The sequence below is a fragment of the Strigops habroptila genome, chromosome 8 (assembly GCF_004027225.2).
Source record: "Strigops habroptila isolate Jane chromosome 8, bStrHab1.2.pri, whole genome shotgun sequence".
Lineage (NCBI taxonomy): Eukaryota > Metazoa > Chordata > Aves > Psittaciformes > Psittacidae > Strigops > Strigops habroptila.
This window is the reverse complement of record NC_044284.2, coordinates 11,597,280-11,713,851: the sequence shown is the minus strand read 5'-3', so window position 1 is coordinate 11,713,851 and position 116,572 is coordinate 11,597,280. Positions and strand designations below refer to the sequence as shown.

At 49.4% G+C, this 116,572-nt stretch overlaps 5 protein-coding genes across 11 annotated transcripts; 1 reads left to right on the top strand and 4 right to left on the bottom strand.

Annotated features, from left to right (window-relative positions):
- Positions 1-20,788: 20,788 nt before the first annotated feature.
- On the bottom strand, positions 20,789-43,020 carry AMOTL2 (angiomotin like 2). 3 transcript variants are annotated; one of them, XM_030494436.1, is made up of 10 exons: positions 41,140-43,020; positions 27,876-28,702; positions 26,244-26,478; positions 25,559-25,703; positions 25,322-25,414; positions 23,855-24,150; positions 23,463-23,755; positions 23,125-23,336; positions 22,816-22,971; positions 20,789-22,112 (listed from the first exon to the last, which is right to left on the bottom strand). In XM_030494436.1, the coding sequence occupies exons 2-10, from the start codon at positions 28,610-28,612 to the stop codon at positions 22,054-22,056; spliced, it is 2,226 nt and encodes a 741-aa protein (XP_030350296.1). In that variant the 5' UTR covers positions 28,613-28,702; positions 41,140-43,020; the 3' UTR covers positions 20,789-22,053. The 3 variants fall into 3 exon arrangements, with proteins under 3 accessions (XP_030350296.1, XP_030350297.1, XP_030350298.1); XM_030494437.1 differs by having other exon boundaries at positions 22,816-22,968; XM_030494438.1 differs by lacking the exon at positions 41,140-43,020 and adding an exon at positions 29,193-29,268.
- Positions 43,021-43,194: 174 nt separating this feature from the next.
- SENP2 (SUMO specific peptidase 2) lies at positions 43,195-59,847 on the top strand. Its single transcript, XM_030494435.1, has 17 exons — positions 43,195-43,356; positions 45,560-45,615; positions 46,180-46,313; positions 47,160-47,232; positions 48,275-48,353; positions 48,865-49,009; positions 49,908-50,011; positions 50,784-50,881; positions 52,075-52,132; positions 52,614-52,677; positions 53,525-53,671; positions 54,514-54,645; positions 55,055-55,258; positions 55,367-55,446; positions 56,913-56,997; positions 57,681-57,776; positions 58,350-59,847. Exons 1-17 carry the CDS (start codon positions 43,250-43,252, stop codon positions 58,410-58,412), a joined length of 1,725 nt encoding a protein of 574 aa, XP_030350295.1. The 5' UTR covers positions 43,195-43,249; the 3' UTR covers positions 58,413-59,847.
- A 1,959-nt stretch (positions 59,848-61,806) lies between these two features.
- IGF2BP2 (insulin like growth factor 2 mRNA binding protein 2) lies at positions 61,807-85,589 on the bottom strand. 4 transcript variants are annotated; one of them, XM_030494434.1, is made up of 18 exons: positions 85,191-85,589; positions 84,557-84,617; positions 76,157-76,205; positions 75,765-75,816; positions 75,172-75,235; positions 72,642-72,714; positions 72,442-72,509; positions 68,359-68,493; positions 67,809-67,931; positions 67,479-67,614; positions 67,156-67,284; positions 66,233-66,256; positions 65,144-65,212; positions 64,890-65,006; positions 64,566-64,640; positions 64,211-64,342; positions 63,846-63,959; positions 61,807-63,227 (listed from the first exon to the last, which is right to left on the bottom strand). In XM_030494434.1, the coding sequence occupies exons 1-18, from the start codon at positions 85,378-85,380 to the stop codon at positions 63,129-63,131; spliced, it is 1,710 nt and encodes a 569-aa protein (XP_030350294.1). In that variant the 5' UTR covers positions 85,381-85,589; the 3' UTR covers positions 61,807-63,128. The 4 variants fall into 4 exon arrangements, with proteins under 4 accessions (XP_030350294.1, XP_030350290.1, XP_030350291.1 ...); XM_030494430.1 differs by having other exon boundaries at positions 72,442-72,714; XM_030494431.1 differs by having other exon boundaries at positions 66,233-66,253; positions 72,442-72,714.
- Positions 85,590-93,373: 7,784 nt separating this feature from the next.
- TRA2B (transformer 2 beta homolog) lies at positions 93,374-112,740 on the bottom strand. 2 transcript variants are annotated; one of them, XM_030494052.1, is made up of 9 exons: positions 112,591-112,740; positions 106,280-106,413; positions 102,029-102,191; positions 100,984-101,172; positions 99,610-99,725; positions 98,645-98,728; positions 95,475-95,534; positions 94,662-94,735; positions 93,374-93,790 (listed from the first exon to the last, which is right to left on the bottom strand). In XM_030494052.1, exons 1-9 carry the CDS (start codon positions 112,624-112,626, stop codon positions 93,780-93,782), a joined length of 867 nt encoding a protein of 288 aa, XP_030349912.1. In that variant the 5' UTR covers positions 112,627-112,740; the 3' UTR covers positions 93,374-93,779. The 2 variants fall into 2 exon arrangements, with proteins under 2 accessions (XP_030349912.1, XP_030349913.1); XM_030494053.1 differs by lacking the exon at positions 93,374-93,790 and having other exon boundaries at positions 94,654-94,735; positions 112,591-112,705.
- On the bottom strand, positions 106,745-112,584 carry LOC115611322 (translation initiation factor IF-2). Its single transcript, XM_030494054.1, has 2 exons — positions 112,086-112,584; positions 106,745-106,962 (listed from the first exon to the last, which is right to left on the bottom strand). Exons 1-2 carry the CDS (start codon positions 112,581-112,583, stop codon positions 106,879-106,881), a joined length of 582 nt encoding a protein of 193 aa, XP_030349914.1. The 5' UTR covers position 112,584; the 3' UTR covers positions 106,745-106,878.
- Positions 112,741-116,572: the final 3,832 nt, after the last annotated feature.

Sequence of the window (116,572 nt, the reverse complement as noted above, 5' to 3'; positions counted from 1 at the left end):
TCTGTGCCAGTGTCTCACCAGGGATGTGCCAGTGTCTCCAGGGATGGCGCATCCACCGCCTCTCAGGGCAACCTGTGCCAGTATTTTACCACCCTCATTGTACAAAATTTCTTCCTCGCATCCAGCCTGAATCTCCCCTCTTTTAGTTTAAAAACTACAACTGTCCTCGTCATCCGCTGCCTACCTGGCCAGAGGCAGACCCAACATGTGCGGGCTCTTCCACTTGGCAAAAACATCCAAGCAAAAGATATCCTAAAGTAACTGACACTGCTCAGAAAGTTACCCAACTGGAAACACTTCTGGAATACCAGCGTTTTGGTTTAAGACAATTTCCTTTTTTGGTAATTTTTTAAAAACTTCACGTACTGATGTAATATTTAATGTTTTAATCTGCTCTCTTATCTTGCACTTAACGCGCCTTTCAGAGCTAAGAAATAGCAGCAGCATTTCATTTCACTATAACAAAGGGGGCCTTTGATCTTGAAAGGATGCTTATTTCTGTCCCAGCCAAGCCATTGCTGCCTATAATGATCCTAAAGTAAAATCTAAACTGTAAACACGTCTGCTGTTTTGTTATAGTAAGAAATGCCAGCAGCAGAGCTGCATGACAGCTGATGTATTTTGAAAGAATGCAATAAGTCAAATGATTAAAACAACGATAAATTCCGGCATGAGACTTTGAATCTCCTATACAAACATTCCTGACCTCTTCCCAAAATCCTCTTCTGCACAGAATTTCAAAAGTAAGTATTTCTGTCACAGTTTGGCACAAAACTCCGTTTCAAGATGTCCACTTTTCCCCTGAAATGCAAAACCTCTTGTTGCTATCGGCTCTGCAAGTGGACCTTGTTTTTGGGAACTGGTGTCTGACCTAAATATGCCTCTTCCCTCTTCCCCTCTGGGCTGATGATGGAATAGCCGTCTCCATCATCACTTTCCTACCTGCTTTCAGACCTGGCTGCTTTCCAGCTCCTCTGGACTCCCCAAAGAACAGTAACAGCTTCAGTCTTAGAAAATTCATCACTGGTAGCTGCCTGCTTGATTGAGATTTTCAGCAGATGTGCCACAATATTCATTTATGACCATTAGTAGCTTTGAATGATACGCTTCCTTCTGGCCTGCCAGGAGGAATTTTGTACCTACATGGGACACCGTGACAGGAGGATAATGCAGGCTAATTGACCACGGAGAGGTTTTAATCAGTGGGTCTTTCATAACCATAAGAGTGGAAAGCGTATAGTAAGTTCTGCTCTTCTAATCACTGCGGTGAAAGGGAAATTGCTCGCACACCTCCCCACAGTAAATGTCACTTACTTAGCAGCATGAGGCATTAAAAAATCAAATGGCAAACTGAAAATGGAGTTGCAAATTGCATGAAGGTCTTTAGTTGGGTGGATGTGGACCAGCCCAAACAGCACTCATTACTGGGATAGAGCCCTCTGTACTACAAGTTCTCCACAGACCATTTCCTCAGCCTCTAAACCCTGGACATGTGTGTTTATTTGCCATTCAGACATACTCTAAATTTCAGACTCTGGATATTTTTCAACGCATCTCAATTAGGGATTCATGGACAGACAGGCAACTTGTGGTGTCTGACGTGACCAAAACCAAAACTGAGGCTCATCTTTGGCTTAGAAATCCTGAACTGCCTGATAAAAATCGTCACAAAAGCACTCACAAGAATAATGTGCTAAATGAGCGTGAATTTGCACCAAGGTCTGCTTGAGAAATGCAGAGGATACAAAATCAGCCTGTTTCAGCAACTGTTTCAGCCTGTCTCTTAAACTAAAGCCTGTTTACAGTAGCAATAACAAGCCATGCTTCGAGTTGTGAGAATAGAAGGCTGTCAACATCCTAATAGCATATCATTCAAAGATAACTAGTGCAGCATTACCTCTTGCTCTTATGGTTTTTTTCTCAGGCTGAGCCGCTCTCGCTTTGGTTTCATTAATGCGCCCCTGAAAGTCTTGCCCAGAGACCAAGCAAACTTTTGTCAGGCTTCTCTGGTGAAGGTAGCAGACAGCTTACATGCTGAGATGCTGCCAAAGCCACCTGAGCGTAGGCATGGATTTACCACTGTGAGAGATCCCTGCTTCACTCGCAGTCTTTTTGGTGCATCAAGGTAACAGCAAGGAACTGGTGCTGCTCTCTGGAGGTAGGATGAGCGCAGCAAGGCTGAAGAACGTGGTGTAGGCACCAGGCAGGAGACAAACAGCTCTTTTATTTTATTTCCATGGGCTTGTCAAGGACTTGGCAGGACAGACAGGAAAATGCAGGCACTCCTCAGCTATAAAACAGCCTGTAATGGAGACAGGGCCCATAGGAAGCCCCACAGGGTCACTGTGCCCCAGTTTTCCTGCAATCCATTTCTGGGTTGCCATTTTCAATAGAATCAAGAGGCGAATATCCGTACAGCCATCCTGTCCACCGATAACGTTACTTTAACCTTAACCTCGGTTATCTCTGCCTTGGACACAGGGATATGACAGTCAGCAGAAATGGAATATTCAGCAGAAGGACCCACGCTAAGGTTATTGGACTGCATTTCTTTTCAGTGAGTGTGTAACTTGCCTCCTGGAAGTCACTGGCTGATTTTAACAAAAGGTCACCAAAACCACATAAACCAAATGCAAATAAACACATTCTTAGGCTGCATCTGCCAGCCTGCACACAGATGCTTTTAGGGCGAAAGTCATTGCTGGTGTGTCTGCTCTGTTATGCCTGTGAAGCTGATTGCTGGCTGAGCCCTGAAGTTATAATTAAAATGCAGTCTGCTACGCTAAGAATAATCGGGGGTATTAGAAGTCAAATGAAGGGTTCATGGATGTCAAGAAACATATCCTTTGGAAAAGGTGAAAAATGCAACTCACAGGCCAGCTCAAATGCTGAAGATCTTCTGTTGATTTTTTTTGGCTGCACAGACTATTTTTGGCAGGATTGAGTTCACAGTCTTTCAAAACCATTCTGGGTAAGATTATATTACAAGGGGATACACAAAGTCTCTCCATGGAAAGCTGCTAGCAATAGCTGTGAATTCACAGCACTCGTATGGAAAAGTTTTGCTTGGCTAGGCAGTGGGACGCATCATTGCTTGTGCTCTGAGCATGATTGTATCAGCATTTACCACTATGGTGTCCTGAGGGGCATGGAAGAGCTGGTATTAATTTCTGGATGTAAAACAAATCTGGAAAAGCAAATAGCTGACAATTCGTGGCACTGATGAGAATTTGATACATTAGGACCTCATGGAAGACGTACAACGTAGGGATATTCACGCATGTGCTGGAGGATGGGAGAAAGGATTTTGGTAATGACTGCTCCATGTCCAGACTTGCTTCCATACGCTGCTGCTGCGATAAAGGGTGGCTTTTCCCACCTCCTCTTTATGACTGTAAATGACTGTGTAACATGCCCTGTAGAGGAGAACTGGCCCCTTCACGTAGACACAGGAATGAAGTCCTTCTGCCTCTTTCACTTCAGTCAGTCTTCCAACAATTTTGCCTTCAAAGAGTTTCTCTTCTTTACGAGTACCAGGTGACCTCAGCGCTTGGATAGCTTCCAGCAAAGCTGCACACTGGTTGCATGGCCCAGGAGCCTTCATCTCATTGCTTGCACAAGGACCTCTGCCAGCGAGGCTTCTCCACAGAAATGCTGTGGAGCAGATTTAGGAAACCTAGGAGAAGATGTCACAGCTAGGCCTGTGCAAGCACAAGGCTTTCTAAGCTGCTTAGTATTTATCTTCTCAGGCAACTTCTAAAGGGGTCTGTAACGGCAGCAAGAACCATTTTGCATGGGCAAGGACATATGTGTACACTTCTGAGTAGGGATAAAACCCATTTGTTTGCTCTGCTTCACCTGCTGCCATTTGTTGAGGGGTGTCGCACTTTGTGTCTTTCACAGAGCAAGGTGTCCCTGGGTTTCCAGTTCTCCTCTCTCGTCTGGGTGGAACAGACTGGGGACTTACTGATTTTGTTCTCCCACATCTCTAAATTTGCCACCCCTTTTCCCACAGCCCAAGGAGGACAACCAAGAATGAGGCAATGGACTAGATATCGAATTGTATAAACAGATGCATATTATACATACATAAATTATACATACATATTATAGATACATAAATAGTCTGTATAGATGCAGACAGACCCATGAAGTCTTCCAGAGTAGGAAAGAGCTGAAATTTCAAAGTTGAAAACATACAGACACACACACCCCTCCAAACTGTTTTTATCCCATCAAATCAACCATAAACATGAGGCACTAGCTGGGAAGCCTGTTGTCCCCTATTTCTGGAATAGCAGAGACAGCACTGGGGCAAAGATAAAAAGCCTCAGACATCCAGCCTGCTCCCCTTTGCAACAGACTTGTATTTTTTCTTATTTTAATTTCAAATTGTCCGTATTATGAACACGTAATGTTACAAACATAGGCCCATAAAGCCACCCTTGAGAAGGAAGGGCTGGCTAATCAGTCACTGCAGAGTTGGACTGCTTGGGCTGGCATATATAAAGAGAGGAAAAGTTGCTCACAGCACAGAGCAGCAGAGGGAAATGCTGTATGCAAGTTCCTGGAAGTGTAACATTTAATGGGAAAAACATCCTGGGAATATTAAGCTAACTGAGACCTATATGGCATTAAGCAAGCAGAGGCTGGAGGAAAGCAGCGCATCGGAATACGATTTCAGCATGTGGTTGCTAAGGCACATGCCATTCCTTTGTTTGCCTTATAAGGGGAGCGTGGTGTGCCATGATATTGCTAAATATGAGATAAATAGTTTGCGTTTGGGGGCTGGTCGTCTCACCTCTTTCCTCCTCAGGACACCCATGGGATGCTGGCTGGGGTGTGTGTCATCTGGAGCGTTTTCCTTGCCAATAGATGCCAGGATTTGGGGCCACTTTAAGGCTTGGGTTGCCATTGTAAGGCTTGTAATGCTGTTGCATTTTGTCCTGCACTCAGACAATCAGAGCTTAATGCTCAGGTGAGAGTTGGTTATCAGGACAGGACAGAAAATGACAAATAAAACCATTTTGATGACAAAATTGAGAGAGAAGGCAAGCAGACCTTTGGGGCTCCCTCCAGACCTTGCACTGTAGCTCTGCACATGAATCCAAATGCAGCACCCACCCTCAGAGATCTAAGTCCTCTCTGTGCCTTTCCCTTTTCCCTTGGGAAGTCAACTAAACAGCAGTTATAAACCGGTGTGGTCATGTTTTACAGATCACTTACGTAAGTCTTCCCCCACGCTCTGGAAGTTCGGGTTGTTTTATGGTTTAACAGGGTTTTTCAGAGCCCACACACAGGATAGGAATGGAGATCATTAGTTGTAGGAATCACTGTACCCCGTCCTTTTTTTACAATAGCACAATTGGAGCATTTGCCCAGGAAGTGGAAAATATTTATTTGACTTCCTTTCTGAGAAAGTATTAAATTCTCCATTTTCACTGGGATAAAAGTCACCACACATGAGAGCCAGAAAGAAGGAATCACTGGCTCACCCAGTTCATTGAATCCCACTCCCTCTACATAAGAGGTTGTGGAACCCCTAGATCCATCGAAGCAGGAAGCAAAGAGAGCATGATTCTCACACTCCTCTCAGGGTTTAGATGGTTCTGGGGAGCAGCGAGCCTGAGTTTCTTCAGGCTGCAGAGATCTAACTCATCTCTCATTTTGCGGCCAGTGGAGTTACAATTCATGCAATATCACCAGCAAAGTGGCTGGGGAAAAGCAAACCCTGCTCAGTCCTTGTACACATGATGGGGATGAACCTTTTGCTAGCAAGTGTTTTGGACTCTGTATCCTATATGGATGCTTGCGATCCCAATTCAGATGCCCACACTGTCCTGCATGCTCCAGATAAGCAGTTCCTACTTGATTCCTACTCAGCAGGAGGAATACTTGGGAGATACTTTCCTCTGCATACACACGAGAGAGACACCAGGGCTCCAGCTGCAGGCTGGGCACCTATGGTTAGATGCTGCAGATTTGGCAGTGGTTAAGTTATTGGTGTAACCACGTATACTAGACTATGATGACTTCTAGGTGATACTAATGAACTCACTGTGGCCAACAGAAATCTTCCCATGGCTTGTGGTGGCCTTTAGACCAGAGCAGATGGTGTTCAAACCCACCAGAACCTGCCCATGGGGAGGAAGGAGAGCACTGGTATCGATTTCCTCAGCCACACATGGGATCTGAGCCACTATTGTGGCCAAATGGAGGTACCTGCTTCTCTTCCCAACACTGGGCGATATTCTTATACCCTAAGCTCAGCTGGACACCTTTTACTGAAGACAAATATATTTTACTTCTGAAAAATAGATCCCATAGCTGATATATTCTCATATGGATAAAAATAGATCAATTTTGATCATGCTTACATTGCAGATCCCATAAGCCAACTACTTTAATAGATTCTTTCTGAGTCCTTGTCTTTGGGCTTGGAACATACTCAGCACCAATAATCCTAAAGACTTAGCAGGATCTTTTACCTCATTAAAACATTTCATACTTTTGACTGCATTCTGTTCTTTCAGGGCTGCTGTGTTTCCATAGAACTTCATCTTGAAAATGAGGTAAGAGTCAGGAAAAAGACTGTGGAAAGACAACCTGACCCTCTCCCATCCAACTCTTCCTGGGTGTTTCCAAAGTCCCTGCCAGACCATTCATTCTCCACGTGAAGTTATGTATACCTGAAATTCACTGGAAACTCCTTTCAAAAACAACCAAAAAATCCAAAACGTTTTTAAAGGCTTTTCATAGAATATCCAGCATTCCCACATAGATTTCAGTGCTGAAAAGACTTTTAAAGCCCCAGAGTCAGTGAGGAGGGATCCTGTAAGCAGGCATTTGCCTGGGCCAGGTCTTGCCCCATCCTGGATGACACATTTTCACCAGCTGGTTCCTCTGCTGATTTCTCACTGTTGTGACAAAAATCCCGAGCTGGGCATTTTCTACACAAGGTGCTCCAGCAGCAAGTCACTTACCTAATGGATTGCAGAAATGAGGAGAGTTTCTCTACTGAGTGCCTCCATTCTCCCCACAGGCTGGATTTTAGTCCAGCTGTGAGATGTCCCCAGCTGCATGGCTCAGAAGTTATTTCCACTCCTGGTCCAGCATCTACCCTTGATAGCTGGGCAGAGATTTATTGAGAAAAAGAGAAGGACTGGCGGCCCCAAAGGGGCTGTGTCCCATGAGGAACAGGGATGGGCAGCTGTGGGCTCTCCCAAGCCCAGACAGAGCAGAGCAGTTCCTCACCCTGATGCATTTTGTGTCAGTTTCCCCTGACAGTTTTCATTGTCTTTAAAAGTCACCAGCTACTGGGAACTTTCTTGCTATACAATCACTGTGATCAACCATTTCTCTTGCATAAGCAAAATAAGCTACATTTCCTTGGCCTTTCCCTGCAAAGTGGAAGCCTGACCTTGAAAGGCTTCCACAGGTCTTATTTCAGCATTTTCCATTTTCCATTTTTTTCAGTTTCTGTCAGAACTGGACACAGCATCCAGTGATGAATCACAGGAATTGATTCTATCTCCCATTTCCTAGTGGAGGCATCTCCACATGGATCAGGGTGAGGGTTAGGTCAGGTGGAAATGAGCTTTCCGGCACTGTTCAACATCTTTGTCAGCGATGTGGACAGTGGGATTGAGCGCACCTTCAGCAAGTTTGCCGACAACATCGAGCTGTGTGGTGTGATCGACACACCGGAGGGAAGGGACGGGGTCCAGAGGGACCTGGACAGGCTGGATGAAGTTCAACAAGGCCAAGTGCAAGGTCCTGCACCTGCGCCAGGGCAATCCCAAGCACAAACACAGGCTGGACAGAGACTGGATTGATTAAAGCCCGGTGGAGAAGAACTTGGGGGTGTCCATTGACAAGAAGCTCCCCATGGCCCAGCAGCATGTGCTTGCAGCCCAGAAACCAACTGTATCCTGGGCTGCATCCCCAGCAGCGTGACCAGCAGGTCAAGGAAGAGGATTCTCCCTCTCTACCGTGCTCTGATGAGACCCCCCCTGCAGTCCTGCATCCAGCTCTGGGGCTCCCAACACAAGAGGGATGTGGAGCTGCTGAAGCGAGTCCAGAGGAGGCCACAGAGATGCTGTGAGGGCTGGAGCAGCTCTGCTCTGGAGCCAGGCTGAGAGAGCTGGGCTGGTTCAGCCTGGAGAAGAGAAGGCTCCTTAAGGGGAGACCTGAGAGCAGCTCCCAGCACCTAGAGGGGCTACAAGAAACCTGGAGAGGGGCTTTTGACAAAGGCAAGTAGTGACAGGACAAGGGGGAATGGCTTTAACCTGACAGAGGGGAGATTGAGATGAGCTCGTAGGCAGAAGTTCTTCCCTGTGAGGGTGCTGAGGCGCTGGCACAGGGTGCCCAGAGAAGCTGTGGCTGCCCCATCCCTGGCAGTGTTCAAGGCCAGCTTGGACACAGGGGTTTGGAGCAACCTGCTCTAGTGGAAGGTGTCCCTGCCCGTGGCAGGGGGTTAAACTAGATGAGCTTTAAGGTCCCTTCCAACCCGAACCATTCCATCACCCTGTAGCACGCCCCGAACCGGGTCCGGTGCAGCGCGCGGTGCGGTGCGCGGATCGGCCGGTGGGTGTCGCTGCCCGCCCGGTCTGGCTGCGCCTCCGCCCGTGCGGAACCGGGGCAGCGCTGCTCCGCCAGCGCGGGGCACGGGATCCCTCCGGAGAGCTGGCAGCGCCTATGGCAACCTCCCGGCTTGGTGTTATGGGGCCTCATTCAGCAATACGCCCCTCAGCCTGGCAAAGCTGTCCTTTCTCTGGTTCATCCCTAGCGAAAACGCTCCAGAGCGGCTGTAGCGTGGGGTCGGACAGCCCTACTGCTCCTGGCACAGAGCAGAGACCTGTGGCACCCCGTTCCGTGTCTTGTGATTAATACAAAGAATGGGCAACCCCGCAATAGAATCATAGAATCACAGACTGGTTTGGGTTGAAGGGACCTGAAAGCTCATCCATTTCCAACCCCCTGCCACGGGCAGGGACACCTTCCACTAGAGCAGGTTGCTCCAAGCCCCTGTGTCCAACCTGGCCTTGAACACTGCCAGGGATGGGGCAGCCACAGCTTCTCTGGGCAACCTGTGCCAGCGCCTCAGCACCCTCACAAGGAAGAACTTCTTCCTAATGTCTAATCTAAATATCCCCTGTCTCAGTTTAAAGCCATTCCCCCTTGTCCTATTGCTACCTGATTGTCCAAAGCCCCTCTCCAGGTTTCTTGTAGCCCCTTTATGCAGTAGAAGCTGGTCTCCCTGTAGCCTTCTCTTCTCCAGGCTGACCCAGCCCAGCTCTCTCAGCCTGTCTCCATAGCAGAGGTGAAGAATTGCAGAGGTGAAAAATAAACATTGCTGCAGATCCAGATTCCTCCCATGAGATACGAGAGCCAAGGATGCTGTAATATTCCAGGATTTTAAAAGCAGCTGGGTTTTGGCATGCCTGTCGCTCCCATGCAAACCCAAATTGGTACCGCAGGCGCAGATGAGCCAGACTTGCATCATCCTGGCCAGAGTGGGAACTCCAGGCTCCCGATGCCCTGCGTTGCCTGTGCACCAGGAAGGGATGCTTTGCCCGAGTGTCATGGACATGAAGCACACGCTGAAACCTGCTCATAAAAAACTGCCCATGGAGTGATTTTAAAGACCTGGTGCGCTAATATAAACTGTTCCCTTCAGGATCGGGAAACTAGGGATACCTGCCTGCCTTCCCTCAATCGATGATCGAAAAGGTGTTTAAGCAAGTCCTGCGCTGGCTCAGCTGCATTCTCACGCTGGAGCCAGCCACCGGCCTGTCCTTGCTTAGCCTCTCCAAGGATTTTATCTTGCTCATAGTTTATATCCCACGCTACTCTGCTTGCCAGCTCTGCTCCAGGTCCTGCTTGCTAGATACATCCCTGCAGCCATCCTGCCAGCAGCTCATCTGGAAGCGGACTGCCTTCTGCAGCCAACATGGATGGGTTTCTTCCAGCACCTCTCAAGTAGTCCTGGAGCCCAGGACTCGCTTTTAATAATGTTCCTGAGCAGCACACGGTGCTGTTGAGCCCCAGCTGGTGCTAGGTTTAAACAACACATGATAAATATTAGAATAGCCTGAGCTACGGAGAACTCCTCAGACACCAGTTTCTATGGATGATCTAATACATTTCTTGGACGCGCTGGTCCTTCTCATTACTCTGCTGCATTTTTTCCCCCTGCTATTTTTCTTCCCTCCCAATAAAATGTTTTCGTTTTCTTCTTTCTTTTTTTTTTTCCCCCTGCTTGAGTCTCTGAAATGCGCAGCCATGGCAACAGGCTGGAGGAGCGAATTCCCTGGATCCGCCGGGTGTCCTTGGGGTCTGGCGGGGAACGAGGGGGGCGAATTCCATCCATTCCCTCTCGCCTGGAGCAGTGTTTAGTAAACACACTCAAGCACACACATGCTAACCCCTGCCCCGCTCTGCCACACACCCACCAGCACGGTAAAGGCTTTTCCATGGGCTTAGCACGTCTTCTTCCATCCCCCTGGACCAAGTGGCACCCCTCTCCCTGACACCCTTCTGGGATGGCATTTTTTGGGAGCAGCATCGAGGAGGAATGCGAGCCCCTGGCGTCGGGACAGGAGCTGACATTCCCAGCCCGGGGCTGAAGAATGTGGACATAGCGTCCACTCCAAACTCGAGCCCTGGAGTTCATTCACCCCGCGCCCCAGGCGAGGGGGGTACCAGCATCCAAGCAAGGCTTCTGTGACCTGGGGGCTGATGCACTCCCCCATCACCTCCAGGCGCTCCAAGGATCTCCCCATGCAGGACATGTCGTGCTGGGGCATCTGGGGAATCACTTGTCCTTGTTTTGGTGGCTTCATTGCCTCTGGCCCTCCATCTGCAGATACGTCAGCCTTTTCTTGGAAAAGATGGGGGAGCATGAGGTGCACTGCATGCTGCTGGGTGAGCTGGTTTCAATGCAGCTCTAAACCTGGAGAAGACAAACCTGTCCTCAGTGGGACAGCAGCAGCAAAGTGGAGACCACCTCTTAGGAACTAAGCACCCTGACTCGATGGGTCTTACTTAAAGACCCCAAAAAGCAGTGCAGGCTGAAGGTCTCATGAAGTTTCTATTAAGGAAAGCTGACCTGCTTCAGTGTCTGTATTGTGGCAGAAAGCAGAATTGAATATAAATTCAAGCCCTAAACCCATCGCTAGCTTTCAGCTCATCTTTCCAAGGCAAACATGGGTGTTCTAATTCCCCCTGCCCCTCCGACACACCCAGGCGAAGGACGGCGAGGGCTATTTCTACACTTCATCATGTTACACACCGCTTGGATTACCGCATGGCATCCAGTTTGTTTGGAGCAGGGTCTCATGAACCAGAATAGTTTTGCATTAATACAGTTCTCAACAGTTCGTAGGTTTGAAATCTGATATGATGGAGCTACTTAGCATTTACTTAGACTGGATTTTATGGGGCTTTATGGCTTAAAATAGGAAAACTTCAGCAATAACGATGATACGATGTGGTTCAGGCGGAAAGATCCCCACTGATTCACCACCCTGCTACGCCAGCATTACGACACCAGGGAAATGCTGCTCATTCCACTGGTTTTCAAGGGCAGTGAAGCCCCAAGATTTCAGGGAAGCTGAGAAAGTTGGGGAGTTTCGAAGGAATTTGTAGAATTCTCATTGTTTAACAATGCTGGAGTACAATAGGAGGGTTCTCCTCAACCCCTGAGAAACTGTGATTCAACAACAGGAGGAAATAAAGCAAGAGATCACTAAATCCAGCTTTGTCCTGAGTGTGGGGATGGAGCCGTGCTGGGGATGGAGCTCAGCAGCAAACACCCCATGCGGGCCCGCAGACTGACCCGGCGGCATTCCCGGGAGGCTCAGCGGCACAGGTTCCCATCCCTCCCCTGCCTGCCCCAGCTTCTGGAAGGCCTCCAGGTGTTGCACAAAAGCAAAGCACCAGCGGTTTGTTGCAGAACCTGAAGGAAGAGGCAGCACTTGCCTCGGCATGTTGGAGCCAGCCAACACTTTCTAGTCATGCTCTTAAAGCAAAGCTCGGGGAGCATCCAGGGTTACCCGGTACATTCTTATCTGCAGAAGGGAAGACTGGCTGTTCCTGAGCCCTTGATGCGTCCACCGATGTCTTTTGGCTGTCAGAGCCTGCTGTTGAAACACCGGAGTTGACCCATATCCTTGGCTGGGGACATGGAAAGCATGGGGACATGCTCTTGTCTGGGGACAAGAGGAGAGCAGGCCTGAGCTGCAGAGACCCATTGACCCAAATGACATCTTTAAGGGAAAGAAAAACCCTGAAAACAGATGCAGCACAAAGGCCATCTGCTCATTCTCCCAGCAAAAAAGGAACTGAGGTTGTTTTGGACCAACAAGGGGAACATTCCAGCCCAAATGGAGTTGTTTGGGAATGCTCTGCCCGTGCTGGCTCTCAAGGGTTAAGCCTCGTATTTGTTTTATGGTGGCAGAGCTCACTCTGTCACGCTGCTTTGTCATCCCAAGATTTCATTCCCTGGCCCGTGAGTGAGATCTGACAGTCAGGGAGATGCACAGCTGTGCTTTGGTTGTGCAATGCAAGTCTGTGTGTGGAGGCAGCAAGAAGGATCCACAACACAACAGCAGCCTCTACATTTGTGATTCTGTTCTTAAGTATTAGTGCTGTGGTCACGCCAAGGGTCCCTAATTCTAGCACTAAGGAGCCCCAGTGCTGGAGCCAGGTCAGGTTGTGGAGCTGGAGATGCTCCATATTCAGGGCAATTTTCAGTGCTGCTCCTGCCAGGGCACCAGCCTTCAAGGAGCAGTGGAAGTGGAGATGGACCGTGGAATGAAGATGGTGTTTGGACCACGGGAATGGAGAAAGTGTTTGGTAGAGCATGAAAAGCGTGGAAGTCTTGGGGTTAGTTCTCTTCTGCCAGGAAGCAAGCAGAAGCCAAGGGGTATGATGTGCTGTCTTACTTGCTTTACCACAGAGTGATGCTTTCTGCAACCTCAGCCCCCTGAGCAAGCCCTCCTGCTGTCCATGGTGCAGCATCCCCAGGGCAATCTTCATTCTCCCCACTCCTGTTCTGCAGCACAAGTGCCCACAAAGCCACCAGCTGAGCTCAGCTGCATCCATGGCACACTTGTCCCTCTCTTCCATGGGTTCTCTTCACTCTTACAGTCCCCTTGGACCTTGTAAAGCCAAAGTGGGCTTTCCTGTGTTCGCTGCCTGGCTGTCCTTGCACCCTCCTGGCTGCAGCCCCGCGGCAGGGCAAGGCTCGCTGCCAGCTTGGAGCTCACCCAGCAGCGCTGCCAGCAAATGCCTGGCATAGAAGAGGAGGACAGCAGGGAATACGCCCTGGAAGCAGTGATAAACAAGAAAGCAGAGCACAGAAAACAAAGAAATGCCTTGGAATTTGGCACTTGGAATCTGCTCTTCCCGACCTGCCGGTGAGCTCTGCGTGGGGAAGCTGGGTGCTGGGCAGTGCTGAGCCTTCCTCTCCGGTGAGACCCCCCCTGCAGTCCTGCATCCAGCCCTGGGGCAACAACACAAGAGGGACGTGGAGCTGTTGGAGCGAGTCCAGAGGAGGCCACGGAGATGCTGCGAGGGCTGAAGCAGCTCTGCTCTGGAGCCAGGCTGAGAGAGCTGGGTTCGTGCAGCCTGGAGAAGAGAAGGCTGCTTAAAGGGAGACCTTAGAGCAGCTCCCAGTGCCTTAAAGATGAGCTTTAAGGCCCCTTCCAACTCAACCAGTCTGTGATTCTATGAATGTAGGGGCTTTTGGGCAGAAGCAAGATGCATTTGGGCTCCAAGGGGCTGGAGACAACCCATAATAGCAGCGGCAGGGCAATGTCTTCTTGGTGGCTCTATTCTGGGATGGAGCCATTCCTGGTCTGGCACAGGGGGCAGCAGCTTAGGAATAGCCCCGGTTGGTAAGGGCAGCCCTGGTGTGCTTCCCCATGTGGAGACAACCTTGCCTGCACCACAGGTATCTTCTCTGCCTGTGTCCAGCCAACATTCATCAGGGAGGGCCAGGGAGAGGGACCCATTTGACCGTTTTCTGTCTGATTTCATTTCATCAGAATTTCCTCCATTGGTTCTGTGTCTTTTTCTCATTTTTTTTCCTTAATTCCACTTTTTTTTTTGGGGAGGGGGAGGAGACAACTGGAAAAAAACAGTGTGTTTTGGTTGCCCTGGAAACATGCTCCTAAACTTTTGGTGGATCCAAGACATGCCACGAGTTCCAGGACAGCCACTCATGGTGGTGGAGTCTTGCCCTTGCTTCCCTAAAGTGGCAGGGCACTGCTGTCTGTTGGGTCTGGGCACATCTGGTCCTGACCTACCCTCTGGACCGACCCCTGTTTACTCCTCAAATACGGCATTGCTTACAAATTGCTGGGGAATGCCATGGGATCGCTTTGCTGGCGTAGTGTTACTTCATGCTGGACCCTATGCAAGAGGAAAAGGGAAAAAAAAAAAAAACAGGATTGTGCTTTAAGGCTGTAAAAATGCGGGTGGGAATATTTTCCAGCCTGTGTCATGTCCCATTGAGGCCAAAATTCACATTCTGCCTCTCGCTGTTTGTGTTTTTCTCTCTGAAACTCTGAAGGGAAGTGATTCTTCCCCCCTCCTCCTTTTCCCCCAGTGAAAAAACTTCAGGGAAACCTTGGACATGTAAAATTTCAAGCATTGGGAGTTAAAACTTTCCCTTGGCCTGAAGCTAACTGTTTCCCTCAAGTTTTTCAGTGATTTTCCTAAGCAAGAGAGCAGTGAGAAATAGGCACCTTCTCTCCAACTAACTGATACAAATCCTTACATGCTTGATGTTTCAGAACAGTTGTAGCTGTAGAAAGGGAAGAAAAATCACTCTGAAGCCTTTGCCCCTCAGTGTTCAGGAAGGCCAAAAGTCCAATTTTTTTCCTGGAAGGAAGAAGCTAGGGAGGTTTAATATTTAAGGAAGTCGGGGGGGGGGGGGGGAGAGGAGGGGCATGGAATAAAAACTCAACTCCAAGCCACTTCCATATGGGAAAATGCTTCACTTGAAATTTCCTGAGAAGTGTTACTGTGCACTGACTCAGTGCTGCTGTTAAGACCTGGGAAAGGTACTTAAAAGGAGCCTCTAAGAAAGATGGGAGAGACTTTTTAGCAGGGTCTGTTGGGACAGGACGAGGGGTGATGGTTTTAAACTAAAAGAGGCAAATTCAGGCTGGATGTGAGGTAAAAATTCTTTACAATGAGGGTGGTAAAACACTGGCACAAGTTGCCCAGAGAGGTGGTGGATGCACCATCCCTGGAGCCATTCAAGGCCGGGCTGGATGTGGTTCTGGGCAGCCTGATCTAGATGAAGATGTCCCTGCTCATTGCAGGGGGTTGGACTAGATGAGCTTTGAAGGTCCCTTCCAACCCAAACTATTCTATGATTCTATTCTATGAATGAAGCTCGGTGGTTTCTAAAGGCAATAGCTCCAACCATCTCCATCCCCTGTGGCTGGGCATCCTTTGCGCATCCTGCTGAGGAAGTGCTGTGAGCCTCATGCGAGCCTCTTTTCTTCCAAATGACCTTCTAATGACCATGATTTTCCTCCATTCCAATTAATTAATCCCTGACTCCCTTCAGATACCTGGCCTAAGCACTTTGCAGGGCCCTGCAGTAGGACTTGGCGCTTCAGCCCTGGGGACCTGCTCTTCATTCCGTGTCAATCCAGCTCCATGTGCTGATGTTGGTCCCACAGGGACAGTGCGTCAGGACCTGCCACAAACCTCTCACGCTTCCCTGCTGCAGCAAAACCCAATGAGCAACCAACCAACCAGCCCCACATCAGCCCTTCTTGGGTGCTGGCTTCCTTTTCTTTCCTCTTTCTGCTTGAATATTTTCAGTAGCATGTTTGAAAGTGAAAAGCTTCAGAAAACAACCCCTGCCTGGTAGGAATTCCCAAATGTCAGGGTGAAACACTTAGAGTTGGATTTTTTGGTGTAAAAAAAAAAAAAAAGAAATAAAAAGGTATCTTGGTCCATGGACAGCTCAAACACCGACGGGGCTGACGTGAATAATGGCCAACATCCTGCGAGCCCTTTGTGTGCTCCTGCTCTGATGGGGTCTGCCTGGATGCTGGGGCACCTCCATCCCCACGGGCAGTGGCAGCTCCACTTGAGCAGCTCCTGAGTCTCCTGCTGTGACTTTGCTCCAGGTAGGGAGGTGATTTGGGGTCTCTTGGGGTCTCTGCCAACCTCAGCGATGCACTGACCTCCTCTTCCTCGCCTCCATCGAGGCTCACCATCACTCCTTGGCTGCTGGAGCATCTCAAGCATCCCAGAAATGTCACCGGAGGAGCTGGTGGGGACACAGGAGCCCTGACCCATCCCATGCCTCTTGCTCTGACCTCCTGGAGACATGCAGGTGCTGAACCCTGGGCTGGAGATGATATTTTGGCTGCAGCCATCCTCTGCCTGGCCCCTGCCTGCCACTTGCTGACCCAAAGGCCCCAGTACTGGGTCTAGGAAAGGCTTTTGGGTGGTCACATCTACGAGCAAAGGGCTGTGCTGCAGGAGGATGAAGAGGAAGGAAAGGGGATGAAGGAATCCTATCCCTGCCAATGGACCTGTGGAGCGAACTGGGGAATACCTGCTGCCTGCAAGGGCTGGATGGTCAGGCTGCTCTCCTGCTTCCCTCATCTCCCACACATGTGGGACAACCCCTGGGGACACAAAGAAAAGAGCACAGGCAGCATCTTGTGCCCTTGCCCGAGCTGCCTGCAGGAGCTGCGTCCCCCAAAGCATCCCCATCCTCCTTGAGCATCCCCATCCTCCTCAACCATCCCCAGCTGGCTCTGCCAGGGAAGGTGATGGGAAAGGTGCCCATCTGCTGCGCCACCAGGCTTGATCCCAAATTCGCCTGCCGCTGGCTGTGGGGTGCAGCGGGAGCAGCCAGGGAATGGGTGCGAGCAGGGAGAGCCAGCGAGCTCATCTGCCTGGTTTTTCAAGGTCACAGAGGTGGTGGGAAGGAAAGAAAAGAGACCAAGGGGAGGAAAAAAAAAGTTGACTCAGAAACCGCAGGGAATTTTTTGCCTTTTTAGAATACTGGGAAGAGAAAAAATAGCCACAGATATTCAAAGCATCCGGGATAATAACAGCCTGTTTACTGTTTGCATGCAAAGATGGCAGGCAGGCAGGCAGCACAGCACAGGGAAGAGGAATGAGGAATTTGCCGCACTCGCACCGCGGCCCAACCACTTCTGCTTATCCCAGCAAAGCGCTGGGCGGCATTCCCGGCTGCCTGCACAGGCAGGACTGGGGTGTCCCTGCCACGATGCCAGCCGCCGGCCCCAGAGGAAGGGCTTTAGGAGGCACTTAGGGCTGGGGAGGACGGAGGAGCTGCTGGTGCTGGAGGATGCTCGAGCTGCTCCATGGCTGGATGGATGGAGCATCCCATGGGAGTCCTGGCCACCATCGGGCCATGCATCTCCTCTAAATAGTAACACCCACCCCACGGGTCCTGTCTCTGCTCCAGTGCTACACAGTGATGCTCTGCAGGGGTGGGACATCTTAGGGGTGTCCTTGTAAATGCAATGGGATGCAAAGCCCAACGCAAGAACTGTGGCGGGGGAAGCACTGGTTCCCCAGCAGAATAAAGCCAGGGGAGAGCCCCCAACAAAGCCTGGGCACAGAGAGGACTTGGGGACCGCTGGGGAAGGAGGCAAGGAATGAGGGAGGGATGGGGAAGAGAAGGGTTCAGCAGGCCCGGCGGGGAGAGCTTCATTCCTGCCGGCCTGACAAGCAAGCCAGGACTTGAGGCAAGAGAAAGCACCGCAGTTTGCCCAACTGGTTTGCTGGGAAGCCAGCTGCAGGGCTGGCCCGCAGCGCTGCCGAGCTGCCCCCACAGCAACAGGGATTATTTGGAAGAGGAGAGAAATTCCCTTTCTCCCGAATTCTGGTGGGGTTTTTTTGGCTTCTCAAAGAGCCGTTTTCCATCGTAAGGACGTCATGTTGAGCTTGTCTTTCCCCATCCAACTCTAGCATTTGGCAAGTGGAAAAGGAGAGGAGATGATACACGATAAGAGGGTGAGGAGGGACCAGGGACAACGAAAGAAAGCTCCAAGTATGCTCCAAGGACCAAGTTTCAACCTCCAGGCTCCAAGGAGAAATGAAGAAAAGCAGGAACCAAAACTGCAGAGATGCTATTGTGGTGGCACTGGGCCACCGAGGTGCTCCCGGCTGAGAATAGGACTTGGTGTATGGCCACGGGGCCCCAACAAGTTCCTCAGCCTTGGAACCACAGGAGGGACCGTACCTCCCCAAATAGCCCCCAGGCCAGACAAGTGTCTCCCTTTCACCCGCAAGAGAGCTGCTGCCCCAGGACAGGGTGTCTCAGCAAAGCCACCAGGGTGACGGTCGTGGCACTCGGAGCAGAGCCTGCTGGCCCCTTTCCATCTCTGCAGGGCTGTGGATGTGCAACCCATACAAGGTGTTGCATCCAGGCTCCAGCCCAGCCAGCAGCTTGGCAGACATCTCCAGCCACCCCCTCTCAGGGGTGCAGGGATGCAAGGCCTGAGGAGACAGGGATGCAGGGGTATGGGGATCATAGGATCACACAATGGTTTGGGTTGAAGGGACCTTAAAGCTCATCCAGTCCCAACTCCCTGCCACAGGCAGGGACACCTTCCACTAGAGCAGGTTGCTCCAAGCCCCTGTGTCCAACCTGGCCTTGAACACTGCCAGGGATGGGGCAGCCACAGCTTCTCTGGGCAACCTGTGCCAGGGCCTCAGCACCCTCACAGGGAAGAACTTCTGCCTAATGTCTCATCTCAGTCTCCCCTCTGTCAGTTTAAAGCCATTCCCCCTTTTCCTGTCACTACAGGCCCTTGTCCAAAGCCCCTCTCCAGGTTTCTTGCAGCCCCTTTAGGCACTGGAGCTGCTCTAAGGTCTCCCCTTCAGGAGCCTTCTCTTCTCCAGGCTGAACCAGCCCAGCTCTCTCAGCCTGGCTCCAGAGCAGAGCTGCTCCAGCCCTCGCAGCGTCTCCATGGCCTCCTCTGGACTCGCTAGATGCAGAGATCAAGGACACAGAGATCACAGGCACAGGAATGGGAGCAGGAACAGGAGGTTTGGCTCCCATATGGTATTTCAGCTGTGCTGCGGTGACAAGGACATGTCCTGGCGTCAGCAGGAGCCACGTGGGATAAAGCGATGCTGATGGCGAAACCCAGTGAGATGGTGTGGAAAGGGTGGAGGGAAATGCCTGTGATGACAGAGCGATAAAGCAGGCGATAACACACCCCACACCAGCCTTCCTTGCGCCAAGGTGCGGAGCTCCATCAGGCTGTTGCTCCGGTTGAAAAGCAACCCTATCAAAGCTAAACCACCCCAGGTGGTGCTGTATCCACAGGGGCATTGCAGAAGCAACTCAGGCATCCTCTCCCCACGGCCCAACTCCCACATTCACAGATGGGATTTTCCTTCCCCTTCCCATATTTTTGTTATGCTTCTCTGCTGCTTTGCTTGTACAATGCTGTGCTCCCTCATCTTCTGGCTCCTGGAGACTGTGAAAGCACCGGGAGTGGGGGTCCACAGAGGGATGGGCAGGATGGAGGATGGCCGAGTGGTGGGCAAAGCTCTCAACAGGAGCCTGTTCCCTGAATCCCTGGACATGGAAAACTGCCTGCAAACAGCCAGAGCTGCTGCAAGGCTGCTCCGCATCCGGATTTGGGTAAATAGTGTGGGGCGTGAGAGCTGCGGTATGCCAGGAATGCTGCAAGCCTTCCTGGGCGGCTGCCTGCAGCTCCAGGGCAGCAGGAGCTGGGGGAGGCAGGGCAGGTATGGTCCCTGGATGGGGGCCACCAGGACCCCCCCTCAACACATTCCCAAGCACCAGCAGCTCCCTGTGAGCTTCCCAACCAGACCTCCCCCTCACTGGGGAGGGAGTGCAGAAGGGTCCCCTTCAGACATACCCTGTGCATGGAGCTGGGGGGGAGCTTGTTTCCCTGCTCGCAAAATCCAGGAGAAACCATGGGTGGAAGGAGGAACCCGGCTCCACACTTCCCATTGCTCTGAGTCTCTCTAAGGATGGAGACCTGTCGCATAGCCAGAGGAAACCCCAAGTTTTCAGGCACAGTTCTTCCAGGATCCTGGAAGGGTAGAGCCAAGCTGGTGTTCAGCATTGCAGTCCCATGAAGACCAGTGATCCTCAGTCCTTAGCCATCTTCCAGGGAGGAGTTGGCAGCAAAGCTGGTTCCTTACACTGTTGTTCTGCATTAATCCAAGCCAAAGCCCATTACAGAGACTTACACAAGATCTCCTGGTCCCCAGGACAGCAGGATAAAAAAAGGAATGACTTGCCAATAAATGCCAAGTGATGTCCAAAAGGGAAAGCCCCAGCCTGGCTGGTGATGGCTCCAGCTGGGCTGCCAGCACCCAAGCAGCCAGAGCAGAGTCCCCAGGGATGCTCCCTGGGAAGCATCAATGCAACAGCTATTAAAAACAAAAGCCAAATGACAGCAGCAAACAAAAAGCTCGGAGGGGAAGGGCTGGGGAGCAGCATGATGTGGAAGTTGTAAGGCCCAAACACCAGGAGAACTTCTAGTCTTCCACAAGACCAAAGACCCCAGCAGAGTGGGAAGCACTTGGAGGTGGCTGACAAAAGCCAGGGGAGAGCCTGGGGACCAGGTCCAGCTGTGCCTGAAGATGTGGCCATCAAGGAGTCCCCATGGAAGGGGCTTAGGAAGACCAAAGTTTCAGCCAGGGGGTCACCAACCCTAGACCCCTTCCTTCTGCTGCTGCCTCTGTCTCACCCCATCGCTTGAGGGGTGGAAATAAGAGCAGCCATGGGTCAATATTTGGGTTTTTTTATTAAAATACTGTTATACCAAGTGGAATGCTACAGCAATCTCGGTATAGGGCGGCACAACGAAACAGCCAGGTTTACGTTTAAATACTCAAGATAACTTAAAACGCACAAACAAGAACTCATCGTCTTTGGCAGGGAAAAAAAAAAGTTCACAGCACGAAAACAAAAATACTTACAAAGAAATACCAATATTAATATAAAATATATTAAGTCGGGGGGATTTTTTTTTTTTCCTCTTTCATAACTTTTGTTCGTTCGTTTTCCACTTTGTAAACAACACACGAGAACCGAAGGCGTTTGGTACGTGTCTGGGAGAGAAGAGTAAAAAATGCAGTTGTCCAGCAAATGCACACACACAGTGAAAGAAAGAAAGAGAAAGAGAGAGAGAAAGAACATATATATATAGATGAAGGGCAAGGACGGGAGGTGTCTGAGCTCAGAGGAGCAAGGCATCAGCACTGGCTACAGGCAGAAGCCAGCTGCCGGTAGCCAAGGGATGAAGCCATAAGAGGGGCGATGCCATCAGCCATCCTCGGTTCCCTCTGAGTTCCACCTCCAGTTTCCAGGGATTTCTCCTCCACCTTTTATTCCCTCCATCATCATTTTCTCTGTTGCTCCGGCAGCACCCAATCCCAAACCCCTTGCCAGCCCAGGATAACAACCCAGAGGAAGGATGCGAGGTGATGGATGCAGATGACGGAGGGATGGGGGTCCTGGCGCTTGGCTTGGCCATGATCCGGGTGGTTGATGGGATCCCAGAGGATCCCTCCCAACTCTGTCATTGAGCAAAGACATGAGCTTGTGGATACAGTTTGGGCAAACACAGAGGGATTTTCCAGTCGGAGGCCAGGCACTTGGGTGGATGCAAATGGCCAAGACCCAGAGGTGGGATGGGGATGGAGCCGGGATGGAGCCGGGATGGGAACAGAGCCAACAAAGGAGGGTATGGGAAGAAGCCCCCTGCTTCAGGCTGGAACGATAAATAGGTTTGCTCCTGTTGTCCAAAACCCGTGTGTTCACAGGGGGGTCACGAGGCCCCTCAGCCACTGCAGGGTCCTTGGGCTCCAGCGTGCCCTGCACAGCTGGAGACCCCTGTGGGTGCTGAGTGGGGACCGTGGCCCATCCGCTGAGACCAGCCACGGGGTCACCACTGAGCTCCAGGCTCAGTCCTCCCTCCTGCAGGCTCTGCCACCCCGATCCAGTGCAGGTAGGAGGGAGAGGGGCTGGCGTGCAGTCCTTGGGTGGCCTTAAATCAGGATCTCCACCATGTCAGACAGGTCAGGGGCTCTGACATCAGCCGAGCTCTCTGCAAAGAAAGAAGGTGAGAACTGGAGGAGAGGTGAAGAGCATCAGTGCCCACCCCACCAAAGGGCCGGCACCAAGTGTACTGCTGGTCCAGCCTCCCCACAAGGGGGTCAAAAAAAACCTTCTGCATAAAAATTAAGATGAAATAGCAAAAGGCTGCGAGAGCTGGGCTGGGTCAGCCTGGAGAAGGCTCCGGGGAGACCTTAGAGCCAGTGCCTAAAGGGGCCCACAAGAAATCTGGCAAGAAAGATGGAGAGGAACTTTTGACAAGGGCCTGTAGTGACAGGACAAGGGGAAAATGGCTTTAAACTGGCAGAGGGGAGATTTAGATTAGACATAAGGAAGAAATTCTTCTCTGTGAGGGTGCTGAGGTGCTGGCACAGGGTGCCCAGAGAAGCTGTGGCTGCCCCATCCCTGGCAGTGTTCAAGGCCAGGTTGGACACGGGGTCTTGGAGCAACCTGCTCTAGTGGAAGGTGTCCCTGCCCATGGCAGGGGGTTGGAACTACATGATCTTTATGATCCCTTCTCAACCCAAACCAATCTGTGATTCTATGAGCGACTGCACAGATTCAAACCTGCAAGACTAAACCTTTAAAATGCCTTCAAAAAATCTCTGATGCTTATACGCAGCCCATCTCCTGATGCTAAGCTCACATGCTAGAGCATCCCCGGCTCCCCTCCACGCCATCCCTGGGATACTCACCCATCAGACCAGCCGGGCGCTCAGTGCCCTCACCCTGGCTGCTGCTCTCAGCTGCCCCATCCGTCTGCGTGCTGCCATCCTTGCTGCCGTGCTTGGAGTGGGATGGCAGGGGCAGAGCAGCAGGCGCTGCTGCTCCTTCACCGGTGGCTTTGCCTGCTGGAGGAGACACCAGTAAGGATTGATGGCTTCTACAACTCAACAGAGAAGTCCCCACTCCCCAAGCTCTCTACTTCCAAACCCACAGGGGAAATTGCAGGCAACTCCATGCTTCTGGGTGAAGGAAGGGAGCAGGGATGTGTCTCCATTTACCTGTGCTGCTGCGGGAGCTGCCCTCAGCCAGCCGGTCACTCTGGCCAGTCCCTGGCCAGCTCGGGGCCGCAGAGGCAGCAAAGATGGAGGGCACAGACTTGGCCGGTCGTAGGGAGCCCTGGAGAGCTTTGCTGGGGTCCCTCCGCGAGCGCTGCTGCAGGACCTTGATGACAGCATCCTTCTCCAGGATTTGGGCATGAAGGGCTTTTAACCTGGAGAGAAGAAGAGACAGAAGTTGGGTGAGGAGGTGGATGGAAAAGAGGAGAATGCAGGCGCTGCCCAACCAGACCACAGCATAAGCTTGTTGGAGAAAAATGCCTCCAGCAAGGTGGGACTACCTGTTCTCCATCTCCTGGTGCTTGTGGCTGGCCAGGAGGAGGTCCTCGTTGAAGCTGCTGTTGGGGGAGTGCCGCGGGGACTGGCTGATGAGGGTGGTGTCCCTCTGGGCGGCTGCAGTGGCTGCGGCATCCATGGCAAACTGCCGCATGGTGCACTCCTCCAGGTACTTCTGCTCCCACTTGGTCATGTCAGCCTCCAGGGCCAGGATCTTCTCTTCCTTCTCCCTCAGCTGCTCGGACAGCGTGTGTGCACTCAGCTCCGGCGTCCCGGCGCCCGCAGCGCCTGCCTGCCTCTGCAGCAGAGAAAAGGACAGTGAAAACCCAGCAGAGGATGAGGAGGTGCTGGGGGGATGCAGCACCCACCGCAGCTTGCCAGCAGCACCAGCACCCACCTGCTGAGCCCGCAGCATCTTCAGCTCCTGCTCCAGGCGGGTGCGGAGCCGCAGCTCCAGCTGCTCCCGCTTCTCGCAGGCGGCCTGGAGCTGCCCCAGGGCTGCCTGCAGCCGCTCCACCTTCTCCACATAGGCACGCTTCTTCCGCAGCTCGGCCTCCGCCTTGCCTGCCCGCGCCTGGGCGCTGCCCAGCGCCTGCTCCAGCAGCTCTGCCCGCCGACGCTGGTCCTCGTTGGCGCTGCGCAGCAGGGATACCTCCCGCTCCAGCTTCTCCTTCTCCTGCTGGTGCTCGTAGCCTGCAAGAGAACACCCAAGTCTTAGCCAAGGAGGATTCGCTGCACTTCAGGCTGGAGCTCTTCACTCCAGAAAACCTGGCTGTGCCATCCCTCCCACAGCACACGAGGTATATGGGGGTCAGGGGGAGACAGCCTCCATTTCATAGAAATCATAGCATCACAGACTGGTTTGGGTTGAAGGGACCTTAAAGCTCATCCAGCTCCAACCCCTCCTGCCACAGGCAGGGACACCTTCCACTAGAGCAGGTTGCTCCAAGCCCTTGTGTCCAACCTGGCCTTGAACACTGCCAGGGATGGGGCAGCCACAGCTTCTCTGGGCACCCTGTGCCAGCAGCGCCTCACCACCCTCATAGTAAAGAAATTCTTCCTAATGTCTCATCTCAATCTCCCCTCTGTCAGGTTAAAGCCATTCCCCCTTGTTCTGCCACTACAGGCCCTTGTCAAAAGCCCCTCTCCAGGTTTCTTGTAGCCCTTTAGGCACTGGAGCTGCTCTAAGGTCTCCCAAGAGCCTTCTCTTCTCCAGGCTGAACCAGCCCCAGAGCTGGACGCAGGACTGCAGGGGGGGGTCTCACCAGAGCGCAGTAGAGGGGGAGAATCCCCTCCCTTGACCTGCTGCTCACGTTGCTGGGGATGCAGCCCAGCACACGATTGGTTTCTGGGCTGCGAGCACACACTGCTGGGTCATGAGGAACTTCTCATCATCCAACACCCCCAGCTCAAATTTTGCCTCATGAAGAACAAAAGCTGCCCGGTGTGAATCCAGCCACCATAGAGAAGGGGATGCAATTCCTCACCCATAACACCAACGCCCTATTTCTGTGCTAAAATAATGGATTTAGGTATATTTCCCCCAAAATAAGCCCAGGCCTGCACAGCTGCAGCGTGGAGGAGGGAGGAGGGAGAGAAGGGCCCCGCTGCAGGACGGGAGTGCTGGCTTGGTGCTGGAAGAGCCAGCACAGCGGCAGGAATGCGGGGAATGTGGGTCACGCCGCCAGCCGGCCGGCTGGGATTAATGGCTCAGTCCAGGCCAAGAGCTGCTCCATCCTCCCCAGGGAAGGGCGAGAGCTGCTGCCCGACACCCGTCTCCTCCTCCAGCCGAAAAGGAGCCCCTCTGTCCCGCTCATGGATGCCACAGGGAGCTGGGCAAGGATGGGCATCCCATGGGACTTACTCTGCGCCAGGAGCTTGGCCACGCTGCCCTGGTTGCTGTCCTGGCTTTCCTGGGTCTTGCTGGCCAGCTGCTTGTTCGCTGATTCCAACCGCTCTAGTACAAAGGCAATTAAACCCAATTAAGATTTAAATACAAGAATTTGGACAGAGGAAGTGGGAGAAGCCTGGAAACACCCCGAGGGGGAAAAGCTGGGGGACAGAGAGCACCCATGGGGATGGGGACATGGAGATTCCTCACCTTTCAGGTCCCGGTTGAAGTCCTGGAGCCGCCGCATCTCACCATCTCTCTTGTTCCTCATGGCTTTCTCCAAGGCTTCCCGCTTGGAAGAGGCCTTGACGAGGTTTTCATAATCCTCCGAGATGCGCTGGATCTCGCTCTCCAGCTGGGGCGGAGGAACGAACAGGCCAGGGTTAGATATGCATGGAATGAGGAAAGGAAAGGGAGATGCTGGCCAAAGCTCACCCAGGTCGCTCAGCCCAACCCGAGCTGCCAGAGTTCAGCGCACCCATGGGACCCCCCCAGACTGGCCCCCAGCACATATTTTGGGGTGAAAACTGGTATTTTCTGCCTTTCTCCTTGCAGAAGAGTCCCTCTGCAGGTTTTGGCTCTGCTGTAGCGCAGCCGGCAGGGAACAGCCGCCCCTTGTACGCAGCCACACAAAGGGCTTTCTGTGGTGGTCAGGGATGGGGGGGACACGCAGAGGGAGGGGGTCACCAGAGAATGGGCTCCTTCTCCCCCATCCCGGCTGCCGTGCTGCCGAAACACAGCTGCTTGGAGAGGAACGAGCCACCAGAAGGGAGGAGGAGAAGGGATTAAAACACTAAAGGGGGTGAATTTTCACAGCAGCTGGTTGAGCATCCCCCCCTCTAAGGCAGGGAGCTGGGGGGGAAGGGAACGATGCTGTGGCTGCAGGGCTGCTCACCTTCTGGATGCGGCTCGCCTTCTCGGAGCAGCTCTCCAGCTCCCGCCGCAGCTTCTCATTGTCCTGCTGGAGCCTCTCGTTGTCCCGCAGGACAGCGTCTACCCGGGCCAGGCGGCTGCTGGTTGAGACTGCCTGGGCGCTCACCAGTGCCTCCACGCCGGCAGGACCCAGCGTGCCCGGGCACAGAGCGCCTGGCAGCGGCAGGAAAGCGGTGGGGACATGGGTGGACAGCACCCTGCAGAGAGGGAGAAGGATGCTCAGTGGGTTTGGCAGGGTGGGGGAGCTGACCGCATCCCCAGGTCCCACTGACTGCTCCAAACCCAAGTGGGTGCTGGTGCCTCTGGGTCACCCCAAAGGAGGAGGGAGGCTCCGTATCCTGCTTTTCAGAGCTGGGAAGCATTTGATTTCTAAGTCGAGCATAGGAAATAAACCCCATCTTGCAGGGATGACTTGACAACTCCTGGCTGGTGGGTCAGGATGGGCTCCCAGCCCCCAGCATTGCTGGGGATGCTGCAGATGAACAAAGGATGCACCTTGGAACCCGGCAGCTCTACCCCTTTCCCTTGTTTTCCGGGCAAAGCGAGGGCTCCTGGCATGGCTCCCCACCACCAAACTATGAACACATTCTCTCTATATTGGGAGGAGCAGGGCCAGCCTGGCTGCCCCTTGCACGACCGCTCCGAGTTCCTCGACATCCCGTGGCTGCCCTGAATACCCCGAGCAGGGCGGCTGAGCATGGCCCGGCCCCGCTCTGCTGCGGGCTGCCCGCCAAGGGCCTGCATTCCTGCGGGATGATATAGGAGCGAGGAAGAATAAATACATCTTCCTCACGGCTCCCCTTCCCCTCTTTGTTCGCTGGAAGGAGAAGGTTTTCCTGCTGGAGATGCTGTTGCTCTCTGCCTGGATAGGTCAGCAGGGCTGGGAGCAGTGTGCGTCCTCCCATCAAGCCTCCAATTCCCTTCTTTCCATATTTTCCACACTGAAATAAGTTGTTTCCAGCCCTCTTGGATCTCCGGGGGCCCCCCCGAGACCTCTCCATGGCTCTCTTGAAGACAACCTGGGGCTTTGCTGGAGGCATCAAGCCGCCCAGGTGAAGGGGGGAGCTGCCCAGTGCTGCTCATCACCTCCACAAACCACCCGGCACCAGCCCGGGCTCAGCTTGGCAGCAATCCCATGGCACTGGCAGCAAACTAGTGCTATGTGGACATCCCTGTTTCAGGGCCATAGGGTAGATTTCCATGGAATAGGGAGACCGTTTGCCTTCCACCCCGCCCCATGCCTGTTCCACATTTAGCCATTTCCTGAGCTGGTTCCAGCTCCTAAATTAGCCCCAAATTCCTCCCAGTGCATGGGGAGGGGGCAGGGTCTGCAGAGGCAGCGGGATTTTCATCACCAGTTGGAAAAACCCAACGGTGCTGGGGGAAACTGGGGAGAGGAGAGGACAGGAAGGGTGCCCGCAGACCCCACAGGCTAAGCCAGATCTGGTCCTGCAAGGACAAGAGGTTTGGCAATGGCTGCCCCAGGCCCCTCACTGCTTTCTGCATCCCGCATCTCCCAAGCATCCATCCCAGCTCATGGCTGAGAGGCACCCAGTGGAGACCCCAAAAGCAGGGCCTGGGAGCTGCAGGTTACCTGATTTCGGGATGCTGAAATCCAGGACCTTCCTGGGAGCAGGGTCGGGGTTCAGCCAGGTAAGTGTCCTGGGAAGGGATGACGTAGGGATACTCCGGGGGGGGCCCCCGTGGCTCCGGCCCCTCGGGGTGCTGCCCTTGCAGGACAGCAAGCTGGTGGTGACGGGAGAGCTGGGGGTAGCTGTGTGAGGCGCTGATGGGGCTCTGCGTGTTGGCCCCGCTCCTCTCCAGTGACAACCGCATCAGCCGCTCGCTCAGTGACCGCACGTGGCCGTGCTTCAGGTCCTTCAGCCCCTCATCGGGGCGTCGGGCGCTGCTGCTCTCAGCCCCGCGCGGGCTGTTTTCACCCCGAATCCCCGTGCCGGCCCCTCCATGCTGCTGCCCGCCCCGCTGCGAGGCGTAGTACTGGGAATGCGCCTTGGCCTCCTCGTAGCTCGGAAGCTCCTCAACCTTGTGCTGGGGCTGGCAGAGCCGATAGACGCTGTTCTCCAAGTAGATGTGGTCGGAGTGATGCTCCTGGCCCTGGGGCTCCTGCCGCGTGGACTGCTGCACCATTTGGCTCTCCTCGGCGCTGAGGCTCTCCAGGGAGGAGCGGGGGCTGCCGGCGCCGCCGCCGCCGCGCAGGGCCTGCTGCTGGATGGCCAGCAGCGTGCGGTTCTCCGTGAGGTTCCCGTAGCGCAGCTGCTCCTGGATCAGGCGGTGCAGGACCGTCCCGTTCGAGTCCTCCGCCGTCCTCATCTCCGCCCGCGCCGTCGGCAAAGCCACGTTTCCAACCCGACAAGGGTGTCCTCGAGGGTGTTTTAGCAGCCACCAGCCACGCCGAGACACCTGCATGGGGAAAAGGGGGGATAATGGATGGAGAACCGGCCTGGGCAGGACGCAGTGCTGGTCAACAGGGTTTTGTTTTCCGGGAATCCCGCTCAGCACACTGGGAGGCTGGCCGGGACATGCCGGATGGGCAGGAGGCTGTGGTGGTGGTGGTGGAAGCTCAGCCCATTGCCGTGGCTGAGCACTGGCACTCTCATCGCACCCGTGGCCACGGTTGGCTCCGGGATCGGGGCTGGCTCCAGGGGTCGGCGCTGGGGGTCGGGGCTGGCTCCCCACGGACGCGGTACCTCCCGCAAGGACCGGGGCTGCCTCCAGGCCCGGGGAATGCGGGACGAGGCGGCCCCGGAGGAGCGGGCACGGAGCCACCGAGAGGCTCGCACGACCCACCGGCCGCAAACCCCCCTCCCCGCAGCCAGGGAGAGCGGAGCCGGGCCCGCACGGAGGTCTCGGTCCCCAGCGCCGGTGGGAGCCCCGCCGGGGCGGCACTTACCGGGGCATGGCGGAGCGGGGCGGCGGCGGTGCTGCCCGGGGAGCGCGGCGACGGCACTGAGCGTCCCGCCGGCAGCGGGGGCCGGCCCGAGCGCTGCTATGTCCGGAATGCAGGGCCGGACCCGCCCCGCTCCGCACCGCCCCTCCCCGGCCCGCCGGGACTGCTGCCGGCAGGGGGGGCACGGACACGGACACGGACAGGGGCACGGACACGGACACGGAGGTCGTGCCCGGGATATGCAAGAGCCGACGGGGGTGCCACGGGCGCCCGCAGGCGTGCAGGGGGTCTGGGGGCAGATCTTAGACTCACAGACTGGTTTGGGTTAGAAGGGATTAAAGCTCCTCCGGTTCCAACCCCCTGTCACGGGCAGGGACACCTTCCACTAGAGCAGGTTGCTCCAAGCCCCTGTGTCCAACCTGGCCTTGGATACTGCCAGGGATGGGGCAGCCACAGCTTCTCTGGGTACCCTGTGCCAGCGCCTCAGCACCCTCACAGGGAAGAACTTCTGCCTAATGTCTCATCTAAATCTCCTCTCTGTCAGTTTAAAGCCATTCCCCCTTGTCCTGTCAACACCTGCCTTTGTCAAAAGCCCCTCTCCAGGTTTCTTGTAGCCCCTTTAGGCACTGGAGCTGCTCTAAGGTCTCCCCTTAAGCAGCCTTCTCTTCTCCAGGCTGACCCAGCCCAGCTCTCTCAGCCTGGCTCCAGAGCAGAGCTGCTCCAGCCCTCGCAGCGTCTCCGTGGCCTCCTCTGGACTCGCTCTAACAGCCCCACATCCCTCTTGTGTTGTTGCCCCAGAGCTGGATGCAGGACTGCGGGGGGGGTCTCATCAGAGCGCAGTAGAGGGGGAGAATTCCCTCCCTCGACCTGCTGCTCACGCTGCTGGGGATGCAGCCCAGGACATGGTTGGTTTCTGGGCTCAAGCACACGCGATACAGAAGTGCGCTGGGGTCTGGTGCACGCTGCATGAGTGCAGGAGGCTCGCAGCTGCTGGGCTGGGGGGGTCAGCAAGCTCTGCCTGCCAGCTGTCCCGGAGCATAAATCTTCCCCTTTAATCGCAGCTCAGAGAGACGCAGCATTGTCTGCAGGACCAGCCTGGCCCCACAAAAATCTGCCGGCCCCATCTGCTCTGCCCTCATGCCTCGTCTCCTCATGTCCCCCCTCCTTGCATCCCCCGCAGGGGGGGGATGTCAGCTTGCTGCAAGCGTAGCCATCCCTGCCAGCTCTTGCCTGTTGAGCGCTGGGCTCAGTGCCTTTGGGCATCCCCTGTCCCTCTGCCAGCCTCAGTTTCCCTATTCAGGCAGACGCCGTTTGCAGCACGGCCACAGGACCACAGCAGGGCTTGTCCATCCACTGTGCTGGGGGACCGGAGAGGATGGAGGAAGCCATCAGGGACCAAAACCCTTTTTCCCCCCTTTCAACACCAAAGAGCTCATCTTTGGGGAGACCCTGAGAACCCCTAACCCCAAAGCAGAGAAACACAAGCCCCATCTCTGCCCCCAGTGCCAGCGGCTGCTGGTGCGGAGCCCAAAGCCCTGCCTGCGAGGCCCCGAGGCAGCAGATGGCTGGAGGGGAGGCGGTGGTGGCCGAGAGGCAGGTGCAGGGAAAATTGCTAATTAGCTCCGGGACATTAAGCTCTCATTCTTGTGCGAGGAAACTCGGCAGCTTCTGACCAGCACACACTCAGGAGGCAGGTCTGGGGGGGCACACATGGTGATTGTTGGCCTCGTCTCCTTGCTTTGCTGCTCCTGCTGGCCTGAATGCAGCTTCATCCCACTCTGGGATCACCCCCAAAAGCCATGGGATGCGGTAGCAGACAAGGGGCTGCAGGTGCAGCTCTCTCCCGCTGGGTTTTCTTCCAAAAGATTGGGAAAAAAGACAAAAATCCTCAATGTGTAGCAGGTAATGCACTCAAAGACAGAGGGGGATACAGAGAAGGTGCACGGGGAGAAGGAGTCAGTGCTTGGAGGAAGAGGTGCGCCATGTTACAGACCCAGAGACGAAGGACACGGCCCTGGCGTGATCAATCTGGATTCGGGCTTAACAAAGCCTAAGAGCATCCCCACCCAGGCAGGTCCTGAGCCTGTACGTGGCGCCAGGAGCTCATCAAACAATAAAAAGGAAACAAGTTTTTCAGCCCAGTTTCACTAGTGACAAGGCAAATCCACCCGGCTGGAGTTTCGGAGGTGGGAATCCGCACTGGCCCCGTGGGCATGGGGGAGATCACAATATCCCAGCGAGGGTCTACCCTTTTGTGGGGAAGAGAGAAGGGCACAGCTCTTGCCCCTGTGTCCCCAAGAACATGCTGAATGTGGAAACACCAGCCGAGGCCCAGCGGCGGGTGGATGTGGATAGATGGATGGATGGATGCATGGATGGATGGACGGACAGATGCACTACCTCAAGACATCAATCCCAGCAGCAGCACAGCCACTGGCTGTATCTCTGCCCTGATCTTTCCCAAGGGAGCCAGCCCAGCTCCCCGGCTCGTCCGCAGGCCTATCTGTGCCTGCGTCATCCTGCTTCCCTTCCTATCTTAATACTGCTCTATTTTTGGCAGCAGGAAACCCCTCCTGGGCTGATAACACCCCTTTGGAAAGTGATCTGAAGAGTTTCCTCTTTTTCTTTCTAATGCTGAAGGTAAGAAAAGCCTGGACCTTTTCATTTTCCCCTTGGAGGAGGTGAAATCGCAGCCGGCAGCCCCATGCCAGGCTGGACCCACAGGCAGCAGTGGTGACCCTCTGCTCGGGTGGCAGTGTATGGGGGAAAAGCCCAGCCAGGGCTGTGCCATGGGGCAGGGACTCATGGTTCGGGCTGGATCCTTGGGAGCAGCGGGGAGCGCAGGTGCCGGTGTCCCAGGCTCCCCGGCTGACACACAGCTCCGCAATGCAAATCCCTCCCACTGACCTCACCGCGGAGCCTTATCGGTGAGGCGTTGGAGTGCGAGGAATGAGCCAAGAGAATATTCACAGCATGAGATCACCTCGGCCGTTGTCCGCAGCAGCTCGCAAGATGCCTGGGCTGTGCTGAGCCCAGATAACCAGGGAGTCGGAGGCAGCCGAAGGTGCCTGCAAAGCACAGGTTTGCAGCGCATCTCCTGGGATGATGGTTGTGGTGGTGAAGGTGTCCCATTGCTGAAGTCCCCAGCCACTCCATGGCCATTTTCCCTCTAAAGCTCCCTCTGGATACCTGCTTCTCTCCCAGGCTCCCAATTCCAAGTGCAAACAGGTGGAAAGGAGAGTTGGAGATCAAGGAATCACACAAGTGCCTTTCCTGTACTGCTTCCAGGATCCATGCAGGGTGCACAGCGGGAGGATGCTGCATCCCCATGAGCAGGGAGCAAAAGCAGTTCCTGGGCACTTCCTCTCCACCCAGCATTCCAGCCACGCACTCCAGTCCTGGAGACACCCCACAAGATGCCAGGCCTGATCTTCCCTGTCCTGGGTACTCTCCTCTTCTGGGGCAGGACTGCCTGTCCCAGCTGGGATGTCCCAAATCTGGCACCTGGGTAAGCCAGGGGACATCCCTGCTCTCCAGCGAGGGAATTTTGCTGCAGTTCTCCATAAATCAGACACACATAGGGAGGTGATGCCATGGGTGCATTCACAAAGCCCCTTCTCAGGAATTTGAGGAGGGGAACCCCCAGGCTGCTGCTCATACATGGGATATCACGGATTCATGAGCGTGACACCGTCAGTGTGCGCACTGATATCTTCTGCAGTGCCACAGCGTCACCCTCCTGGCTGTCCCCACTGCTGCCTCGGGCTCCAGCAGCCGCTCAGCAGGACCAAACCCAATTCCTGGCGGCAGGGACAGCCCCGAGCCTTGCCCAACCTTTGGGAAGCTGTCACCATGGAGCTGGGTGAGGAGGCAGCGAGGCTGGATGCTTCCATGTGCTCCAATCCCGCTGAGCAGGCAGCACAGCCAAACCGTGTTGTAAGGGGCAAGGTAGGAAATGTGAGGGACAATGTGCATACTTGTGACAAAGCCTCGTGGCTATCAGAAAGGGGCCAGGACCCCTCTCCTCCTCCTCCTCTTCTGTGCATTTTACACCCCCTGAGTCATTTCCATTCCTGGATGTTAAATTGTCCTTTATTTCCCTGTTTCCTGAAAGGGGCTTGTTCCTGACCTGCCGGTGGCGGGGCTTTGGTTTCAGTTGCTGGCATCCGCCAAGGAGATGGCAGTGAGAACAAAGGTTGAGTGCTGGCTGCCGGAGCCCACCGGGAGCCGCAAGCCCAGGGGACATGGATCCGCATTTCCATAGCAAAGCCTTTCACTGTAGTTCGACCACTTTGTTCTCACGTTTGAGGCATTTTCGCTTTCTTGAGGAATGTGAAGCCCTGGGTGTAATTTCCTGCCTATGGGAGTGCTGGCAGAGAACCCCCCTTCCATGGCTCTGGCATCACATGCAGAGGGGGCAGCTCCATCCCCTGCCCCAGCACTGGGTGGGAGGTGGGGTGACACAGTGCCACCCAGGAAAGTGCCATGGGCAGCATCCCCTCACTGGCCATGCTTACACACTCTTGCTCCGAACACCTCCAGGTTGACCTGGCCTCCTTGTCCTTACTCCCTCCCCAAAGCCAAGTGGGAGAATCAGCATCCTAATTTGGAGCCACCAACATGAAAGGGGTGGCACCCAGAGGGAGAGAGGGACACCAGCCGCCCTGCTCCCCATTGCTTGGGTGTCAAAAGGAGGAGATAGATATGAACACTTCTCAACAGAAAGAAATGTCAAGGGAGAGGCACTGGGATGAGGTACAGAGCAGGGCAGAGAGGGTGAGGGATGGCCCAGAGGTCAGGTCTTGGTATGCATCACACCAAGAAGGGGAAGAAGGAGGCCAATCACCTTAAGGTCCTCCAGGATAGTGGCTGTCCCTTGGGGAGAGGCCTTCAAGCATCCCTGGAGGGAAAGAGAACCCATGCACTCATAGACATGGAGCTCTGAAAAATGCACGTTTCCTACACGCCATGGAAAAAGGGGATGTGAGGAGGGGTGAAAGATATGATGAATGAACTGCTCAGGGCATCTGCAGGGACAGCAGAAACTGCACACAGTGGGTAACAGAGGGAGGGAAGGGAGTGGAGGAGGTCAGGATTACAGGATCACAGAACAGACCAAGTTGGAAGAGACCTGGAAAGATCATCTGGTCCAAGGTCCAACACTGGGTGGAAAAGAGGGCCTAGCTGACATTAGCCAGCACCCTCATCTTGAAAGCCACCAGCAGCAATGGGGACTCCACCACATCCCTGGGGAAGCTGTTCCAGTGAATGACTGTTCTCACTATAAAAAAAATTCTTTTCTTATGCTGGGATGAAACCTCTCCCGGTGTAACCTGTACCTGTTGCCCCCTGTCTTCTCCGTGTGGCTCCTTGTGAAGAGAGAGCCTCCATCCTCTCTGTAGCCACCCTTGAAGCACTGGAATATTGTGATGAGGTCCCCCCGAGGCTTCTCTTCTCCAGGGAGTAAAGACTCAACTCCTCCAAGCTTTCCTCACAGGGCAGGTTCTTTGCTCTGCAAAGCCCTTTGGCCATCTTTTGGCCCTCCTTTGGGCCCTCTCCAGTCTGTCCATGTCTTTTTGAAACGTTGGGAACATGAAGATGTTGACCAGAGTGGGGTCCAGTATCGATTCCTGGGGGACCCCACTTCATCCAGTTTGTCCAGGAGAAGGCTGTGGGTGCTGAAATCCATCAGGATATCAGGAGGATGGTACGAAAAGCCTCAGTAAGAAGTGACACCACTTTGACAGTCTGAGAAGGAGGCAGAGGTCTCTTCCAGCCTCCAGCACTTCCTTGAGTGAGGACCCTGCCACCACACTCGCTGCTGCTCACTTGTTCTTGTGCAGAGGACTTCCCAGCTACTAGACAATTAGATGTGGCCAGGAGGCCACACAGCATGGGACAGACCAGCTCTGTGTCACTGCTGGGATCGGTGCCAGGCACATCTGAACAACTGAGCTGTGCCTGGGAGTTGTGTTGTGGTGAAAACACAAGCAAACAGTGTGCCAGACACGAAGGTAACACCTTAACGGCATTGAACATCCCCTGGCATGGTGACAGTGAGGGTGTCACCAGGCTGGTCATTGCTAACACACAGCTGGATTACCGGAGGGCTCCTTACTCAGATGCAGCTCCAGGCAAACCCTGTGCGGCCACAAAGTTGCTGTGAAACATCCTTTGACCCCTTCGTTATCAGTTTTTGAGCTTCTCATGTTGTGCATGGTGATGGTTGTGACAGTGGCTGGGGTGGCGTTGGGATAGATGTGAAAAGCACCTCTCTATAGCACCCTCCAGCCCAGCAAGCATATGAAGGAAACACCACTGAGACAAAGCAGGGTGTAAAGGTGAAGGGTGGAGTAGCAGCAGCTTCAAACCCAGCCTGAGAAACTGCCTGAGAAAGATGCAATGGGGCTAAACCCACGGGGTGTATTGCCTCTGGTCTCGTCTGTCAGGAGACACAGATGGTGTGGAGAGATGGGTTCCAGGAGGACCCATAACTAGCACCTATGTGTTAGCTGGCAGGATAAACAGAGGCAGGGCTTTGAGAACTGTTTGTCCAAGAGCACAGAGGACTCTGCCCCGACTGTCACAGCTGTGACAGAGTGGCAGAAATGCTCTTTCTTTCTATACTTCAGCTCCAGGGAGCAGCCAGCTCCGAGCAGGGATGTGTGTCCCCAGCATTCCTGTGCTGCTACCTGTCCCTGCTGCAGCTGAGCTGGGGTGGACGTACAGACCCTCCTCAGTTGCATGCTCAGTTTGTGATGCTATGCTTAAGTGCTCTGTTCCTAGAGCTTCTCATCCTGGCAGGGTCCTTCCCCTGACACACAGCTCAGTTGCTGCCTCTAGCAATGGAGAAAAGCAAAGGTCAGGACTTGAAAACGATGGGTACTGAACTCTCTGGTGGCAAGTTTCCAGCAGCCTCCCATGCTGAAGGTTTTCTTGCTTACAGCAACAAGCTTTGTGGCTGTCCCTGTGCCTGGCAGCCTGCACCTCTGCTCTGTGAGGCAGCTTTTCTGCCAAGGTGAGAACACGGGGACATGGGAACAGGTCCACAGTTCTGCCCTGCACAACACAGTGCTGGAGTTCAGCAATCCCACAGCCAGCTCTGGGCTAGGGCAATGCTGGCACACAAGTTCAGCTGTTGGAAGAGCAATAGCTGGGGCAAATTAGAGCCCCTTCAGCCAGGATGCTGGAGCTGGTTTTGTTGTTCTGGAGGTGACCAAGTTAGCTCCCTGTATCATATACAGGGATGTAGAGCCTGTGATACCTGGAAGCATCCAGGGGGAAGATGGAAATGAAGCCCAAGTGCACCAACAACGCAGTCCTGGTCTTCTCAGCAGGCTTGGGCCTGTCTCCTGGAGAAACCATCTGTGCATGGGGTAAACTTCACCCTTCCCCAGCCCAGCCCAAGGTAGGAAGGTGAGGTTGGCCATTGAGCAAAGACCTTTAAGCGGAGCTGCATGTTTTAGCTGTGTGCTCGATGATACAATAGAAAATGCCTCTGAAGTCCCGGCCCTCTGGAGCATTTCCTTAGCTCGCTGGAATTTCCGTTTAGTTCTTCCTCTCCCAGGCTCTTACCGAAAACTGGTGTCACCACATGTGTCCCCTCGGCAGGCTCTGGAGACTGGCCAGCTCCCTTGGTCCCCCTCCCAGGTCTCTCACCGATGTGCCGGGCATTTGCAAGGAGCATGCTCCCCGTGGGTGTCAGCTTTGGCTTGCCCCTTGATTAATCACCAAAGGCAACTCTGCCAATCAAGAAAAGATTTACAAGGCAGGCAGGAAGCTCTTGTTTTTACAGGAGTGCCTCAAACACATGCACACAGTAGGAAAAGCAAACATTCCAGGCATACCAAGGGATCCACGGGATAAAAATTCCCCAAACAGCACAGATTAAGATACTTGGCGGCACATGGAAACACTAAAACCTGGACTCTAGGATTTAATTGTCTTATTGAGCCCTGAGTGCTGCGTGGTACAACCTGAGCTGCATGGGAACAGCCACCCTGGGAGGGCAGGGAGAGGGTCAGCGGCAGTGCCCTCCGTACAATAGAGGTCAGGGCTGGCCCCCCCCCCTCCCAGCTCCATATGGTTGCCAGAGCCTTCTGGCAGAGTTTAATGTGAGTTCTCCTTTGCAAACGCTCAGCCCTGCTCCTTAGCAAGGCAGGCAGGGGTCACTCTGAATCAATGCAACGCTGAATCCAAGCCCATCGGAGCAGAGAGAACTGCTGTTCTGGCTCCGGCTGCCGAGACCCCTGGCCTGAGAGCAGCAGTCATCACGCTGGGTCGGTGCCCATTACCTGCCCTCCTACCCTAAAGCCTGCTGAAGCGAGTGGAAATGCTCCCATCCTCTCTAGTCCTAAATGCTAACCCAGGAGATGGAGCAATGCCTTTGCAGCTGCTTGCCTCCACCGAAATACTCTTTGAGCATCATCAGGTTGAATGAGAAGACAAACGTGCAGGCTAGAGCTGGTCCATCCCCACTGGTGGGTCCAGCTGCTTTACAGAATAACCTGTGTCCTGGGCTGCTTGACCAGCTCACTCCTTGGCTACTTCCCTGCAGTCACTGTTTAACAGACACAGCAATATTTGTCATTTATGGGTTTTCAAGGGACCATGAAAAAGGCAGGAGGGGAATTTTGTCCTTCCAAATTCTGTGCTTCCCCTTTCTCTGCTGTTCTTTTGAACTTCTTTTTTTTTTCCTCAATTTGAAACCATTTTTTCAAGGGAATCCACTCTCTGGCTGTATTTCCCAGAACTTGCTCCTGTTTGTCAAGTCATCTGTGCAATGAATTCACACTAATGTGGTTAGTCTGTGGGATAATCTGGACTCTACATCAGGCTCTGAATCTCTAGGTGAAGAACAGAAAGGAGCCCTGCAGGGCAAGAAGACGAGAAGGCTCAGAAATACTGTCCCCTTTGAAAGGACCAGTTGCCACACAAAGGTTCCTTTTTCACCTTTTGTGCAAACCACCCCACAGAAAGTGGAATTTGACCTCTCTTAGTTAAACATGGCTTCTCCACTTCTGCTTCAAATCCAGCTGCCAGTGGCAGGAAGTCCCAGCTCCCACTCACAGACGGACGGTTTCTGGAAGAGTAGTGGAGGGGACTGATAAGGAAATAAGTCATCTGAAGAAAGTGAGAGTTAAGGGAAGCACTCGCTTGAGATCATTGAATCACAGGATGGTTTGGGGCAGAAGGGACCTTTAAAAATCATCTAGTCACCCCCCCTCAAAATGGGCAGGGACACCTTCCACCAGAGCAGGTTGCTCCAAGCCCCTGTGTCCAACCTGGCCTTGAACACTGCCAGGGATGGGGCAGCCACAGCTTCACTGGGCAACCTGTGCAAGTGTCTCACCACCTTCACAGGGAAGAACTTCTGCCTAATGTCTCATTTAAACCCCCCCTCTGTCAGGTTAAAGCCATTCCCCCTTGTCCTGTCACTACAGGCCCTTGGAAAAAATCCCTTTCCAGATTTCTTGTAAGCCCCTTTATACACTGAAAGGCCTCAATAAGGTCTCCCGGAGCCTTCTCTTCTCCAGACTGAATAACATCAACTCTCCCAGCCTTTCTTCACAGGAGAGGTGTTCCAGCCCTTGGATCATTTTTGTGCCCTCTTCTAGACCTGCACTAACAGGTCCATGTCTTTCTTGTGCTGGGGGCCCCAGAGCTGAATGCAGTAATTACCCTAGAATAAAATCCTCATTTACCCACTCAAGAAGTCACCTGCGGTGCACTAAGAAGATGCAGATTGCCCCGAGCATTTATCCCAAATTGCAGCCCATGCTCAGGCATGAGTGGGGCTGCCTGCCCTAAAAGCTTGCCCCCACTCCCCTCCTGCAGCCCAAGCTTTCACAGAGCTCCCGTGGCTGTGAGGATGCTCCGTGGGATCCAGATGTGGGAGCATGGCTTGAATATTGAGAGTTTGCACTGCCGTACATCATATCATTACTGCAAGCAGTTTCCTCACGGTCCTCCTCCCTTTCCTGCCCCTGTTCATCACCAGCAGATGCCCAGGAGACCTTTTGACAGCTAGCTCACAGCTGGGACGTGAAAGCATCCTTCAGAAGCTGGTTTTGTCCCAGTAAATAGGATTGGCTTTAATGCTCTGCATTTCTTCTGCGATCACATGCATCATTGCCTGCAGCCCTTCGTCTACCACTCGAGTTTAACCCTGCTTCTATGTCAGCTTTCTCAGCATCCTCCTCCTCCCCGGAGCCTGCCAGCATCTTCCCTTTCTGGGGCTTCTGCAAACCCTCCACAGCTTCTAACTTGGCAATTCGCACCTCAAAAGTTCAGCATCTGCTTAAAAAGAAAAAGCTGGCTGTGTTTAGGAAGCTTAACGTGGCATGGCAGGGATGTGAGTCATCACCACCAGCACTGCATTCTGTGCCACGGTGGTTTTGTTTGCCCTCCACCCCAGCAGGATGAGATAACTCAGCTTGCTGCATGAGAGTGGCACTTGGCCTACTAGTCACAGCCTCATCTTGTTAGGAAAAGGTAAATTAAGTCACACCATGCAGCCGAGGAGCCATCCTGAGGGAGGTGGCCACCACACACACCAGAGACTGGAAACACAGGCACTTGCATGATATACAGCACGCTGGCTAGAATGGACCCTAAACACAGGCTCAGCGGGCTGCTGGATAGAAATGTGCTTTAGAGCTATTCCTGTCCCAAGCAGGAAACTGAAAGGGATAATACACAGTGAAGCTGTGAACTTAACCTTCAGCTATGTAAATTACAGGGAACAAAAAATGCAACCAAGGTGAACCAGTATTATAAATGCACCTTAACTACAGGCACTGCATTAGAATGCGTAAGCTTGCTGAACTGGGGCAGTGGAAAAAGCAAGTTTCAGCCTCAGAGCTAACTGGGGTGAAATATCAGCTCTTTGTTCCGAGCGCTTCTGCTGTCACATGCGATCCCACTCTGATAGAGTGACTGTATAAAAAGGGCTGAGCGGCTGAACACGCACGAGTCATAAGGCAGCGATGTTGACAAACTGAATCATACTTAGTGGGATGATACCCAAGGCAAAGAGTCGCCAAGATTAGCGAGCGAGTGCTGTGACAGCATCAGCAAAGGCACTCTGCTGAGACTCAGAGCACAGGTTTGGGCTCCAAACCCACACACCAAGCCCCTGTTTGGAGGCAGTAAGTGAAAGCACAGGCAGGGCGCATTTAAATGGCAGATTAAGGATCTTATGCTTTATATACCTAAAATTAGATGTATACTTAAATTTACCAACCATCCCTCTAGCCCCTGAATTAATTAGTCAGTGGAATTACTTTGTTATCCCACTAATTCAAAATATGCTGCTTTAGCACCCAGGTATGTGAACTGCATTGCTTTCACGCTGAAGCTACTCTAAAGGTAGAGACTTTGGGTGATGTGCAATTAATGAGCCCAGACTCTGAAATTAGCTTCATTGCCTATTGCTTGAAGATGGGACACACAGATCTGCGTGTGTTTAAATGGCGGTAACAGGATTCTGGTTTACATGCACCAAATGTCATCATTTTGAGTCATTACACATCAATGTACTGAGCAAGAAGCTCAAAGGCATAGTAAGGAATTAAGTCATGAAGTTAACCATCAGCTGCAAAAATTACAGGGATTGAGAAATGTAACCGATGTAAAACTGCACTGTAAAGCCATGCCAGGAGTTAGCACACACAGCCTCGCACACATCCAGCTATTGTTCTGTTTGCTTTTAGAATAAAAACATTACTTTTTTGCCATGTATGTGAGAGGAGAAAAAAAAAGGCAACTACAGAAAGAAACATGGCTCAGTCTGGAGGCATTAACTTAATGAAATCCTAACTTATGTATGTATGTATGTATTTGGTTACTGACATTGCAGAGATGTCAATAGCCTTCATATCAAACACCATCTAAAAGGAATCAGAACATGTAACTCCATGTTAAATGTCCTCCCATGCCTGGGACAAACCTGTCAGGTTGCAGGGGTTATACAGATGGCAGACGACCACCGCAGTCACGCTGACCTTTCCAGCTCACATGAAAACACAGACCTTTTAAAATCACCATTAAAATCGCTGTCCTTACACCGTCCTGGTGAGGATAAGGAAGTAGTGTTATCCAGAGGCACAGAGGAGCTTGTTTGAGATAGCAAATGCTATTCCTGAGAAGATCTTTCGTATTTTTATTGAACTCTAAGACTTCTCCTGTGGTGGATTATACGGCATGGTGGAGGAAACCGCAGGTGGAGGGACGTGCCTGCCAGAGGAATCCCGCAGCCCCAGGGCTGAGGCCACAGCTGCGCTCGGTGTTGGGGTGCTGGAGCAGGAGAGAACCTCAACACTGTGCCTGCTCCCAGCACAGAGCCTGCTGACAGGGGAGCGGGCGGTGCCGGGCAGCGGTACAGCCTCATGTGTGCCACGTCTGCCTTGCGGGCAGGGAAGACCATCCTTCCTCCCTGCCTAGTTTGTAGGATATTGTCCGGTAGGTTCAGCGCTCTAATTCCGCAGATTTAGCCGCGGACAGAAAGAGCAGGAGTGTTGCAGACGAGTCTTGGCTTCGCAGAGCTAAACCGAGAAAAACCTCACACCTTTCCTTACGTAGGAATTCAAACAAATGCCCCGCTCCCCATTCAGCTCCCGGATGCAGGTTCGGCTAAAACGCGGGGGCCGGGAAGAAGAAATCAATGGAACGGTGACCGAAGCAGCAGGTCCGAGCGGCGGGCGCTGCGCGGGGCTGCCGTGCCCTCTGCAGGGCTGCTGCCACATCGCACTTCTGCGGCCGGCGCTCACGCATCTTCTTTGACTAAAGCCCTGAAGCATAAGTGGAGCGATAATTGAGTTCCTAAAGTAATGAGAATGGTCGTTTTAATTAATCCAGGCACCACCATCCCTTAAACTCCCCGCAGGCGTGAAAAGCTACTGAACCTCCTGCAACAAGGGCTGCCCTAAAGTGTTATTCCTGCCCCAGGTGCTTCGCTCCACAGCTTCCCTCTTTGCCTCCTTTAGAGTTCTCTGGGAAACCTGTGCCAAGGCCTTTCCATCTTCATAGTGAAGATGTTTTTTCTAATATCTCCTCTAAATCTCCCCCGTCAGCTTAAAGCCATTCCCTCTTGTCCTGTCGCTGTAAAAAGTCCCTCTCCAGATTTCTTATTGTCCCTTTTGGGTGTAAGATCATTTTTACTCCTCATGTGGAAAAATCTCTCCAGGGCACTGCTGCAGCTTCCCCTGCTGATTGTCCACCCCACAGGTAACAGCTGATAACGATTGGGAAGCTCAGTGTTAAAAAGCCCTCTTCACAGTGGGGCAGGATGCCCTGAGAGCCGTCCACCCTCGCCGGGAGACAGCTCCAGAACAAACGGTTAAACGGGGCCAACAGGTGGGCTTCCCGGGGCAGGCAGGCCCGCGTCACGGCTGGAATCCCAGCGATGGAACGTCGAACGCAACCGCCTCCCCTCCAGTCGGTGCTTCACCAATGGCCCAGGAGGCCGCTGCGCGGGGACGGGCCGCGAAGCGAGCCCCGAAGCGACGGTGGCTTCATCGGGCCGGGGCCTGGTAAACCACCATTAGCATCTTCTCGACACCTGCGGGGACAGGGAGCAGGAAGGGGCGGGCGGCCGGTCTGCCTCGCCCGCCGTTGTCCCTCGGGACGCGGAAAGGCTTCTCCGTCCAGAGTGGGACGATAGCGGCTTGTCCCTGAGGGGACACGGGCTTGGCCCCGCAGCTCCCCGCGCCCGAACCGAGCTCCCCCAGCAGCAAGCTCCACACCAGGGCCCAGCGTTGAGGGCTCTCCCGGGTGCGGAGGGACGGACCCTGCGGGCGGGACGGCGGAGAACAAGAGGAGCCGCCGCCATGTCGGGCCGTTAACGCCCCGTGAGGCAACGGCGGGCGGGCAACGCGCATGCGCGACCGTACTATTCCTCCCCCCCCCCCCTTCCCCCCATCTTTCAGGGTGCGATGGGCGGTCCCTTGATTGAGCCAATGAAAGGACGAGTCTTCTCGCCGCGGGCGCGGGGGGGGCCGGCCGAGCCGGGCGTCGCGGCGCCCGGCGCACTTCCGCCGCGGGCGGGCTGGCCGGGGCCTATGTACCAATGGCTGCTGGGGGTCCTCGGCACCCTCTTCGCCGCCGCCGCCCGCCGCCCCGCGCCGTCCCCCGCCCCGCCGCCGCCGCGCAAGAGGCCGCCCCCCAGGTCAGCGAGCCGCCCCAGGGCCTCGCCCCGTCACACAGCTTCCCCCTCCCTGCCTCCCGGGTGCGGCCTGCGCGACACCCCCCCCCCGCCCCAGCCGCCTGCCTCCGGGCTGGAGCCGGGGGCCGGGAGCGGCGCCGGCCGCTCTGTTCCATCTCGGTGCAGAGCGGAGCCTCACCCTCTGAGAAGGGGCTCCCTCTCCGCGGCTGCCCGCCCCTGGGCTGGGCTAGGCCCCTCTGCCCGCCCAGAGCCCCCCTGCCTGGGCGGTGGGGCTGGGGATGGGCTCCCCGTGAGGTCCGCGCCTTCCAGCGCCCTTTGTGGCATGGGAGCGGGTGAAGCGGAGTGGCTGAGGCTGGCTTTGGGCTGTAACGCTTCTGTTGGATGCTGAGATGGTTCAGATGTTCCCAATAAGCCCCTTGGCAACGCCCCTCCGTGCCCCCCACCCCATTTGCTTTCCATTTGCGCCGTGGGGGCTTGTAGAGAAGGAAAGGGGGGGAGGTTTGGAGGTGTGTTGGAGGAGCAGAGAACGGTACATGTACATATAGGGGCATGCTGGATGGAAGAAAGTCGTGGCATGGGGATGTGGTATGTATGTGCAGTGGGGAGAAAGGGGGATGTCTTCCCAGGCGTTACTCATTGCTGGTGCTCCAGAGCTCCCAGCGATGGATGTCTCCATGCCTTTCACTCCTGTCTCTGAGCAGAGGGAATGTATGGTTTACATGCCATGTTTTGGGGAGTATGGTTGCTCCCTCTGGGAGAAACTCGCTCAAGGAGGCTCTGCTTAGCGTCACAGTCAAGAGTGAATGGCAACAGTGAATGTCTTCTGGAAAGAACCACTTGTTGCACAAGTAGTTTGTTCGCAGCTGCTGTGCAGAACATAATCCTAAGCTGAAGAATGTGCCTTTGTAGGCACTGCAGGCTGTCGTGTCATGGTCTGAGTAGGAGACCCAGTTTTGCTAAGAGATCACTGGAAATGATGAGCAAAGCAATCAGGACGAAATTTAAGTGAACCTGTATTAGTTTGCTTCAGAAACGGTCCTGCTGAAAATAAGTCTTCAAACTGTGCTCAATGAGATGTGCCGCGAAATGGCAAAGATGTTCCCAAGTCCCCTGTTGTGAGTCTCTTCAAGGAAATCTAAACCACAGGGTGGTAATTTCTGCCCACTTGAGGTTTTCCCTTTTAGTTCTTGCTAGAAATTGAGCAGGACGATACAAGCACTTCGCCTTCTTCAGTTTTACCTTATTGGAAATAAATATATATGTATATTACCATGTTAGAAATATCCAATATGCTGAGTAAGAATGCATTTTTATAGAATAAATTTGCATTTAACAGCTACCTCACATCATCTTCTGCCTGCCTTTAATAGCATAGTAATAGCAAATATTCTTTGTATTGTATAAAAGGTGCAGTTAAGGATATTGGCTGCTTTGTGCTCCTGATACAGATGGAAAATAGTCCAGCAGCCATGATACCAGCAGGATTTGGGGGCAGAACAGTTTAAAAGAAATTATTTTCTGTAAGAAAGACCAAAGAATTCTTCAAAGAATCTTTGCCGTCTCTCTCTGATGGTATTTAATAAAAAGGGAATAACCTTCGTGTTCTGTTCCCAAAGTGAAAATACTTTCTCTTTGTATCATCTGATCCAATACTTGGTCTTACACTTCATAAGAAAGGGTGCAGCTAAGAGTTATTCCAAGAGCTAATTCACAAGCACTGAGTTAACAGTAAGTTATTTAAGTGGGTGTATGCATGAGTTACTTTCCCACCTTTTATTTCTGTCCTGCTCAGACACATCTTTGCAACTCAGTGCAGTGACTTACAAACTCAGATGCCTTAGTAATCTCTAGTAGGCTTCTTTCCTTGAGGAAAGAGTAAAACTTTACATATTAAGCAACTTTTTGGTGATAGGAACAGATGTAAAACATTAGGAAGCATTAACATAAGGAGAAAAAGAGGCCTGATATGCTTTAGTGGGATAATTAGCTTTATTTGAGTGGTGCATTGACTGGGAGAGGTGGAGGGGTATTGATGAGACTGCTCAGCAGTGATAGTTGGGTATGCGTGTCCGAGATGATCCTGGGGTATTTGGAGGGGGAAACCTTCAGGATATGAAACCTAATGTTGGAAGTCTGGACCCTGTGAAGGGGAGTCAGCCCATTAGAAGCCATGATTGCAAAACACTTGTTCTATGTGTTTCCTCAGCATTTGGCCATCGGTGGAAAATCCTGACAAGGTTCCAGAAAAAAAGCCAAAATCAGGTATTGCACATTACAGAAGTATTTAGTATGCCTAATTTTTCATAAGTTTCATGCACCTTAGGAAACTCTGGCTTTTGTACTTCTGCATTGTTACTGAAACTGTGGCTTTTCAAGCCATTCATTCCTTGGGGCCATCTGTGTAGCCAGTGGCTTGAGGGTGTATCACAGGGCCTAGGTTTCGAGACCTCAGTGGCTAACTTCTCTCAACTAGGCAAGAGTGACAGGTAATAAACTGCAGAAGTACATGCACGTGTGGAGGGGATGAGGAGGATAAATCGCACCCTGTGCTGCTTCTCCAGAAACAGGGAATGTCCCCAAAAGCAGGGTGTTTTTGCAGTTCCAGCTAGCAGACTCATGGGTTAGTTTTTGAGCTTTGGCTCTGAAGGACACCTCAGTGAGCCAGCTAAGACAAAAATCATCACCAACTGCTGCTGGCTGAAGGGTCCGTAACTTCAAATGAGTTGTACTGCTTTCGGTGCAATTAAGGAAGTGGGCTTGAATGCAAATAGAAATCCTAATTACCTTCTAAATCATGTTCTTATGTTGCCTGTCTTTGTTTTTCAGATTATGCCATCTCTGAGCGTACAGAGAAGGTTGAGGAAGTTTCTGCTGAGGTGAAATCACCAGCCAAGGAAACAAGTGAATGCCAGAAGGCTTCAGTCAGCAATGCTGCTCCAATTAAAAAGTCTGCAGAAGAGGTTAGCAAGGAGTTTGGAAAGTAGGTAGAATCTGTTCAGGATGAAAGAGGAAGCGGCTCTCCCTAATGCATCTTGAATTGGAGCCTGCTCTGAGCCTGTACCGCAGTAGGTGGTTCTTTTCCATTTAGAGCAGGCAGCTCTTGTGTGCTGGGTTTGCCTTATTCAAGTTGGCTTACTCTGCTCTAGCACTAGTAACTGAGGAAGGAGTTAGATGTTTGTTGTCTTCCAGTTTCTTTACAACTGTTCAAGTTTATTGGTTTAGTGTGTTTGTAAACTGTTAGTCTCTTTCTCAACCTTGTAGTTAAGGAGTCAAAATACATTATGGTACAAGAAAAACTGCATGCTTCTGGATAAACCTTTTCCTGCTATCCACCAGTTCAGGAGAGGATTCCTGTAGGATTCTGTAAAAATTGAGTCATGAACTGCTTGACTCCCTAGTTTTGATTCAGAGGTACAGTGTTGTTTTTCTTACTGCCCTATAGGTAAGAGGAATAAGAAACTGTCATGCTCTATTTGTTCCTGAGACAGTCATTAACGGCTATTTGTAGAAAATATATTTTTCAAGGGTTAAGCTATCACACTTTTGGAAGTTTAGGAGCTGACTGAGGAAAACTCAGCGAGTGACAAGCTCATATTGTCTGAATCACTTGCACGTATGAGAGCCTGTATTAGAAATTGAAGTGTGCTTCTCAGAGATTCTGCAAAGATTTGCATTCTGCTGCAGTTTGAACCAGCAAGTCATGGTCCACAAGTCATAATAGAGCTGACTAAATTTCAGGAAGTTTATATTTGCTTGGATTCGCATTCAGGTTATATTCACGTTGGTATTTTTTGGTTTTATTTAAGACTTGGTCCGCTTCTGACACTCCACCTGAAGGACAAACAGGTTCTGCACCAGAAATAGAAATGCTACAGATTGGTAAGGCTGACCTCAAGTTATTAACTTGTTTCTTTTTTGCACTACCCCTTAGGCTCAGGTATAGATTACTGAAGGTGCAATATCTAGGTAACATCTAAGAATACCGGAGTGTGAACTCTGTTTCTTCTCTGCATCCTGACATTGCTTCTGGATTGGGGTCAGGTGTTTGTCTTGTTATCTCAGTACAAGAGCTGCCCTGGATGCAGTCCTTCAGTTCTGATATGTCCACGGTTAGCTCGCCAGAAGTAAATAGTTTTAAATGCTTATTTTAAGTAGTAGATCCTGATAACCCTTTTTTATTTCAGGGTTAGGCTAAAACTTCCTGTAGTTGCCAATATGGAAATCTGAAAATATACTAAAGTAACTGTCCTGGGTTCAGTTGCAACAGTTATTTTTCTCCTTAGTAGCTGGTGCTGTGCCGTGTTTTCAGCTTTAGTCTGAGAACAACACTGATAACATGCTGGTGTTTTTGTTGTGGCTAAGTAATGCTTACCCCGATCAAGGACTTTTCAGTCTCTCATCCTCTGCTAGTGAGGAGGGGCAGAAGAAGCAGAGAGGAAGCAGGGACAGGACACCTGACCCAAGCTAGCCAAAGGGGTATTCCATACCACAGCACGTCATGCCCTGTATGTAAAGTGGGGGGAGTTACCCAGAAGGCCCAGATCGCTGCTCGGGTCAGGCTGGGTATCAGTCAGCGGATGGTGAGCAATTGTATTCTCTCCCCTTGTTATTTCCCTTATTAGTAGTAGTAGTTTTGTATTATACTTTGGTTATTGGACTGTTCTTATCTCAACCTGTGGGTTCAGTACATTCTCCTCCCCACCCCACCAGGAGCAGGGGGGGAAGAAGCAGGGAGTGAGCAAATGGCTGTGTGGTTCTGAGTTACCTGCTGGGCTTAAACTACAACAGTAACATAACACAAATAATATTATGATGTAAGGGAGAAAATGAAAATAATTTATCTTTGGTAAAGCTCTTTAAACTCATAAAATGCTTCAGTTTCCTTTTATAGTTACTGGTGGCTTATGCTCTTCTCTCGTAGATAAAATGCCTTGTGAAACCAATACTTGCTTGAATAAGAAAACACTATCCCTTTCTTACAAGACAGTTCCACGTCTCAGGTATAAATCCTTCCACTTTCTTTGACTGCTTCTCTGAACAGTTTGCCCTCTCTCACTTTCATTGAACTTCCTCTCTGTTGCCTAGCATTTGTATTTGTGTCCACAAAGCTACACTTTGGTGCCAGTGCAGTAGCTTTTAGAAGAGCTGAGGGTTGGATGGTATGAATAACATGCCTGCATGGTTCTTCAGTCTTCTGTATTGACTCATGGCTTGGACTGCTGTGGACATAACATGTGCCTCTGAGTGCAGTTGTGACGTGTAGATCAAACAACATGTATACTGAAGGCAGTTGTTCTGATTTTCAGTTTTCTGTGTACTTTCCCATTAGCCAGTTGAGGACAGCAGGTCTTCATCTGAAAGCTATAAACATCTCGTGTCTGTCTCAATCATCATCAGCATACATGCTTTACAAAATAGTTGGTGGTGGAGCTTGAATCAGGAGGTATTCATATATATCAACAGATTTGGATATTCAATTGACACTGTTTCTTTTCCCACTGATGCTTTTAGCACAAGCAGGAACGGCAAACGTCACATCAAACCTGCTCCAGGCGGCATCTTAACACTGAGGCCACCCATTAAGGAGTGCACTGCGCCAGAATCCACAGCTTCAGAAGTCAGCAAAATGGGGAGAGTGCTCTGTACTGCTGAAGAGGTGTGTGGGGTGAGGAAGGTGCCTCTTGAAATGAAACAACCTAGCAGTTCTGCAGAACTGTCTGTAAGCTGTGGAGTGGTACTTTGTAACAGCGTGGTGGGGGTAGGTAATGAAGCTAAAAGTCTGCTTCTGGAAAAGCAGCATATAGTGTTTTATTTGCCTTCGCATGCGTCAAGTCTTGGAACAGAGGAGTTCTTTGTTGCCAAAAGATTGAGTTTTTTAAACCATTTTCATGGAAAAAGTGTATGGGGGGGCCCTCCAGCCAGTTTCACTTGTAAGTGGAGCTGTACTGCCTTGTCACTAAGTGTATGTGTGTTGCAAAGTTGTGTCACTATTTTGTCCTTGATGTAGCTCCATTGTGACTTTTACATAGCAACTTTAAAAGGATAATGTAGGCAGAACCCCACGCAGGTGCTGAAAGGGAGGATTATTTATATTATCTGAGAGGTCTTTCCCTGCCATTTCCTTCCAGTATCTGAAGCAACTATTAAAAATTCCTGATAAACCTGGCTTACATGGAGATTTTACACTGGAGTACTGGAGAATCGGGCCATAGCAAGCTGTGGAGTATGGTTAAGATACTCTGGGGACTCATAGCACCCAATCATTATGTATATTGACAGGAATGCATATTAGCCTGAATTATTATGCAAGAGGTGAAGAGGCTCCCATTTGAGGAAACAGTTGCAGAAGGCATTTTGAGGTTTATAGTGGGACACAAGTTCCTAGATCAGGGCTAACACAAAGCGAAGATGTGGAAATTCCTTATAAAGTAAACTTGAATAATATACCAGTATTTTGGGAACAGCTTGTGCAGTCTGCACTATCTCCCGATTACAAACATGTGCTTCATATGCAGGGGTTCTAATCTGCTTGTTTTTCCACTCCATTCTGCTAGGATGTTCAGCGAGGAGAAAAGGAGAAATACAAACAGCTCTTGGAACTGGTTAAGGAAAAATATCCTGGAAGCTGCTCTGATCCACAGGCGACGAACTTCCGCAAGTAATTATCAGAAAATAACTATTAAGGTGTTGGTGGTAACTTTGTACCTGTTGTACATGAAAGCGGAGGGGAATTATTCTATCTCAGGGCTCTGGACAGTGTCCTAGGGCAGGTGTTGGAGCAAACTAATTTTTAGAAGGCCAGTCCCCCCTGCTTCAGCTCCCTGCAGTGAAGCATGAATATTCTCTGAGTGTATATTCTAAAGGTGAAGATTCACGTGTTCATATGAATGTGTGTCTTCTCTCTGTGTTCAGATAGGTACTCTCTAGTTCTAGTGATGGCAGTGTAACTTCTAGTATAAAATTCCACAGCACTGGTTGTTCTGTATCTTCCTTTTGTTTGTGATAGATGAGTTTTTTTCCTTGGTCAGGAATCCTGTTTTATCTGAAAATGTGAAAGTTAAGGTAAACACAGGGCATGCCAGAATTCTCTCTGTTCCTTTCCACCTCCCCCAGCCCTTCTCACACAAATTATCCTAAGTTTTCTCTTTGCAGTACATTAAACTTCTGAATGTAAACTGCCTCCTCATGGAAATGCCCTGTGCATTTTGTCGTGAAACCAGTGCAGGAGACGAGATATTCATATTAAGGGATTAAACACCCCAATTTTACTTTACATATTTCTATTGCTTTAACTGTGGCTTCCAACTCTAATGTAGACAGTTGTGTACAAATAAAATGGGTCCTTTCTAGTGAATTGGTATGCACTGGTAACAAACACCATCTGTATAAAAGTTGTGACTCTCCTCTGGTGTTTCTTTGCTCCACCAAAGTGTTCAAGCCTACTCCAAGGAACCAGTGATGACTGAGAGTCGCCCGGAAGGACAGAAATACGGAGGAGATGGCTATCCATGTATGACACTAACGACCAGTGAGTATCCCCATTGTTTCAGTAACAGTTTCATGTCTATTAGACTTTGTAGGTAGACTTCAAATCAAAATAGGGCACTTCCTTGAGTCTCAAAAGTATAGGTTTTGTTGGAAAGATTTGTGTGTCATTAATCTGTGCCTATTTAAAAGGAAATCTAAATCAGCCAGCGTGTTTAGCATAGTATAGCTTAAGTCAGCTCTTAGAATGAAATGAGCTGTCTCAAAGAAGAAAGGTGGGGGGAAAAGAGGAGAGGAACATCCCTCCCAAACCAGAGCTAGTTATTGGCTCAAATGGATTTGTAAATTTTTGTTGAAGTGAAAAAGTTTGTTTAAAATTGTATTTGAGAGACGTTACTGTACCAAGTGATGCTCGTAGCTGCTGACATAATTGCACTGTGCAGAGATCATAGTACCTGGCTGTTTGTACTAGGGGAGGGTGATATGTTACTGTGTACCCTTACATTACTTCTACTTAACTTAGAGTTGCAGTTATGTGTTACTCTTTAATTCCTTTTTAATGCTTATACACGACTATTTCTGTGCTGGCTGAGCTTTGAAACCATGTAAGCTAACTGCACAGTACCACTGTTCGTATCAAGTTATCTTCTTTTGTAGATCATCCTTAGTGAGTTGAAGATACATAACTACTAAAGGTGACTTTGGTTGTCTTCTGCAGAGTGGGCTAGTTAAACTGGTTTGCTGACAAGCTAGTTTCTTTCATACCAGAAAGGTGTTACAATAACATGTGTTCATGTCTATACATTTACTATTGCCCCAGTCATTCATTACTTCAATAATTTTCATCAATACTTCTTTTTACATATCTGTGACTTTATTATGCAGTCATGTGGGTCTTGAAATTACTTCTAAACAGGTGCTAAAATTTGGGGAAAGCTTGTTTTGTTGTGGAGAGTGACAAGTTGTTCTTCTGAGCCAGGAGAAGCATCTGGGTTTGCAAAAAATCACTTGTTCAGTCAAGTGTGCAGTCTGGGATTTAAACCTGCCCTGCTTTAGCTGCCATACACTTGCACATGATATTCAAAGTTCAAACTGTTTGCCGGAGTTTGAACTTCCTAGCCATCATTAAAAGATTTTGGGGTTTTTTGTATTATCCCCCAGAAACCAAGAGCTATGTACATCTGTTGGTAATAGAAAGTTGACTTCTTGTTTTCATATTGCTACTTCTCTCTGCAGGTATCAAATGCGCAGATGTTCGCAACTCACAGTGGTCCCAGAGAAATGATATGATCAGGTAGAGTCTTTTTTAATCATGGCTTTTGTTTCTTTTGGCTTTTGTGCATGTCTCTTTCAGCCTCCAGAAGATGACAGACCATATTTATTGCTATGTTTGGATGCAAGTGTAGTGGCAGAATAACAACTAGTAAGCAGTATTTATCACTGGTAGATCACGAAGCACTTAGTAGAGGAAGTGCTGGTTGCTTCCCTTAGTTTTCCAAATAGTGAAGATGATAGAGAGACACAAAAGGATCTTGCACATGTAGGTGGAAGAAAGTTTACAAAGTTAACAGTTCTTCATGCTATCCCAGTCTTACTGCTACAAAGGAATGGTTCTGGAAGCTGAGACACTGTCACATGTTCATGTGTGCCACTGGGGCTCTAGTCATAATCAGGCTTGAAAAAGCATTTCTGGTCCAGAAGGTGAATTCTTGAGAATTATATGGGACAGTACGGACATACAGCTCATTTCTCTCTCTTTCTCCCTGTGCTTACAGGTACTACACACCAGCAGAAAACTCTCGTGAACAGGGAAGACCAGTGAAAAAAACCATTGGAAGGGTAAGCTTGTGTTATTAGTTATTTCTTTTCATTAGGAAAATATAGCTATTTGTGGTGAGAAATGTTTTCACTCTTCATTTCCATATCTTGTTGAGTAAGTTGTGTATTTGTCCCAGTTGTTTTTCCCAGGGAAAGCGGGAGCATTACTTGATGAGCAGTGCTATCACAAAGGGTTTCCTGCTGCCATTAATTTTGTTTCTGGATTATTATGAGCATACTACACTGTACTGTTTTTATTCTTCCCCTTTAATCTTTCCCTTCAAAATTTTTAGTGCATAGACTTAGTTGACCTGCAAAGTTGGACTGTGGTGTCTTTAGTCTTAGAATTACAGAACCACAGAATGGTTTGAGTTGGAAGGGACCTTAAAGCTCATCCAGCTCCAACCCCCTGCAATAGGCAGGGACACCTTCCACTAGAGCAGGTTGCTCCAAGCCCCATCCAGCCTGGCCTTGGTCATGTCTTGTTTTGTGAGACAGGAAGTACATCCCTTTGACTTTCATCTCTGATCAGGATAGAGTTCAAAAATAAAATTTTAATCTTAGGAATCAGAAATATCAATCTCAAGCTCAAATTGATACCCATGTGTGAAGGCTTTGCTGGGGTTCTTAGTGCTAGTTCAAACCAAACCACCTTTCTGCCTCTCTTGCCTTCATTTATGTTTTGAATGCAACACTACATGGGTGCACAGTTGGAATGCAGTCATCAATAAAAAGTGACTTTGAAGTTGGCTGGTTGCATGTGTGTACAAAAACCATTCCAGCTTTGTGTATGAGCAAGAGTTTCTGTGCTGTCCATAGCAAACAAATCTGTGCTTGCTTGCTACCCTATTGTCCTTTTGTCTAACAGAGATGGTATGAAGCTGAAATCTCAGAAGAGGTGTTACTCCAATTACATCTGGCACCCGTTCTGCCCAGAAAGTCATCTGCCCTTCATGTGGAAGAGGAGAAACTCCCAAGCTCAGAAAAAACAGAACGCTTTTCTCCACTCACAGAGGTACTGTGGCTGACAGTGTGTTAGATAAAACAGCTGTGAAACAGCAGCAAGGAACTCCATTTATTGTAGGTAGTTTTTAAGGCTTCTTGAAGTCCTAAGAACTTGCATTTAACCTGCTACTGAGTGTCTGTAGCTTCACAGTGCAAGGGTCAGCCATAAAGCTGGTTTTAAGGATTTCCTATGCTCCGCACACTTCAGCTGTGCTAACTTATGGGTTTGTGGGGCTTCTGCTACCAGTTTAACAACAGAGCAGTGCTAACCTGATTTATACAGTTATATTGCCTCTGCCCCTTAACCTGTTCTACCATGGTGATAAAACCTGAAAAATAAGCTTTTGCTGACCCACGGTGTTGCATTGCTTGTGGGGGACCCGAGCATCTTGTGTACACCCTCAGGGCCTTGCAGAGTCATGTTTGCATGCTGGGCATTGTTGCACTGCATGTAACAGTGGTCACAGGAGTTAGTTACACTATTTATCAGGGAGTGGGAGTTCAGTTTCCCCTACTTGTATAAATTTTGACTGCTTTTATTCTTTGGGGTTGCAGTCATGCTGACCTAGAGCACAGGTTCATTCTTCAGCTGCTTTAGTGTCTTTGCTTGTCTACGTGTTTATATCAGCTTACTCTGTGAAAACAAATTGAAGCAAACTTGGGTTCTAAAGTTCAAAGTTAGGATGCTGAAACAAACAAACAAACAAAAAAGTCCTGTTGCTAACTTAGCAAAAAAACTGGCAAAGGCAGTTGTCTGTCACCTGAGCTTAGTTTCAGTTGAAAGCTGCCCACAGGTCGGCATGCTCAGTACTCTGACTTACAAGTTCTTCCTCATTTAATTGTTCATTTCAGGCTATGGAGAGAGAGGTCGTTGCAGCATTTGGCAAAGGGGAACCAGATGAGATCATGAGCAGTGCCTTCAAACTAAGGGTAACCCGTGAGGACATTCACACGCTAAGGAACCTTCAGTGGCTTAATGATGAGGTAAAACTAGCTGCAGCACAGTGATACTGTAATTCAGAATTGATTTAAAAATCAATGATGACTTCATTGTGTATAGAAGTCATCAAGAGTTCCTTGATGACCCCCCCACTGCAGAGCCTATAAATATCTGTCAGTTCTTATTTTAGGTCCTTAAGGATCTAGTGTTTCTGGAAGTTCCTTTACTTGTTGTATTATGCAGCTTCCAGGAGTTAGTCTAGGTTATTGGAGTGGTGTTTTTATGAAACTGCAGAAATAACCAAGTGCAAACATCTCAGAACAAAAGCTGACTCCAGCTCAGGCTGGAGTTCTCCCCCATCTGCATACTTTAGAGTGGCCAGCAAAGACATGTTGCTATATTTTCTGTTTGGTAAGCTGGTGTCTTATTTTGCATCTCATCTTTGTGGTACAGGTCATTAATTTCTACATGACTCTTCTTGTGGAAAGAAACAAGAAGGAAGGATATCCAGCAGTCCATGCTTTTAGCACTTTCTTTTATCCCAAACTAATTTCTGGGGGCTACAGAGCGGTAAGAAGATGGACCAGAGGTGTGGATCTCTTCAAACAAGACCTCATCTTAGTGCCCATTCACTTGAAGGTGCACTGGGCACTAGCAGTGAGTCAAACTAGCTTTTTATTTAGAGTTGGGGATTAAAAAATAGCAAGAAAAGTCATTTAGGTTTTGGTGTGTGTGCTTTGTCTAACAGTCACCTCTTAATAACAGGTCATAGACGTCAGAAAGAAGACCATCAAATACTTTGATTCAATGGCACAAAGAGGGGACAAGATTTGTGAAACTTTGTTGTAAGTAACTGCTTGGTCAATGTTTTTATGTTATGAATTATGAGAAGGTGTTTGAATTTTGTCCAAGTTTTCACATTTCTCGGAAACATGAAACAAAAAGCTTGGATTCACTTCCTGCAAGTTGTGTGACACTGGCTATTTAGCTAGTCTCACATTGTCCACACAGGGTCTTGGATGCCTGGATTATGCCACTTTCCCACCACGTGCACAGACAGAGCGTCACTGTCAAATAAGTGATAACCCCATGGCACACATGCACTGACTTTGTTATTAATCGGTAAATCTGGGCTATTGATAAGAGGGAAGAATTTCAGGTGAGAGTTTTGAGTGAAATATCAAACTGACTGTCAAAGGATTACACTCTTCCAAGGGCTTTTTAACTCCCCCTTCTTTAAGAACTTCCATATTGGGGCTCAGTAATGTTGGTGTCCTAAAGTACATACATTCCTATTTGTCATCAGCTACAAATACTTTTTATTGCTTAACTCTTTTATTCTTTTTTTATATTGAAGCCTTTTTTTATATCCCACTTGTAATGTTTACCCATTATACCCTAGCGAGCTGTGCAACATGCTTCTCCTCAATTTGTCTATACCTTTTCTATTCTGTTCAGTGTTCTAAACAAAGCCACCATATTTCCCTCCACCTTACATGAGCAGGCTACCCTTGTGTCCTTACAGTGTGTTAGTCATATTTCTGACATTCTCATTCAAGACAGATGTCTTGTAGCAAGCTTTCCCAGATGTATCAGGTGGCATGGCAAAGAGCTCAAATCTAATGGGTACAGTTTTTCATGCTGTGCATCCTTAGATGTTTTTGCCACTGATGCAGAAGTAGTAAAAAACCCTTAATCCAACAACTTTGTAGAGCAAGAGCAGGAGAGCAACTCCACAGAGACAAGCCAAGTGTTGTGTTAGTCCAGTGCTCTCTTGAACAGTTAACGGCAGATGCCTGGGGAAGGGTGTAAGAACAGATCTGCATAGAATAATTTCTTCCGTGAGAGTATTCTTCCAGCAACTGGTGGCCTGGGAAATTCCTCAGCCAGAGGTATTAGCCCAAAAGCTTTTGTATTTGTTCTTCCAGAGGTGCACCCGGTGCGTGGGATTAAGGTACGCAGTGGAATTATGGCATTATGCTTCCTTGTTTGATTCTCCTCCTCCTCTGATAACATGTGATTTGGGGTCTTCTGACCCCAAATCTAAGCAGTGAGCTGACACTTTTGTGGAAGTCTCTGTGGCTTTGTTCCTGACCAGTTGGTCTAAGTCCTGATCATTAGTTTGCAGCCTTTCACTGTGTGTGTAAATTTAAGACTTGGATTTTTCCTCCAAATGCCTTAAATCAGCTGCTGTGAGGATCCACTGATATTTTACTGTGCTGCTATTCATCTTCCTGTGATCCTTCAGCAGCTCTCCTTTTGTTGGCCTAAATTACAGATGTGAAGAGTGATTTTATTTTGTTTCAAACAGCCAATACCTGCAAGAAGAGAGCCAGGAAAAAAGAAATCTGGAGCTGACTTTCTCAGAGTGGACACTTCACAGCATGGAGTCACATGTATGTGAGCACTAGTTGGATTTGAAATGTGAACTGTAACTCCTTGTCGCTAAGGTCTCGGCATTTAGAGAATGGCCACAAGCATCTCATGTTCTTATGGTACCACATCAGGCTGTTAGTGGACCAGAAAACCATGCTGGGATGAAATCTTTAAGCAATGCCAGGTTGCTCCAAGCCCCTGTGTCCAACCTGGCCTTTGAGCACTGCCAGGGATGGGGCAGCCACAGCTTCTCTGGGCACCCTGTGCCAGCGCCTCAGCAACCTCACAGTGAAAAACTTCTTCCTGATGTCTAACCTAAATCTCCCCTCTTTGAGCTTGAAGCCATTCCCCCTTGTCCTGTCACTACATGCCCCTGTAAAAGCCCCTCTCCAAAAAGCAGAATCTAAAGACTTGATTTAAGAAACACGACGCTATGCAAACCTCAAGAAGCCTTGCAGAGAGGAAGGCTGCTATCCCATATTAGCCTGGCAAGAATTTGGATTGTTAACGTCCAAGTAAAGGAAGCAGAGAGGAGGGATGATGTGCAGTTAATTGAGTGTATTCCTTGTGTTCAGGAGTAGTAAATGGATTATGCAAGTAGGTTCTGGTTAGTGTATTGTTGGTACGAATAATGCGTGCTACTTCCAAATTGCTTTTCTTTTAAGATAGAGAAAGATTCTCCATCTTCTTTGCATTCATTTAGGAAATCCCTCAGCAACTGAATGGAAGTGACTGTGGAGTTTTTGTGTGCAAATACGCAGATTACATCTCCAGAGACAAACCCATCACCTTTACCCAGGTGAGCTCCAGACTTTTTCACACAGATACAAGGGTCAGGGAAGTTACACAGCAGCTCTTAACTGTGTCTGGGACGGGGGCTGAGGCTTTGTACCTTCCTCTGGTTTTGGTGTGTAGTTGCTGGGGTTGGAACTTCAAAGTGGCCTCAGGAGGGCAGAGCTGTATTCTCCATCCTTAATGTCTGGTATCTGCTTCCTAGTTAGATCAGTGAGATTCCTCTCGTGCAAGTTACCATAGTCAGGGGGTTTGTGCTATCTGGCCTTTGTATCTTTTGGAGAAATGGGCTTCACCCTTTGACCAGTTAAGACACTGCTTATTTTCCAACGTGGAGGTCTTTTATTAAAGTGCTTATAAGCTGTTGTATGGTCAAGTAGATCTGGTTTTATTGTGTTGTCACGTCACCGTCTTGGGAACTGTGTGGGTGAAACCCATATTGTACCCAAATGGCAAATGTTGACAATTCTTAAAAGGAACTTCCCATTAAAGACTTAACTGGGTGTTTATGCATATTTTCTGCCTCTTTCTACTGTGACTTCATATTTAATGGATTTTGCTTTTTTTTTTGTCCTTCCAGAATCACATGCCTTACTTCCGCAGGAAGATGGTGTGGGAAATAATCCATCAGCAGCTGCTGTGAGACATGCACTATTAGAATAACACTGTGATCACCTTGGGGTGACTAGCTCTCATTTTAGTTACTTTATTAAATTCTTATTTGATAAGACAGCAGGCACACGATTTTTCCTCTTTAGGCTATGAAGTAGCGGTTAAACCCACCCCCCACACACACCCGATTTTGGAGACAGTAACTCTCTTTGGAAGTGCAAGCCAGAAAGATTGCTGTGACCTTGCCAAGGGAACGGTTGAGAACAAATGCTGTGAACCTCTGTCATGGAGACGGATGCTCGTACCTCAGAGCACACGTGGCCACGTTACGGACAAATGAGACTCTCTCTGTGGTGGTGGTAACAGTTGTGTTAGCTGAACTTTATCTTCCCAAGGACAATGTGCTCGGCTACTGTTTCTTCAAAGAGAGTTTTCTTCTGTTTCTGGAATATCTATGATCTACTTGATTCCTAAAACTGGATTTGTGATGACCATAGAAAGAATTTACCATGTTTTGATTTGTAACAAATCCATAGTGAAGCCCCTATAGTTGGGGTTATTTTGTTTTGGGAGGGTTTTTGTTTGTTTTTGTGCTTTGGGGTTTTTTTCCTGTCTCCAGGGAGTTATCTAATGTGAAAAGTATTTATTTCTTTTTATTAAAATAAGGCTCTTGTATAAGTTACATATTTATTGGAATGAAACTCTACCTGGCAATGAAATAGAGTGATTTTTATTATTTTTTTTTTAAATTGAAGAAGATTTTGATGTATCGATGTGGGTTTTAGGTCATGTACAATCTGTGAGGAAGAAGACTCTAGCAAGGTTGAGTATTGCAGCACAAAGCCTCTAAGTGATTGTCACAAAGTCCTGAAGGGACAATCAGGATGTCGTTCAGCAGCAAGATGAGCAAGCACAATCCTGGTGATACCAAAGTAGGAGATACCTCTTTGTGGTAATTCATGAGTCTTCTCAGTAGGACTACCAAAGCCATGTGCACAGCTTGGTGAACATGGGCTGTCCAGTGCTGGAATGTGTTTAAGGCTAGTACAGGGGTGTCTCCATGCAGTATTGAAGCGTACTGCTGTGGAAGTGGAATAAAATGTGCCAGCACTGATGTGCTGGGCTATGGACATGTGTTCTCCTTGGCTCAGTGGTGTTGCTGGAACAGGTTACTGCTTTATTGCCCCTCTGCCACAAGTACTGCCTGCATGTGTCTGCCAAAAGAAGAGCTTGTTTGAACTCTGTTACAGTCAGACCAAGCTAGGTGTGTTTAAACATGAGGGTTTCTCTTTAGATTATACTTCAGAACTGGAGTAGGATTTCGGGTCTTTCATTTACCATCACAGAGGAAAGATTGCCCCATCGCTGGCTTGGAAATCACATGTTGGAATGATTGTATAAATAACTGTGTCAGGTTGTTTTTGTAATGGCATAGTTACAATAATGTAATGTGATTCCTGATTGGTGACGAGGTATCTCCTGTCCTCAGCAGTGAGGAGAAAGAGGGTGATTTTGGGGGCATCCCCTCTGTCACTGTGGGTGTGATCAGCCTTCAGGGTGCTGCTCCTTGCTTGAAGATCTGCTCTCCTGGGAAAGCTGATAAGGTGGTTTATCCGTGTCGCAGGTCAGCAGCTGCACCAGCCTTTGCTTTCAAACGGATTAGCTTCAGAGGAGATTCTCCAAAGAGAGAACTGTTACAAAGGCCGTCTCTCATGTTTTGTCCTTACACGAGGTGTTTAGTCTTCCCTGGATCCCTGAGGACTCAGGAAGATTTTAACACTGTTAATGCTAGGACTATCCTGAAAGTCTCTCTGTAAGAGATGCTGGGAAAATTGTACATGTACCAGCCACTCTCCCTTCTGTCTACAAGGTCATCTCGTGGGCTCTGGCCCTTCAGCTGTGCTTTGGTTCCTTATGCCCCTACACTATGTTCCGAGACACCCTGTGGAAGGAAATAGTCTATTGGCTTCTGTGCTTCGGATGAACAGTTGTGTGCAGCATCTGGGCCTTGCTTCTCATAGTAAATGACTTTATGGAGGTGATGAGCTTGTGCCTTCCCATGCTGATGGAAAAGTACGTGTACAGAGTGAGTAATGCTGCATCCCTCAGTCGTTGCCCTGGGTGCAGGGGTGCTCGTCATCCAGCTTTACGCATTTCTGATGCTATCTGCCCTATGACGTGCTCCTTGCTCACAGGAAGGACATGGTGAGGCTCAGACACCGAGATTAGGTCAGGCTGAGCCTTACAGGAATGGTGAATGTTGGTCTCAGGGCTGCACCAGCAGACTCTGCTGGTCCTGCAGAATCATTCATTGCTGGCTGGGGGTGAGGGGTGGCAGCAAGCAAGAGAACTAATGCTCTTCTTTGAGATTGCTTTGTGTTGCAGGTGGGGAAGGGACTTTTGGGTTTGCTCCCTGTACCTTTCCAAAACACGGGCGTGACATGTGATGTGGTTTGACGCTTTGAGATGTTACACTCTGCCCTCCACAGTGCCTGATTGGTGGAAGCAGAGAAGCACAGCCATGGGGGCTGTGGGATGTACCCTCATTCTGACATCCATCACCACCCCGTGTGATGCCCAGATGCAGACCTTCCCCCTGCCACCATTTCCTGCACAGGACAACCAAGCACCACTTTGGTCCTTCCCCCACTGGGTGTTGCAGTGTTTTGGTTTTGCTAACTAACCACAGAGAGATACATGGCCCTTGGTTTAGTGTGGGGAGAGATGGGTTCATGATGGCAACACCTCCCCAAGCAATTGGATAAAGCTATGCATGGCCATGCCTGCAAACCTCCTCTTCCCTCCACCCAGATCATAGACTGGTTTGTGTTGGAAAGGACATTAAAGCTCATCCAGTTCCAGTCCCCTGCCACGGGCAGGGACACCTTCCACTAGAGCAGGTTGCTCCAAGCCCCTGTGTCCAACCTGGCCTTGAACGCTGCCAGGGATGGGGCAGCCACAGCTTCTCTGGGCACCCTGTGCCAGCGCCTCAGCACCCTCACAGGGAAGAACTTCCTAATGTCTCATCTCAGTCTCCCCTCTGTCAGGTTAAAGCCATTCCCCCTTGTCCTGTCACTACACACCCTTGTAAAAAGCCCCTCTACAGGATTTCTGTCAGCCCCTTTAGGCACTGGAAGGCTGAATATCTCCCCACCTCCCCATCCACCCCTTGGCTTAACTGTGACCAATGCAAAGCACTCGAAAGAAAGCAACAGATAGCAAGCTCAGGCTCTCGGTAGCTGCATATATTTCTTTGTTGGTTTGGTTTGGTTGCTGTTGGGGTGGGTTTTCCACAGAACACTTTGCAGCAGAGGGAACGTGGCGGGGCAGCCTGTGAGGCCAGCACCCGCACGCCCAGCTCGACACGCTGCTCTCATCCCACCCCATCCCTCCTCCCGCCCGCTGGGTTTCACCGCTTTCATTCGTTGGGGTTTTTCTTTATTCTATACTTTATTTTTCCTTTTTTTTTTTTTTTTTTTGTCTTTTTAAACATTTCTCAAGCTTTCTCTGAAGGAATGGCCACTGGCTCTCAGCTAGCAGCAGGAGACTACGGAAGAGCTCTGGCACGCATGGGATGGGTTTCCTTCTCCCGCCTCGCAGCTGACTTGGTCAAGATCGTTTTCCAACTCGGTTTTTATTAAAAAAATAAAAAAAATGCTCCAACTATCAGTTTTACAAGGCATACAAAATCTCTAAAAGGGAAACACAAGCGCAAGGTGCTGAGGTACGAAAACCTGAGGTAGTTTCTTGTGTGTGTGTACGCGTAGGTATGTATGTGTGTGTCCTGGGGGGTTGGGTTTGTTTTTATTTAAAACCAAGTTGCTAGTTGTTTTTTCCAGCCCTGGACAACAACCTCTGGTAAAGCTGTTTCCCCCCTTCCTCCCCTTTGCCCCTCATCTCCCTCCAACAGGGATCTTTCCCCAAAGATCCCTGCCCGGAGCAGGCAGCGCTAGTGCTGCTCATCCACGTGAGGGGATGTAAGTGCTGAGCACGGCTGGGTTGGGCAGTGATGGACAGACAGAAAGGGGACAGAAGGGATGCAAACCCCCATTTTGGACTCTGTGAAGCAAAGAGGATTGGGTGTGTGAAAGAGATTCCTCTTTTAGGAGACGGTATCCCTTCTGTTGGCTCATACAGGCACTGCTCGTCTCAAAGCCCTTAAGAAACTGCTTTTTAACACTCATTTTTCCCCCTGCTGCTGGCAATCCTACATCTCTACTGTGCATTAGAGAACCAATGGACTAGCTCCTTTCCTTACAACTCTAAAAAAGCCTGCTTTTGCTAAAAACCAAACACCTCCCTGCCCCGGCCCCCCTGTGAAATTAAAAAAAAACGAATTAAAAAAAAAAAAACCCAAAATTATCTTACAAAACTTAAAAAAAAACCCAATAAAATAAAATCAGTGTTAGTTTTGTTATTGATATATTAATTCTACACTCGATGAGCACTGCAGCCCCCCAAGCCTGGATGAAACGGGCGGCTTCTAGGACATCATTACAAATCTCTCTCTCTCTGCCTATGTTAGTCCAACTAAAGGGATAGCGTCAGGAGGCGATGGACTCGGGGTGGAGGGCAGGCTGTGGGATGGGAAGAGCCCTCTCAATACCCCTCCCCGTACCCTCGCAGCACCCCGGCTGCAGGCAGGGGAGGTTTGGGGGGGTCTTTGGTTTGCTCCCCTGACCTGCTGGGGGTCCGCTGGCGGTGGGGTTACATTCATCGGGTGGTGCTGGCCGGCGCGGCGGGGGCCTCACTTGCTGTGCTGTGAGGCCGGGGCTCCCTGAGCAACGTGTTTCTGCTCCTGCTGCTTCACCTGCTGGACGATCTCCCTGATCTTGCGCTGTGCAGTCTTCCGGGGGGAGCAAGAACGGGGGTGAGGGTGGGCACCGCGAGCACTTGTGTCCCCACACACACCCCAGCACAGCCTCGCTGCTCGTCACCCTCTGAACTTTAAATTACAGGACAAGCACATGTAACCCTTCATTACACAGCTGTAATGAAGGGTCATATAATCATAGAATGGTTTGGGTTGGAAAGGACCTCAAGATCGTCTAGTTCCAACCTCGCTGCCATGGGCAGGGACACCTCACACTAGACCATCTCACTTCAGGATGCGCTAAGGGGCCACTATGCTCCTGCCATGCAGCTCGAGTGGAGCCCTGCAGGGGTTTAACTTGTGCTTCCTCCAGAGCCTGAGTTTTAGGGTGCTACTGTCCCACCCAAGGTGGGCTGAGGGTGTAGGAGCTCCCGGCCGGACTGATGCCAGGGAAGAGCTGATTCATAAGCATGGTGTCTAAGCTAAATTGAGCCAATCTTTAACGCTAGCACAGCTGGGGAGAGCTGCCAAAATACCTTTATGCGTCCTGGGTGCACAGGAGCCAGCCGAAACAGAGTGGCAGGATGCTCAGTGGCTTACTTGGTGGATTGAACGGGGAGGGAAGTTCAGAAAAGCCACAGCAAAGCTTACCTGACTGGCAAAGAAATGCCCAATGATTTTAACAATGACCTCCTCATTCTCATCTGGGGTTTGGTCTCGTGGTACAATGACTTCTGCACTAGTTAAGTTCTGCAGTTCATTCACCTGGAGCAAACAACAAGAGCCCCAGGTTTTGGTGGGGAAGAGTCCAAATCCTCCACTGCCAGCATCACCCCCTGGCTCCGAGCCAGCACACAGGCTGAGGTGGGGTCTCACCTTGCCCGCTCATCCCAATGAGAGGACACAGGGCAGGGGTCAGGATGCTGCTCTGTGCCTCAGGGGCAGGCAGGGTGGTGGGTGATTCCCAGCCTGGCAATCTCAGGGCAGGGGGGAGCATCCCTGCACCCCTCACCTACCGTCTTGCCACCTTTGCCTATCACGCGGCCAGCAGCGAAGGAAGGCACCTTGATGTGGGCTTCAAGCTTCACTTCTTCTTTTGGGTTAAAGAAGTTTTCCTCTTTCAGCTTCCCAAATATCCGCCCCTGCGCCTGGAGAGGAGACATAAGGGAAGTAAAACCTTCAAGCAGCAATCCTGGCAGTGCCTGCTGTGCCCGGAGGGTGATGATGGGCCCACGTCTGGCAGCATCAAAACCATGGTACTGAGCAAAGAGCGCTCAGTGGGATACAAACCCAGGCTAGCAGCGTGGCAGCAACCAAAGGGGTGCTCTCAACTTGTCCCCAGCTACAACCCCTACCCCGTGGCCAACACACCTTGAACTGAGCCTCAGGTGGCCCTGTGATGATGACCATCCGCTCACTGGCGTCGGGACCTTCTGCCGGGGCGATCTGCAGAGGGATAGGTGAGAAGGAGCGTGAGTGTGGCCCCGTTTTGGCAAGACCTCCCCAGTGTGGGATGTCCCCCCCCATCCAGGGCCATTCCCTCCCACCCAATAAGGGCTGCTAACCAGGGTGTTGCAGGAATGGGTTTCTACTAACTTAGGAAGCAAAACCCTTCCCCAAGGCTCCCATTCGCTGCCCTCAGCAGTAGGAAGGGGAAACTGAAGCCTGGGACCAGCCCCGCGGCACCCTGCTCACCTTGATGGAGGCGCCGGCAAACCGTGCCAACTGCTTGATGTGCTGCCCCTTCTTCCCAATGATGGCCCCCACCGCCTGCGTTGGGATGAACAAGTTCACAACCTCCTGCTCCGGCAGCTGGGAAGAGCATGGAAAAGCAACACAGTCAGAGGATGAACATGCCAGGGCATCAGCCACCCATCCCAGCCGTGTGCCCACACTACCAAGGTGCCCCCATGCAAAGATCACACAGAAGGAGGTCCTGGAGCACTTACGGGGTGCTGATGGGGAAAGGCACTGGCTGGGGAGGCTCCATATAGACCCGACAGGTATGCTGAGGAGCTCTATGATGGGAGAGAAAATGAGGGTCACCGACATTCCCAACGTGCCAGCCCCTTCCTGTGCCCTCCCAGCTTGACGCAGAGCAGCGTGCCAGCACTGTGAACCTGGCAGGGACATGGGGACAACCCTTCAGTCCCTGAAACCCCTCCTGGGGAGCACAGATGAGCTGCAGCCTGGGTCCTGCACCTGCAGCACAGCACAAGAAGGCTGAGGGATGGATGGGAGCCAAATCCATCCATAACCACCATCGGTCCCCTGTGGAGAAGGTGGGGGCTTGGTGAGAACTGAGCAAAAAGTCTAGTTTGGCTCTGCTTGCCATCACCATTTCCCTTCTCCAGTTCCAAGAGAAGAAAAAGCAACTGCTTAAGAAGATGCTCTCCCAAGACCTGGGCTGGGGTCGGGGGAAAGCAGTGGGTCTCCATGGCAAAAAGCAAGGGGTGCATACCAGCACCCCAACTCAACCCAGTCCAACTCCTCTTCCACTCTTCTGTGTCTCAAATACATCAGACATTTCTCCTGGCAGCAGACACAACTCTCCTGCTCTGGATTTGGGAAGTACAACCAGATGCTACCTGCAAACCAGTGTTACTCGGGTAGGGAAGACCCGGCTTCCCTGCCCACAGCAGACACTGCTCATGCTCCCAACCCTCTACTCAAACCCACTGCGCTGTGGTTTCGTGCTCTTCCTCACACCAAGCTTCCTGTGTCTGCCCTCTGCTTCTGGCCACGGGCTGCTCCATGTCTTCTATACCAACACGTGTTCTCCTACTTAGTCAGGATAGGCACCGCACTTCCCCAGCTCCCCTTGCTCACTGTGAGCCTCCTTCCTCATCCTCCTTCCCATCCTTCCTCATCCTCGCCAGGTCTCTATAGAGCTCCACAGTTGAAGGTACAGCCACTGGCCCCAGGTCCTGCTGAGGACATGGTCAGAAGTGACCACTCTTGAGGCATGAAACACAAAGCACCCTCCAGGGCCCTCACACACACATCACACTCATCCTCCCCTCCAGCCTGGCACTCACCGTTCTCCTCCGACCACTCTGCTGCTGGCGTCGCCAGGAAAAGAAAACAGCACAAGTAAATTAACCCACGCGCAGCCAAAGCATCTCGGCACAAGGATTTAGAGAGACTAACAGAGACAGACCGCAGAGCCTGGTCATCCTCAGGGTGCTTTGTGGGTGCTAGTGGGCTGAGGATGGACCTTCTCCATCAGCATTATGGCTGGCATGTTTTCCTGACACTGGACTGTCCCTGCCTGCCCACAACCTCAGTGGTTCCCAAACTGCTTCCCAGGCTTGCTCTGCCCCAGGTCTCAGCAGCCGCAGCACCCCAAGAAAGAGGAAAGCCCGTGCCTGTAAGGTCAGGTGAAGATCAGTTCCCAGCAAGTACGACCCTTCAGGTGCTAGGGCCGGGATCAAAACTGACGGTCGTAGTTCCTGTCCCCATTCACATGTGCTTCGCATGCCCTGTGGTGATGCTGGCAGGTTCTGGTGGCAACCAAGAGCAGACCCACAGGGCACAACCGACAACAACCCACAGGTGGGTCTGGGGTCCGGACTCAAGACCACCGACATGGCTTTTCCATGCTGGCATCAGCACAGATTGCTGCCAGCCACCTTCAGAGAGCAGCGCCCTTGGGATACAATGAGTCACTAAACACGGGTGAAACTGAGCTCAGCACCACATGGGGGTGCAGCTGATCTTCCCAGGAAGCTAAATCCAAGGAAGGATTTAGCCATGTTCATTCACTGTCTTCTCCACTTTGCTGCTGTGACAAGTATCTCCCCCAAATGACCAAAAGTCAGAGCTCTTGTTCAAGGCTCCCCATCAGGTGGCTCCTATAGCTACAGTGTCCACCCAAACCCAAGAGGTACATCGGGAGAGTCTAGAGACCACTCTGCCCCCAATAACACACCTCCTGCACCCCAAACCCTGTTGCACTTACTGCAAACGGGTGGTATGGGGCAGCCGCCGCAGCCCCTCGGGCCCCTGGATTAGATGGGAGCATGGACAGCCCCGTCGAGAAGATGCCCAAAGCATTAAGGTTCAGTCCTGGGATTAGGTTGGCTTGTTGCTGGGAAAGCAGAGACATGGAGAAATGTGTAAAAGGCGGAGTGGGGTTTTTGGGGTTCTCACCACATAGTGTGGACACGATGGATGAGACCAACCCTTGCTATAACAGATTGAATACCCTCCCAGTTTTCCTCTGGCCACTTCAGCAGTGACTCCAAAGCAGGGGCATTCCAGGCAGGAAAGCTGGGAGCTTACATTGACGGCCACCACATCGTTCTCATAGGCCTCTCGCAACTTCTTCATGATCTCCACTTCAGCATTGGAGCACGCCTCGGTGCTGCCCTTCACCGTGATGGTCCGCTCGGGGTTGTAAATGGTCAAATCCTGCAAACTACCCCACAGGTACACGTGGAGAAGAAGTGTGAGACAGCATGGGACCACAGGCTCTCTCCCTGCCCAATGCCACCATCCACCTGGGATGAGGAACGCAAGCCCGGGATGGGGAGCGTGCTCTCTTTTCTGTCTCCAGCACTGCCCATACTGTGTTGGACGGAGGGGGATGGCGTGGTGTTCACCAGGACTTACGGGGAGATGGTGATCTTCGTGCCCGTGTCCTGCTCAATCTTCTTGAGGTTGCGGCCCTCCTTGCCAATGAGCCGCCCCACCAGACTGTTGTGTGCTAAGATTTTCAAGGGAATCTCTTCTGCTCTAAAATAGATTGAAAAATAGCAAAACCTAAAGGTCCATCTGCCCAGGAAAACAATTTCCAGCAACAGGCACTAATGAAATAGCAGAAGGAGCACAACACCCACCACTGTTTCCCACCACTGCATCTCCTCAGCTTCTAGGGAACAGGAACTTAAGGACTTCCCAATGGCACATCTGTATTTCACAGGGGTTTGTTCTCCAAGTTTGCCCACATGCTCTTTGGACCCACCTGAGCTTCTGGTCTCTACAGCACCATCAACCACAGTTGAAGTTATTAAGGTGTAAGTTACTAACTGACCCATGACTCTATTCTGACACTCCAAATGCCAGCAGTTCCCTGGGGGGTGACAGAAGATGGTTTCTTCTCCACTCACGGCTGAATTTACCTTCCTTCCACCAGCCCATTTTGCTGAGCTGGGGCACTTACGATTTAGTTTCATCAGCCTCCTTCTGCATGATATCAAGGATCATGCGACATGCTTCCGAGCACCCCTCTGGCGTGGCATGGATGGTGATGGGCTTTTCAGCAGCGCCAGCATTCTCCTTCCGATGGATGTCAACCCTATGGCGAAACAACCAGCAGAGAGGAGCTCCCTGAGGTGCGTCTGGTGCCACATAAAGGCTTTTGAGAGCTCAGGAGCTGAGCTTGCTACTCACAGAAAAGCTCATTTCAACACCTGCTCAAGCTCTGGGGTGAACCTGGGTCTCGCTGACATACATCTACCATCACCTGGTCCCATGCAAGCCCAGGCAGCGTTTTGCTTCAGTTGGTTTAGATCAGTTTTGAGCTACATTCACCTTCATGACCTGAGGTCTGACTGGGAGCTGCGGGATGTCAATCAACGTCAAACGATGCATCAAGAGGGGGCAAGAACAAATCCTCGGACAAAGCCCTGCGCAACCTGGTTTATCACCTTTGATGCCAGTCCCACTGGACCGGACCAGAGGTCTCCCTTCCAACCTCAACCTCTCTCTGCACAACACCCGAGGCTGTCCAGCGACCAGTGGCTGCCACGACTGTTGCGTGTCGTTTGGGACAGAGAGACAACTTACCCACAGGCAGCGTTTGTCGCGACACGGAGCCCCACGTCAACAACAGCGCTTGTACTCACGCCCTTCCACAGGAGACCAGAAAGCTCTCCCTTGCGCACCGGCAGGGACCGTGCTCTAGCGCCTCTGGTCCTCCCCTCAGCTCATGGCGGGGAGGAGGCACGTGCCTCCAGCTCGCTCCTCACCGCTCAACCGTACCTGGCAAAGGCCCTGAGAGAGAGGGAGAGAGGAAAGCAGAGTAGGAGACTCCTGCACGTCAACCACGCGTCTTGAAGAACAGGGGTAAGCGATCTTCCCATCTTCTCCATGAGTCCGCGCGCTCTTCCCACTGGAGGATGATGCCGTGCAGCCATCCTGCCATCAGCCACCACCTTGGCATCCCTGTCACTGCTGCAGCCAGGGCTGAGCTAGCCCACGTCTTCTGTGAAGGTGCAGTAGTGGCCGCTCAGTGAATGCCACCAGCGCTCAGCTCCAGCTCTGTGCACTCTGGCCATGTCTCTGTTTCCGTAAGAGGTCCCCATCCTGACCGGCATCATTCCTGGGTGCTGCTGTGCATGCCAGGCCAGTGGTTGTGGTGCAGAGTCACCCCTAACCAGTGCCACATTTGAAGGATGCAGGGTCTCGGTGGGATTGCACAAGTTAACTCTTTCAGGAGCTCATGAACCAGCGCGTAGCAACAAGGATGCTTCATCTACAGGTAGAGGGGAAGCGGCTAGATGAATCTTCCCTGAGATAAGGGAAGAGCCTATCCCTCCAGCTTCAAAAGGGACCACAGGGTGGTTTCTTATGACCACTGAAGAGGGAATGAAGACAAGAGTTTGATCCCCTTTGCCGGCTACATCTCTCCAGATCTCCTACAGCTTCAGCCAGATCTGCTCAGGCAGAAGACTGGTCCTGCTTGGTCTGTGCAAAGGGGTGCTGGACACACCAGCACCGCCGAGCTCTCCCTGCCCTTTGGTTATGTACACAGCACAGGGACCCTGCTGCACACTGTCCAGCACCCTCTAAGGCACTCCTGGCTGTGGAGCTCCATCAGGTTGACGTGGAGGATCTGTCCTTCAGAGGGAGTGCCCAGCAGGCACAGAGGCACCCGGGGAGAATGCAAACACATCACAATGTGCCTCAAGAGGTGATGATGGGCCCATGCTCCAGAGTGGTGCCACAACATCACACCAGGTTGATGCTCAAAGCGAGAGGGAACCGATGAGGAATCCATGGCTACCCCAACAAACCCCACGGAGAGGACTCAGGCAGCTTCTTGAACCCATGAGCAGGTGAGGCTGGTGGAGATGGGGCATGAGCTGAGCCTTTGTACCGAAGAAAAGCCAAGAGCCACAGATGGGCTGAATGGATGCACTGAAGCGACAGCTACCCTGGACAAGCCCAGGAAAGCGACATGGGCCATGTTTCTGGCTGACCTTCAACCCATCCCAAACCTGAATGTGCACACACAAGCTCAATCTGCAGAGAGATGAGGCACCAGGAAGGGGCCACTGCGTTCAAGCATGTCCCACCCCAAAGAGCTGGACGGCGGAGGAGAGCTCAGGACTTCTCAGCACGTCCCAGTGCTGCTGTCGCACAGCTCCATTCCAATGGGAGGATGGAGAAAGGGACCCTTAACCCCTCACCACATCAGCAGCTGCCTGAGACCCCAGGGTGCTGCAGGGACAGGAGACTGGAGCAGCTGACAATAGAAATGGTGGGACAGGGACAGGGCAGATTTGCCTACGGTGCAGCACAAAAACCCTCCAAGACCCCTTAAGGGTAAGGCTAGGAACTCTTCCGAGAGTGGTGGTTATGAGGGACAGCCTCTGAAGGCGGACAATGCAGTCTGCTAATAGGGTTATTCTGGCCCCACGGCTGCTTGGTAGCAATGGTCCTTTCCTCATCAAGTTATAAGGGCTGCAATCACTCTGGAAGGCCATCTGGTTGGGCAGGATTTTGGTCTGGGCTCCTCCTTGGCCTTGAAATAAGATGGTTCGACCTGGGAACAGTTTTGTCCCCTGGAGCTCAGGAGCATCTCCGGGCACCACTGTGTGTGGAGATAGGGTCGAAGTCCTGTGTGACCAGAGGAATCCGGGACCCAGTATCACTGTGATTAAGAACAGGGGCCGGGCAACAGGATATCACCAGCACCACCATCTCCAGGATCATCTCCTGCAACTGCCCAGGCCAGGGGCATGAGGTCCCCCTTGCCAAGGGCATATGGACTCCTCGAGCAGGTCAGGCGATGTGAAAGCATGGAGCATGGCACTCCTCCACAGCACCAGGTCTTCAGGGGAGGCACAGGGAGCCCCAGCCACAAGGAGGGACAGCTCAGCAGCAGCAGCTCAGTAGTATCTGGCCTCATGGTTGGAAGAAACCAGAAGATGGTGCCTCCCACCTTTCTCGCCAGGCTCAGGGCTTGCAAAGGGCAACCCTCCAGTCTTGGGTGGCATGGACACATCTCTACCCACTGCTCATCACACCAGGGGACTCACCTGGAGAAGAAGAGCTTGTGGCCAACAAGGACCAGCCCACGGCTACTAAGCGGCCACATTCTAAGGCTAGCCAGGCTTGAAGAGCTTCTCTCCCTATGCATACGTCCCCTTTCCGTACAAACCTCTTCCTGCACACCCAGCGCCGGGGTTCGGCCTGCTTGGCTGCAGAGCAGCACATCTTCCTACCTCCTGCTCAAGCAGATGTGCTATGACCAAACAATTTGCCTCTAAAAGCTTCTCTGAGAACTAGGATGCCCTGGAGGATGTTCTGGTACAGGAGTCCTATGTCCTGTGGGATCACCGGGTTCAGGATGATGAGCAGGGGAGAAGACAGCTTTGGGTTAAACACAAACAAATCTGGGCAGGAACAAACCATGCAGGAAAACCATGCAGAAAATCAGAGGTGAAATCAATGTGAACATCGACAAGAGAAACACGGAAAACCTTGGCAAGACAGTCCCTCCCCCCACCCCCTTTTTTTTAGTTCTTCGACAATAAAAACGTTAAGATTGCAAAAGAGGCTTCAAACAGTTACAAAAAGCCCATCCTTCTCAAGGCAGCGCTCTCATGGTGCCCCTTTCCCCCCTACAACAGCTCTAACCCACACAAGGCACCGCAGGATGAACAAATCCCAAGGGCAAAGACCATGGGGGCACTGACCACTGTACCTAGAATTCCCCTTCAGCATTTCATCCCCAAACTTGCCATTTCTCCCTAAAGCCTCATCCCCAGCCATTCCTGTGATAAGGCTTTAGAAATCCATTCCTGGCTTTTTTGAATGTGCATCCCCCTCCAGCTGCACCCAAACCACCCTGGCCAGCAGAAATGGTTTAGAACATGGGCTTTGCTACCATCCCATGAAGGCTGCACCCCAAGAAAACACCACTGGCCAGCACTCAACAGCCCCGAGTGCATGGAGGACCCACACTGGGGACCTACAGCACCCTCTGGAAGGAAACAAAACCATTCGAGGTACTTACTTGGACTGGGTTTGCTTAGTAAGGTTCTTTATGGTCAAGCCCTCCTTTCCTATGATCGCACCAACAAACTGCGTGGGTACCAGCATCCGCAGTGGGAAATCGAGCTGTTTGGGCTGCGAGGAGCCCCCCGGGGAGGAGCCCTGCTCCCTGGAAGAGTGGCCCCCGCGGCGGGATCGCTGGGGGGGCGGAGGGGAGCTCACCTCTTCATCCGGGATGTAGGAAATCTTGAAGGAATAGTTCTCAAACTGGTGGTCGCTCAGCTTCTCAATTGCTCTGCAACGCAGGGAGGGTGGTGAGAGGCTCTATGGGGATGGGCACCCCTCCAGCACCACCAGCACTTGTGGGCTGCGGTCCCTCCCCAACCCTGCACCTTCCTCCCTCCCCAGTCTAGAGAAGGTGGCCATGGGAAGCCAGAGCACCCCACTGTCCCATGGTGGGACAATGTCCCCTCCCATGTTGGTGATGCCAGGGCTGCCACCCTGGCGGAGGTGGGATGCCAGCCAGGGGATTTGCCACTTCACCTGAGCAAAGCGCTGGCCAGGAGCTATCACAGAGCACAGGAATGGTCTCGCAGGCTTTTTGGACATGGAAAAGGTGAGACTGGCTCTGAGCAAGAGCTGCTCCAAGGAGAAGGACATGGCACGTGGCGCCCCTCTGTCAGAAACCCCAGCTTCCACCCTAACTTAGTGAGGTCAGACTCTTCATCCCCTCCTTGGCGGTGTGATGCTCAGCCACGCTGGAAGTCTGCAAAGATTTCTGTGAGCAGTGATGGCTCCAGCCATGCTTCTTCCCTCTTCCTACCGCATCTTGCTTTGGCTATTTAGAGGCAGGCATATGAATGCACCACTGCCAGCAGCTCCTTTTCCAGGCCCAAACTTCAGATCCATTGAGGACTTCTGCAACTTCACTGCCCCTTCCCAAGACCAGCAGTGCCAGATTCCCAGAACCAGACAGTGCCCCTGTCTGGTTTCTCTGCTGAGCTCTTCCTTTCGCCTGTTCCTATCGCAACATGCTCTAAACCAAACCATGTCCCCATGAACCACCCACATGGGCCTCTCCTCCTGTCACTTGTTTCTGCGTCAAGCTGCTGAGCACCACCTAGGACAGGTATCAGGATGCAACGGATCACAGCATCTTCTCTAACCCTGAAGCCTCTTATCGCAAACCATCAAGCACTGCCGTGTTGGTGAGACTCTCTTCCTTTCTTGGTGCACATCCCAAGGCAGAGCAGCTCATGCCACATTTACCTGTGGTCCACGACACCTTCCTCCATCCAGCTGAGGCTGGAGCACAGCCAACATGACCACCTCAACAGGCACAAGGAAGACTCTCCTCTTGCCTTCTGGACCAGCAGATCGTTCTCCTCATCTCTGTCCTCACACGTCCAACCTCATGATGGGTCAACTCAGATGGGAAGTTTCTGGAACACCCGTCAGCAAATGGACTCCGGCAAAGGCTCTTCCTTGCATGGGGTCTGCCTGGCTCTTGGTCATATACAAACTACTCTGACCACTAAGTCTGAGACATGCTCACTACTTACTCATAACTAACTTAGGGCTGGTCTCTAGCACAGGGCTGAAGTCACTACAAGCCTTTAACAAGTGTTTTGCTTGAAACAGTCCTTGTGTTTCTGACATAACCCCTAATTTGTGTTTTATTTCCTCTCTGGCTATAATAAACCTTTAAGCATGTCTTTACCCAGCCATGCTGCACTGATGCACAGCTCTGTTGGGTTCTTCCATCCTTTTAAAGCTTTTCTTGATGGGTGGTGTTTCTTTACAGCTCCTTTGCACAACATCCAGGTGATTTACCCTCTGCTGCTCTCCCTCCCCTGCAGAAACTGGCCATGGACCCCTTGGCTCCCTCTCACCTCCTCTAACCAGTCATTCATCTACCCAAAGGCCCTCTTTTGTCTATGGCAGAAGAAGTTTTGACAGCTTTCAGAAGCCCATTTCTCTTGACTCCAGGAAGGTGATGGTCTCTGCATATTTTGGTGTCCAACTTGACTTTTCCCCAACTGGTGAGGGTACTTCCAACTCCCATCACCACAGCGTTTCTTCACCATCTCTCCGAGCTCTTTCAACATATTCCACCCTTTCAGCAGCTCAGGCTGGGTGGTCAGACTGGTGATTAACCCAGTGCATTCCCAGTTTAGGTCTGGACTTCCAACCTGGGAAGACAGCTCCTTGACAAACTGCTTCTCTGACCTGATCCTCAGCTTTCTAGAGCACTTTGCTCCCTACAGGTAATGCCACTGTGACCCTGAAGGAGACCTTTTAGGAAGGACAGTGTCCAAAGGTAACTACAAGATGGCACATCTGGGAGCTCCTTAAGGAGAAGAGGAGAAGGCACAGAGGAAGAGGCGACAACCCCAGGGCTGATGGCTCCAAGCTAGTCCAGTGTTGCCTGTGCATGTATGATGGGGCACCATAAGAAACCCCATCTCCTATGCGAGGGGAGAAGGCAGGAGACTGCCCAGTGGTGGGACAAAGAGAAGACTGCTTGCAGAAGACACACGAGATGATAAGAGTTGAAGGTTAAACCAACATCTGCCTGCTGTATCTTGAGAAGATACACCGACAGCCCTTAAGGCACTTGAAGCTTACACTCTAAGAGCTTCGAAACAACCTAAGGAGGCTCAGAGAGAAGACAAGGAGCAGCCTGGAAGATACCTGGGATTTGTCAGGAAAAGTTCAGGTGGTGTGAAAATACAGATCAAACCCCACTTACACTTTTGCTTCTTCTTTACTTGCATATGTTACGTTGACAACAGCTGTTTCTGTGTCTGTGTTGACTGTGGAAAAGCAAAAGAAGGAACATTATAGATGCCCTGGTGGGGGGACACCAGTGGGGACACCGGTGGGGACGGTGGGAAGGCAATGTCTGTCCTGTGGGGACAGCTCTGGCCACCACGCAGTGCGAGCTTCTGCACCACTGTGTTTTCCCCTAGCACAAGGACTGGGCTAGGCTGGCAAAGGACCAGAAGGTGCCGAGGCCAGATCCCACCACCCTTGCCGAGGAGGATGAGCGGCATCACTGATCCACCAGCAGACTCCAAACAGCACTCAGCTTGGTTTTTGTTTGCAGAGAAAACTGGGGTTTTAACTTGCCAGTGACCAAGAGAAGCGCTGGGGATGGAGGTTTGGTGCCCCATGCCATCTCCCACCAGCAGGACTTATGTCCACAGGGAAAAACCATTTTAGCCCAGTACCAGTGACTGGGAAAACCAGGTTTCACCCCACTGGGTTTCCTCTGGTATGGGAAGAGCTGGGGAGCAGTGCTGGGACTTTTGCACAGATGAGGACCATGCTGGACCATCTTACCTTGCTCTACATTCTCCACTGTACCATACTGAGCTAACAGGCCATCCAGCACCTAAAGGAGAGAGCAGCAAATAAGGCGGGTGAGGCAGGCAGGGAGGAGGCAGGGCAAGAGCCTGCTTCACCCACAGACACCCTCCAAACAGCCAGCGTCACCCACCTGCATCCCATTATCCCAGTGACGCCCTACTGCTCTAAGCTGCCCCACAAGCCAGCAGGAGATGGAGCTCAGTTCACACTCCACCTCCCTCCTGGGGTTACTGGGAAGGTAAAGGGAAGGTAAAGGGTGGCCCATTGCAGAGCACACGCTCCTGCAGCACAACTCACGCCGCTCAGCACAACTCATGGAAGAGGAGGAGGTGAAAGGGATGCTTTTAGGATCGTCCGCTTCTTACCTCCCATTGCAGGTGGGGCGGGATGTTTCGGATTTGGATCTTCCTGCTCCTGCAAAGACAAAGCCCAGGGTTAGGGGGTTGTGGTCTGCAGGCACGCTGCAGAGGAGAGCAAAGGCTTTCTGGAAATCAGACGGCACTTGGGGAGAACTCGCCGAAGCATCCCGCTTCTCCACACTGCGCTGGAGCGGCTTGTGCCTGGGGAAAGCCATTTCTCCCAGCCTTGGCCTGGTCACCACCCGCTAGGGCTGGAGCTGCCTCGGGAATGCTCCCTCCTCATGCTGGCTGTCAGGTTTCCAAGGAAACCTCCTGAAATGAGCCTCTGCAGAGCCACGGCCGCACAGGCACGCCTGGGATGCGTGCTCACTCTGACCACGCTGCACCGGGCTTGTTGGCTGGGTGGTGACAGGACCTGAGACCCACCACGGCCAACCCTGCTGTCCCTCGAAGGGGGTTCTCCACAATGCATCCTGCTGATGTCCACCGCTTCCCAGCAATATGGGCCTGCTCTCTATGGGGAGACCTAAATACATATCCCCAGAGGCTTGCCCTTGGAGATGGCCAATGCACCCAACCTTGCCTGGCTGCACTTTTCGACTCACATGACTGTGCTCCCTACCTGCAGCTCCCTACCTGTAGCATGGATGCATGGGATGCATTGCAAAGGCTTCCCAAGAGGTTAACAGCCACCAAACACCTCCCCACCCTGGCTGCAAGAAGATGTGCTTGGGCAGTGGGGAGTTTTGAGACATCTAAGTCCATGGAGGATCCAGACAAGCCATGAACTCATCCACTGCCCACCCATTCATAATCCTGCTTGTCATCAACCAGCTCCAACCAAAGCAGGGTCCTGTGTTCTCACCTCGTCCAGACTCCAAGCAAGAAACGGACGGCAGGGAAAGGACATTTCTTGAGATGTGGAATGTGAGGGCAAGATAAAACCCACAGTTTGTCCCACAAGGACGACCGTGGTCAAGCAAAGCAGCTGAAACGACCAAGAAGCCTTGTATCTCATGGTGCTGCTCAAACAGGTACAGTCAGCAGTGCAATCAGCAATGGACAACAAACCCTACGCTCTCATCTGACCGAGGAGGTGTGCTCACTCAATAACCCCTGCGTGGGTTTCACAGATGGCTTCCTCAGGCTGGACCCTCCTCCAGGGGTCCTGCATATGGCCATCCTTGCTGAGCAGTCACCTCCTCACCACAGCAGGAGCCCTGCCTGGCTCACAACCTGCCACCATGCCATGTGTGTCTGCAGGGGCGGCTCTGCCCCTCCAGTCACTGCAAAACAGTGGGGAACCCAGAGCCGGAGAATATGGTGTTCTCCTGCAGTGATACCAAGCCTCTGCCATAGACTCCTCCTGTCCCCAGCTGCCACCAGGGATTTCACGGTTGGCCATGTAGCCGTAAGATCCTTGCAAGGAAAGGAGAAAGATTCATTCCATCCCATCCAACCCCAACCCATCTCCAAACCATTCCCACCCCACACCAGCAAGGAGGCAGTAAGGAGGACCTGGCCTAAGGGGGACCATGGCAATGACGATCCTGCGCTATTCACCAACAGCATAACCCCTTCTCCTGCCTGTCCCTGTCACCCACCCATGGTGCCGCATCGCCGTTCCCAGTACCAGTGCTTTGCAGGGCCCACTCCAGAAAACGGGACACATTTCATTTGTAAAATCCACCAACATTTCCCAGAGGAGCTATGTTAAGGTGCCCAGGTCCAGTCCTGGGAGCTGCTCAGCTCCCAGGGATACCACTCCTGCCTGCTCCAAGAGATGCATCCGGCTCTCAAGCCGACCAGCAGCATGCTGTGAGGCCAGTTTGCCCAAGCAAATCCCAGCCCAAGCGGGCTCCATGCCACTTGCCCACCTCCTGAGACACCCAAAGAGAAGGACCACAGCAAGGTGCCATGTAACCCAACCACTCAATGGGACACTACAGCATATTCTCATTTCCAATGTCCATCTGAGCTGATGCAGAGCATCTTAAAGACACCCAAATGGTGCTCAAGGCTTCACCCTAGCACCTGGTAGGTCTCCCAGTAAGTCATTATCACCACTCAGCATTTAAAACAAGGTTATTATCCCTACTAGGCCTAATTTCTTATAGCTCTAGTAATTCCCCACCTGGCTGAAGCAGTGCTGGACCACACATGGTCATCACTCATAGAGTGATGGATGTGTACTTGAAGCCATGATATTATTCCCAGGGCTGGGGCATGGACCACACACGGTCCTCAACAGACAGGGCACCCTCCTTCAGCACCACTTCCAGAAGGACTTTGGGACAGAAACCCCCTTTATTTTAATTTTCCTTGCTCCTCCCAAAACCTGGGAGACAGGGGATTGATTTCAGCACAGCACGCACAACGCCCAGCACAGGACCTTGTGATGAAGGCAGCAGCCACGTTCCACCCAACCTGTTTTGCAGCAGGTAGTAGGCATTAAAATAAAGTAATAAATCAGAATAACGAGTAACTACAGGCACACAGTTTGTGGAAAAATTCCTCATTGTGTGGTGTAACTACCTCTGCTATACCAAGCTACCCTCAGATAACCACAAGAGCTGCATCCTTCTGTACCACCCTCCTGCTCTTCCCTACCAGCCGTCTCAGTGTCCAGCCCAGGACAAAAGGCCCAAAGACAACAGAGCATCAGCTTCAAGTGCTCAGTAAATCAGATTTCCACAGGATCACCTGCTTTTTTACCCTTCTAAATTCAATAAAAACAACAGTCCTGCTTGCTACCAGCTATTCTGGCTTGAGGAGGAAACATCTCCTCCATCCCAGAGCTGGGGTTTGGGTACCGCATGTCAGCTGGCATCACACACAGAATGAAGGAGCCCGTTCTCAAAGCAAGTGAGGATGTAGCTGGGTTCATGAAATAATGCACAGGAGAGCTGTGCTAGGTTTCATGCATCCATTAGACCAAAATCATGATGCCAACATTGCAACCCTGTAGGGAAAGGGTATGGAAAACCCATGGCTACCATGGCGATCACCACCAGCAGATGTCCATCATGCCATGTGCCGGGTATCTATACTTGCTGAAATCATGTAATACAACAGAAGATGCCTTAAAACTCACAGTTTACTCCCCAGAATGAGGTGGACTGGAGCTTTTTGGGCACATCTCTCCCTTTCCCAGCAGCCTCGGTAAGCAGCAGCACTCTCACAGCTTCATGACAACCTTTCCCATAGCTCCCAGGGAAATAACAGGTAACAGCCACTTCCAAAATCCAGGGACACAGAAGAAGAAGAATAAAGATGAGACGAAGCTGTGAAATGGAAACAAGCCGCCAGACCCCTTCCCAACCTTCATGAACCTCCCTCTGTCTACCCATCCTTTCCCTGCCCATTGGGCTGCAGGTCCAGGGACCACTGACTGTGACCACTGTCCCCTGGTCTCCTGCTCCAGAGAGGCTTCACCTCCCATGAGCATTTGGGAACCACAAACTCAATTTCACTGAGCTGGCTTAAATACAAGCCCTTGCAATGGTATGTAAGGAATGGATTCACCACTCTTTGCCCTAAAAAATGAAGACTTTCTTTCCAGTCAAGCTTTGCAACATCTTAATATAATAAAGGCATAAAGGGATTTTATCACCTTCCACCTCAGATCAGTACCGAGGGCAGAGAAAACACCGTCTGCCAGCTCCTGCTTTCAATAAAAATCAGTTTTCAAGAGAACTGGGGGGAAAAAACACAGACGGGGAAGAAACGTGCTGGAAATCAACCGTGTCCCCTGCAGCCCTGCCTGCTTTATGAAATATTTGTTACAAGCAAGAAAACATCTACAAAATATACGATGCTCATCAGCAGGTAGGGACTAAACTCAGTCTCACCTGCATTTTTCAGACCCAGAGACTGAGCCAGGAACATTCCCCTAACCAGGCAGGGAAGAAGGTGCCTGTTGGGTCTGTGTCTATTGATAATCATATGTATTTTTCTGTGTCTATCGGGGTCATCCTCGACAAGTTTTGCTCTTGTCCAACCCAATCCAGCAGCGGATCTTAATGAGCAACGTCTCTGTCAGCGCCAGGCGGGATAAGCATTAAAGAGCTGCCCCAGTTTCAACCAGTTGCCAAGAGCATCACGGATGTGTCTGCTCCAGTTCCCCTCCCAGCCCGGGGGCTTTGCCTTGACGCTCTTAAGGAATTAAAACCCGTTCATGTTAAAGCCCTGTCCTCTTCCGCAGGACGAACAACCTGCCGAGGGATGGAGCCGGAGGGGGGACAGCAAGGACAGCACGTGATTGATACATCCCCATAGCTAGGGATGTATTAACAATAGGGATGAATAGGAAATAAGGTCCCATCTGTCACAGCTTGTCAAGATTAAGGGGCAGGGGGGAAGAGGAGAGGGGGGAAAAAAAGAGAAGGAAAAGAAAAAATGAAGGGGGGGTAGGGAAAGGGAGGGAAGCTAACCCCCTGCATAGCCATTCAGCACCGGGATGATGGCAAAAGGGCAAGTTCACACCACTGGAGGAACTATAAACTGACGAAAAATAATGGGTAATTAAAGATAAATATTCATGTTTTATTTTCCTTTCAGCTTTGGTCTCTCCCTGATGCTTTCTAACCCAGGTAGGCTTCACAGTGGTACCAAGCAGCATCCTGGCAAGTTACAGCTTGGCCTCGGTCACCCCGTGCATCCTCCACACCCATGTACCATCCCACATCCTGATGCCACCCCACTTCCATCCCCGCATCCAGTGGGCAGCACAACACCAAGCGAAAAGGCAGCTAAAGAAAGATAAAACAACTCAGATGCCACCAGCTCCCACTTTACCCACACCTGAAAACAGACAAATTTAACAAGGGACGGCATCACACCTGGCTATAACAAGCACCAGAGTCCATCTAGGAAAGGATCACCTCCAAGGGGTTTCTCTTGGCCAGATCCATAGGAAACAGCATTCAAGACCTATGGGAAACCTGCCGTGCACACAGCAGGCAGCAGGAGGGAGTCTCCACATTCCCTATGCAACCAGCATCTCCCTGACGACGTCATATTTATGTATTATATATATATACTAAAAGTATCTTTTAAAATATATATAATATATAAAAATATACATTAAAATTATCTTTTACATATATAAAAATATATATGAAAAAGTAACTTTCATGTATAGAAAGTGTCTTCTATAGAGTATCTTTTGTTTATATATAGTATATTTAAATTATACATTAAAGGTACTAAATATTTATACATAAAGTATATTTATATACTTTATACATAAAGATTTATTTATATATTAAAGGTACTAAATACTTCAAATACTAACACATATGTTATTAATTTATATCAACGTAAAATACTTTAATATAAGTACTAGGTACTAAATAAAGGTACGAAATACTTTAAATACTGACACATGTTATTAATTTATAAAAGTGTAAAAGACACTAAAAGATATTAAATATATATACATATTTAAAAGCCAGACTAGGACTAAGAACAGCCCCACTTTTAGCACTCTGAATTCCATTTTCAACCCGGCATAACCCAACATACACCATTACACAAGAAAAGCTCCAGCAAGTTTAATTCTCTTGGCAAAGCGAAGCAAACCCTCCCCATACCGTGACTGGAGAAAAAAACTCTTCCTGCTCTTTAGGTTTCTCTAATTTTATTTATTTTATTTTAAATTAAAAATATTTTTTAAATAAGAGGCATTAGAACTGGAGAGCTGGGGGAGTATTTTTACTGCTCCTCGAGTGGTGTTCATAGACACTCGAATAGGTGCTGGTGGCTTTTCCTGGCAAAGCAACTGGTTTGAACAAGGATTTCCTCTCCCCTAATTAAGCATCTCATTGATGACAAGCAATTAATAGTAAGGAAAGAAGCAATGGGCTGCCCATGGGAAGACAAAAGGGCTTGCACACTGATTCCGAGCCTTAATGTCACCAGCATTTTGGGTTTAAAAACAAGCGGTGGGGAAAAAATAAGTATATAAATAAATAAATGAAGCCAAAACACACAGGAAACGAGAACTGAATTGATGCTCAAGAGAGGAAAATTATTTGAGGATAATTCCTTTTGAAACAGAAGAAAATCCTGCAGATCCCACAAAATCACCTAAATAAAAAAAAAATCACCATAAAAATCAAAGCTGCTTGGGCAGGCATTTTCATTTTTATCCAATTCTTGTATAAAAGTCAGCTTTGGGGTAGCTGTGTTTAACTTTTCTTATTTCACAACCAACCCTTATTCTTTTTACAATCTTTCTTTCCCACTAACAGGAGTTTCAAAGATCTCTGAGATGTCCAACCTATCTTTAAATGGAAAGATGTTGATGCTTCCCTCGCTGCCATGCTCCAGATACAAAACACTCTCGAAGCGGGATTGCATCGCCCTGCTTTAAGCAAATAAAAGTACTCTCTGCTCCTGCTGAATTTAAAAATCACTTTAAAAAATAACGTAAAATTTTAAAATGTTGATTAAAAAAAAGGAGAAAAAGGGTGATTTTTTTCTTTAATTCTCCAAGGCACAACACAGCATATACAAGGGAAAAAGGAAAAACAACAATCGAGACACTGTTGGATCCTTCCTATAGGAGCCCAAACCATTTGCATGGCAGCAGCAGGGCTGAGTTTTAACTCGTGAGAGGCAGGGCGGGCAGGATTCCTGCTCCTTCCCACCGCCGTGCCTTCGGAGAAACAGAAACAAACCCCACTGCCAGCAACTCCTGGCAGCACCTCGAGGAAATCCCTTCCCCTACCTACAGCGGCGCGATGCCGGAGCCCGTTTCTCATCGAACCCTACTTATAAGCACATAAATACATTGGTGAAATATACCCATGTTAGATTTGCTTATACAAATAAAGCACTCCAGGTGAATGCAGTGAAACACCGTCATCAGCACCTCCTGGTTCCCATCCCTCTGATGCAGAAATACTGGGGCACAAGAGCCAAGACGGGCTCGCATTCCCCAAACCCAATTAAAACACAACCTCATTTAAGTAACTGGGGGAATTTACCATCTAATTCCTCCCTGCTCCCTGAAATCCCAGTGCCTCTCTGGGACTTGATTTCACCTACAAAAATTGGATTTTCCACATATTTAAAGGGGGGGGGAAGAGGACTAAAACATGACCACGTGAGGCTCTGTTCCCTGCCAGAAATCCCATTATAAAAATAAAATCTATAACCTAGTGAGGCACAGGCACAGCCCACCTAACTGGATATATTAATATAAAGCAGAATGTATTTTTTTTAGCTGTGAAAAAAAAGAAACAATGAAATGTATCAGCTTAAATTAGATCTCAATAATCCTAGGAAACTTGGGAGACGAGCTGGAATAGAAAGCTTGGAGCCAGCTGAAAACAGACCGATGCAAAATAAATCAGCATTTATTTCTAGGCGGTTTAAATGTCTGTTTTGCTTTTAAAACTCAGAGGAAAAGTAGCAGCACCCTAGCCTGATGGAGAATTTAGGTAAAGAAGAATTCCTTGTTTACCTCCCCTTCGTACATGGTAAAGGTCAAGTCCCGGGTCCATACTATCTTCCCGAACTCCCAATTTCTGGCTTCATCAGTCTTAAAAAGTGACTGGCAGACCAGCCTAAGGCTGCTGCAGAGATTTAGCTCAGAAATACTACAGCCAAGATTTCTTTTTATCTTTTGCTTGTTTCTGAAGATGTTTTAAGGTAAGGGAGTGTGTGTGATCCCTGCCGGAGAAGAAATCCCACTCCGGCACACGTGATGCCGGGCACGAGTCGTTCCCCCCCCGAGCCTCAATTACACAACAGCATTTCTCCCCCCTCCCTGCCCCGTTATTCCAAAATTAATACTCCAACATCAATCACAGGCCAAACCTCCACGCCAAACAGCAGCAAATTATCCAGCGGGACCATCCGATGGGGTGGTTTTTTCCCGGCGCGCAGACCTTTTATCCCGACACATGTCAGGGAGAAAATAAACCCTTGCGACGAGGCCGCTACGCAACAAGGTCCCGGGGGTTATTTCCTCTATCAAACGAGCGTGTCGGTGCTCCCCTACACCTGATTAGAATCAGAGGGCGCGCTTCGACGCAACAGATCGACGCGTCGAGTTTTGGGATCGCCCGGTGGTTATGAACAGGGAAAGAGGGGGTTTCGGAAGAGCGAACTGCTGAATGGCTTGTTCAAAACAACACCCTCCGGCAGCGCTGGCAGCCCCGCTGCTGGGCACGGCTTCAACGGTGCCAACCCCAGCCCACCCCGCCGGCCCCCCAAGGAGAAAGGGCTTCTCCCGACCCCGGGAGAGCGCTCCCTTCCCCCGCCTTCGTTTTCCGGACTGAAAGTAAAACCCGGCGGGGCTCCCGCCTCTTCTTCCCCCCCTCCCGCTCCCCTCAACTCCCGGAGCTTCCCCCCCCGCTCCCCGGTAGGATGGAGGGGTGATGGCGAGGGGTTTACCTGAGCTTTTTGGGCACGGAATAATCCACTTCCATCACTTTGCCGTGCAGCTCCACTTTCCCTGCGGAGACAGCGGGGCGCTCAGCATCACCCCGGGGCAGAACAACCCCTACCCCCCCCCACCGCCCATCCATCCATCCATCCATCCCTCCCTTCATCCATCCCTCCATCCCTCATCGCTGCCCCCGGCCCCTCCGCCGCCCCGGCCCGCCTGCCCCCGCCCTGCCGGGGCTCTGCCTGCGCCTCCCCGGCCGCCGCCGCCGGCCCCCAGCCGCCCCTTCGGCCGCCCTTTGCTCCGCGCCCCCGGTGAGTTGGAGCAGGGCACCTCGTAAAATGGTCCCCGAGGGGCAGCGGGTGCCGGGGGGGCGGCTGGTCGGGGGGCTCCGCGCCCGGCCGCCTCTTAATAAAATCGAAGAAAAAAATCAGCGAAAAATACCCCGAGGTTGGCAAGAGCCGGGGCGGCCACGGGAAGGGCTGGGAGCGGGGGGTGGGAACCGGCGGGGATGCCCATGGAGGGGGGTCATCGGGATGGGGGAGCCCCGGTGGAGGCTTGGGGGAGCCCCGGGGGTGCGGCGGGTGGGGAGCCGGCGGGATGCCGGGGGGGGGGTTAAGGGGGGGGCAGCGCTTGGCTCACCCGAGAGGGTCTCGATAGCGCGGATGGCCCAGTTTTGGTCCGGGTAATCCACGAAGGCGTAGCCGGACTTGATGAGGACCTGGCCGGCCAGGGGCAGCTTCCTCTCCCCGAAAAGCTGCTTGAGGTCGTCGGCGGTGGCGGCGGGGCTGAGGTTGCCGATGTACAGCTTGTTCATCCTCCGTCGCTTCATGGGGAGCCCTCCCCGGCTCCTCGGCGGCCGGTCGAGACTCGGGGACGGGAGGGTTCCGGCTCTGCGCCACCCGCCCTGCCCCAGCCCCAGCCCCAGCCCCGCAGGAGCCTGCAGGAGCAGCGGGCGGAGCCGAGCCGAGCCGAGCCCAGCCCGCCGCCGCCCCCGCCCGCCGCACCAACGGGGCGCCCGGCCCCGGGGCCGCCCCGTCGGGTCGGGGCTCGGGAGCACGTTGGAACCGCCGGACCCCCGCCGTGCGGCCGGAGAGGGGGGAAGGAAAGCGGGAAACCTGCGGAACCTGACCCGCCGCGGGGGGGGTGCCCAGCGCGGGCTGAAGCGGCTTCCAGAGGGGGGTCTGCAGAGCCCCGGAGCGGGGTCCCAGCCGTTTAATGCAATCACAGACTGGTTTGGGTTGAAGGGACCTTACAGCTCACCCAGTTCCAACCCCCTGCCACGGGCAGGGACACCTTCCACTAGAGCAGGTTGCTCCAAGCCGCTGTGTCCAACCTGGCCTTGAACACTGCCAGGGATGGGGTAGCCACAGCTTCTCTGGGCACCCTGTGCCAGCGCCTCAGCACCCTCACAGGGAAGAACTATGTCAGGTCACTTATTCGTGGTGGGTCAGGAGGTGCAGCCCTGCCTATAGCGGGCTCGCTGCCTGCACCCCCCAACATCTCTGCCCTTCAACTCATCACACCCCATCTCCGACAGTTTGTCTGGCTCTGGTGTCCTGCTGGCAGATCCAGCTCTGTCCTTGCTCAAAACCACTTGAGTACCTTCAGGGAGAGGGAAACTGCTCAGAAACCAAGGTAAAACAATCAGTCAATAAATAACAGCCTGTATTACATGCGCTTGTTTGGAAAGTGCACAAACCCGCCCCAGCCAAGGTCTGACTTGCCATCGCTATGTGCGAGCCCATCATCCAAAAGGCTTCAGGAAACAGCAAGCCGGTGCTCTGACACCTCAGCACTGAGTTTTGCGTGTTCTCAGCTCGGTGCTGAACGGCTGCTGTAGGTTCTGGGGCATGTGGCTCTTGGGGGCTCTGCTGAAGGATGTCCTCAAGTGACCAAGAGTTAGTGTCACGGCTTGCTTTGTCTGCTGAGGGCTGGACACTGCTCATCAAGTGTTTTATTCTCTCTCTTCTTGAGAATACAAAGCCAAATCTTTATGGAAGTGTGTCCGGGCTGTGACTGGACACTAAAATAAGATGCAGAAGTAATACCAGCTGACAGGGGGACAAGTGTCCTGGTTGTTGAGTGTTGTGCCCTAGGGCCAGTCATCCTTTACTGGTGTGTGTGTATGTGAAGGCTGGTAATCTAATTCCCCAGATTTTAAGTTGGGTGGCAGGACAATTGAACGTGACGCTCTCTCCGGCTGCGCTCCATCCTGCTGTCACTCTTCCCTTGTCATGCGGAGGTGCTGGATGGAGTAGGAATAGCAGTGACGGGTGCTTGATGCCATGTGTACAGCAAAAATAGATGTGGTTGGACTGCAATGATGCAAAGCAAGAAGAATCCTTTCTCCTCCAATTTCTTCGTCTTCGCTTTCAGCGCAGCTCTTGCCGGGCTGTCGTTCAGCAACGGGGCTGAATGGGGGCTCTGCCATCTCCAGCACCTTTGCTGGGTGCTTTTAGACTGAAGTGTGTTGATAATGTCCTTTTAAAAACAAAGCTTACCCTCATTCAGGTCATGAACTCATCCCCAGCGATGAGCTATCAGCAGTAAGGGGCAGGGAGCTGCCATTTCATTGTGTGAGGTCATTGCCACTGGGAAGCAGCAGGAGAAACCCGATGTTTCTGGAGTAATTGGTTCCCACGGGTTGTAATACTCATTTATGGCTCCTCGCTCAAGTCTGCTGCGGGAGCAGGATGTAACGCGGGAAGCCTCCCGCAATTACCTGCATGATCTCATCCCTCCTGCCCCTGGTTTTTGGCCTTGCATAAGAAGCTCAACAACCTTCAGATGTTCTCCCAACCCTGTGGAGCTGGTACTCTGTTTCCTAGAATTTGGTGAACCGGTCTTGGTCCGGATGAGGTGCCAAGGGAAATATGTGTGCTTTGGGAAGGAAGATTTAAGAGCGCTGGTACAAAATAGCTGGTGAGGCAGCAAGAACACAGGCAAAGCTGAGGGTAAATGGTCCTAAGCGTGGTGCAGAACCTGTCAGGAAAGGCAGGTCATCTTCTAAGGGCAGCCCTGCAGGTGGGATGTGCAGCGAGATCATTCCTCTCTGAGAAGAGATGCTGACATGGAACGAGTCCAGGAGGCAGCAGCGAGACTGATAAAAAGAGCAAAAACCTGTGATAGTGAGGGAAGGTTAAAGGAGGGTTTGTTTAGTCTGGAGGAGGACAAGATAAGAGGCGGTGTGTGTGAAGGGCTGCCTTGAAAAGACAAGAGATATTGGGAAAAATACCCCGTCTTTGGCTGATCAGACACAGCAAGAGAAGGAGGTGGAGCTGTTCCTCGGCTGGAGGTTTTGAGAGGGTTTTTACCCAGCCTTTGTTGATCCTGTTTTGGAGCAGGCAGGTTAAGATCAATGAGGTTCATCTCCTTTTCCTGATGGCCTGGTTTTACTGGGACCTGCGGTCAGGGCACTTGGTTGGGCTCCTGTTAGCAGATGCTTTTGGGGTGCCTGACATTGGGGCATCCTTGGATCCCGACTGCTCTTTGCAGCTGAATACAGCACAGTTATAGCTGTACATGTGTGCCCCAGGAGGTGGATAAATGGGCTACATGGTGAGAGGAAAATTGGCTGGACCAAGCCCTCGCTATGCTCCCCAGGAGATGCATTAATCCAATGGAAAAAGCCTGGCTACCTGGCTCAGGAGGAACCTGCCTTGTCTTTCTGTCCTGCCTGTTTCCCCTGAATCCTTAAGGGTATTTTTCACTCATTCATCACACAGGAGAAATCTCACCATTGGCTTTGGGAGCAAGGTGGGATGCAGTTGCTCATCACTTTGTGCGGGGATGCACCTCTGGCTCCTCCTAACCTTTACAGGAGAAGTAATGCCAAAAACCCCCAAACATATAAACCCTGCCCTACAGAATAACAGATTTCCTTTACAGAAGTACTTATTATTTGATTCCGAGTTGCAGAGGTGACTCCATGTGCCACAATGCGCTGTAGAGAGGGATCAGCATGTGCTGGTGGAAGTGGCTCTCACCTGCCCTCCACCACCGTGTGCCAAGGAATGAGACAGGACAAGGTTGGAGCAAAGCTGAGATTATAAACTCGAATACAGCATTAAGGAACTTTCTCAAAAGTGTCTTTTGGCTTTTAGAAACCTCCTGTAAGAAAACTGAGCAGCTGCTGCAGAGATGAGGGAAAAGCAGCACAGAATTGGCTGCAGTTGGCAGTGCACTAAAGCCGCACATTATGGACAGTGTATTTGAGAAAATAATTCAGAATTTGGTTGAAAAACACTTCCGTGCTTTTGAAGCCACAGGCCCTCCAGAGGAGGCCACAGAGATGCTGCGAGGGCTGGAGCAGCCCTGCTCTGGAGCCAGGCTGAGAGAGCTGGGCTGGGTCAGCCTGGAGAAGAGAAGGCTCCTTAAGGGGAGACCTTAGAGCAGCTCCAGTGCCTAAAGGGGCTACAAGAAACCTGAAGAGGGGCTTCGGACAAGGGCCTGTAGTGACAGGACAAGGGGCAATGGCTTTAACCTGACAGAGGGGAGATTGAGATGAGATCTGAGGCAGTTCTTCCCTGTGAGGGTGCTGAGGCGCTGGCACAGGGTGCCCAGAGAAGCTGTGGCTGCCCCATCCCTGGCAGTGTTCAAGGCCAGGTTGGACACAGGGGCTTGGAGCAACCTGCTCTAGTGGAAGGTGTCCCTGCCCATGGCAGGGGCTTGGAACTGGATGAGCTCTAAGGGAACCTTCAACCCAAACCAGTCTGTGATTCTATGAATCATTTTGCTCACCATTTGCTAGGACATGAGTGAAAATCTACTACCAAATTCCAGAACCTTTCAGGTTGTCAACTCTGGATGCTCAGGGATGCTGGGGTGCAAGGCAGCTATTGTGGCTCAGTAATTGAATTAATAACTGGGTCTCTGTTAATTACACCTGCACAGGGGCTGAGTGTGGCTGGGACATAACTCCTAAGTTTTTCACTATGGGAACAGTGGACAGAAACTGTCAGTAGGGATGTACAAATAGGTCCTTCACAGCAGGGTCTGACTCTCCTTAAGTGATCTTGAAGGTATGGGTGTCTAAGGTGACATCCAAGGTGATTGAGCAAAGGCCAGGTGCTGCAGATGGACACCAAAGGAGTGTGAAGCAGGCAAAAGAAAGGGTCAGCTTCTCTCAGCTCCAAAAGCAGCTCTGTTGGGTCAGGAGTACCTGCTTTTCCTGCGATGGATTTGCTGGAGCTGAAACATGAACCACAATATAAATTGCTTGAACCCGAGTTAAGGAGTTGCTAGGGAAAAGAGGATTTTTAGGAACTCACCAAGTTCAGCAGAGAGAAGAAAGCTGCCGCACAGCTTGTGCGAGGGGTGCAGGACAGGTGCAGCCCCATGCTCTCCACCCCCATGCTCAGTGCCACACTGGACCCAGACGCTCTGAAGACCCAGTTTCCAGTTAATTTGCGTTTGTGAGCCACCTTACACATTGATTTTAATAATGTTTTTCTGAATATACTAAGCCCACAACTACTCCTGATGATACCAACTCTGGCGTGCTGATGCTCAGCAGCTCCCTTGCGCTACACCACCCCTCACAAGGACTTTCCTCATGCCCAGGGGAGATGCTATGGGGTTGTGCAGGGACTCTCATGCCAGGGGAGGAGGCACAAGCTGACCCAGAGGAAACTCCACCTGCACACAGTTGGGGGGAGACCAGCCCCACAACAGCACAAACAGTGCCCGGTTTCCTTCCCCCCCCCCACGTGTGCTTTTAAAGCTTTTTATTTGTCCTTCTCTGGACGGGAAAGCGGGTCAGCACAGGGCACAGCGTGTCACATCCACCCAAGCAGATGTTGCTTGTGCAGCCGCCGCAGCAGAAGGCACTTCCCTGCTGCCGGTGGGATTCCTGCTGAAGTTCAGGGGACGCTTCACCCCCCTTCCCCTGCGCTGAATGTGTGCTACACGCTGGCAGAGCATCAGGACATCCAGCAGTGATTCAGACGTGGTTTCAAAGTGCATCACATACCACAGCAATCTGTCATTCCCGCGTAACAGGGCAACATGACACACGACGGGGAGCATCTGACCAGGGGCTCTCTTCTGGACTGACAAGCAATGGGAGTGATTCAGCAGCAGGAACCACCCAGACAAAAGGCTCTCCCCATGGCAAGGCTACGGCTGATGATTTCCCCAACCCCAGAAACAGCTTTAAAATGGAGTTGAGAGTGCAGTGGCACCCACCAACACAACACCCCCGTTCCCTTTGGTACCCTTGGCGGAGGTAAAGCTTTCATCCAGACGCTGCTCCGCAGCGGGTCCAAGCTGTACCAGAAGTACCAGGTATCGCTGTGCGGGGAAGGGGTGGGAGGATGCTCTGCTGGCAGCAGCGAGCCCTCAGCTGAACTCAGCTGCCTGGAAGCGCACCACGCATTGTGAAATCCTCGTTTTACTAAAACATAAAGCAGCTCGCTCCGCGTTCGTCAGCCCCTGCCGAGTGATTCAAAGGAAGCGTAAGACCGTGACTAAGAAAACGTGGTCAAAAGATGGAACAGACTGCCCACTCTGCACAGGAGAAAGGTCAGCTCCAGCGGGGGGGACTCCCCCTTCCCAGCGCCACAACTGCACGCATCCGTAACGCTCTTACCGAGCGGGGACCTGGCGCAGGGATTTGGGATGCTCTGAGCACAGGAGCAGCACTATGTGCTCCAGGGGACATGTAAATGGGAATAGCAACTCAGCCCCGTATGGGATGTTACTGCTCATACAGTTAAAATAAATCACTGCTGAAATGCTGCTGTCTGTTCTGGACAGTAAAAACAAATACCCAGGTATTTGTAAAAGCCTTTTTAAGCTGCCTGGTATACTGCTGTTAGCTGCCTTCCCCTGCAGGCAGGTGCAGCAGGCAGGGCTCATTTCTTCAGTGTGTTGCTCCCTATGATTGCACACAAGTTGTCAAACTGCTTCTGAGAGCAAAACAGAAAAGCATTTTTCTTCCCTGCATCTGTACAGAGCATAATTTTGAGTACAGGAGTGACTACACCGCTATTTCTGCACACACAGAGAAATACTCACCCCAAACCTATGTGGGAAGCTCAATGCACATCCTCCAACACAAGGTTAAAAAACAATCTGATCACAGATCTAACTGCATTGATTTACCACAGGATACGACAGATGTACTGCGTTTGCCCAGGAGCCTTTAAAGCCAATAGGTAACTTGAGAGTTAACCTTCCTGAACAGCAAACCAAGTGATTCAGTGCCAGCTTTGGAAATGGGAAATGGGCTTGAGAAACACCTCATGAAGGACCCATCAGTGCAATCCAGTCTTCATGGGACAGCAAATGACTGGTCGTTCCTATAAAAGAAATGGGACGTAGCTCAGAGAGCACACAAGCACTTGCTCTGGGTTTACCTCTGAGGGTTTTTGTTAGGCTGATAGGACTATTGCAGTAGTTTCCACTGAACAAGAATCTGGCAGTAAAACAGGCTTACCACTTAAATCCCGACCTGGGATGGCTTTGGTGGCACTTTGTAGCCAAGTGCCATCACAGCAGCTCATACAGTTGTGTTTTAAATTCTCTGATGAAAGGACAACTGCAGGGACGGGCTCCTCATCATTCATCCTCCAGTGCAAGCTCTTGTAAGTCGTACGAAAACCTTCAGCTCAGTAGTACGTAACAGAACCAAACCAGGCCACTTGTGAGATAGTGCTCAGAAAGATATCAACATCATGTTGCCACATGAACCCACAGTTCCTAAACCTGTGGAATACTGTGTGCCATACTGGTCCTTCCTTCCACCACCCTCCAAAAGATCAAAGTTACTGAAAACTTTCATACAAAGATCTACCTTGAGCTGCAAACCACAGTAAGACAAGAGATGATGGAGACCACTGCTGAGAAATGGTGCAGAAATACATGGAGAGCAGCTGCCTGCTCCATTCCCACAGAGGAAATCATCAAGAAAAGGTCAGGAGGCTGCAGGTCCATGGTGTCCTGAAACTGCTCTTAGTCCATGAAAAAAAATGCATGGAAGTTACCATACAGGAAAAGCTGAGTGGTGGATGTAGCCGAGCTGCATCCTGCATCTCACTGCTCCTGTTTTCTAGTCCTCCATGCATGGTAACCATTGAGCTATGATACGAGGCCGAGGGAAGTTCTTGTCTGACAGTACTTTCAAATCTTGCACAGAATTTTCTTTTAAGTGTTTAAGTTCATGAATCCAAGTAGGCAAAGTTGCACTAACACTGGTAGGAGAGCATCATTTGAGAGTTATATTGCATTTTAGCTGCAGATGCAGTTAAAGATGTACTCTTTAGGAAGAAGATCATCAGTGAATCAAGAATCATAGATAGAATGGTTTGGGTTGGAAGGGACCTTAAAGCTCATCCAGTTCCAAGCCCCTGCCATGGGCAGGGACACCTTCCACTAGGGCAGGTTGCTCCAAACCCCATCCAGCCTGGCCTTGAACGCTGTCAGGGACAGGGCAGAAGAAATAAGAAGTAAGAAAAATCAAAGTAGTCTAAATGTTACTTCACTGGCTTCTCTAAGTGCATGCTCATTTACCTCCACTGAAGGTCTGTAGGAGATAAACTGCTCACAGCTCACTCACCTCAAAGCTCAACAGCATTACCAAGGGTTTGTTACAGGTCTTGCTCCATGCGTACAGTGCTGCTGAATGACGTTTCTTGCTCCTGCACACCGACTTCTCTACACACTGGGTTTACATACCTGAAGCTATTAACTTTAGAGAACAACTAGCCAGCAACACCAAGTTAGGCTGAATTTTACTTCTGGGTTTTAAACATTATTGCAGCATACAATAGCATAAGTGTTCTAGTGTCTTTTCAACCCATAACTTACACTTGGCAAAAGTGAGTAGGAAAAGAAAAAACAAACTTCTTTTTATTTTATTTTTCACTTTTGGAAAGCATTTTACACAGGCTTTGATCTTCAGAATACCTTGGAATCAGTAGAAAAAACTAACTGAATAGTTTGTTTTTACAATAGAAACCTTTCAGGAGTCAAAATGGAGACTAAAAAAATACATGCAAAACATACTCCTTTCAAAACACAACTTGAAACAAAGCACCAAACTACACAAATATGCAGAATGAAACAGCATTTAACACCACAGAAGTAGTCTTCGTAAAAGGTGTAAAAGTCACCTATTCGCTAGGCACTGTTCACTTGTTTAAATGGAAGAGACAATAAAAATATTGTCCACAAACTTGCAATTTCAACTCAAAGGCTGTAGCTAGAAATTCCTCCATATGTCATGCTTTAATAGCGACCTGGAAGAAAAAAAACACATACACTGTTAGACTTCCAAGGATTGACATTTGTTTAAGATTTCTTGTAAACTCACTGCCTCCCCTCAGATCTGCATCGAATTTAAACATCTTGTGATGTGTCGATGATAAATTCAAGCAGTCAGTACAGCTCTACCAGTAAGTTCCTTTGTGTAGGAAACTCCCAGTTCCTGTCATATGCCCAGGGCCAGTGTTTTGGTGCACAATGAGAATTCGTATAACTGCTCTGTGGTGGCCAGTTTCCCTATGGATCAGTAAAAGGAGTCACACTTGTTTTCGTTTGGACACAAAGGGTAAACATGAGAACACGACCTATTCATTCACTCTGTATCCATTACAAAGGCACTATGCTAGGAATGCTACTGCGGTTTATTACATTTCTGCCATCAAAATGCAGCTTTATCTTCCATGCAAATAAGCAATTCAGGGAAAAAAAAAAAAAAGCCCTGTTTGGAGCTCAGATGAGGTTAACCTCCTCTTTAACAAGTTATGTTGGGAAATTCAGTTTTAGTGTTAGAACATGTGAGGCTTGGGGATTCAACCTTGCTGCCCCAGCAGTAACCAAACTGTCAACATACTACAACCTCCTGTTTTCCTGTTTCGGAGAAAGAAATGGTACCTCAGACTTTTTAACAAGTGGTATTATCTAGTTTGGTTTATTTGCAAACTAAATATTTGCTGTGTCCTCAAGGTTGCCAGTTGCTCAATGAAACATTAAAGAGAACTGTGGTTCAAAAGAAAAAATAACCACACTGAAGTCAAACAGTCTGTATGGACACAAGAGCTCCAAAGACGTTGTTCAGGCAAAGAGCAGGGAATCTGCTTTTGACATGCAAGCTCTGTGACTACTTACGAGGTGAATAGGATCGAGATCTGGATCGAGATCTGTAGCCCCCTCGGCTGTAATATGGGGATGGTGACCTCCTCCTGTCAGAGAGGGTGACACAAAAATCCCTTCGTTAAAGCCTGCGGTAGATGAGTTGCAGCAGCTTTATGCTGATACTTCTAACCCCATCCTGGTATCAAGAGTATACCTGGGGAAGCTAACGAGCACGTAAATAACTGATCAATATTTCTATTGGATAAGAAAGCAAGGATTTGAATTTTCTTAATACTCTTTTTATTACCATTTCAGACTACTATTACTTTGGACCAACAGAAGAAATATAAGCTCTCTTGCATTCACAATTTGACTAAATGCCACTTTAGTGCTTCACGCCAGGAGCATCCCAAACAAGCCAAGTCACACACCTTAGCTTTTAATCTAAATTATTTGTCCCAAGACAGAAGAGTTTCTTTGACTGGCAGTCACTGCTACAACCAACCTCACCCCCAAATCCCTCTAACCCAGGCACTCTCTCAAGCTTTGTGTTTTCTTGCCTAGTTCCGCTTACATTCAGGATACTAACTTTTTGGCATAAATCACACAGTTTTTCCTTTGCTAACGTGTCCTTGTACTAACCTGACCCCTTCACACAGCGATGAAAGAACCTTTGAAATGAATCACCCTGCTCACTGACGAGCTGCAAGTGCTCAGCATCCACCCAGTTTCTGTTCGTGTGTTTAAAGAATCGAGCCTATTGGAGGCTTGAGTCACAGAACACTCAAAAAAATACCACATATATTTCTCACTGATGACCAGACACTAAAAGCTTTCCTTTAATACCTGTAAAACTGATCCCTGTCTTGAACAGCTCTCCATCCTCCGCCACCACCACCACCTCCTCTGTGAATACAAAAGCAGAATGGCTTTTGAATTTTAAAAACGAACAAAAAGTTCATTGTACAAGCAAGAAGCATCATCAAGCATAAGAAAAATAACAAAGACAAGAAAACATCAGTTCCTACATTGGATAATATTGAATGAATTCATTATGTTCTTTTTTATGCATTCCTGGAATGAGCCGGCTAAACTTGGTGTCAAGGAGCAGCCAAAGAGGACTCATGTTCCACTTCACCAATATTCTATTTCACAATGTCACACTCTTCAACAAGCAGCAATTTAAGATTGGTACCCAGCCTTCACTTCTAAGGCCGCTTCTATTCTCAGGTGCTTCCCTGCTTGAGGCAAGCAAGTCTTGTAGCAAGATCAATTCATGTCCTGAGAAAAAGCTGATTCCAAGGGGGAGGTAAGGGGAAAAATCCCACATTCTTACATTTTAACATTTCACAGTCATGTTTAAACAAAGGCATTTAAGAACTATGATACAACTTCTCCTGATATAGCTGCTGCCTAGAACTGAAACAATACGTTATAGTATTTAACAGCCTTTTGGCTGGTACCTCCACAGATTTAGATGCAGTAGAGCATTACCAGGAGACTAAATCAAGTTTGGATTATGGAACAGTCACTGCCAGAGATGTTTCGCAGCACCTCAAAAAGGCTGTAAATCAGATGAAGGACAAAGAGCCCCCAAACACCACACTTTCAATCAGCAGGTCTCCTTTTTCAATTACTATTATTTTTTTAATGTCTTCTTCATTTGGTAGTGAGCCAATGTGCAAATTGGGTTTTTTCAAATGTTCTTCTTTACTTTACAGACACTTTTCCAGACAAGACCAAACATCCCACAGCAACAAAAAGCAATGGAAGTTTTAACATGACAATTCCCATCTGAAATTGTATTTCCCTTAAGGCTTCACTGCACAGGGGGCAAGGAAGGCAAAGTAATTGTTACCAATTGATTTTCTAGGGTGGAGTACTAGTATGCAATGCTCTACTGCATCTTCAACAATTCTAACTTCCTCAAGGAAGCACTCACAACATACCAAACACTGTTCTCTCTCCCTCAAACCACCATTATCTGCAGGATGAGAATGTAGCCACACACAAACCACCCGTTGCTTACATTTACTGTTTCTGCTATCAAGAAACATTATAAAGGTTCTGCATTGACCTTTAACACATTGAGGGGGTGGGTGTTTGGGGTTATTTTGGGGTTTTTCTTTTTCCATTCCCCCCGCCCAACGTAGGAAATGGAAATTATCTTTACTGGAATTGTCAATATTTGAGTATTTCCACCCCAAAGCCCTAGTTCACAACAGACACAGGATGGGAGAGTATGAAGGAAGGTCAGAACATTGTCCAGTGCATGACTGCCTCACTGAGCTGGACCAGAGCATGGCTGGGAATTCTGCTACACTCAGACTAGCACCCTAACTGCAGTAGCCCATCTTCTAACATCACTACTTACTAGTCTGCTCTTCCTCATCCTGTGCCTGTAGTCTTTATGTTCAGCCTCTACCACAGTCTGCAATTATTTTCACAAGCATGCACCCAGAACTGATGTAATTACAACTTCTGATAATGTTTCACCAACATCTGAGCCACTCTTCATCAGAAAAAGGTAACACGTAAGCACTTAAAGACTTGGGGTCATGCCATAATGTAACAAGGAATAAATTACATTTTAAGAACACGCAAGCAACAGACAACAGATTTCAAGGACAACCAGTACACCCTGACTGATCCTTTGGGAAAGAATGAAGAAATCTGCACTATGAAGAATAGTGGTGTAAAACTCCTACCAAACACAGCAGAGCACCACATCTTTTGCTGGTCTTTAGGTGCCTTTGCCATTCCGAGAGGTTTACATCAGAATCCCATAGAAAACATGGGAAGTGGGAGCAGCAAGCTAGAAGCACCACTTAACAAAGAGCTTAGCAGACTATGTTGCAAGTCTTCTCTGTTCCCCAACACTCTAGTGAGCTGCTTCAGTGTATTTATCCACCAGATTTCAGTGAATTCCTTTCAGGATATTAAGTGAAATGAGGCTATAATGTGACAATGCAATTTGAATTCATGTATTTCCACGAATATATGGTTTCTATCAGGGAACAATCATAAATCCATCCATTGCTGATGTAAGCTTTGCAAACCACTAAGGAAGTACCACTACAGAATTCTGCAACTACAGGAACATTTAGTAATTGCAAACAGAAAAAAAATCAACTCCTATCTTTGTGTTAATTTAGGAGTTTTTAAGTCCTAACTTAACAGTGTCCCAGAAATAGTGAGGATTTCACAGGGACAAGTCTTGTTGGCACTCTTAATGGAAAACACAGAGGACAAACCTGCTTTATCACTAAACCAATTACACAACCACCATGTTTTCAAGAGAATTTCTATCAACTTTACTCGTCCTCTGACAATGTGTTTTGCCCCCTGAATATTCACCTCTTTCAGCTAACTACTATGCTGTCAAACACAGAAGTTTACAGTGAAGACAGACATAAATAGGAGGAGTATTTCAAGTAAAACACACCCATCCAACCTGACAGAGTATGTCAATAAAAGCTTTTTTTATGCAAATGTCCGATACAGAACACAATGTTCCAATCCCTGATCCCTTATTTTTGGCAACGTTTGAGGTGCCATAATTTTTAGTAGGCAATACTAGCGACCACTGAATTTCCCACATTTTGTCTACTACATTACACTCAAAATGTTAAGTTCACACTATAATACTAATTCAAATATTAGATCTGCACCTGTGTTCTCACCATTTCAACGCTAACAGATGAACTAACAGAAGATTATTTTTTAAATCAGAGTATAGACAACACACTTGGTTTTTCACAACTTAATGCAGATTAAAAAAACCCTTATGGACTAACTCGTTCCACACGTTAAACATGACAAAGATTTCTCAATGTGTCCAATCTGATTTGTACTGAGCAGTCATTCTGGTAAATATTTCATAGTAAGATTCCAGAATGACAGTGAGTGCAAAAGTATTTTGGCATACATAGGCATGCTTTACACTTAGAGAGGCAGAAAGGTAGATGAGGAAGCACAGTTTAAATAGCAGGTGAACATTATAAATATTGCCTCACCTGTACGATCTGCTGTAATAGTCACGATCATCATACCCTCTGTCATACCCTCTGTCATAGTAATCTCGTCGTCGTGAGCTGCCACTGCAAGTAATCAAAGAGAATTACATTTAATAAAATATAAAGCATTCATATGGTTTGCAGTGCTTCTCAGTAGACACACAGTCACAGTTGAGCGTACAACATTTTAACTGGGTTATATTACTACCTTGCATCCTCGCAGCTGAAGTGATTGTGAGCACTCTTACTTTCCTATCAGTGCAGATGGGAACAGAACTACTTAATTGCTTTTTAAAAATGCTTGAACTTTAAGACAGCTCCTTTCCTCCTTGGTCTGAAACCTCTTAACCTTTTGATATCACAGGCACACAAAGAATTCCATTCTGCGACAACTCTTCATTCACTTTTAACTCTCGGAAAGCTCCTTTTGGGAGAACTTTCTGATTAAAAAATGACCTGCAGTCTCAACAAATCATCAGCTACATAACCACCAATACCATAAACTGAATGTTGTGGGAAAACAACTGGAAAATTACTTGGGAAAATTTAAATTCCTTGCAACTTTTGACTTCAAGTGCGCTCTGTGGACAGGGCGAACTGTGCCACAGAGCTGCTCAATTAGTATTTGTTAATTCACTCTTGAAAACTTGAGCTTGCAGAAGACAGTAATATTTGAAGGTACATATGACAACCATTGAGAATAATTTAGAAGTTGTCAAAAAAAATCTTACCATAGACTTATTTAAATGTTTAGATAGCTTACGTCTGGGCTGTGTAACTAAGAAACCCAAGTTTCTGCTCACTGTAATCCAGGCTGACCCTCAATCAGTCACTGACAAGTGCTCTATAAATGAACCCCTTGTATCTGAAGAGCTGGAAAGATACGCATTACTACTGATGGCTGTCACAAGACTATTAATCCTACCCCATGCTGATTTGGAAATAAACCCACACAAGTAACTTACTAAGTGGGTCTTCCCATATAGATTCCAGGGGTAGGTGTGTGAGGTCTTTTTGTTATGGAGAAGTCTACTCGGATCCTTCTTCCATCCAGCTCCATTCCATTGGCACGTTCCTTTGCCTAAACAGAGTGATAAAATGCCATTAGCTGTAGGTATGAACTTTATTACCAATGTAAGTTTCACTTCACACAACCACTACTTCAAGTATTAAGTCCTAAAATGGCTCAGGATGCACATCTTGAGTTTCCCTGATGCCTTATTCGTAACACTGAAGATAAACTGTAAGACATTCCAGGCCAGCTGGATGTAAGGTTCAGTAACCACTTAAAATGTGACTAATTCTGCATAATTGTTTCAATATATCTGTTTCCAACATGATTAAGAGGAACTTTCAAACATACTTACGGAGCTGTAACTACTCCAACACACAACATGAAGCAAAACATTTAGAAGTTCACAAAGGAGCACTGTTAAGATTTTTTTCCTCCAATACATTCTCAAAACGTACCACAATCTTGAATATAGTAGTATCTGAGTCATAAGTAAATCTGAAGTAAAAACCAAACCCCACAAACCTCAAACAAAAACCAAACAAAACCCACTGGGTTATTTTCTGCCAATGAGCAGGACCCCCTACATCCAAAACTCCAACCTAACATGGAAGCCTTCAAGCCAAATTTGGAAAAAAACTACATTAGAGACTTGAAATAATGGAACTTATGCAGAATATAAACCTAGTTACAGCCCGTAAGCATGCTAATCTCCAAGGGCTGGCCTGAGCATAGAATTCTACACCCGCTGAATACAGAATTCCCTGTCCATTCTGTAGCACAATTCCCTGTTCGTTCATTTGTAAGCACAAATCCCATCATTTCTTATATTGAGGCTGACACATAGAGCCTGGCCTTTTATTTTTCTGGAAAAGATTCCCCCCTGCCACCCCTTTCAGACTGAAGCACTAGAGGTCAGCAGAAGGCACGGTAGCACTCCCAGAGAGCTCTGAAATGGCTGCCTGGTCCACTCTGAACATGCCTGTAAAATGTAAGATCACATGTGGAGTTAGGAAGGAACTCTTGTAATTGAAACAGAGAGCCTGTGTTTCTATTTTCTCTTCCTTATTGGCATAGTTTGCACCATGGCTAGCCTGAAGTTTGCTTTTATGAATTACAAAACAGCTCAGCCTGCACAGGGACCAGTATTCATGTCTCTCCACTCTCTCCTCTGGTACACAGTAGAAATCTTTTGAACTAAGACTCCAACATTTATTACGAGGTGCCTGATATTTCTTAGGCCCCGAGTTTCCCCAGGATACAGAATATACATCCTAGCACCTGAGAACACAGCAACCATTCCATATAATACTGTACCCCAACCTACTTCCTTAGCATCCTCAACGTTTTCGAAGTACACAAATGCAAATCCCCTTGAACGCCGAGACTGCTGATCATACACAATGGAAACATCAGCAATGGGACCATACTTGGAGAAAACTTCTCTCAGATCTCTTTCTGTGGTGTACAGGCTCAATCCAAACACGCCGAGACAACAGTTTGGGTCAGGATTTGCCTAAAGGAAGGGGCAGACAGATATTAGAATAAAATTGCTTTTATTTGCAGTACAAGGCATTTTACGAGTTGTGACTGTCAGAGCTTCAACACAAAACAATGACGACGATACTGCTGCAATTCAGGTTGGGTTAATCTGCTAATAGACACTATTACAGTCAAGCTTACAGACTCACAAGCCTCCTTTCACAGAAATACTTTGTGTTTCTCATGTGCTGTGCAAACTACAGTTACAGCACATAAGTACTGCATTTAGAAAAAATTTCCCTCCAAAGGCTAGTTTATGTCTGTTGCTTGTGGAGATTTATATATACACACACACGCACAGAGAGAGGCCTGGATCACATCTTCATCTGTGTTAGTTATCACCTCCTCCCCCACTTCAGCACAAACCACACCACGCTCAGCTGCCCGAGCCTATAAAGCAGCTAAAAGCAAACTGCTTTGCATGCTCATTTAATAAAGACTCCATCAAAACAGCTTTTAATGAAATGAAATTTTAGTTGCTCGGGCTTTCTAATCCAAGAAAATCACAAATGTTTCTCTCCCTTAATTCTACCCCCATCCTTTGCTGCATATATTCACTTACTTATTACCGTGGGTATAGTGACAGCTGTTGGCACTGAAAGCACTTCTAAAGGCATCTGTTAAAAAACAGGCAAACAAGACACCCTCACCCCCCGATCCTCAATGATCTTACAGAGATCCATGGCTTATCAAAAGCCAAATGACAATTAACCTCAACAATATCTATTAAATAGACCTGAAGCAGAATTGTTTTTCCTGGAAAAGCCCAACTGAGTGATTACAGGATGTATTCAGGACTATGCAGAAGCCATCTTCGGTACCAGACGTACCCTGTTTCCGATATGACGCCTGCGAGTAGACATGGGGGAATGGCTGTGACTGTGTCGCCGCCGATAATCCCGACTGTAAGACCTACTTCTGGATCTCCTGTGAGAGCGGGAGCGGGAGCGTGATCTTGTGTAGTGTCTACGGGAACTCCTCCTTGATCTAGATCTGAGCGAAATAAAAAAGAAAGGTACAGTGCTGGGTTTGGGGGTTTTTAACCCTTCAAAAATTAAGCCAGATGTTCACAAACAAAAAGAGCCATATTCCAAAAACCTGAAGGATCAGATGATGTAGCTGTAATCATTTTCGTCACTACTCTCAAGGAGTGTATGCTAAATCTTTACAATTAGATTACTGTAGATGCTCTCAGAGCATTCCTACTGCAGAACAGAAAACTCAACTTCCTGTTAACTTCATTTCAGTTAGCTTTTAATTCCCCAATAGCTTGTAACTTTCTCCAGCAAGACTATCTTGGTTTCACACAGTATCTTCACAGCATTTACACTAGCACTGCAATAAAAATAGCTGGGGTGGTTTTCTTTCAAAGACTAACAGAAAAAGAGAACAGGAGTAAATATGACTTAACATAAAGCATGCAGGATTGCAGAGATGCACACTTCTGCTTATTATAGTACCCAGACTAGCACTGCTTTCAGTGTCACTGAAAAGCAAATATACTTTTTACACCGTGCATAATTACAAACACAGAAGTCTGGCAAATGCCCCCAAAACAGAGCTTAATACAACTGAAGAAAAGCTGTAGTAGCCTTATTTTCCTTCTGGTATTTCAACAGTTATTTAACATTAGCTGTTCATGAATGCTTATGTGTTCACACTTCAAATGCATTTAGGCAAAGGAGCAACTGCTCACTAATTCCAGCCCAGGCCTCAGAACAGTTCCAGAAGCATTTTGTGACAGCACGAGGTCTGTGGACACGAGGTTCTGAAACACTTCAATTCCTTCCCCTAAACCCTCAGCCCTCCCAACACAAACAATCTTAGTTGAGAAGTTGGACGGGCACTGAAGTTGGACCGTAACGCCTGACCTTGGCCTGCTGATGGCAGTTGCTGAATAATCTGCATTCTACACAGCTACAAAGAAAATCGCTGCAAGTGCAATAAACAGTTTCATATTCAAAGGCTCCTAATCACAAATTGTTAATCTTCAGACTCTTTGTTTGTGTCTTAAACGTCCTTCCTCTAGTTTGTAGAAGCCGAGGTAGTTAAGTACTGACCAAAACCATAAGCTACCATCATTGCTCAACCGTGTTTCACCGTACCTCCACCAACACTACACTTGGCATGAACAAAGCTCTTCACTTGCACCCGTTTTTACCCCTGAGCATTTAACAGCTTCTTCCACAGTCAGGATTTCTCACTAGCTAAGTGTCACCAGACAGCCAAACTGCACCATATATACTCTGCACATTACTGGCCTCCTCAAAAAAAAAATACAATGCCTTCAGCCTTGTCTGAAGTGAGCCAGCTAAGTATGTCTTAAATTTGAAACATATATAATTGGTACATTATCTCCAAATACATATTCAGGAGAAATGACTTTAGCATGTCCCATTACAACACTTCTAACTACATATTTAGAAAGACTAAGTTACTTTTTGGCCACAGAAAGTGAAAAAAGATAAATTAAAATTAAATTTTAAAAAAGATAAATGAATAATAAAATAAAAATACTATTTTTATAAATAAAAAAAGATAAAATTAAAATAAAAATTATTACTGTCTTTCCTGAGTAGGAAAGACAGTAATAATAAATAATAATAATAGTTCAATAGATACAGTCACATTTCAACCTCTGACATAGAAGAAAAAAAAAACAAACACAGAGCTGATGTTCCAGGTAACAAAATACACCCATTACACTGAAGAAGATCTGGACACTTCTAAACCAGGTTATCATTATGTGAAAGAACAAGGCTGATTTTATAGAGGTACTGCTTGTATTGCTGCCTTAAATGTCATACTGCTATTACTCTGCTTTACTGTGAAGCCACCACAGCTGACAATTCCCATTCCTTCATTAAGAATTGTTTAGACTTCACAGTCAACCAAAACTAACAAGCTTGCTATGCTGCTAATGAAAACGTAAAAAAAGCAGGTTTTTAAATCAAGTATATCCATACCCCAAATGATAAATATGCCAGGACACAGATTTGTTCCCAAATCAAAGTTTAATTTATAAAGCTGGTCACTCAGAAGTACATTTGCAACAGAAACCACCAAGAAATAGGAAAGTTCGCACAAGGTTGTTTCTCTGGTGAGAGCCAGAGTGAGATCACTTGTTTGTGATCACATTCAAACATGTGACAGCACTGAAAAGAGATAAATATATTGGTTCTAAATATGTGCCTTGACCCAATTCTGCCCAAATCTGCTAATGAACATACTCTAGTTCTGCCGAAGGCTGGAAATACTGGAAGTATACTGCACTTTAAAGACAGCTGTTAAATGCTCAGGAAGCTGTGGTAGCCGTAGCTTCTACTTCTGTTCATCAGAAACTAACAAGTCAGTTGCCAGAGTACTAGTTAAAGGTTGGTTTATCATAAACGATTTGCTAGGTCTCTTGTAAATTCTCTGTCTTGTATTTGCTAGATCTTGTATTTGCTTCTTCCAGCATTTTATACAATTTGTGACTGCATTCTTACACAGTATTATAGTTATTCTGCAAGTGAGAAACACGGTGCTTTATAGAATACGGCATCCCTAGGGGTTATGGATTAAGGATGTGCTGGGCTGGGTCCTGACTTGCTTGTTATTTTAAAATTCAAAGGTTCCTCGAAAGTGTTTTGCAGTCTCCATGCTCTGAGGTTTTCAAAACCCAGCTGGATAAAGCAAGCCCTGAGAACACAGTCAGAGCTCAGAGCTGACTCTGCCTTGAGCAGCATTTTGGACTGGGCCCTTGCTGAGCTGTCCAGTGAATCTCTCACTACTGGCAATTCCAGAGGTCACTCCAATTTCATGCTCTATAAAGTAGTATTACTCTACCAAGTATTTAATAATTTAACATATTTGTTCTTGTACTATAGGGATTGCCAAGTGCATAATTTGAAACTTGTGACTGTGCCTGAAGTGCACCAAAAAACCCCGAAGGCCATTCCTCTGCTGTCAATATTTCCCATGTATTTTCCTGCTCACAAAAGGCTTTCAAATAGATCACTGTGATCTTGCAAGGAGATCTAAACACGGTATTTGATAGCATTTTCCATCATGGGTGATTGCTAATAGCACAGTATGTTCCAGTGTTGTCATCCTCCAGCCAGACCCCCAGGCTTTGGCACACTTAATTCATTGCTTACACACATAAGTAGTATATTGTGAACAGCTCAGCTGGAAACCCCACTGCTGAAACCCACATTTTCTAACCTGAATGCTTATGAATGAGTAAAACTATGAACACATTCATTTCTATAGTCAGTACTCAATTATCTAGACTTTAGAAAAATAACACCATTCATGCATTTACAGGCTTTGTTGCCTCTCAATTCTTTATTTAATAGGTACCTCTTACATGACACACCTGGTAAAGCCAATGTAAAGTGGCCAGCAGTGATGTTTACAGTCTTAAAAATACACCTAGAAATGTCTCAGTTATGTGTGTTAGCAGTTCTAAGAGAACTCTGCCACTGCACACAGCTAGTTTAGCAGGTAAGGATAGGCAACGCAGTGCAGAAGGCATTTTCAGAGTGTACATTTGCATCCCCATGCAACAAGTAAAATAAGCAAGTTACTTTCTCCACAAGTTTGTTGAGAGCTCAGAAAGCTGTCTAAAGCTTTCCAGCCCGTTAATATTGTTTAAAAGGTCAGACAGATGTCTGTTGAAATTCACACTTCTCTCTACTGCTTCTTTTTCATGGAATATATCAGTAAGTACTCCAGAAACATCACTGCTTCCAGTAAGAAAACATCACACATTCATGCGACCTAACTAACATCCTGAGAAAAACTAAGATCTAGAGTTCCTAGTGCTTCATGCTCAGAAACTAGCCACTGTTGTAATACTTAAAAGGCAGGCCACCTCCAAATAGCATCAGCAAAGATACAAGTCTATGTAACTGGTACAGGAAAAGCTGCAGGAAGATCTAACTTGATAGTTCAGCTTTTCAAATCCTGAAACCAAACATGCCCAATGTCCACAGATCACCCATTATCTCTGGAAACAAAACTGGGCTAAATTTGACTTCAGTTCATAAACAATCTGACTCGTGAAGAGGAGGAAGAGGTAAAAGAAGCAAACTCACCTGGATTCAGACCTGGATCTAGATTTTGACCTGGACCGCCTGGAATCCTCCTTAGATCGAGATCTTGCAGGGGTGTGCCTCCCCGACTTGCCAGACCCATGAGCACTTCCGCTTCTGGAAGCAGAACGGGATTCCTGCACGCAGATATTGAAAGCCTAATTTGTACACAATTTCTCGTTCACCTCAGGTCTGTAAACAAGCTCCAGTGAAATAAAAGGTAAAAATTCACATCTATGTGTCCGGGCAGTTGGCATTAGAACTGCCTAGATTTTTTATTTTTTTTAAGGTTTTTTTTTCTTTCCCTGATAGACACTTCTTTACCCTGCATATACTTTTGCTATTAAACAGATAATGCATGCATGTTTAGCAAAATATACAGGGACACATAAACAGACTAGTAATTACTTAGCGTAGTGCTTTCAGATTCCAGATTACTTCTTATCTTAACTTCATTTTTATTCCTTTTCTTCATTCTTCCGTTTCAAATTCTGACTTCTTTCATCTTCCCCACTTCACACAAATTGCTCAATATTCTACAAGTGGGACTTCTGGTCTGATAATTAGCATGCATTCACTTTCTTTTTTTTCAAATTTCAGCTTCACTTATTCCTGAGCTTCAAATAATTCTCATTTATAAAACTTGTCAAATGGCGACTTCCGCATTTTCCTTCTTCAACATTAACCTTAATAGAAAAAGAACAGGATGAAGAATATTTAAAAACTCCAGGATAAAATCTAGTGCCAAAACTGAAACTAGAAAAAAAAAAAGTTTTGTGGACTTTTACTATTATATGCAGTTCAAGAATTGAATCTACCAAACGTCCTACTATTTTATAAACAGATTCAGTCAATTCAGTTTAACTTAGTGCTAAGGAACTGAATTTGCTATTTATTCCTGCATTTAATAGCAAATGCACAGTGGATCAACTGAACATCAACTAATGAATTCTAGCATTAGGAGAGTCAAAATACTTCACTGTCAGCCACATACTTAAGACAAAAATCAACAAGAAGTGACTTAAGTAAGGTCCCTACTGCGGCCACAGGTGACTGAAGTGCTTTTGGAATGCAGAAAGCACAATGCGTTTGGTCCTTCAATGACTTACAATTATGGTACTTTTGGGGACATTCTTGCAGTTTAGGCCTAATTTGAAGGTTTATGATCACGCTCACACCTCCTCTGCCTGCACAAGCATGATTACACGTGCAGGCTTCATGCTTCCAAGTAAATCATCATTTTCCACCGAGCGAAAATGCAGTTCGGTGCAATGTGCTCAAACACTGTTACAGAATAAGACCCCATCTCCTCTACTATTTATTTGAAATCAGCTTTGGTAATGACATACCCTAATTAGCATTTTCAGCTGTTTTTTTTTTTTTTGTTAAATCAGTATATTAACTTCAGTCACATGGCCAAAACACTCACTGTGAACACACTGGAAGGTATTATTTCCAGATATTAAGAGAAAATGTAAAATTCAGCAGCAGAATTTGAGGTTTTTTCCTGCAAACAAAACCCAAACAATTCTAAATTTTGTGTCAATTCTGATCAAGAATGCTCACTACCACCACCAGAGTACCAGAAAAAAAACCCATTGCTTTTTAAATCTTTGTAACATCTCTTAAACCTGAACACTCAACTTCCCAGGTATTCTGTACTAAGCGTTCAGAAACTCATCTGCTGACCCCAAACTTAATCATGCTTAAACCACTTCCATACAACTCAAACCAGAAGTTTAACCGTTTACAATTGCCTACACAATACATTTCGGGGGGGATAAAGCAGATTTTCAATTAATTCCAAGAGCAACAAAGCCAAGGACATACTCTTCTCTGTCAAAAAGTTTAAGGAGGTGTTCTAAATTTTAACTCCCTCATATACTAACCTGCAAAGGGGAGTGTAAATATTTAGAACTAAGCTACAAATAACAAATTTAACCTAAACCCATTACTGTAATGTATTAATTTAACCATAGTAAGTCTTCAACTCTTTTTAAAGAGTTAAAGCAAGATTGAAGAAGGGCTAAAAACAAAAACCTGTTCTTCATTTGAGGAAAAACACTCCTCTTCACAAAACCTAACTCTCTCGACAGATTCAGGCCAGATTCATGTCCAAATACTGGTGGTCTAGTACTGAAAAGGATGCAAGAAATAATGCAGGATGGGAGGGAAGCAGCAGGATCTTGCCTGTAAACATACCCCACACCCTTTTTCAAGTTTTATAAGTCTTTTGAAACCTTTATCTTCAATCTATTTTACATATTTTATAGGATTATGCCACTTGATTACTTCCTGGCTTAAAGGAATTCAGGGCACCTCACCTGCTCCAGATATTACTAAAACTAGTAATAAATCCTAAAACTTCAAAGTTGTTACCCACCCCAACCCCCAGGAAATTCTCCCTACTCAAAATTTCAAGCACCAGGAGCTTACAGCACTCCAAATTTCATTTATACCCCGTTACACTGCACCCACAAGCCACTCCCACAGCTCACTTCAATTGGAGAGTTTGGTGGTTTTTTACCATCTGGTTTTGTTGTTTAGTAACTTTTTCCCACTTTTTGCTCTTTTGTTTCGTGTGTTTTAAGGTTTGTTTTGTTTTTCTTAAATGCCCAAGTAGGGTCTCATCACGACACTTGGAAGAAGACAGAAGAACCACCAACCTTTTTATCCTACCTGTATGGAAACACTGCTGCTAAGCAGATCAGGACTGGTGTTCAGTATTAAATAACCATTTTTTTATAACCTTGAGTTTGTGAAGCGTGGATTTTAAAAACCATCAGATCCCTTGATCTTTACCAACACTTCTTCCCCTTCACCAGGCATTACTGGGATTCAGGTGGAAGCCCTGAAGTTCAGGTCTGTGGTTTTTAAGCTCTTCTTTCCATAGTTAAAAAGCACATTAAAACCAATGTGTAATACTGGAAGGATGGTAATTTTAACACCTCTGAGCACATTCATCTCCTCTATGAGCAGAGAACATCACAGCAGCAGGATTATTTTTGGGGTGGTAGATAGAAAAGATTTCCATGGACAGAAGCGGCTGTAAGGTATGTAAGGACCATGTGTTCACACTTCTAAGACCCAGTTTTTCCTCATGGGAATATGAGCTACAGGTTTCAGTTAACAATGTAAGATACAAGCAAATAAAATTAACAGTATCTTTAAAAAATCCTAAATAAGCTTACATACATCCACTTGTTTTCCCAAAGCAAGGTGCAAACTTGCATTATAAATTATCAAATCTGCAGCTGATTTATTCAAGGTGTGATTGTGACAACTTCACATTCCTTCAACCTCTCTACTACTGAATTTAGCAATCCATCCAATGGAAAACCAACAGCTTTTGCCTCTCTACCCCTGAAACACTTGATCACCAGATCAAGTCACTGCTGGGGGCAGCTGGGAATCCACTCAGGAGGGAAAGCAGAACCACCCCTTTCTGCAACAGTTTCCAAACTCTGCCAAAAAGAAACCCAGACTCAAGCTAACAGGCCAGGAGCAGGGAAGCCCAGCTGCCTCCGCACTGACCCTGTGGGCTCATTCAGTGCACCAAACTGGCAGGAAACGAACCCATCAGCAAAAACCAAACTGTTTTCTGACAGTTTAGGGCACTGAATCAGCCACCAAGTTGTCAGATCAAGCGCCATCTGATGAAGGAGGAACACAGAGGATGCCCTAATCTCTCGGTGGCATCAAGCTATCAGATTATTTCTAACCTTCTCAAACTGTTTCTTCAGACCTTCTTCCATGAGTTAGTAATAAAACCAGCATTTCTGAGAATATATGTGTTAAATACCTTGTAAGCAGATTTACAAATTAAGCATTGATACCATTCAAGTTACTCTGATCAAAAAACAAAACAAAAAAAACCCTGACTACCATATTAAACAGTTTCTGATCAGACACATACCAAGTAATCACTATTAACTGACAGGATGAGACTCACTCTTTTTCCTTTAACTAGTCTTTCCAACCCTTCCATGCCTGAATCACGTGCACTTCAATTAGCGCAATTTCAATGAATGAAAACAAAATAAAAATGACCTAGGAAAATGTGGCAATTATTACAGCACACTGACAGTATTTGAAGTAAGCTCTAGTATTGGCAGCATTTAACGATTTATATTATTTTCAGTTAAAAATAAAAATTTCCAGCATTTATTCCCAGTACGCAGTACAGACTGTACAAGCGAATTTGACCAGGAATACTTTTCTCACCTCCCCCCTTTTTTTCCCCCCCTCTTTAAACTGTTACATAAGCCCCTTGAGTTTGGGCAGCTGTCAAAATAGCAAGTCCCATTACTTGTGAAAGCACCTGGTATCTCTTCTTCATCCCCAATGCCGAGATTAGGACTCGTGGCTACACAATCGAGTCAAGCCTGCAAAGCAATGCAGCTGGAAACTTCCCAGATCTGACTGACTGTACAAACACTAGCACAAGGGAGAGGGCAGGAACGTGTTTTCAGGAGCACAATTCTTCTTGGCAGTATGGACTTGGAACAGCTTAACAGACAGTTGTAAAGTCATATCCTAGATTATTTATCCAAGCACTGTTTCTACTCTGCAGAGACTTTAGCGTTTCCAGCTTGAAAAATAAGAAAGCCATTGACTCAGTAAAATATAAGCCTTCAATAAGCAAAAATCATCATCAATAACACCGGCAATAGCATTAGAAAAGCCACTCCCTGATCTGTTCACGATTCACGAAGTTCAGACATAACTCATTTTAAGCCTTGGTGAAGGCTGCCTGCACATGATGGGGCTTTTCTTAAATAAAAGTATAGAAAAGATAAAATGGCAGAGCAAGTGGGACAGCAAATGCTGCCCTATCATACCCTGCTCAATCACGTTTCAAAGACACTTTACTATTAACATTTGCACTCATTCCGATTGAAAATTAAAGCAAACTTCCCTAAAGTTAGGCTACTATCTTAAACTGGTTTCCAGTCTAACTGAAATTAAACCAACTGTTAGAAAAGCTAACACACAGAAATCCACCTTGAGCGAGCCAGAAGTAATACTCCCTCACTAAAAATACACCAGTTGTAAGAGTGACAAGATGACCTTAATGGAAAGATAACACTGGGGGTGGTATGAGTCTATTCTTTAATCCCTACCTTTCAGTGTTCATTTCCATCTAGCATTTTTAGCTTCCTTGAGACTGTATTTTTCCAGCCTAACCTCCCTTGAAGTAGAAGCAGGCATACTAATAAAACTTCCTACAGCGAATTTGAATGAGAAAACACCATATTCAAAGACAGACACTGCAATTTTGTGCTCGGAAATGTTATATTCTCTTTTGCCACCTCGAGTGAATGTTTAAAATTTATTTACTGCTGCACTCAGGCATTGCTGCAAAAATTGAAGACCCCAGAGGAAAACAAGACTGATTCACTAGAGAAAAACCAACTATAGATAATCTGTATTGCAGACATACATCACAAATGTGAAGCTCAGCAAGTCATCTACTGCAGTATTAGTAAAATTCCATCCAGGCAGTAACATCTTGCAGTAACTCTGCAGGTTTCACAAAGCAAGGAGGCTGCCCTAGCTCCGAGCACGTTCAGTTTGAGGTTTAACCCTTCGACTATTGCCATCACACCTAAATTAGAGACCAAGCCGCCTGGATGAAAGGCTGCAATTACATCAAGAAGCAAGGTTAATGTTTCACAAGCGAGCGCGAGAAGCAGCAAATCGGAGCTCAATTTACAACGTAGCTCACCCGAAGCGAACCGCAGTGGAGCTTTGGAGAGCGTGTAACAAAGGCTTAGACTACTACCGGCTCAGGATGGTCCTTCCCTACCCTAACCGGGCTGGCGGGATAGAGAAGGAGGAGAGCTCCTCCGGCTGCGCACTCGGAGGAGCCTGAGGGGCCGCGCACCCACGGCGGGAGGCCCTGTGGAGCGCAGCCGGCCCCGCCACAGCCCATGTCCCGCCACTGTCGGGGCAGGGCCGCGGCATCCCCGCCGGAGCCACGCCGCGGCAGGGCCCCGCCGCCCTCGGCCATTTTGTCCCTCTCTCCGGCGCGCCCGGTCACCAGCCCAAGATGGCGCCGGGCAGGCTCCCCACGGAGCGCGCCGGCGGGCGGGCAGCTACAGCGTTCCTGCCGTTCGCCCTCCCCGCCGGGCCGGCCGCCATCTTCCCCCGCCGGGGGCCTCCTCAGCCGCCACCTGCTCCGCCCAGGCCGCAGGACACGGGGGGTGGGGAGCGGCAGCACCGCCCGGAGAGAGACGAAAGAGCGTAGAGGAGTGTGGGGGGGGAGAGAGACGGGACCCGGCCGGGCAGCGCACTCAGGCTCCATGTATTACCCGCTCGCCGTAGTTCTGCTCCCCGCTGTCGCTCATGGTCCCGCCGCTCCGCTCCCCTTCGCCGCTGCCGCCGCCGACACAAGCGTCCCCGGCGCCAGCACCCTCCGCAGAGGAAGTGACGCGGCCCCGCGCGCACGCTGGGAGCCCGCCCTCTCCGGCCGTGAGGGGAAGCTCCGCCCTCCGCGGGCGATGGAAGTGGCAGCCGCGGGGAGACCGGTCGCTGCTCGGTCTCGGGGCTGCGGTCACAGCCTGACCCCTTCAGTGCCGGGTGGAGACGGCCCTGCGCTGGGGAGGCTGCGGCCAAAGGCCGGGTTCTCCTCTCACAGGCTGGTTTATAAACCTCGCTGTGGTTGCCTGGAGCGTTCATGGAGGAGATGGCCGGAGTATTAAGGCTTTATTTTAGAGCAGGTCGGGAGCGAAGATTGGGGTGTTTCTAAAGCGCTCACTTGAGGGCAGCATAGCATCACTGAACACTCACCGCAGCTCAGTCCTGAGGTTGTTCCTTCCGTTGCAAGGAGCGACACAAACTCCTTTTTCTCCATCGCTCCGGCTGCCGCGTTTGGTTTATTCCACGCTGGCAAGGCAAGGCAGCACGAGTAAAGCACCATCATCCTCAAAAGGTCAACGCGGACGTCCAAATGGAGTGTGCTGCTGTGACTTATAATACATCCCTTCGGTTGAAGCGAAACGCCGACTTAGCGCTCTTGAAGCCATGGCACTGCATAAGGGTTGAAGTGTGGAGACAGAAGGACAGCACACCCCAGTGCACCGGTTACCCCATGCACTGCTGCTAAAGGATGCAATCCCACTCCATGCTGCTCCCATAAGCATCTGACACGCCAGCAGCAATTATTTCCCTTCACTTAAATGCATTTTCTGTATAGTGAGACTTGGGGTAATGCTCTGCACACACCTGCATTTGTGCTGTTAAATGAGCAGTGAGGTGAAGAGCTGAACGCTTCAGTACCTCTTCTAACAGTGGCTATTTTTTGCTGCCGAGGTTATTCCCAGCGCTATTTGCCACACAGATTTAAGAGGTGGCAGCAACATGCTCGAGCAGTAAAGCTGAAAACACCAGCTTGGTGGCAAACTGTAAAGTGAAGACAGCAATTTGACTGATAGCTTTAAACACCGGTGAGCCGAGCTGTGTGGCGAGCAGCTCCGGCACTGCACATTTCCAGGTGATGACTCCCGAAACGCCCAGGGGGAACTCCAGCTCCATTTCCATTAACTTTGACACTCATGAGAAGAGACAAGCTGGAGGCTGCTTGGCTGCCTTTCTTCTGCCTCCCAGCCCGAGAACACAAAGATAAATTTATCAACCAAAGAGGAAGGGTTTTGCAGCTTTCGCTGACTTAGAGATGCTGCAGGGTCTTTTAATGCCACTTTGCAATGGCTTCATCTCCATGCTGTGGTGCTGTTACAGCACAGTTAGTGATACACTGTGCTGTACAAAGCCACAAGCAAGGGTGGAAGGATGCAGTCACAGAAAGCACCACATGTTTATTGAATCATTGAGAACTTGAGCTCAGGAAAATCAGTTTTCCTTATATGCTGCTTGTAACACAAGGGGGAGAAGGAGCATCCTGTACTGAAGGGTCAGGGAGAGATATCTGAAATGAGCTGCCAAAGCTAGCTAACATTCAGGAGCATGACATTGAAGTTATGGATTGTCTTTAGAAACCATATCACTTCCCCAAACTGTGCAGCAAAGAGTTTTGACTGAAAGTGCCTGAACTTTACAGGGAATCTCCTTTGGTTCGCTTTTGGTGCATGAAGTTCAACAGCCATTTATTTTCCAGCCCTTGGTCTATATAAAGCTAAGTAGTCCACGACCCTCAGAGAGGGTCCTGCGACTGTAAAAGCAAAACCTCTGCTGACAACACTTGCTGCAGAACCAGACATTGGTCTGACCACCCCTCCTTGAGCTCTTCCCCTTCACCAGCAGGACTGAGGAGACACCACTGGGGAGAAATCAGCTGAAGTCTGCTAGAAGCAAGGGCCTCTTGCAGCTCCCCTGACCCAGTGCTCGTGAAGATGCTCTGAGCAGGAGAACAGGGCACAAAGACAAAGGGACAGCTGATCAGAGAGCGCTCTGATCCTTTCTATTCATAGTTAAACTTGGTCAACCACCAACCGAAGCAATCCTACCTTTCAGCAAACATCTGACCCCACTGTTCTTGGCGTCTGCATGGTGATGCAGATGTGTGAGATGATCCCAAGGAGATTATCTCCCTGCTGTGGGAGGTACCCAGAGATGCAGCTCTTCCTTTCTCTTCACGCAGGTTACGCAACTGGATTCAAGAGATGTTGTCTGATTTGCTTGGGCCATTCCCAGCTTGTGTTTCTACAGCGTGAACATGCATTTGTGGGACTCCTGACCGTGTTCTCCACAGCCATATTCCTGTCAGATGTTATAAAACCCACTTGTGCAGTTAAAATAGCAGTCTCACACATGCTCATCATCTTCAGGGGCAACTCATTCCTCAGAAGAGATACCTCAAAATCTACAAACAGCTCAGGTTGTGCACTGCTAATTTCAGAGCATGCTTAGACACGACTCGCATTCAAGCAGTGACTGTCCTCTCCATGCTCATCTCTCTATTTGCTCTTTCAGCAATTGTCTAACGCTGGTTCACTGATTATTTTCGAGCTGGCTCACTCCCTGATGTGGTTTCTCTGTGCTCCAGTAAGCGTGTTGGCGTGCTGCGGGGGCAAGGAGAGGCGGAGGGGGAGCGGGGAGCTGTCAGGTTGGCTGTGCAGCTGCAGACACGTTGGAATCACAGTGCGCCACTGAAAATAAAATCAATCTTTTCATGAATTTCAGAAGTGTGGGGTCTTTTTTCCATAACCTGCAATTCAGTAAGCGAATGCCAAAGAATTAGCAGCCCCTGAGTAAGCACTGCTATTTGTCAAAATAATAATTTCTCCTCGTCTTGCATTACTCATGGGAGTGGAGCTTGGGGAGCTCGTGGTAGGGAGATTCCATCTCTGCAGTGGAGCCGTGAATGATCTGATAGGTGACACTGCAGGGCTGCAAGAGGGATGTCGACATGCCGTGGATTGTAGGAGATCCTACACAGCCTTATGATCCCGTGTGCTTCCAGGCTTGCAATGGTTCTTTGGTTCTTCTCTCCAGGCTGCTATTATTTAAGCTCTCTCCTTTTCAAAAGACTGGGGAGGAGGTTTCACTGAGATTATCGGTGATACTACTTGCAGTGTGAAACTGGGGACTAAAATCAATTTAATTAACCTGAACAAAACAATCTTTTGTGCATGGTTCAGTTGCAGGAGAGGTGTCAGAGCAGACAGAGGAGTTTAAACAGACTGACCTGTGCTTGTGTGAGCAAGGTGAGTACGAGAATCTCTCTGTGGCAGAAGATTCCTTAATCCACTTAACCTGTTTCAGGGACAGGCTTCACCACCAACAGTGCAGCAAAGCATGACTGGCCTTGCAGCCTGAGGTCCTTGGCTAGGTGTCCATGGCAGCCCAGTGCTGAGAGACAGAAAGAAGAAAACGCAGAGGGATGATCTGCCTGACCCACTTATCCCACTTTTTTTCTGAAAAGCACATGCACATTGATCCCAATAAATGCATCTCTCGGCCTTTCGCTCACCCAGAGGTGTGGCAATAAGGAATGTAGGGAGCTCAGTGCCACTCGTCTCCTCTCCCCGCCACAAGGTGGTCACCTCCACCAGCACAACCCAGGGGTCAGTCCCAAACTATTTGAACTGCTGAACACCAGCATAAACCACTGTATTACTGCTAGCCCCCATCCTGCAGCTGTTTCTGTCGCCAAACAAGACAGAAACATGCAGAAAAACATTAACTCCTTCATTTAGACTGTAAGTCTTTCCTAACCACACTGCTTCTCCAGGCCTTTTCATTTCACCTATCCCAGTTAGACCGCTAAAACTGCATGTTAAGCCCCTGAAGACACAAAATGGAAGACTATCACAGCAATCTTACCCCAAAACGTGG

What these genes read in the sequence shown, in the direction of transcription:
- TRA2B (XM_030494052.1), bottom strand. Translation starts at nt 112,626, where the DNA reads ATGAGCGACAGCGGGGAGCAGAACTACGGCGAGCGG. An exon ending in TATATGGGAAGACCCACTTA is followed by an intron (nt 98,729 to 99,609) that starts GTAAGTTACTTG and finishes GATTACTTGCAG; the next exon opens with TGGCAGCTCACGACGACGAG. An exon ending in GACAGGGATCAGTTTTACAG is followed by an intron (nt 94,736 to 95,474) that starts GTATTAAAGGAA and finishes CCTCTCTGACAG; the next exon opens with GAGGAGGTCACCATCCCCAT.
- LOC115611322 (XM_030494054.1), bottom strand. Translation starts at nt 112,583, where the DNA reads ATGGAGCCTGAGTGCGCTGCCCGGCCGGGTCCCGTCTCTCTCCCCCCC. An exon ending in ATCCCGCCAGCCCGGTTAGG is followed by an intron (nt 106,963 to 112,085) that starts GTAGGGAAGGAC and finishes TTTTCTATTAAG; the next exon opens with GTTAATGTTGAAGAAGGAAA.
- SENP2 (XM_030494435.1), top strand. Translation starts at nt 43,250, where the DNA reads ATGTACCAATGGCTGCTGGGGGTCCTCGGCACCCTCTTCGCCGCCGCC. An exon ending in GCTTTTCTCCACTCACAGAG is followed by an intron (nt 53,672 to 54,513) that starts GTACTGTGGCTG and finishes TGTTCATTTCAG; the next exon opens with GCTATGGAGAGAGAGGTCGT. An exon ending in AAGATTTGTGAAACTTTGTT is followed by an intron (nt 55,447 to 56,912) that starts GTAAGTAACTGC and finishes TGTTTCAAACAG; the next exon opens with CCAATACCTGCAAGAAGAGA.
- IGF2BP2 (XM_030494430.1), bottom strand. Translation starts at nt 85,380, where the DNA reads ATGAAGCGACGGAGGATGAACAAGCTGTACATCGGCAACCTCAGCCCC. An exon ending in AGTGGAGAATGTAGAGCAAG is followed by an intron (nt 75,236 to 75,764) that starts GTAAGATGGTCC and finishes GCTTTTCCACAG; the next exon opens with TCAACACAGACACAGAAACA. An exon ending in ACGATGTGGTGGCCGTCAAT is followed by an intron (nt 67,285 to 67,478) that starts GTAAGCTCCCAG and finishes CTGCTTTCCCAG; the next exon opens with CAACAAGCCAACCTAATCCC.
- AMOTL2 (XM_030494436.1), bottom strand. Translation starts at nt 28,612, where the DNA reads ATGAGGACGGCGGAGGACTCGAACGGGACGGTCCTGCACCGCCTGATC. An exon ending in GGCCAAGCTCCTGGCGCAGA is followed by an intron (nt 24,151 to 25,321) that starts GTAAGTCCCATG and finishes GTTCTCTTGCAG; the next exon opens with GCTACGAGCACCAGCAGGAG. An exon ending in CACCAGGAGATGGAGAACAG is followed by an intron (nt 23,337 to 23,462) that starts GTAGTCCCACCT and finishes TCTTCTCTCCAG; the next exon opens with GTTAAAAGCCCTTCATGCCC.